This window comes from Cataglyphis hispanica, chromosome 16 (assembly GCF_021464435.1).
Source record: "Cataglyphis hispanica isolate Lineage 1 chromosome 16, ULB_Chis1_1.0, whole genome shotgun sequence".
Taxonomy (NCBI): Eukaryota; Metazoa; Arthropoda; class Insecta; order Hymenoptera; family Formicidae; genus Cataglyphis; species Cataglyphis hispanica.
Window position 1 is genome coordinate 1660739 of NC_065969.1, and position 144179 is coordinate 1804917.

The following is a 144179-nucleotide window of genomic DNA, read 5'->3' on the forward strand; positions in this document are numbered from 1 at the left end:
CAATTAAAAAGTAATAAATTATTTAAGCTGTAAAATATTTAAACAGAACACAAAATAAAAAAAAACGATAATGTGATATTCCTTATCGTGACAAAATATTTTCATTCTCGTTCGGCCGTTGATTTCGATTCTATAACAATCGAGTACAATCTGCGATTTCGTGAGCGCGTGTTGGAATGGAAACGAAAGCGCAATTAGCGTGATATCGTTATGACGCCGGCGAAGTGGCGGTTTTATAAGTACGTAATATCAGAAGGCGATTGCTAATTATCGTGAGGGGAATGAGATAAGAGGCTGCCGGCCAGCGAAAATGGAGTTTAAATGTCGCGCAATCTCGTGACCGCGAAAGCCCGCTGTGCGATTAGCGCGATATCGTTAGACTTAATTTTCCCAAACCCGACATTTTTCTTACTGCACTTTACCGCAGCGTATTTGCCACCGAATAGTGTTATTAGCAATCGCAGGAAAACTTGGGAACCCATTATGAGAACGATATTAAACGATGATTTTGCAATCAAAAATGCTTATCGAAATTAAAACCGCAATTAAAGATCGGTTAATTATCAGTTTTCTTACAAAATTGTCTCCTAATTATAACGTCATATAATTGCCTTAATTATATATGTTACCTTTAAAATTGCAAATCTCTAAAATTTTAAAAATATTGTTTTATAAAACAATAAAATACAATAGTTTAACATAAAATAATTATAATATAATATATAATAAAGTATATATTACTATTATTATTATTATTGTTATATTTAATCTTCACATAAAATGACAAAAAAAAAACTGCGGAGAGATGCATTTTTAATATAAAAAATATAAAAAAATTAATCAGAACAGGTACCTTCAAAGGTATAAATAAAATAAGTAAATAACGTTGTAAATAATTACGTAAAAATTTTTAATCGATATATTTAAAACAAATCATTTAATACATGGGAAACATGCAGGTGCTTATTTACAAGCGATCGTAAACATGAAATCTCATTCTGTTTACATTATTCTAAGTCCCGAGACACGGAATAGAAACACGGGATTACTTTTTTGGCTTCTTCACGGATCCGAGGCCGCTATCGTATTCGGACATGTTAAGCGTCCTCGCCCTCTTCAACAACCCCGTTCTTTGTCCGTCGCCGTTCTGTTTTCTCTGCTCCTTTTGCGGCACCCCGTCGGATCTGAAAGAGAGAGAGAGAGAGAGAGAGAGAGAGAGAGAGAAAGAATGAACCGGGGGCGCGCACTTTAATTCTCTCGCATTAGGACTAACCCGCAATTTTCGGTAATTCGACGTAAACGACATATGGTGAGGACAGAGCGCGATAATCGAAAATTGTGGAAAAAAAGGAAAAAAAAAGGGAGAAGAACGCATCAGCAAAGCGACGATATACACCCGATATATACGGGGACGAAGAGGTGGGCTTCCGCCAACTGCCGTACCGAATTTCGTGTTCGTCGCTCCGCGTTTTTGCGTCCACCGTTCAGCGTCACGCACGAAGCACGCGTTTTATATCTCGCTTTACAATGGTATATCTCTCATTTAATCGGTACTTCATACATTCTATTATTGACTCCGCAATAATGATCGATGATTTTTTTTTTAATTACACACGGAATTTGCCACATACAAGAAAAGAAGTGAAAAATCTTGCACGAAATTGGCATCGCTGTCTGATGAAATAGGAATCTATAAAGCGAATTTAGATTAAAGACTTTTAAAATGGATAAGTAAAAGTGATTTGAGCAATTTAGTTCCACTACAATCTCCAAGTAAAATTATTTCCGATTAACAGAGATGGTATTCAATCAGATTCTAAAGTGAACGGAATAAAAACACAATTTACGGGATGTCTCGAATCTTATAAAAAAAATTGTCTGGAAAGTTCCTGATCTTTCAGCTATTTTTAAGAAAATTTTAAAGATTTTTATATAACTTTGCAAAATATATTTTATTATTGTATGCATTTTCTAATATTTTCCACTCATACTAAGGGAAAATACTTCAGAGCCTCTCAAGTTTCATATACTTGGTTTAAATTGCAAATGTAACAAGAAAAAAAAAAAAAAAAAAATAGCTTTCATAAGATAAACATTTTTCACTTGCGTAACATATTCATTTTTTTATTATTAAAAATTACAATAAAGAATTTATTGCATATTCAATATCTTCTTAAAACATCGAAACAGAGATAGATATCCATTTCTATTTTCAACACATATTTCATTCGGCTTGCCGACTGTTTACAACAGAAAAGAAACTTAAAAAATTATCAAGATAGCTGAAGTTCCAAAAAAAAAAATTTCCGAATCCCAAAATAAAATTCCACGAGAATTCCTTGATTTTTTCAGGTACAAAAAAAAAATCCCTGAGAATTCCTAATTTTCCATGTCTTTTCAAGAAGATATCCCGAATTCGCTATTCTACTTTCCCGTACAGGTACACGCTACTGATTATTATAACTGCAGAGTAGCACGAATTGGCGATACAAAATTTCGATTCGAGCAACGATCGTGCAAATGGATAGCAAGGTGTGAACTCTCTCACATTCGCAGAACGCACTTGGGCCTAAGATACGCACACAATCGCGTATAAGGTAATCGCAGCCACAGAGGCGTACACCGTGGTCGTCTCTCGATCCATTGGACCGTCAGCTCGGTGCCCGCCTTTCACCCATTAAAACTGACTCGTTCTCTCCCTGTGCGGAGAGCACCAGTCGGTTGCCCGTCGTGTTCACCCAAAGCACGCCCATTCAAATCGCATTAAACACGTTAATGCGTAATGCCGGTCTCGACCGGTGGGGTGGGGGAGGGAGGGGGAGATTCGCCGCGCGTAACGCAAGAAAAAAGGGGGCAGCAGCTCGAGAGAAGAGACGGAGAGAAAGAGAGAAAGGGATAGAGGCAGAAGATGGCAGAGAGCGCAGGCAAATGATCGCCGGAGAACACAGGAATTATAAAGCTCGGTAAAAACGCAGAAGGTGGTCTGCACTCGTGTGATGCAGACGACGTGATACATGAAGCAGAAAGGAAAGGGTTGGCGTAGAAATTAATAAGTACGACGCCATGTGGTAGTTGGACTTGACTCTCTCGTTTGCAGTGACAAAAGAAAGAGCACGCGGACCGTAGTAAGAGCAGCGAAATACTTCAACACAAAACCACGATAAGACTCTGATAGGTGTTTAGATATAATTTCGCTGAGTTCATATATTTTAATACCGAAATCTATATTAATAAGTTAAGTAATTTCTATATTCATTAATAGATATGAATAAAAGATCAGGTATAGATAAAAAAATAATACAAATTGAAAAATTAGAGAAATTCTTCTGCTTTTAAAATTAAAATAATGTACGAATGGAAGGCGAGAAAGAAAGGTTTTCGTAAAAAAGTCAGGGCGTACAAGAGGACACACACGAGCGAGAAGAAGCAAGCGCAGGTGGATGACAGTTTCAGGATTTCGTGAACGCGAACGAGAGACAGAACGACGGGGGGCAAAGAGAGAGGAGGGAGACTTGCGCTTGTCCCCGTGGTTTCCGTAAATGGCATAGCCACGACCGGAAGTGGCGGTCGCATCAGTCTGTTTAATAGCCGTATTGTATAATTATGAACAATGGGGAGAGAGAGAGAGAGAAGCCTGGAGAAGGGCAGAAACCAGCAGAGTGCCATGTGAAATGCACACCGCTGAAGATAGAATGAGAAAGAGAGAGAGAGAGAGGGACAGACAGACAGAGAGAGAAGAGGACAGAGCGTATGAGACACATTTGTCGCGAGTGAGCGAGACAATACGACTTTAGCTGGAGTGAAATGTATACACAGTCGCGCGGAGAACACAACGACGAGCACGATGAGAGCCGTATGGCTTATGGTCACCAGCCACCGTAGAACACGTCCGCTCGTTCGTCGTACATGACGGATGACACAGAGCGACAGTTTTGATGCGTCCGCCAACCTCTCTAGGAGCCATCACACGAGCAATCCTACTCGGCATGTGCGTGTCCTACGCACACCGGAGTAAGCAGTGTGAGAAGGGGAGGAACGGGGGAGGGGACAGCAGTTAGCACGCCAAGCCACGCGTGTATCCGTCATCAATACCATCAGTCCGGAGACGATGGGCTTCGCGATCGCGCAGTTGAAATGTCATCAGCTGACCGCGGTCAACAGTTTGACATTTCGTGTCTTCTCTCCCCAAAATGGAAACATATTGTTTACCGCAACTGTGCGTTATCATACACGCATGCGTACAAAAGTTTACGCTTATACGCGACGATTCGAACTTCTTTATATTTTTTTTTTATCGAACTTATTTTAGAAATCAGGTTTCTGTTAATAAAAATAAAATGCGTTTTAATTTCATGGAACGAATCTGTCTGTAACATTTCTATATAAATACAAGATTGATTTTATGACAAATACTATTTCAAATTACAAATCCTCACAAACTGATTTACTTTGTAAGTACTTGGCTAATTAATTATGATTTCATATTTAGTTTATATTTTTTATTTTTTATACTTTAAAATTCTTTATACGTTATTTTTTAGATATGTACTAGGCATTTTTTTTTATCTTTGTGAAGTTTTTTTTGTGGGACATAGGAGATGAGCAAAATTTTTTTAAGAACACGATTATAATACGCAATCTTCTAAGAAGAAAAAAAGTTTGGTACTTACGGCTTGTGTAGGCGATTGTTATGCTTAGGCTTCAAACTTTCTTTCTCGCGTAGCTTTTTACTGATCCCGCCGATTCGTTTCGGCGGATCCCTCAGCGCAAAACTCTTGGCATAGTGACCCAAATGAAGTTCCTTTCGATTGAATATCTCGCGCATATCGCGCGGGTAACTTGAATAAAAACGCATCCACGAAACGTACGCTATAAAAAAAAGAGAGATTATAATGTAAAATAAGACAATTATATATTATATCTTTTCAATCGTGCTTGCAATTAGCTAACATTAATAAATTGAAATTTATGTTCCTAGAAAAGACGAATAAAATTGAGATTGTGTCAAGCTTGTGTCAAGTACACTCGTTTCGTCTATGTTTAAGAGGTCACGTGCAACTCGAATGTAATGATCAGTTACGTATAGTGCGCCCTTATTAATCGCAGTTCCATTAAGTGGTTCCACGGGGGGTTGGACCGCGCCCGATTCCAAGCTTGGGGTGTGCGCGCGCCCCGTAGCGGGCTATTAAGGGGCATTAACGGTAAAGGAGGGGGTGGTCGAGTCAAGTGCTGCAGCTAATAGTCACCCTCGTGTCCCTTCTTAACGTCTCTTGCTTGTGCGCACGGGTGAGAAACCCGGGGGATCTCTGGTCCTGAGAGAACTCGACATGTGCACGCCGTGTTCCGTGCGAAAAATCTCTCGATCCTGATAGGGTAGACTCTAAATTTGATTCCCGATTGTCTATCGCGTAAATAGGAGTTTCCCTAATTTCTAATGTTTTGCCAAGTAAGAAGATGATGACACTGAACCAATGAATAAAATTGTTATCGATAATGATAGTAACGGTGAATCAGAATCAAGATGTATAAAAAAAACCATCCTTTTTATAGTCGCTTTTTCAATCTTAAATTCTCTTATCTTTACATGTATCCAAGCGTGGCATATATTTATCACTTGGTACATATAATAGAGTTATCTAACGAATAAATTTGGTCATAAATGGGCGTTTCGCTTGAATCCCTCGTAAGTGCCTCTAATTTTCAGTCTTATGTCTCAACGTTTTCCGTCCTGATTTCCGTCTGCTTCCAATCTCAACTCCTCCCTTCCGCACATAAGAAACCCCGCTGAAGTCTTCCTTGCGGCTTGGTGTCAGTGTTGAAAAGGGAGAAATGTTTTTCTCCATTTAGCACATAAATCACACGTGGGGGCGGTGTCTAGCTTGAGAAGTCGAGGCGACGGAGGGAAGAGGGAGAGAGGGAGGGCGGGATGTAAGAGTGGGATAGCATTGTTCCTAAGTGATGTAACTGCGTCTTATTGTATTTGTATCCTGTATCGCATTGTTAAGAGTCTCTCGCCACAAAGCGTAAGTGGTTTTGACGGAAGTCACATTCAGTGGTTGGATTGTGTCGGCCACCTCCCCCTGTGAAAGGCGCGCGAGCGACATACACTGAATTCGATCTAACTCGCGACGAGCACGAGGAAGATCAGCGTCAAGACTGTCGTGACGAGACAATTTAGTTAGATACTGTCTTTTTTAGTCAAATGTATCATTTGAAAAAGATCAATTTAAAATTGAATAAAAAAAAAGTACAATGTAGTAAATAAATTTATAATCGTCTTAATGTGATTTAATATTAAGTACATGTCTCAATTTACGCACCATACACATTATTTCGATATAAACACAAATAATCAATTAAATAATTTGATCAAAGCGAATGACGGGCAGTGAGCCAATTATTACGCATCTCATGCCATATTTTAAAAAAATGTTTGCGAAAAATTACGATGAATGGAATATAGTCGAGCACCGACACGAGACTAAAATCGTATATATGGGATGGAGTGGATGAATCTCTCAGGTTAGTAGCGAGGGTCGCAGCTCGGGGGTTTCGTTCTATAGAGCTGTACTTGCTATTGAAGGCTGTTCAGCTCTATTGGGGTGATAATGTTACGAATTAGCGAGATTTCCACTTCTCCGCTCGTGTATCGACCAGCGACACCACATCGGCCACGAATTAAATAAATTTCGGAATTGTTGCCAAGGATAGCATCCACGTTATTTTTCACTGTACCTCTGTTGTACGAACATTTTTATGGACTTAATTCCAACATTGAAGAGTATATCTTTTATCACGACTGGTGTAAAGTACACTATCACCGAAGCTTATAAGTACAAGTGAATTTTTTCCGTTACTATAAGATACTATATAATTCCGTTACTATATGATTACATAAAATTAAGTAAACGCAAGTAAAAGAATATGCAAATGTTTAAAAATTTATTTTATTTATATGGAGAAATTATATATAAAATCTCTCCTTTTAAAGAATTAATTAAAGTATCTTAGAAAATACAATACAATTTTTGTACGTCACTCAATCTTCTTGAAATAAATAAAAACATTTGAAGTATTAAAATATTTTTAAATATTTATTTATTCACGTCTTTTTATTTGTTTAAAAAAATGCTGTTTCTTTTTTCCCCCAAACAATTTTTAATGCGTATAATCCGCATGAAAGGCAAACTGTAAACGCAAATAATCTCAGTAGATGTATTGAGAGATGTTAGCTAATTTGTTATTCACTTCCTACTTTCCTCTCATTCGCTCCTCCCAAATCTCGGTTCTCATGCGAAAAGTGCAGTACCGGGGAGGGGGAGACGGGAAGGGGAGTCACGAGCGGCGGCAGCAATTAATCTATCAATCACTAGCTATACGTGCGAAGGAACGGTCAAGTGGTTAGCTGTGTAACGTCACTCAAATCTGGGGCGGCTAAGCGCTCAAAAACCGTGGCTAACCTTCGTGTAAAGCCCCGGCTGATGCGGGACAATTTCGAAGCTCGAAAACCTCTTAGAAAGATTAATGATCCCGAATTTCCTTTTTGGAATTGCTCGTCGCTCGTTCGCGCGCGGTTATCGCAATCGACGTAACACAGCCGTTAATGCACTCCTGCGAAAATAATCTCCGAGGATTGTTCCCGTTGCCTTTGCGTTTTCATTACCGTGTACTAACGAAAAGATTAGCTCTCTCAAAATTCTTCAAATGTGTGATAAAAAAAATCTTCATACTTAATAAACAAGAATATATATAAATGGGCTTCTTCAGCAACATACAAAGTAGTCAGAGAAGTGTTTGAAGAGCAACAAGCAACAAGTTATTTGACGATATTTATATGAGAGGGAAATATTGGCGGGGGGGAAAAAAAGTCATCGTGAATGTGAAGAGGGCTAATGTCTTCATTTCCACGAGTATTAGGTCGAGTATAATGGATTTATTATTGCAGCAAATAAATTCCTCTCCGTAACGACCCTAATAGAGTAACCGTGGCATAGCAAACAGGATCATCCCTCCCCGTCGATAGACTATGTAAATATCTAAGTGGCGAACGAGGCGAATGTGAAGGGAGACAGAATAAGAGCCCCATAATGTGTACGCGTAGGGGTTGCTTGCTTTATATGCGAGTGGGGTGCCCGGTGGAATTGGCTTAGTCTACCCTGAAGTCAGCTCGCGCTTTCGTTACAATCCAACTGCATCAAAGTAGATGTTCTCTCTCATGTCTCGTAGCTCCTCATCAACACTTTGCCTTGCACGAGAAAGATTTAAGCTTTTACTGCATGCACGCTTCTTAAAACACATGCATATATATATATATATAACATCATATATAGTTAGTATCGCAATATCTGACTCATTACATCCGGTTTCGCATCTCTTGATAATAACTTGGATTTACAAAGTTTAAGGAATGGATAAAAATTATTACCTTGTGCATTACAAGAGCACTTACCTTTGCATGCTTTCGCGCCAAGTTGCTTATCCTCCAGTACTAAATTTTCAAAATCGTTTTGGAGGGCGACAGCTGCCGCTTGCACGGAGTTATGCTTGGAAAGAGGCCCCAGTAGCTTGTCCAAGACATCGTTCATATCCTGCTGCTTGATTCTGATGCGCCTTGACTCGAGCATCCGCACGAACTCGATTTCTGGAGGCGTCAGAAAAATTGTTGACACGCCGGAGCATCCTGCTCGCGCTGTTCTACCGATTCGATGAACATAATCCCTAGCCGAAATTGGTCCCGTATACTGAACGACGCAATCTACCTTCGGCATATCTAATCCTCGCGCTGCAACATCCTGGACAATTTAAAAAATTATGTTTCCTTGTTAAAAAATATGGTTAAAATTTTTGTTAAATATTTGACGCATTCATGCATTAACATATTGCTGTTGTGTTCATTGAACTCAAATGTTAAATTAATAAAACAATTGAAAAAAGTGTAAGAATAACACAATGTGCATATATTTTTAATTTTACACACTAGATATGTTCTGTACTTTAATGATGTACATTAGTGATAGGATTTATCTGTTAAAATTTACAAAAAAAAAAATATTGATTTTATCCTACATATAATTAGAAGTGAGAGTGACTACAGACCGTCAATAATATTGTTCCAAGTTAATTTTATCATTAAAAATATGTTGATTTTACATAAGACTTATTTAAAATTACTATAAAATTTGCATTCATTTTGTGATGACATATTAACATAGAATTAGTGTCACCATTTAAGATACTTATATTATGTTAAATTAACACAAAAATTTGTGTGGAACTGTTTGAGACATATATGTTAAATTAAAGACAAATTTTTCAACTATGTGAAAAGAAATACATCTCACATAGCCTTGGATAATTTGCAAAAATATGCGAAATATGTTCCAAAGAATCTTCGTTCGATTTGTATGAGATAACAAAACGAGATTCTGCGTTTTAAATTTACTCTATTAATAATACAGGAATTATTATTAGAAATAATCATCTATAATAAATCCAATGCGTTTTATCGAACGATAAAAGTTACTTGATTCTGAGAATATTATGATCATTATGTGATAGCATAATTTTGCTTCACACAAAAATACTTTCGAGATTTCAAGGTCATCTTTATTGTTTTAAACAAAATTATGTTTCTTTTTCATAAATCAAGTCTCTTTTTCATTCTACATATAAAATTATTAAGATAGAATTATTAAAAAATCAACAATTAAAAAAATATTTCATAATTTATTCGACATTTTATGATATAAAATATATAATATTTTGTAGAGTATTCACTTTCCGATAATTTTATTTTAATATTTTTACATTGCATAATGAACTGAATCAATTGATATAAAAATATGTAATTTAAGAAAAAATATGCAGATGCAATATTTCACTTATATAATGATGTGTCATTTTCAATTTTATTTATTAATCCCTGGAAAATTTTTAATGGTTTATATGTTGAAAACAAATTTACAAGATATTTCATATAGCTTATGTCAAAATAAAATATTATAATTTTATGAACTATAGAGTGATTCTATAAAAAAAAATTCTATTTCTAACAAAACAAAAATAACTAATCTCCAAAACGCTCCTCCATTTGGTACAAAATCGACATGTTGACCGCGCAGAATGTTTCTTCGGAAAGGAATTTTAACCAAAATATTTTCTATAAAATACACATCTGAGGATTTATTAGTAGTGACAATTTCTTATCGACGACGCAATTTTATCGGAACAATATCCTCGACACTTATCGCGCTCCTAATGTCGAGAACTGCCTAATTCCACGAATGAAGAGGGAGAGAGTCTGCTGGTACAAATGTCTTACAAACCGCGGTGATTTCTCGTTTTGTGGCGGCGACGTAAATGCGGAGAGCGAGCGCCCGCTGCGAGACCCCAAACGGCGAACGTTTGAGCACGGCCCTGATTTCCTGCGTTCGGGTAGCCCATGATTTACCGCGGCCAAAGAGTACACCGAGTCTCTCTTTCTCTCTCTCTCTTTTTCTCTCGCTGGGCCCCGAGGACTAATCCCAGACCACCAGTGGGGGGGCGTCGCGGCACCCCGGAATTCTTTCGCGGCACGATACGGACATATCCGTGTATTCTTATTACATCTTTTCCTGCTATTAATTCAATACACGTCGACGACGGCGCGATCCGGGCGCCAACGTGAAGGAATATAGAAAGAAAGCAAATATCTACGACGGCCCCTCTCTCGAAATAAATATCGACCGGACCGGATATATTTCCCCCTCGACTCGCCCCACGATCCCGTTATATTTTATCGCTTGATTAATGTCGATGAAATGATTTCTAGATATTTATTTTGTGCGATTAAGAATAGTAGTTCTGAAGACAGAATAACTATATGCAAAAAAAAACAATCTATAAAAAATTGAAATTTTTATTTCAAGTTAATATTTAAAAATTTATATATACAAAAAAATCAAATAATTTATACAGGGTGTTCCTAAACATGCGCAAAAAAAATTCCTTTTGGGAGATGATTCTTTAAGTAATTTTTTGAAAAAAAGTTTATATACACCAACATCCTAAACGACAGAGTTTTCGAAATACAAAGTATTTTCTCAAGATTAAAAAAATAAAATCTCTAAAAATATACTTAATCCATATTTAACCTCCCCTCCAATTTTTCACACATGTTTAGAAACATCCCATATAATCTGCGAATAATTTTGAAACAGCTGTGAGAAATGAAAGCAAGATTATATTAATTAGGTGGAATACTTCATCAATGTATATCCCTTCGAGATGCCAATCGCCCTGTAATCGATGCTCGCAGAATCGTAGCGAGCGCACTTAGCGCATTAAAACGATACAAGCCACCGGTCTCGACGCGCCGTATAAAGAGAGACGGAGAAGCGCCGAAGAGCGATCGATGGCGGCGATTAAGACAAACGATCGTTTAAAGGAAGGGACCCTGGGATCGGCGGGACGCGGGATCGAGAACTGATCGGCCGTTCAAAACATCTCACTCGGATCATAGATCACACGGCGGTGGATCCGGCTGAGAGCCTTCCCAGAGTCTTCTCGGGCCGCGGGGATGCCCCTTCGTGGCTTTTCAGCGTGGAAATTAATAACGCCGCCGTAAAACCTACGTGTGGTAGCGATCCCGTAAAACGTGGGCGGCTGCCATCGCGCATTCCGCAGAGTTCAACATTAAGGAGTCAAATAAGCCCGACATTTCTCTCCAAGTACACGGTAAATTATTTTGCCTCTCTTCCTCTTACTTATGCACCAATGTTGAAAGCCTCGTGTCGATACGTTCAACTACAAAATTCATTAATTTAGAGTTTTAATTTAGAAATTTAAGAAATTTAAGAATATATATTTATGAATTTTTAATATTTTAAATTTTTTAAATCTTACACAGTTAAAAAATTTGGTTTAAATTTAATAAATATCGTATAATATATATGTCCCAAATTTGTATCAAATGTTCACAATTTGTGTGTTAATTTAACATAATATATGTTAAATGGTGACACTAATATATTTCAACATGAATTGCAAACTTCATAGTAATTTGAAATTGATTTTGTGTAAAATTAACATATTTTTAACTTAAAAATTAATTTGTAAAAATATTATTGATGATTTGTAATCATTTTTACTACTATTGTAAAATAAGATCAACATTTTCTATAAATTTAAAGATAAATCCTGTCACCAATAATACAAAACATATCTATTATGTAAAATTAAAAATATGTGCACGTTCTGTTATTTTTATACATTCTGTTATTTTTTCAATTGTTTTAATAATTTAACATTTCAATTCAATTAATACAAAAAAGCAATATGTTAAATTAACACATAAATGTGTTAAATATTTAATAAAAATTTTAACCAGCATATTTTTTAACAAGAAAAAATTTTCCAACTATGTAATAGTTTTCTACTGAAAAATTCTTTATATACATATATTCTTATATACAGGATATATCAGATTAAAATTTTAGGGTCATTTAGGAAATTGAATATGGAACAAAAAAATTCCGATAAACATAAGTACAAAAATGCTTCTTTAAAAGTTATAGTTAATAAATTTCAAAAAATCAGATTTTTTTATTCTAAAAATAACTTGAAAACCCTTCATTTATTTTAAAAAAATAAAAATAAATCTAATTAAATGACAAACTAAATTATATCAATTTCATTTAATTCTGATAAAGCGTCCAAAAGAAAATAAATTATAAATAACAAAAACAGCAGAAATTTGAAAAAAAAACTATCTTTCAATAATCTTTGTATAAACACTATAGTCGTAGTACAAACATTGCATAAATCTAAACAAAAATGTTCTTATTAAATTTTGATCATAACTAACATCACTTACGGAAAGTTTATTCGCTATAATTTTTTAACAAAACGTTTCCGGACTTATGGGAATTTAATTTCCTATAAGACTCTGGTGTTTCATTGACCTGACTTGGAACACCTGTTTATATTTAAATAAATTCACATTTAAAATCGCGAAATTTTATATTTTCTTCCTGAGTTTTGCATAAATGTTAATACACAGTTGCTTGGCGAATTTAAATTTAATTAAATTCCACTTTCAAGAAATTCTAAGTCAAAAAGAAGTGAAGATTGTGAACAATGCAATGTGCAAATAAGCATTCCTTATAAGAATGAATAACCGGCATTAAAGATGGTTTAATCTATAACATCAACCAAATACAATTATTAATAAAGAAAATTGAAAATGTAAAGTCGCATATAAAAAAATAATAAAATTAGCAAAAATATATAAAATTAGCATTCCTCATTAAAAGATAATAAGCATCAAAGCGTGTTATATAATATCTATAAAATTCTAGCTAGATTATCATAAAACGACGCGTGGATTTTCAAAAAATTCCCTTCCAAAAAAGCGGACACCAAATATTGTATAAGTATTCTAGCTTTAATCCTTCCATCTTGTAATTACTTTTACTTCGCCCCCTCCACGTAATTTTCTTATTCAAAATTTTTATACTTGTTGAAAAATTATGACATATACGAAATCCAAGAATGAATAAAATTGAGAGAATATATAGCTCGCTATAAAGGTCTGACGCGAACAGCTGTATACTAGATTTTGCAGATTCATGTACTGCTTTTCTCTCTGATTGGGAATTTGAAAGAACGTCGATTAATTGCAACGTGTGTGTATAAAACTTAACGAGGATAACAGAAGAAGATAACGAGGATCTACGCGAATTTCGGTGTCGGGTCAAACCGATTGCGAGAGATCGCCTGACGGGAAGAAATTAATTCTCACGCCGCCTAAAAGGATTGTCACTCGTTCGCGTGATGTCGATCGTGCGTTCACAAATCTCGCTGGCGAGATTTAATCGTTTTTTTTTCTGTTTGTTTTTTTTTTTTACTAACGTACGCATTCTCCTTGCGATACTTTCGGACACGTGAAAGCGCTATACCAGTATTTCACGGTAAAATCTGAATTAGCCGATGAGGAAAGATATAATGAGATCGCAGGAGATTTTATTTTCGACAATCCTTACGAGACGAAATCGATCGCTTTCACTGGTAATTACGACGGTTAAAGCAGTCGCCCATAGAGTTCAATGCGAATCAGAAAGTTGCTCTGTTATTCGACGTCAGATTAATTCGGCCGATGTAATACGGATGTAATTAGCTGCGGAGAAAGAAAGTTATCCATTTACTTGGCGAACATTATAGCGCCGTGATTAATTATGCCGTTCACAGAACGCAATTAGCGAAACAAGCGCTTCTATGAATATATTATAAATATTTTAATCATTACAAATCGAATAAAAATGTATCCTTTCACTAGAAATATATTATATATATATATATATATATATATATATATATATATATATATATATATATATATACACATATATTTTGTTGACAGCACGATTTGTGTTTCATAAGAAAATCAGTAATCGCTTGTAGAGAATTAATGTGCTATAATACAAAGTTTGAATTGTTAAACGATTTCTTTAGAAAGTGAAGAAAGCACATAACGGATGATCATAATTATACTCATTACCGAGGCCTCATGCGCTCGTATAATTTTTAACCTCTGAACGCAGCGTGGGTCCAGAGGTATTAAATTCCCTCTCGAAAGAATAAGTCATGGAGAGTGTGTGTAATTTACAGCTCAGAGTGCGCCGACAGATATCCTTGTGACTTTTCTTTCATATTATAAACTCTTTTAGCTTAATTTTTTAATTCTCTTTTTTTCTTTTAATTATATTTAATTTTACATAATTTCTTTTTTTACAATTTTGTATATATTTTTTTCTTAATATTTTTTTCTTGATATATCAGTATCTTAAATAAAGCATCTTACAATGCGCAATACATATTTTAAGAGCAAAGAAGGGTTTTAAATATTTATAAAGATTTTTAATTGCGAAGAAATAAAGAAAGTTTATGTCGATATATCTCAAACAAAACATTTTTCGACATATATTGTATATCCATTAAGAAATTAGACAAGTTAAAAATATTTAAGTATTTATAGAGTATGCAACTGAGGCAATGAAGAAAATTATATTCGCAAAAATTTCGTGAATATTCAAAGTAATTTTTGATAATTTAAAATGTATGACTCACCGTGCACAGTAGTACTCCACTCTTCGCTTGACTAAAAGTTTTGAAGACCTCCGTCCTTTCCTTCTGCGTCATGTTACCGTGTAGTTTGAAGAATTCTACATCAACCAGCGGATCGGAGTCTTCGTCATCGTCATCCATTGGTTTTGTAAGGACAGAGGACAAAATTTCGATGTGGTAGTCCACCATATCTTGCGTGGCCATAAAGATCACTATTTTATGCTCCCCAGGAATCTAAGATAAAACAGCACACCAGAAAAAATGTAATAATGGATCGCGAGTAAAATTACATTGTTCTTGAAATGGAGAGCAAAAAGATTTCCTTACTTGACATCTACTGGCGATGTAAGCGCTCAGAGTGACCATTCTTAATTTAGGCGGAGTGACTATGTAACTCTGAATTACACTTTGTGGAACTATAAGATCTTCGTTGATCTCGCTGGTGTCTCCTCCGCTCATTTCTAAATTCTCTTTAGCCGCGTCAACAAAGATCGGATTGTGCATCGCGAGGCCCGCTAATTTTTCAACAGCTTGCGTCAAAGTCGCGGACAATAAAATTGTCTGCCTTCTTGATTGATTTACATTTTTGCAATCTTGCTCAATGTTTTGAGCATTTTCCGATTTTGAATCAGATCCTTGATTCGTACTTAAATATTTTGTATCTTTTTTCCTTCCTTTTAATGAAACTTTCTTTTCTTCAATAATATCTTGATTGTTATCTTCACTGTCATCACTTGAATGGTACGCGTGTTTCACTTTATCATTATCGATATGATCTTCTATTTTATTACAAAATTTTGTATCTTCTTTTGAAATTTTTTTATCAGTTGATGTGTCTTTAATATTTTGTTTCAATATTTTCATAGCATCATATCCAGATTCAGCTTTGTTGGAACTTGACACTTTCAAAGCACTTACTATCCTAAATTATATAATTTTACAATTGTATAATATTATAATTATTAATTAATTTTCTTACTTAATAAATTAAACAATTAATTAATAATTAATTAGTTTAATTATTTATTAATTTTTATTAAAAATTTATGACAATCTATTGTTCTTCTATAAAATTAAAAAAGGAAAAAAAGACTCACTCAGAAATATCCTTTTCATATCCCATATCAAGCATTCTATCAGCTTCATCTAATACGAAATATCTAACTTCATTTAATCTCAATGCTTTTGTATGCCTTATGTGATCTAATAATCTGCCAGGAGTAGTTATTAATATATTACATCCCTTTCGTAATCGAGCTTTTTCTGCCTTTCTCTTTTCTCCACCAACTATATACCCTGGTACAATCCATGTAAAAGGCTGAAATTATTTATAATCTCTTTTAATATACTAGCATACAAATATTAAGTATTTCTATCAAAAAAATATATTCGATTAACTCACTTTAACTAATTTTATAAAACACTCATATGTTTGCAGAGCTAATTCTCTTGTTGGTACAACTACAAGAGCCGATAAACCACTATTTCTATTTAATTTTGGTCTAATTTTATGTAAAAACTCTACAATAGGTAAAGCATATGCTAACGTTTTCCCAGATCCTGTCTGAGATCTTATTAAAACATCTCTAGCTGAGAATATCTCAGGAATCGCCTTTTGTTGAACCGTTGTCATTTTGGTTATATCCATATTTTGTTCTAAATTCGAAATCTGGGAGATAAAGAATATAAATTATTAATTTAGTACAAAAATTTTCATTTTTAAACACTGATTGAATGTAAATATTAACCATATATGGGTGAATATCGAGATCTGCAAAAGTGATCTTCGTAAAAACTGGTTCGTCTACAGGTTTTACAATTCTCTGTCCTATAGTTGGTACATCAGGATTATTGCCAAATAAAGACGAGATTTTTCCACCTGCTTTGTGCAGTTTTGGATTCTTGTCTGATTCCCTGTTATTATTTACAATCTTCCCTTTACGTTTCTTTTTATCTTTTTTATTCAAAATATCCATCCTTTCCGTTACTTTCAAGATAGGAGATTTTTCAGTTACTATTTCAGATTTTTCATTTAATTTATTATCTGTATCAATGTCATGTGACACATTTAATTCAATTTTATTTGATTCATTTTTCAATCGACCTGAGAATATATCGGAAAGTGATTTTTTCTGTTCGATTAAAGTATTTCTTTTTTTCGCCAATGTCTCACCAATATGTTGTTTTGTTATCTTTGTAAAGGATACCATCTGTTCGTTTGTAATATCAGAATTTGCTAGAGACAAAACTTTATTAGATTTCAAATCCTTTTTATCTTTCTCATCAGATTGTTTAATCTTTCCTGACTTCGCCATTGTATCTTTAACACGTGGTAGAATCTGAGACTGTGTATTTCGAGAGACTACATTGGCTTCTTTCAATTTTTTGGCAAAGATAGTCGATAATGATTTCTGTCTAATTCTTTTATTAGATTCTATTCCTTGTGCATTCACATTTTTTGACTCCTTATTATTTACTTTTTTGCCTAAGGATTGATTTTTCAATCTCTTAATCGAAGTTTTCAAAAGCTCGCTCCTTCTCTGTTTATTCTGAGTAGACACAAATATTTATGAAAAATTTATTTATCATTCTCTTTTTATGTATTTACTTAGTGTGAACTGATGACATAAAATTTATAATATTTCTACACACATGTTTCATACACACGTGCACGTGTTTACAGATTTCCTAACCTAATCTAACTTATAATCAAATACTTACAGTTCTCGCTGAAGAAATTGGATTCGACGTTACATTTAAAGAAATATCCATATCTTGAATTGCCATTGTACATACGAAATAGCTCGTTTTTAGCACTTTTTATTTGCGATACAACGAGTAAAAACACGATGTAATTTAGAAACACACATCACGTTGAGCACGTGCGGATTGCGGAACATGTGGCAAATTGCGCGCATGCGCATGATTTCAAATCGAATTAATTTCCAGATTCTACGCTACATGTGTGCATCTCGTGTTTCCATAATATATTTTTTAATTTTGTTAATTTTATTGTTGATAATTATAATATTTGATGAAGTATGACGGGGATTTCTTTGCTAATTTATTTAAAGACGCTAATTAAATATACATATATATTATACACTATATAAAAAAAAAAAATATACACTATATAAAAAAAACCTTATATATTATACACTATATATAAAAAAAAAAATATATTATACCCTATAAAAAAAACCATCCCTGGTTTTGATAATTTTGAAATACACTTCTTAAAAATAATAGGAAACACTTTTGTGCATTAGAAATATTTATTTGTAAATGATAAAACTACAGCCAGTATTTTAAATTACTTAAAAATTTTTAAATTTTAATAACATTATTATTCATAATTTTATCATTTATAATTTTAATTTGTATTTGAAAAATTATTAATGTTTTGTATATTAAAATAATATTTAACTATTTTAAAATTAATGTATTTTTAAATCGAGTCCTTCAATAAGCATATATTTAAGCAGATAAAGATTAGCAAAAATTCATATATACAGGGTGTCTGATAATAATTGGGGCGTACATCGATGAGCCGCGCGCCTGATGGTGTGCGTGAGCGTTCAGCTGTCACAGCGCGGCTCACTGACGTGCGCCACTCAAAGATCGGCGATGATTGGCCAGACTTTACTCAATAATAATTCTTTTATTAAGCCTTATACAAAAAAATGGTAAAGGACTTTCCTGCTTGGCTTAATCCCCTCTATCTGCACATTACGGGTGGGACGATTATTGTCAGCCACCCTGTATATATTAAATGAAATTATAACACTAAAAACAACTTTTATATTAAATGTTTGAGATAATTGATGTAAGAATAATACTCGCCATAATAATGATATTATTAATCACCAATTAAACAAAATCTTACAAAATTTTATCTTATACGTTAAATGAACAAGAAATTAAATTATACTATACTATGCTATCGATACTCTGTATAAAATGTCCTTGTAAAAGCGCGCGCACGCAAAGAGGCGTTAATACGCTGACGATGTTGATTATCATTATTTATGACAGTGAATCATTAACGTGTCTTTGAAGCATCCAAGGCGATATCGGTCGTCGCGATAATCGAATGGCGCTCCGTCGAAACATCAGAGACTCTCTGTGTTTTGACAACAGTCACATGCACACCGGAATACAGTGCTCGTCGTGAAAGGAAAGTTTGGCAATTATCGGCGTCGTTCGAGATGAACGGAATCCAATTTCGACGATCGTACATGTTTACTTCCGATCAGGCATGTTTACACTTTTTATGGTGTATCACGTGCAACGTGTTCTCTGACAAGGTAACGCGAAGAGTGCCGTCAAGAACGCCGCGGATGAGATCGGATCATTTCGTGTTCGTAAGGCAACGCGATCGGACGAGAGAAAAATTTTTTAAAAATTCGCCATGGTCGCTCGTAGAATCTGCTGCATCGACGTGTCATTAGCGGCGAGGATAATCGGAGCATACACGATGGTGAGAGTGAAATTTCTCAAGATATTAACGACAAATGTGATTTTTCAATATTCGGATATTTATGCATATAGTACTTCAAGTCTGATTTTTAAAAATAAAAAATTTTTATTATATTATTATTATTATTAATTATTAATATTAATTAAGATTGTCAATATTATTAATATTATTAGTTATTAATTATTATTATTTTATGATAAAAAACAAGTCTTTTAATATTTCTCAAAATTAAGTACGTCGTTTTGAACGTCTTATTAAATCAATCTTCTTTGCAAAATAAACAAAGTCTACGAGATTTAATCGAGTTCTAATTCAAATATTTAAATACATAAACGTTCGTATTATTTTTGAAAATTTATATCTCTCGTTACTACGCTCTCAGTTCTCTATTTATTTGTCTCTCTATCATTAGTCCACTTCGGTTCTAATGATAAACATGTTGGTAAGCAACTTTTTCTCGAAGAGTGACGATGAAGATTTTTTCAAAGTCGCGAAGAATTGGGCGATACTGGGATTCAATTGGATGCAAGCTTTCAGATACATGCATCTGCAGAACAAAGGTAAGAGAGCGCGGATTATTGCTTAAATTATTGGTCCACGAACGAATTACGATAACGTAAAGTATGTTTTTAGTGCAAACAGCCATGGTATCCTTCCTGACATACATCAGTCTGTTTCTACTGGCCGGTGCGTATCTCGCCTTGGCATCATTTACGGTAATGTTTTTTTTTTTTTAATATCATAGATTTCTAATTAACTATTTAATTACTTGGTGAAAGTTTAAATTGATATTTTATATGGGAAAAGAAAGCTATCTAACTCTCGTGACGTCACGCGTCTGCACTCCAATGATTGAGCAAGAAAGAAGAAAGACAGAAAAAGCCTGATCGTATAAGAGAGATATCTTTTTTTTTTAATTTTGGACGTATCGCTATTTTTAAATTAAAAAAAAAATATTTAGCAGACTAAAAGAACTTTTTGCATATATTGTTTACAAGTGAAATATGTAAACAATTACATGTCTCTGTGTCGTATATTCTATTTTCTTTCCACATTTCTTTTCTTTTAATTTTGCTATAAATTATTAATTGTCGATGAATAATATTTTGTAAAAAAATTTTTAATTTCTTTCTAATTTAAAAAAGTTAAAATTAATTTTTTTTTCTAATATTTGACCGTAAAATAAGAAATTTCTTTTGCACACATTGTTTGCAGCAAAAAAAGATTTTTTATTATTTCCCTTTCGCGGTAAAGGTCGCAAGTATCGACGTCGTCGATCGAATACAAATTCATCAAACGCTCTTTATCCGCAAGATATATTTCGGGCACGTAACAGCCTTGTCTGAAGCGCGCTAACGACTACGCTAACTTCCGCATACATTCACAGAGGAGACATAAGTACGCCGTGCCTTGGATGTATTTGCAAATAATTAGCATAACAGATCAGACCATGGCGCTATCTAATCATATAATACAGCAGCAACAGAACGCTACCTTAGCTAGATCCATGACATGCAGCATCTATTTAAGTAAGTACAAATATACATTTTTTTCTCTAGAATCGTGAAAAAATTCAAGCTATAAAATTATGATTCTCAACGCCGTCGAAAAATTTATATTTTCTTAATAAAAATATCGAATGAAAAAAAAAGAAAGTATTTTTATAAAAGAAATTATACGCTTGACAATAATTGACAGTTTCGAGCATCTATTTGTGGATGATCGTGCATGCAGCTCGAAAGCAATGGTACGAGGAGCAGCGAAATCACGTGGAGCGCGAATTGAGAGTGTCGGATCCTCCACCAGCATCACCCACAAACGACCCCAAGTCACCGTCCTTTCTCTCGCAAAACTTTTCCATGTTCAAATCACCGCCGACGATTCTGCCCAAATAACAAAGTGGAAAAGTCCACGAAGAACTGTGGATAATTCTTGAAAGATTCTGACAGAATCGGACGAAGGGAGTCATTGACGGAACTTTTAGGATCGGGAAGGATGATTTGAAGAATCAATATGTGAGATGGAAAGGCCGAGAGATTTTCTTCGTAATATCTCATTTTTTTTTTTTTTTTGATATTATTATTCGAGACTACGCAATTTATATATATTTATTTTTAGACATAAAGATAGACGAGTAATAAATTACTCAGCCAGCAAGCACACGTGATTTTGACATGCATTTGTTACTTGGGTGCATCTGTCACGCTCATGCTTAAAATTCCGACGGAATTTTTTCTGCGAAATTCATAGAACCATCGACAAAATTTATTTAACGTTACTGTGTGACACATAGTAGCTTCATTATGTATGATAAAGTTTCCTATGTCAATATTGACTATTGACAAGATAAAATTTTATCAAAGACATAAATAAATGGAATTGAATTCAAATTTAATCAAATCAATATTCGCAAGTTCTAGAGATAAGACAATTAGTATTAAAAATTTTTTAACACAAGAAATATATGAAACGGATCTTGGGTTAATTTTAACGCATCTGTTCGTAAGCGACACAAGATATTTCTGAGAATTTAGACGTTAAGTCGACGGGCTATTCATTGATCCCCTTTACCTAATGGAATATTCGCGAGCTACTAAAGTTCGCTAGTCGGCGAGTCAGGATTGAGGGAGACGTATAATAATGCGGAGAGTAAAACTTCACATAAATCAGTCGGGAGATGCGACTAATAGAGTGTATCAAGCGCGCCCTCGGCGGAGCGTGCGCTTGCATAGAAAATATGAGAAACGGCCGCGTTTTACGTCGAAATACTTTTAAATTTCCTGAATTTCGATCGCACACAAGCATATTCGCTATGCAGGGTCGATCGTCTCTTCGCGATGGAAGTCGATTTGTCCGAGAATAGCTCCAACTTTTCAGCAATATTCGCGAGAATAGTGATCGAGCGTACCATATACGAAGAGGAAGGCTCTCGATACGATTTATCGTAGATGCTTTGTCGTATCGATATAATATATTCGTATTTATACAGATATATATATACTTAAATAATACATGAGCTATTATATATTAGCAATATTTTATTCAGTTCAGTAGTTTGTTATTTTAAAAATAAGTATAGAATGACAAAAAAAATTTTCCAATCTTGTATATATGTATATTTAAGTATCTCTTCTAATTCTAAGTTTATTTATGTTTTCGTATATATAAAAGTTTATTTTTATAATTCTAGCAAATCTTTTTTTCTATTTTTATGCCCAAGCATAGAAATTTAATTAAATCTTAATTAATTTTAATTTAAAATTTATTTGAAATTAATATATTAATAAATAAAATCTATTAATTTAAAATTTATTAATAATTTAAAAATTATTTAAAATTAATATTTTAATAAATATAATTTATATGCATATATTTTGCATTATATATTTATATATGCATGTATTTTATATATATATATATATATATATATATATATATGCATACTTTTATTAATATATTATATTTAATCACACACACAAAATTGAGAGATGAATAAAATAAAATTTTTCTTCTTACAACACAAAATTTATATAATACAATTGCCTTATCTTTAAAAATTTGTCGCGAACAAATTTTTTATATCAACAAAATTTTATCAAATATATTAAACTAATTTCTTCGCTTATCATTAGTAAAGTAGATTGAAATAAGTCGAGAGAGGGCAGAGAAATAAATATGTTTGCGGGAGCGAAAATCGTCTGACCGCGCGACGAGGTAATACTTCTGGATTTTTCAGAGTCGTCGACACGATCCTGATGCCGGGGTGGGGGTGGGGAAGGGAGGGGGCAGACGGGGGAGGGAGGGCTTGCGCGACGTGGTTGGTTGCCGGTGCTTTTAAAAAGAACTGAGCGAGTCAATTTGTAGGCTGTCGTAAACTTTTAAAACACTAGTTGACAGCCGTTCCACCCCCGTCCAACCGTCCTGAAGGATTCCTCTCTCTCCCCTTCCCGCTCCTTCTCTCTCCCTTTCTGTCTCTCTTCGAAGCGCGCCACCACGTCGAAGGACGAGGCCCACCCCTGCGTGTCGCGGGAGCCGATGGATTGTAAAATAAAACTAACTTGGCTCTTTCGCGTGGCTCGAGAGTACTGGCGAAATCTCATTCCCGCGGATCTCTTTTATTTTCATGTACCCCTTTTTGCTCTCCTTCCCCTCATTCCTCCCACCCGCCCCACCTCCCCTCCCTCACAGCCCTCCCCGTCCTGGTAAAAGAAGGGAGCCCGACAGTTGTTGAGTACAATCGGCGAGTCACGTCTGTTCGGAGAAATGATAAAGTTTGCCTTGAGAAGGACGCTTAATGAGACCTTTGCCTTACAAGATTCATGCTTAGTTGCCAAAAGTATCGCAACCCTTTACCCATTATCTTGACTATAGTCAGTTTCCTCTCTCGTTTGGAAAAGTATATATATATATATAATTGTAATCTTTTTTTTTTGCTGATCAAATATTGTTTAAACAAAATTTATCCACGATTACAGAGGATTTTTAAAGTGTAAATGGACTAAAGATAACTGATTGTCAGCTGATAACACATAAATTACAAAAATGCTTCTTGTTTATAAGCATTTCATTGCAGAAAATTATTATTATTGTTAATATAAATTTTTTTTTATTATTAATATTTATTATTAATTTTTATTATTAATATTTATTAACATTATTAATATTTACATCATTTATTTATTAATATTTGTACTATATTTATGCTATTTATTATTTATGCTGTATTTACATATATATTTATTAATGTATAATTTATTAATAATATTATAAATTATACTATTTTTATTTATTTATTAAAATTATTAAAATTTACCCTACATATTTTAAATTCTGATAAATCTGATCTAACTTGTTTCACTCAAATCTTTCAATCATATTGTGTACATCTTAAAGCGTACTTTCTGGATGATTTTCTTGAAAACCGATTTTACGTGACCTCGCCTACTTCGAGTTCGTATCGAACGGCCGAAGAAGAGAGAGAGAGAGAGAGAGAGAGAGAGAGAGAGAGAAAGAGAGAGAATACCCGCTCGTATGACACACATAAAACGCGTAGCCGTAGATGTAATTAATCTTCTCGCATGACACTTTAGCTGGTTACGCGATACAGCTTGCCAAGAACCAGAACACAACATACCACTTAAGCTCGCCACCCAGAAAACAATTAATACGGAAATTGATTAATAATTACCGCGCCCCAATTTCCACCCATCCCCCTCGGACTCTCGCCAGTCACTACAACGGAAGGTGAGAGAAAAAAAAAGGGTCTCGTACATCAATAATCCCGCAAAAAGTGGACTGCTGCTGGAAAATTCGGACCCAAATTTAATATGAATCGCAAAATTGACACAAATTTTTGTGCCAATTTGACATAGCGTCACCATTTAACATGGATATGTTAAATGATGACACTAATACCATGTTAATATTTCGACACAAAATGAATGCAAACTTCATAGTAATTTGAAATTAATTTTGTGTTACAAATCATATTTTTGTGTTACATAACATATTTTTAATGATAGGATTAATTTAGAAAAATGTTATTGGCTGTCTCTCTCACTTCTAGTACAGAGAATAAAATAAACATCTGTTTCTGTAAATTTTGACAGATAAATTCTGTCAGTAATAATACGGAACATATCTATTTTGTAAAATTAAAAATACACGTTGTGTTATTTTCACTTTTTTTTTCAATTGTTTTTATATTAATTTTAATTTACATAAAATTATTAATTTTACATTTGAGTTCAATTAACACAGCAGCAATATGTTAAATTAACACATGAACGTGTTAAATATTTAACACGAAAATTTTAATCGGCACATTTTTTTTTTACAAAATGATACAAATCTTCCAACAGTGTGTGTCACGCAATATTTACTTTCTCATCTAAATTTGGGACCGTAATTAATTCTCCATTATTAAGGCATATTTTCAATCTTTCATTATTCTTTTTCTCGTACCTTGTATCCAATGCTACTTCTTTGTGTCTGTATGTGGAAGTGTGTGTATATGTGTACATTCGATCGAACGCTACTTTATTCGCTTAAGAAGATCCCTCTCGGAATATAATCTCGATACTTCCCCTTCTCTTCCCTCCGATAATATTTCCTCGAACGAGATAATCATTTCCGCAGTTCCTCCTCCTCCCCCAACCGCGAGCGGCGGAAACTTGAAATCGGCGACTTATCGACAAAGTTTAAATCATCGCTCGTTGTTCCGCTCCTTTTGTGACATTTATTCGTATCTGGGCGAAAGAGGGAGGGAGAAAGAGAGAGAGAGAGAGAGAGAGAGAGAGAGAGAGATAGAGAGAGAAAAAGAGGGAGCGGGGAAAGCCGCCGATTTGGCATTACTTTTCTAGACAGACAGATTTTATTGATCTGCACCGTGGCGGCTATCTCCCTCTTCATTTCTCTCTCTCTCTCTCTCTCTCTCTCTCTCTCTCTCTCTCTCTGTCTATCCATCTCTCTCTCTTTTTATCTCGCTACGCCGAAATAGTGAGGGCCAGGGAGACGGAATGAGAGAGAACGGCGGAACTGAACGCCCCATAAAGCTAACCAATGCTAATACTTCTCGTCGACGGCAGTGGCGTCGCTGGCCCGACGCCCGGTCGTCGATTCCGACGATCCTGACGTCGAACGTGGAAAAGCGCGCCCCGACGCCGCTGCCCCGGACCGGAATCGGCAATAAACGCGTAACCGAGTCTAATTCGTAATGTTGGCCCAGTCATTGTGGACCATTGTCAGCATCCCCCGTTCGACGCGGGGGGGGGAGGACGCGGGGACAAATATAATGCCCGGGGGTTATCGCAGGAAACTGCCAGTAACGGTGGCAAGAGGTACCGCACTCTCTCTCTCTCTCTCTCTCTCTCTCTCTCTCTCCTCGAATGCGTCGTCCTAATGCTGTCTCTTATTTGAGTTTTATCGCGCGTCGCTTGCCGCTAAATTGATATTCACAACACTCTGAACCGAGATTATGAAATTTATGGACAAACGATGGAATAGATTCGCGTCTTGAATCAATAACAAGCGATTCTCGATGTGAAGCGCTTAAGGTTGACCATATATGTATATACAAGGTGACAATTGGCAAGTCGCTGAAGATATTCGGCTGTTTTCTAAGAGCAAGTAGAAGACGAAAAATCACATCTGTTTGAATATAAAAAAAACATCCTTTAAATTTATTCGCGTATGTAGTGGAAAAAGAAATGAGAGAGAGAGATTCAAATATATTTTGTATTTCGAATTTTTTTCATTGTTAGCTTTAAATTACTAATTTCTTATTGTTAATAAAACACAGAATAAAACGAATCGCAGAATCGAATGATTAAGGTAACAGACAATCATGACATCACACATACGTGATGCATCAATTATTAATTAATAATTAATATAACATTGAAAGAGAAAGAGAGAGAGAGGGAGAGAATAGAATATTCCGCATAAATCTGTTTTATAGTGTGTTAAATATTTCGTCGTGGGGTGATGGTAACAAATTGATTTGTTATGCACGCAATATTTGACCTCCGCTGTTGTTGACATACCTTGGCCTTGTCATCTACGTCACGAAACTCAAGCGAGAAGGCAGTAACGCGAGCGCCTCTGTATGTGGTAGAATTACTCTTCGAAATACGAGATTATTTCTTGTAACTTTTTTCAATTAGCGATTCACGCGACTGAACAATTCCTATGATTAATGACGCGTGATCGTATTAATGACTCATAATTAAATCCGGGAACTGCAGATAAAAATATATAATTTTATCGCAATGTTTACGCCAATAATTATTTATTTGTATGCTTAGATGCATAAATATATCTTGCATCATGCTATTTAAATTTTTTATTAATTTAAATCTAATTTGTGCTCATTGTCATCATGTCGCGAGCATGAAATAATAAACGTATCATCCGAATAATTTAAGTAACGGAAAAGTCGGCATTTACATTTGTCATTGTAATCTGTTAAAGTGCGTATTTATAAGAGAGATTTACTTGATCAAAGTATGTTGTATAAAAAATCGACAAATTCAATTACATTTTTTTATACCCTATCAATTTGCGGAGATATTTTTATTTTTAATTTTAACTTATTCTGTGAACCGATTTATATGTAATGCGTTATAATACCAGATAATAGAATTGTTTTAAAATGCAAACATATACCATTTATCAAAAAAAAAAAAACAATGATAACATTTCATTTCAATTTGTATCGTGTGAATTTTCAGTCGCGCAATTTTAAGTAGCAATCCTTTTTCTTACGTCATAATATAATAAAGTGTTCGTTTTATAATTGAGGATGTCATATAAAGTATCGCGCAAATTAACTGTGTTTTTATAAGTGAATATTGTGTGAGTGCCACAAGACAAAGATGAACACAAGAAAGAAGGAAAAGATCCTGGAAAATATTGGGCATCGGCATCGTGGAGTAAGCAATTTATAATTTATTTGTTATTTTTTTAAATTATTTATATAATTACTTTGTAAGTGTAATTTAATTTATATTTTTATAAAACATATAAAGCATACTAGATTTTATTTTGGGATATGTAAGACATTGTTAAATGTAAAAGTCAGCTCAAGAAGTTTTATATATATATATATATATATATATATATATATATATAAATTAATAATATTTTTACTAATTGTTTTTACATTGTATTTTATTTTATTTTTATAAAATATCAATTTAAATATTTTTACATTGATATTTCACGATGTTTTATAAAAATAAAATACAATACAATGTAAAAACAATTAGTAAAATATTATTAATTTTATATTTATTATTATTTATTATTTAATCAAAACAAATAATCATTAAATATAATAATGATATAATTTTATACATCATGTGATTGTGTTTATATCATGTTTTAAATAAGCAACTGATATCTCCGAAAATTTATATCGCTATCGCACTACAACTTCTTTTTCTATAAAAAAAAAACTCAGATAATAAAAATATTCCGTTTTGTCAAAGTTTTATTTTTTTGAGCAACGTGTATAATTTATATAATTTAAAGAAATTTCCCAACTTTTAGTGATTTTCGCAAATTTTACTACATTTATTTACAATATGTGTTATATAAGAACGATGTACATGAAAAAAAAAAACATAAAAACAAGAGGTCAGTATCGATAAAAATCAAAGAATGCTCCATAAATATATGTCTTACAAGGGGAATTGAAAATTTTCAGTCCGCGGAAAGGGAAATTGCGCGAATCCCATTGCCGAAAAGTAGATTCGCCGACTTAGAATCGTCCAAAGGGGTCTTCAGCCAAAAACGTCTTAGCATATGAATGCCACCTCGCGTCCGGCGAGATATATGATTTTTTCTCCCTTGATGATAGAATAGAGATTTGAAAACACGGATGCCGATGACCGGAGATCTGACAAACGGAGGGGGCGGCTGGGATCACGTTTTCGTATATATATATATATATATCTCGTTCGGAACGAGGCTGGCACGTGCCCTCGTCCTTCGGAGGGACGAATCTGCAGGACGAACGAGAAGGGTGGCTGGGATAAGAGAGGGGTGAGAGGTGAAGAGTGAGTGGGCGACGGAAGTAAATTTGTGAGCGCGATGGACGGCCGCCGACACAATGGCTGCGTTTAATAGTACATTAAGCACATCGAGAGAATCGACCTCGATTGTGACCACCGTGACGTACTTTTCCTCGGACACATTGAGATATATCTATCTCCGGGTATACAGGGTGTCCCAGAATTAAACCGACAAACTTCAGGTGGTTATGATGGACAACGTCAATTTTGTCAATAAATTAGCATCCGCAAATGAGTCGTTTTGACACTTAAAAAAAAAAATTATTTTCTCAAAATTTTATTAATGTGGTTAAATAGAGATGCTTTTGCAATGAAACTTTTGTATAAAACATTTTTTGATATCTCAAACAATTTTCGAGATCTAGCGAAAAAAAACAAAAAGCTGCTCTACACTGAGAAGAAAAAGTTGTTAATTCGATTAAAATCGTTCAATTAATTTTTTTACCATTCAACAATTTTTTTAATTGAAATATTTAAATATTTAAGTGAAAAACAACGTATTAAATCTAACATGATATATATTTGACTTAAATACTTAAATATTTTAATTTAAAAAATGCTGATTAGTAACAACATTTTCTTCTTAGTGTACATATAAGGGGTGATTTCATCCCTTAGAAACATTTTTGTGTCGCAATATAAATTTTTAACAATAAATTCATCTATTCTCCCAGCCCTACCCCTACATGTGTGTACAGTTTCATTAAAATCAGAATTTTTTAATTGCCGAGATTCCCTTGTTAATCTTTGATCCTCTAGTGCTAAAACAGTTCATTTGCGGTTTTATTGGAAAAATTGACTTGTTTTAATGTCCTTTATCACCACCTACAAATCTTAGCAATTGTAAAATAATACATTAATTTTGTAAATTATAAAAAAATTAAATGAAGTTTTGTTTATTAATACAATATAATTTTTTGTTAAAAAAAAAATACAATGACAAAAATTAAGTTATGGGAAAAAAAATTTCAATTAATCAGACTTCCGTTTTTTTAAAAAATCAAATGACACACCTTGTATAAAGCTCAAAAATTTTAGGCATATTTTTGTCAAGTTTAAATCAAAAATAGTATTCTCGTTATCTTCCAAGGACTAAGTATTTTACGACAACCGCAATAAAAGAAAATATTTAATGATTTGATAACAACTTTAAGTCTTTATAGCGAAGTCAATGTTATAATCCTATTAATGACATTCAACAAATTTTGTTTAAGTTACTAAAAGTCATCATCATTGCCCAATAAAATTATTAATACAATTATTAATATAATTAATATAATCAAATACATTATATTATATTATGTTGTATTATATTGTATTAATAAAATTATTATATTGTATTATGCTGTATTATGTTGTATTATATTGTATTAATAAAATTATTGACATTAACCGTGGAATTAATACACACTTTAAATTCCATTCTTAATACTAAAATTAATATAACTAAAATTTTGAAATTTACAAGAGTGCACATTTTTTAGGAATTATAAATATTATACATTATAATAAAAATATATATATAATATTTCAAACATATTGCAAATTTTAAATGTAGACATTATAAATATTTGTATAATTTTTAATTTACTATAAATTTTAAAACAATACCTGTACTTTTCTAGAAAAAGAAAGAAAGTTATTTATTTTTCTGTTCAAATATAAAAAGATCCATCTTGATGTACACGTGTGTCGCAATTTTAATAGACATTTATAAGAATTAATAGTCATTTTGAATTTCATTATCACAATTGAAATTCAAAAACAAAAGTATAAATTTAGAAATTATAAATATTACATAATAGTATAATATATAATTTTATAATAATATTACATAATTTTAATATAATATAATTATATAAATATAAATACATAAATATAATTATACAATTTTTTTATAATTTTAAATTAAATTAAAAAATCACAAATATTCATATTTAATTCGCTGTAAATTTTGTAATCCATATTATTTCGCAGAAAAGGAATTTGTTTCCTTGTTCAAATACGAGGAAGTATCTTGATGTACATTATACGTGTATTGGCAATATAATACCCATTCGATACCTATACATCGGATTTAGATTGCGTTGCAACGTTGGACTAAATTGCCGCAATCGTTATCCCTCGTCCAAGAAAGAACTTACTCGAAATGAGTTTCCTTCGATCGGCTGACTTCCTGCCTGACTTGCTCGCCTCGGCAAGGAGAGGCATCGACGTTCTCGCACGTATATACGTCGGTTTGAGCAATTGCACGCGCTTCGCCTCGTTACCGCGGCTACGTAATTGGTAATTGTTGGCAATCGGCCGCACAATATCGCGCGCGAATGGCGCACTTATATGGATGTAAATTATGGGGGCGGCGCGGCGTATCCGCACCGGCAAATTCACCTTTAAAGCGATCGCTCCCTGAATATTCAGCGGCAATTTTAATTACCATTCAATGGCGTATCGCCGTTACGCTCGATGCCGTGCTGCGAAATTAGCGCGAAAAATCGCTATCAGGCTTTATGAAGAGCAACCGAAAATATTTCACGTACATTCATTTATCTAACGGCTATTACATAAAAATAAAAAAATATTTCAATAAAAAAATATTTTTTTTTTTTGACACGACAATAAGACTAGTCTTTCCATAGTTTTTTTATTTGTTTTTACGGAGAATCCGAATTAAATAGATTTTGTTAGAATTTTTAGTCTTTAAAAGAAATTTGTTTTGTCGAGTGTAATTAATAAGATATTTCTGGTTAAATATTGCGGAAAAGTTAGATCGTGTGTTGAGAATCTACATCAATACAACTTTCAATTATGTTTATTTAAACAGATTTATGGTTAAAATAGAAATTCTACATAATATACAAAAATTTTTGCATAAATCCTAATATTTTTTAATTTTTACTATCTACATTAAATCTATCATTTTAAATTCTATCTGTTAATTATCAATTTTTACATCAAATATTCAGCGATTTAAAAAAATCTTTAAGTTTGAATATAATTGAAAATTATCTGATTAAATGATGATGTAAATTGTAAACTATTAATAAATTATTTAGATATTATAATTCGCAATAATTTTTCACAATAAACTGCTTATATTTATTCATGATAATATCTTACTAATTACAATTGGCAAAATAAGTTACTTTAAAAGATAAAAGTCCTAACAACATTCTTAATTTTGATTGCAATAAAACTTCTCCAAAATGTCACATACCACAGCTATTAAATGACAAAATATATTATAATATAATTTTCAATTATTTTTACTCCAACATCACTTATCTAGTGTTAAAATAGATATATTTAAATTTCTGCAAAAAACTAAACATTTTTCAATTTTGACGTCCACAAAATTTTGTGATTTTAAATTTATCAATTTTTACATTCAGCGATTTAAAAAATCTTTAAACTTGAATAAATATATTAAAATAATTTCTTGCATTTTTTTTAAATACATATTTTACTCAAAATAGTGATGTGAAGAAGTTGATAGGTTCTTAGAAATCGGAACCGTTGAAAAACTACAGGAAATGCTGGTCTTATTCTTGTTTTTTTTTTTTTTAATTGCATTATTGAAGCTTTTTTACAATTTTTTTATACAAACTAAATAGATAAAAATCGATATAATTATTTTTGGGACACAGTACAATGCTTTGCTATAATTTCGCATCACTCGTCTTATTATATGATAATTAGATATTAACATTAATTAATTAGCATCTTTACTAATCAGAATCTTAATCAAATTTTTGCCAAACGAGCAGCGTTCGTTCTCTCTTAAGACTCTGCGAATAAAAGATAAATATATATAAAGGAACGTATATGTATACGAGGTCATTAAAGTTTACTTTTCTAACCAATAAAACGCGTTCAGTCAAGACGACTTTTTTAAAAACCCCGTTTACTTCAAAAGATCAAGCAAATCGATTTTTTTACATTTTCTGAAAGTATGACATCTAAATAATGTCTTTCAAAATTTATTGAAAAATTCATCAAATTGATGGAGTTACAAGACTTTGAGTAGGATTAACACGCAGGTTTTGAAATGGCTTTGAAACTGCAAAAATTTAAACATGTTTTTCTCAAAATTGTGATTTTAAACTTGATTGTGACAGATTGCGACATCTTGAAACTAATGAGCCGAGTAATTTTAATTTTTTTCTTTTTTTTTTGAATAAAAGAACATATTTTTGGGAATACTAAACCTAATCAGAATTTAAAAAATTAATATTTAATATTTTTTTTTTTTAATTTCCAAGAAAGAAAAAAATTTCAGCAAAATTAAAATGTCTAATTTTAAAATGACATTTCTTTGTCATCTTTCAATTTTCTCTAATAAAATTAGGTTCAATATCCTATAAATATCCTATAGAAAATAAGTCCGAATTTATTCACTTCTAACAATTACATATCAAAATTAAATTACATTAAATATCAAAGATTCAAAAATACTGATGCACTGTATTTAAACATCAATAAAAATTAAATCAATAACTAAAACCGAAGGATCAAGTTCTATTATAATAATCTTTAAAAAGAAGATTCCTAAAAAAATCATCAATTTCCCATACTGCTAGAGCGAACTTGGACCCTTAAATAAGCGTGACCATCGATCATTTGACGTTCGAGCTTCACGCGATGGGCAATCATCTCGCGTATCGATCACGCCGACGAAAAGAGAGACAACTCGCGTCGCGCGTTATCTCGCCCGGCGATTCAAAGCGACGGAAGCGAGCTCCAGAGGGAAAGGAGGTGCGGGCGGGGAGGGGCGGGGAGGGGAGAGAGGGAGGGGCTCGGCGGCCCCCGGAAGGAGCCGGTTTTTCGGGAACGGCTGTCGCCGTGTAGGTGTCGAAGGGGATACACACGAATAAGCTACGAACGAGCCCGCAATTAAGCGACCCCCGGACCGGGTGGACGACTACGACGACGACGTCGACGGCGAGAGCAGAGCGACGGGGTCGGGCATTATGCAAAGCAGATTTTAAATTTAGATGCGGCCCACCGTGGCCCATACACACACACACGCGCGCGCGCGCGTGTATATACGAACGCTACTCATACATACTACACGTAAGAGCCTGTAAGCGTGGGTCGTGTCGTGCTCGACAAATTAGCGCGTTTTAAATCCAATCCGTGCTGAAAGAGCGAGTCGTTGTGGACGGCCTGGGATGGGGGGCTGAGGAGGGGCGGAGGGGGCGAGGGGGAGGATGAGCGGAAAAGGGCGAAGGGAAGGGTGGTTTGTCAAGCTGTTTTGCATTTCTCGCGCGCGCGCCGAACATTTGAGGTGTAAAATATTAAATCCAGACGCCTCCGCCATATCGCCTACGTCCTACGAGAGGGAGAGGAAGAGAGTAAAGGGAGAGCGAGAGAGAGAGAGAGAGCGGAAAGGGGTTGGAAGCTACCCTCCCCCCTCCCCCTCAGATGATGGGGAGGGAGGATACGGCGAGGCGGCTCTGCGGCGCGCACTCAGCAAGTTTACATTTAAATGTAAAAGTGCCGAGTGCCGCTAGGCGAAAGCTGCTGTTTTGCATTCGAAAGCTCATGATTGCCTCTGAGCTTTGCTTTTGACGCCGAGGAGCGCTTTCGCGCTCTTCCCGTCGACGGTGGCGGGGTGGGGTGGGGTGGGGGTGGCGGCGGCGGCGGCGGCGGAAAGGGGAAGGGGAGAGGCGTCGTCGCTAAAGGTCCTCCGCTCGGGAGAGAGCATCTCTAATATGTAGATGGAGATCGCTCGCGCGATCCTTTCTACGCGAAAATTCTTTTTCACGTACGAACGCTTTAATCGATTCCGATTCGATTTCTTTCTCGACAAAAATCCTCGACACGCGCACCCACCCTGTAAGAATCTTTTTATTAAAAAAAAAAATGAGCTCTGCCGGGGAACAAGAAAATATATGTATACAAAGATTAATAGAAAAGTAGAGATAAAAATAAATAAGTAAACTGAAAGATTGATAAAAAGAATTTTCAGCCCCGCTGACGTAAAGCCTAGGCTCTGAGAAATCAAATGTAAAGAAGTCGAAAATTTTATATACATATATACGGGGCACTCCAAATCAGACCAATGAAACTTCAAAGTTTTATAGAAAAAATTGAATTTTGAACGAAAAAGTTCCCATAAATGTAGGTCTGGAAGCGTTTCATTAAACAATTATAGCTAATTAATTCTTTGTAAGTAATTAGTTATGATAAAAATGTAATAAGAACGTTTTTATGTTTGCATTAACGTGGTGTTTGCAAAGATCATCGAAAGGTAGTTTCTTCAAATTTCTGCTTTTTTTGTTATTTTGATTTTAATTATTTTCTTTTGAACATCCTATCAGAAGTGAATAAAACTGGTTAATTAAATTTAATTTGTCATTTAATTATTCATTAAATTTATTCCGTTATTTTTTCCAAATGAATAAAGGGTTTCTAAAGATATTTTCAAAAATCATCAAATAACGTGATTTTTTTAAGTTTATTAACTATAATGTTTTAATGACACGTTTCCGGGTATACATTTATCGAAACCTTTTTATTCCAAATTCATTTTCTTATTAGATCCTGAAATTTCATTCACCCGCTTTGGTATCTCCTACATACCACTTTCTTCTTCCTCATTTAATTTCTCGAGTAGACTTTACGTCAGCAAGGCTAAATATTTTTTTTTTTTTTTACATATTCCGCATCGTACTGTCGCGCGTGCGCCGACCGAGTATCGTTGCGGATACTTTTTGCGGATATTACATTTTTCCACAGAGCACGCACATGGCGAGCGCGCGCGGCCACCCATCCACCCACCCACACATACACACACACACACACACGCCTGTTTCCGTTTGATTTCCGGGATCTAATCAATTCTCGGAAGGCGAAACGACAGAGCGACGGAGCGGGTTACGAGGCGAGCGTTATTCCTCTAATATGTATGTTTCTTATGAGCGGCGGTAAAAGGGCTCCGTGCAATTTCCTATGATAGATCGAGTCCCGCGGACAAGTTCCATTACGGCCAGGGCTCTGAATTATTGAGCTGGCAATTCCCCGGCGACACGCGCGCGCGGATACGCCCCTGCATCAAAGTGTCAACGGGCTCATTAAGCCTCCAAATCAGGTGAACTAACGCGGTAACCGTTCGACCGTTCCGTTCGTTCCATCGCCGATAAACACCCCCCAATAGTGCTTTAATTTGAATTCGTTGACGCCATTATGCGCGCATATTCGCCACTTCGACACCTTTTCCATTCCGTTCAAGCTTCGATTTTTCATCCATTCTCCTCCATGTATAAATAAACGAAATAAACAAAACAGTGTGTTTGATTTAAATTGCACTCAACTATTTTTTTAAATAACAGAGTTATAAAAGAAAATGATTCAAGGAAAAGTTTTTTTTTTTAATTTATATATAATGATACTTAAATAGACATTTTGAAATATCTTTTCTTAAATGTTGTCCATGATAATTTTTTTTTTTAATGAAATAAATTATTTTTCTTATTACAATTTAGTAAGGTATTTTACAAAAAAAAAAAAAAATAATAATAATTAAATAAATTTGATAATATACAATAGGGTGAGATTATTAATAGATCATTCATAAGATATTATATATATATATATATATATATATATATATATATATATATATATATGTGTTGCTGTTTTAGATATGAACAAAAAAAAAATGAAGTAATTTTATTATTTAAAAATCAAAGAATTTTATTATTATTTAAACAAACTTTATTATTTAAAAGTCAAAGAATTTTATTTAAGCAAACTTCATTATTAAAAACGAAATAAGTGAGAATGTATACACTTAAAAACAAACACGCTACATATACATATAAGAAGAGACAGAGAAAGAGAGAGAGAGAGAGAGAGAGAGAGAGAAGATGGATGACGAAATTTGACACAATTTAGTAATTTATAATTTTATATTATAATATTTTATTTTATTATTGTTTTTATTTGTATTAATCTGTATTATTTTATATTTTTCCTCTCGCTCTTGACTTTCACAATAAAAATGACAAACGTTAATGGGTCAGGTGATTCGTCTCAAATGCGACTCACCGAACGTTTCCGCGAGCGAACACGCTTCGTATTGCTTCTCGACGACACGTTATGAAATATCAAAAGTACGTTTTATCATTCGCGATCTCGACGGATCTCGAAATGTACGAAACGATACACCGTAGGGGATGAAGTGTAATATTACTCGCTCGTCGCGGCTTACTCTTTATTCTATTTTCTCTCTCTCTCTCTCTCTCTCTCTCTCTTTCTCTCTCTTACTCTCTCTCCTTCATCCCTTGCGGTCGGAAAGGAACGCGCGCAATTTGCATCCTCTGTCGACGGATCCCAAAAGCGGAAGATGGTCGATGCAGATTATCTACGACTATCTGTAATCCCTTGAAATAGGACCTGTTACTGTAAACTGCCGCGCGTGTATCCCCACGATCGCTGGGAAGGGCCAAACTAGCGCCGATCGCTATCTGACGTTGCCCTTCTGGTCCATATGCTGGGCTAATAAGAGCCCTAATAACGGGGGTACCCCCCCCCCCCTCCCCGTACATCCCTTCGGTATGTGGGGACTGTCACTAAATATTTTTCTTCCTCAACGGTTGCTCTGGGAGTTCGTCCGTGGTCGATGCCGCTCGACGCATATGTTCCGCATATCGCCGGCTTAATTTCAACCAAGATCGATCTTTCTAATATTTCTAATATTTGACAAAAGAGACCCAACGTTAGATTCTGTCTAATTTGACTAGGAAAGGAAAATAAATAAAAGTATTAAAATCAAATATTTTGCATGGCTACGTATCATAAGTATGATCATCAGTGACAAAAAAAAGTTTCATTAACATGCAGGCAAGAATATTCTAATTATTTACTATCTATTTATATATATTAAGAGGATACTTGATTTTTTTTTTTTTTTTTTAGGAAAATCGAGAGAAAAATTGAAATCTTTTATTCTGTATTTTTATTTCTTTTTTTGTTTTTTTTTTGTTTTTTTTATCAACTCCGCTTTCGGTCCGAATGCAAATGGCTCGATCACGCGTTCGGGAGGCTGCAGCTTACCCGCGTAATTTATTCGCGAGGGGCGTTAAAGTTTCATAAGTCGTGCACATAAAATGCAACTCGAGAATGGAGAGTAAGAGTGCGTCCAACCCTTCCCCCCCATCCCCCCTTTTCAACGTCGCCTCGTTGCCGCCACCCCCTTCTCTTTCCCCCCATCTCTCCTCCTCTGCCGCTCTCTCTCTCTCTCTCTCTCTCTCTGTCTCTCGTAGCGGCAGAAAATTATGCAGATGGCGGAGAAAAGCTTTGATAAACACGACAGTCTCTGATCGTTATGCAGATCCGCGCCACTGTAAAATGGCGGCAATCTCTCCCTCTCACTCGAGCGACCGCCGGACTCATCCCCTCGTTCTCTCGTCACCCTTCCCCCCTTTCGCCCCGGCCACCCGCAGTCCACTGGACTCCCCCCCCCTTCCCCTCGGAGGGGGTTTCGGCTTCTCGCTCCCCTCGTCGCCCTCATCCCGCACCTCTTCAACTCGCGCTCCTGATTTTCACACCCCCGGGCCGAGGCGACGGCACCGCCACACCAAGTCGAGAGGGTGGTAGCCCGCGCACCCTTCCTCAGCCCCCGGGTCTAACGCGTCTGCGCCGGGTCGTACTACCCGGTATATACCTATGTATATACGCGTCGCGATTTCATTGGAAGATCCCCGGTCCGTGTGCTCGAACAGCCACACGAAGCCACCCAAACACCCACCGCCGTCGTCATCGTCGCCTGAGGGGGTGCTTCGGCATCCCCGATAGTCATCCTTGGAAAAGAGAGAGAGAGAGAGAGAGAGAGAGAGAGAGAGAGAGAGAGAGAGAGAGAGAGAGAGACGAAGCATAGTTTATATACTTTATGCCCGCGCACCGAGGCCATCCGCGCCACCAAAATGGTCGTGAAGAGACACTTTATTGTTCCGTTTTTCTCCCGAGAAAACAAGCCCGTAGAATCCTGAGACGGGAATGTACGAGCACCCTTTCGCATATTCGAACGACGCCGACAAAAATTATTATACTTTGGTTAATCGTAAAAATATGCAACGCGTCAATTACTTTTCAGCTACATTATATACATGTCTGTTCCAGAGCAGAAAAAATAACTTTGGATCGCGGCGAAAGAAAGTTTCTCTTCGAAGCACTTGAGGGAAAAATAAATTTAAATGTTATCTCTTCGAGTACCTCGTTGTTTATTACTTTTGCGACAATATAATTTCAACAATTATTGTTTATTTGTAATCTAAAAGTTATTTCGCGAAGATAAAGGTGACAATTGGAATTTTCGGAGAACCCTTGTATTAGCGTTACACGAAATAAGGTAAACTCTCCTCGAGGAGTTCTTTCACGAAATCGTTGATGCACGCCACACACTGCAATATTCCATTATACAATTATGCTGCTGACGTCATCGACTACAATCACAGGTATCCCGCTGGCATAAGGTAATTTCCTGAAGCGCGAGTAAGTGTTTAGGTGTCAAAAGTCACCCTCCGAGTCATACATTTATTTCGTTATGCGTTTAAGAGCCATTGAAAACTATTCAAATTTCAATTGCTCTGCTAAACGATATCATTCATTTATCAATATGATGCACGAGATATTTTATTCACAGAAGTATTAAGCATTACGTCAAAGAAATGACAGTTTGAGAGAAAAATCAATTATATATATATATATATATATATATATATATATATATATATATAATTCAATTATCTATAGATATAATACCAAATATAATGTTAAAAATTGAAGATTTTTACATGAAATAATTTTACACGATTTAAATAAAATAAATACAGGCATTATAATTTAAGAAATTTAGTTTAAAGTTTTAATAATTTTCTTGCATCACAAATTTTACCAAAGAAATATTGATTCCTATACAATATATGTGTATACAAGATTAATTATCTTAATGAACCTTAAAATAGAACTAAGATTTTAAGAATTAAGGAAATAAAATTTTATTAAAAATATGTCCCAAATAAAAATTACTTGATTTTGAGAAGGACATTATACATATAATTATTACGGTTTTGTTCAAAATATATATCTTATATGAAATTAAATAAAATATAATATTATCTTAAAAATACTTCAATAATATATCTTAAATAGAAGCATATTTTTTTTACACATCAAATCTTCATCATTTTACATATAAAATTATTAAGATGAAATCACAAAGGTTTAATAGATTATGAGATATCTTATATTGATAATTTATATTGACACGTTGTGACGTAAGATATATATCTTTGTAAAGTATTCACTCTTTCATTAAAGAATTTACTACATTTTTGAAGAATATTGAATAAAATCGATCCACGATTTTTATGCAAATATAATACATTGCATATTTTTTAAATGTCATTATGCTTCTTATATCAATAAATTTAACTTATTTATTCAATATATAAATATTAAAAATAATGTCATTACAAAATAGAATCACAAACTATTATTTTTTTATTATATTTTATATCTTAATACTTACATATGTAAAATGATGAGACAAATCGATCTGTATAAGAAAGAATATATAATTTTACTCATAAAAAAAAAAAAAATAATCTTGAAAGTTTGAAAGTGTCTTCCGCTGGAACAAAATTGTTCAATTATAATATATCATAATAAAAAAAAAATTAGAACCAAATTTTAATAGATTATCGCACGGATTGTTTTATTTTAAGCGTGCCTATTTCTTGAAACCTTAAGATGATATTTTATTCATGCATACCGTCCATCGAAAGTGTCGATTGAGCGGAATCGTTCGTGTTTAAGTGCATAAATCGCTTTCCCTTGAAACCGTAGAATATTTTATCACCTCGATTAATTGCCTGGTTACGTGCTGCGAATGAAAGTCTTCATGGCTGCTGATCATTTCGCATTTCCGATTATATACCATATGAGGTTCTTTGAGGGGAATATGAAATTCATATACATTAATGGAAAACAGCGAGTCAAAATTGAAATGACAAAAGGCGTTTTAATAATTGTAAAAAAATTTCAGTGATAAAAATATATACCAATGATTTGACAAACGTTTCCCTCTTACAAAGAAAATTTTTCTAGAAAAATTTTCACTAAAAATCTGATTATGCTTATGACGTTATTAAATAGATAGATTTTAGGACAATTAAATTTTAAGTTATATAACACAATCAACTGAAGAATAAAACTTGGTTATAGTATCAATTTGTAATGTTGAGATATTTTGATCAACTCGTAACTTCGTTAATCAATGGCATATGTTTTTAAATAGTTAAATTTTCATTATTTATAATAGAGAGATACGATGACATAATTATGATCATCATTACGGGGAACGCGTAATTGAAAGAGTTCGGTTCAACTTGTTAGCAACCTTGTGGGAATGAAGCTTATTGGATTCAGAGGAAGAACGTTCGTTGGAAGCGCACGCTCTTTATGAAGTTTCGATCACAAGATAAGTCGGCAGGAAATCGTCGTCCTGCCCGATTGGTCGGCATATCACGAACGCTCGGGGCGTGGCTCGATTACTAGCTCTCGACCAACCGTTCTCTCCTTTCAATTATTATTTAATTACGCTAATTGCCCGCTGCCGGCCTCTTGCGATTTACGAGCCGTCCGTGGAACGGCGATCGTTAAGCTGGAATAAACTTTGCGGGATCCAAACGAATCGGGCTCTCTGTCTCTCGGATGTGATCGTCGTCACTGGAGAGAAGTGGCGATGCGTATAATTAATTTACTCAACATTATGCAAATCGTAATTTTTTATATTATTGTTTTTTTTTTTTTATTTATTATGATACTTTTCTTCTAGCTGTTAAAATGTCACTGGAACATTTTGATCTCTCAACATTCTTTAAATTATTTTTCTTATCATTAAATTAAATCATTTAAATTAAAATTCAGAAAATATTTGAAAAATATTTTCGAGACTTCTAGGACAACTTGCTCGATATTTCGGGAATTTTCATTACACGTATATTAATTGAAAAGCTATAAGCTATATTTTCTTGTATGTATAATTATAATACATACATATACACGCAATAAATAATTATTGAAAAAAAGTTTCACACAAAATGAAAATTACCACACGAAAAACGTATGAATATATTGTACGTAAATATTTCTAAAATATAAAAATTAAAATAATTGTTTTCCATCGATTGAGAAATTTTATTGTGATCATATGAGATCTGATCAGATTTAATGAAGTGATAAACGCGAATGTCTCTGAATATTCCGTGTAAAATGTCGATGCAACCGAGACACTTGGCACCCACGCAAATTTGTCAAGCGTCGTTTTTTTCGCCGTTTCTCTTCTCGCGGTTACGTTCTCGTATGCGAGCGTAGAAAATTCCGTGGAATTATGCAACTCAGCATAACGTGCGTCGTCGGTACGCATGCAGGGATACGCGGGGATTCGCGGGTGAATCGGGACACGTGAGCATAAATTGGCTTGACGCAGAATCGGCCTGACAGTTTAACTATGACAATAAAGCACAATAGAATGCGCCGTTTCCTGAATGCAGCATGCGGCTGTAATTTCTCTGTCTGTCCGTCCTGCGACAATCCGATTCTCTCTCTCTCTCTCTCTCTCTCTCTCTCTCTCTCTCTCTCTCTCTCCAGCACCACGATATTTTTATGTCGCTCTGATTTTTTTTCTTCCCCGCGTTTCTCTATTTCGCTGAAAATAGCGGATATTGCGGACAGTTTAATGCCGTGCCAGTATCACAGCCGCTTGTTGGGCGAGTGATGCTTCAGTTTGTGAACTTCATAATCAGCTGATGACATTAGGCAATAATGGGTTTATCAGTTCCGTGTCCTCGAAGATTTCTCGAACGATTCTATCTACTAATTTATTATTTTTGCAATTATATTTTTAAATTAGAGTACTAGTTGCAGAATACAAGAAGAATAAAATCGAATTAATTATTATAAATCTTGTGTGTCACAAATAAGAAAAATTGTAATGTTTATATAATGCATATAAAATGTCATTTTTTAAAACTGTATTAAAAAAAAAATAATAAAAACGCTTTACTAAAAAAAAATAAAATAAAATTTTTTGGATGCTATATTAAAAGAAAAAAAAAAATAAATAAATAAAAATGCTTCATTAAGACAAATACAATTTTTTAAATATTGTATTAAAAAAAATAAAAATAAAAATGCTTCATTAAAGAAAATAAATATTTTAATGCACTAAAAAAATTAAGTCGCTAACATACTGCGTAAAATAATGCATATGAATCAAAGTATATTTCTAATAAAGTTAAATTATAATTATATTAGAAACCGTTAGTTATTCAGACCGCTGCTTTAAACCGCCTTATTTCAATTAGAGAGAGATATCTCTCTATTGGATTATTTTGAAATATTATTTCGCCGTAGCTGCGGCAAATTTTCCGCGAATCTTCCATCCCGGCTCTAACTGGTCGCCGTGTGATGACGGTTATTACCATGATGCGCCGTTTCCTGCGTCCGTGAACAAGCATGTCTGGTACAAAATCAACACGGCATTCCGTGCCACGAATTACAGATATTCTCGCAAAAAGGCAATAAACGTCAAATGAAAAATGTGTCATTAAATTACCACCTTTTTTCCCCCTGATATTTTTGGATCGCGAAACAACATGTGACTGAAAATTTACTGTCCTCGAACCACTACCCTCGAGAAAAATATCCTTCAATCGCATCCAGCAATCATCCAGTTTTTTTTTCTAAATTTTTCAAAAAGATAAAGAGAAATGGAAATAGGTCTAATAATTTTCAAATTTCATTATCTAAATGAATTATTAAATAAGAGATAACTGTGAAATATTTTAGGATGAACAGATGTAATTTAAAAAAATCCAAAGATATGTAGTTTTGAGAAAAGAGGACATACAAAATTGAAATATGCTACATATTTGACTTTACTTGGTGATATGGCGAAATATTTTATTCTTTTTTAATCTATTTGTAACAAAGATATTTTTTTAGATTCTCTGATGATTCATATTTTAATTGCTAAAAATCATTAATATTTTATATACATATATATATATGTCAGAAATCTCGCTAAATTTCTCATCTCTTGATCAAAATGCCGGTAAACTTTTCTTAAGAGCCCCATCACTTTCCCGCGTTGCTCCTCGTCGTTATATCAGTGATTCACGGTGTGTGTCGTGTCTCGGCAAAATCGCATGTAAAACAACGAATTTTCCACGCAGAACCCGGCCTGGTTCTAAGTGCTTGTCGTTTCATGACAGTTATTACCATGATGCGCTGTTTCCTGCGGCCGTGAGTACCATCCACCCACACTGCGACGCGGCAAGGAAAACGCACGCGTGTCGCCAGCCCGTGCGTGTGTACACGCACGAGTTGTGTACACGTACGCGCGGTACGTATATGCGACCGGTACGTAACGACCTGCACACGCGTACATTTCATAAACGCATTCAGGCTCGGACTCGACAGGCTTATTGTTAGTAACTATGAAAAATTTGTCGGAAAAAAAACGCGATATTATGTATGCGTTTACATATTCTTTTTATTTTATGTTATGCAGATTAGATTTTAATTAGATAATATAATAATAATAATAATAATAATAATAATAATAATAATAATAATAATAATAATAACAAATAATAATATTAATAATAACAAATAATAATAATAATAATAATAATAATAATAATAATAATAATAATATTAATATTAAATTAAATAATATTATTTATTTTATATTAAAATTTTTTAATTACATTTTATAATAATCGTAGATTTCAATTTTTCACAAATTATAATCCATAAAGTTAAAAAAAATTAAGATAATAGAAAAAAACATGTATTTCAAAAAATTGAAAAATAAAAATTCGAATTGCGTGGGTTCATAAAAATTAAAATTCTTAACCGTTAGATTATATATATTTCTCGTATCTGTATATAATATTAAACAAATATCTGACAGCAAAAACAAATATAAAGTTTGACATTTGATTTGACGTTTCAAAAGTAAAGGGAGAAAATATTCATTATTCTTATTATAATTGATTGTAATAACTTTTTCTTTATTAGTATTTAAATAATGTTAAAGAAAATATATGTATATATATATATATATATATATATATATATATACATATACATTTTATTTCTTCAAAAAAAATTTTTTTTTGCTCTCTTTCGTGCCGAGCCTGAGTAAACCTCCCGGTTTCCCGCGATGGCGCACACATTTCGCCATTATATAATATGCTCGTTTACACAGAACATTATTGTCGCAAATATGTCATTAACGTCGGAAATCAGCGGCCCGTACTCCGTAACCGCCCTTGCGTGATGCGGTCCTCTCTTTACTACAGGATTCCCGCCGCGATATTGAGCCCCGCGTGCCGGAAGTCGCCGATACGTCATTGTTCCTTCGCTAAACGAATCGCTGCTGCCGGAAGGGAACGAGATGGCCAGGGGAAGGGGAGTGTCACGACTCTTGTATAATGACCATCTTCGGTTTATAAAATGCGATCGGCCTACATTTCTCTCCGAGGATAATGACAGTATTGTCCGCGTTAATATACAGTCAAGGATGATGCCGTCGTTACGTAAAATTGTGTCGCGCGATGTCATCGATCGTTTAGCATTAAGCGGGTCAAGCAAATGACGTCATTTAATTGAACGGAGGCAAATATATACGAATTTTGTTGTAAAATAGCGTGAGTTCTATTAATATCCCTCTGTAATTTCTACTCTTTTTTTTTTTTTTTGTATATTACTGTATGCGATATGTCTTGTTAAAGAAAATTTTATATTATTTTATATAGATATATCTGATTTTTTAAGAAGAGGAAAAAACATGTCTTACGTAAAATTTTTCTCACATTGCGTTTACTTGTAAAAAAGAGACGCGACATGCTTTTCCAAATTTTTCAATTCAAATGTCATGATCAGGTCTCGATTTTTCCCACAATAATTGACAAACACAAACAAACAATCGAGGTAAGAAGAAGTATTCGAGGGATTGACCCCGAACCCGGTGTTTGCGCTCGTCGCACTCCTCGATTCCGAAGATCCTTATCTTAGTTCGCGAGAGGAAACTGTCCTCGGTCTTCCCTTCCCTTCCCTCCACCGGCGATAATAATATAATTCAATCCGGGAGAGAATGAGCGAGCGAGCCAATAAGAGCCCCCTCCCTCCCCCACCCCCACCCCCATTTAATCGGGTTACTTCGTTACTGTGTTACTCCGTTACTCGCCACGGTGATATCAGCGGAATATCAATTATAGTGATTAACCAAGACGCTCGGCGCAAACTTGGACTCTCTTGGGAGAACGCGGGGAGGACGAAAGAGCGAGGAAGAGGTGCATCCGCGGAGTTTAAGATGAGGTTGGGCAAGGGGTGAAGGGACGAACCAGGGAAGAAGGGAGAAGGAGAGAGAGAGAGAGAGAGAGAGAGAGAGAGAGAACAACATCTTTTGTCGGTCGGGAATTAGTCGAAGGAATATTCAAATCCGACGACGTTCGTTCGGGCGACGATCCTCGAAGCATCTCAATTAAGTGAGAAGTGAAGAGAACACTCGTTTTTCCTTTTCCGTTCGCTAGTCATCGAATCTAGGTGAAGAAAATTCTCTCTCTCTCTCTCTCTCTCTCAGAAGAAGAAGAAGAAGAAGAAGAAGAAAAATTACATTTATCCGATCTCTCTCTTTCTCCGGATATTTAATATCTCATTGTCAACCTGAAGTCATGTTAAATACTTTTACAGCAGATTGCAAATAAGATAAATAATGAAAGCTTTTTGTTTTGTAATACGCAAATTAGATTTTGATTATATATATAATAACAATAAAAAACAAAAATTATTAAAAATAATAATAATAATAATAATAATAATAATAATATTTTTGTTATTATTATTTTAATAATATTAATATTATTATAATTATATTTATTAGATAATATTATTATTTATTTTGTTTAGATTATTTTTAATTTTTTATTATATTTTATAATAGTCGTATTATATAGTTATATTATATTTTATAATATCTCAGCTCTTTAAAATTTCTTAAAAATTAAATAAAAGTTACAAATAAAGAAATTGAGATAATTATATAGAATATTTATATAGAATATTTTGGAAAATCAAAAAATTATAGCTAAAATTCTTATTCGTTAGACATTAGGCTTCCTGCATAATATAATATTTAAAAAAAAAATTTGATACCAAAAAAATGATGAAGTTTGACATTTTGATTTTGATGTTTCGAAAATGAGAAAATATATAAAATGTCATTTTTATGTCTTCATTTGGTACAATATCGCATTGCTCGCGAAGAGATATACTTAACGTCGGTTCATTGTCAACAATCAGATCGCTCTTATCATTAATATAAAAAAAATCACGTTAGAATTCTCGTTGAATTTTAACTCCAACTTGAATTTGACAAGTACATCAGCAATTCCATCCCGTTCCGATCGTTTCGCGAATTAGAGCCCTAGAGTGGAATCCCTTGGACTGCCAATTTATCCAGATCCAATGGCCAGATCTCGCGACCCTGAATACGGACAATGAATTAGGCACGGGCTCGTGATCTGGTAAAATTCGTGGCCCGAGGCCACATTATAATAATGCGAGGAAACGGATGAAGCTCCCCCACCCCCCACCCCTCTCCCCCCCTCCCTCCCTCTCTCGAGGGGGGATAGCGTGATCCGGCACGGGCGCGAGTACGTGTCGCGACCGTATATATACCGTACAGCTGTGTCCATTGTCGGACCCGATGCGCGGATTAACCAACCGTAAATGCCGAAAATCTAATTGACGAAATTCAATTTCACGTCGACAATGACGGCCGCCGCGCGGCGGATTATCGCGCGCGCCGCCCCGTCTGTACTTTTCCAAAAATTACGAAGCCGAAATCGGCTTCGATGAAATTCCCTCCGTCTCTCGCAAAGACGCGATTCGACACGGCCAAAGGGTTCGCGCTAATGATTATTCTTTCATCGAGAGAGAGAGAGAGAGAGAGAGAGAGAGGGAGGGATGCCACGTGGCGACGTATTAAGCTGTTTGACAAACTTTACGGAGCCTTTCTCGATAATCGTGTAAAACAGATGTAATATTATATAAAAGAAGGATTTTGGAAACTACAATAAAAAAACGCACCGATTCGATTGTTATTTAGATATATTGGCATTATTAAATTGTTGGAGTTTGTAGCGAAATATATATCTTTTTTTCGCTGTCACATCGGACAGTTTTGTTAACATGTGTCAGTACGATATGATTTTACAAAATTTTGGAAATGATTTATCGTCGATTATATTATTTATTTATTAGATTAAATTTTTATTATATTAGATTTATGTATATAATATAAATTTTTTAAAAAATATATATATTTATTTATATTTATTTATATTATATATATATATATTGCTATATATATCTATGTTGTTCTTTTATTTGGGATGTAATCTTGTTACTCAGCAATCTGTCTACTTAACAAATATATCTGCCCCGAAACATATCCTAGGATTGTAACGCGGCACTCGCGTTCATATATCATTCGCTTCTGATAAATGCCACTAATCTCTCTCTCGTATCGAATTTTTCCTTTTTGAGAAAGAGCGCTTTCGCGCGCTACCGCGTGATGTTTTTGAAATTTCCATCAAAAAGATCAAATCACCATTTTTCCCTTTCTCTCGCTTTACGCAGCGAGGGAACGGCGTATTAAGGGTGAATTATCGCAGAATCAAAATAATTCGATAGATGGGGCGGCGCGGGTATTACAAGAGGGACGAGCCATTTCTGCGCGTTGGGGTGCCAAAATATCTCATGGTATTCGGGAAAGTATTGTCGCGAAAGAGAGTATCGCCGTTCTTTGCGTTATCGTTTGTCAAAAATCTTCATTTTATTGGACTTTTGTTCGTACTTTATCGTATTAATTGAATTATCGTCACGATTTCGATGGAAATACACAATCGGAATTTTTAAAAAAAAATTCATGAAAATATAATATCGTTCATATTTCATATAATTAGAGAAGAACGCGTCCAGGTCACACCGCAGGGTCAATTCTTTTCACATCGAGCTCGTCCGTATTTATTCATTTGAGCTAATTTTTTGGGCGTGGACGCGTCTATTAGATTTTCGCGTTATGCTCTAGGGCAGATTGGCGCCATGGCTTGGAAAAAGCAGTGTTAATAATGCAGCTGCCAAAATTGAAGCAATAATGCTCACAATCAACAATTTACACTGTCTGATTATTTCTAAAATACTATCGCAACGCGATAAATAATTAAATCCCTTTCCAATAAAAATACTTGACTCGAATATGTCAAAACTAAACCGACCCCTGATTTTTAACGAGATACACGCATTATGTTCTCATATTCGATTCAATTTGCGAGAATGATCTCTTTGTATCATTTTACATTATACTTTATATCATTTTACGCGAGCATATATTTTTAATTTTACACAATAGAAATGTTTCGTATTATTAATGACAGGATTTATCCTGTTAAAATTTACAGAGAAAAATGTTCATTTTATTCTACTTATTCTATAAAATATAAATGAGAGTAAACCGTCAATAACATTTTTCCAAATTAATCTAAATCGTTAAAAATATGTTAATTTTGCACAAAATTTATTTTAAATTACTATGAAGTTTGCATTTATTTTGTATGGAAATATTAACATAGTATTAGTGTCACTATTCATTCAATTCGTTCAATTAACACGAAAATTTGTGTGAACCGTTTGGGACATGGTTTTTAAGTCAAATTTTCCAGCAGTGCGCTATTTCGAAAAAGTGGCAGGTTTACGAGATTACGTGTCATCCTTGTCAGTGGAGATTCAACTGACGGAGAAGGATGCGCGCGGGCCGCGTTTAAAATGCAGAAAGGCAAACGGTAGCGTGTCAAGGGCTGTCAGGTGGTCGTTTTAAAAGGGCACAATGGCTCAATTCGGGACGGGAAAATCCGCCGGCTAAATCTCCCATTCAAATGGACGTGCTCCCGATCCCTTGCGTCAAACGGGGTGCCTAAGTAGGTACTTAGTTGCACATTTGGCTTGAAATTTTTGATAGCCCCTATCGCGGTGGAGCATCGTGCACACGCGCACGAGAGCGAATTTCCGATGCTTATCGGCACTTCTCTCTGATCCGTGAGCGAGTGTCTGATCGCCGTCACGTTAATACACTTCGAGCTTCGGGTCATCCTTATTGGTTACACTATAACGTTACATGTTTTTTTTTCCCCGTTTCACGCATGTCTTGATGTAAGCATCAGTCGAGCTGTATATCAAATTGAGAATGAAAGATGAAAGATTTTAATAAATTATGAAATTTATGACGTATTTATGACGTAGGCAGCATGATAACAATGTTTTTGGACGTATATAATAAAAAAAGTTAATAAAACATTTTTACTAGAGTAATCATCTGTGGAAAGAAGAAAGGCTTATCTGCAGAAAATTGGATTTTGAGATTCTAATCAATTCCAATACTTTGGAATCTTTGTTTTTTTTTTTTTAATAAAAAAATGGATTACTTTCTTCTATCGTCAATGTTAATCTCACAGTGGCCATTTTTAAAAATATATAATATATCTAAATATATATAAATAAATAATGTCATAACTTATACTTAAAATTTTAATGCAATACAGTAATCAACATAATTATGAGAGTAGAAAAAAAATATTAATAATGTATGCTGTTAAAATACATATAATGATAATCTGGATAAAAATTAACAAAAAAAAAGAAAACATTATTTTCAATTATTAAATTTATATTATCTTTTATTATTAATATATTTTATTGTATTTTATATTTTTTTATAAGCTTCCTTCCTTCGTATAAAATTCTGTTCAATGTATTTTGTTGAGTCCAAAAATTTTTTCATAAAATTTCCATTTGTACATATTATTTTTCAATTCTTTAATTAATTAACATTTGAGTTCAATTAACACAGCAGCAATATGTTTAATTAACATATGAATGTGTTAAATATTAACACAAAAACTTTATTATCGGCATATTTTTTAACAAGAAAACAATTTCCCCAACAGTGTAAGATACTCTTCTCGTTAGATCTGTTTAAGAGAAAATTCAAACAGTACAAAATAAAATGTCTGAAAGACATATATATCTCTCTCTCTCTCTCTAATTCTTTTAAATTCTTTGAATTTCTTTATTGTTTAGAAGCAAACTCTAAACCCCGTTGAAGAGTCTCTTTTGATCGGACGAGAACTCGCACTTTGATGAAAAACACCCTGTATACGTCGCGCAACAGCCACGTACCGGCAACCACTATGGATAGCTTAGGTTGGTTAGTTAGCGTGCAAGTACACGTATCAAAGGCACTCAGAATCCGAGCTTAACAAAGGCAGCTTCGGGTTTACCAACCGTGTCACGTAGTACGTGTATACCTTACCTGCCTGCCTGTCCGCCCGCGCGCGCTTTCGCAAAACCTAAACCTCCTGGCGGGCCGTATAACTTTGGCCTTAATGCGTCAACGGGGAGCGGGATAAGTTTCGGGAGCGGGTCAATTAAAACTAATTATTCCCGTCGGCGTAATCGGAGCTCCCGCGGGCGATCGCCACTAATTGTATACGCAAGGGCTGTGTTTAAAGGAGGGATTCGCACTGATAGAAAACAATATTGAGAGCTTCCGGGATAACTCGTGAAATGTTATATTCCGTGATTAATTTTATAAAGAATCATTTTATAAAGAATCAATTTATAAAGAATCAATTTTATAAAGAATTCGGTAGTTGGACTTCAAAAATTCAATATTAAACTTTAATCACAGTGTATAAGTAATACAATGTGCGCATATATTTTTAATTTTATGCAATGAAAGAAATTTGCATATTATTAATGACAGGATTTATCTGTTAAAATTTATTTAGAAAAGACATGTTGATTTTATTCTACAAGAAGTAGTAGAAGTAAGAATGACTGTAGACCGTCAATAACATTCCTCCAAGTTTTAATTTTATTATTCAAAACATGTTGAATTTTACACATAATTTATCTCAAATTATTATGAAGTTTGCATTTATTTCGTTGTTGAAATATTAATATAGTATTAGTATTGTCATTTAATATATTCATATTATGTGAAAATAACATAAAAATTTATTTAGATTGCTTGAGACATGCGATATAAATTAAATTTAAGCTCAAATTCAGTACTCCCTGAAGTCAACTGCAAACAAAAAAAAAAGAGTAATTTACAGCAAGATTTTGGATTACTGTAACTATTTTGCTACAATTTTTAATAAATAACTTTTAAACAAATAAATAGATCTAAACTAAGTTTTATATAAATGCTTATTAAGGTTTTATACATGTAAAAATTTTTATTGCGCTGACAATGTTTCTTCCCTGTCAATGTGTCTTCCCTGCGATTTTCCATAAGAAGCAATACAAACTTTAAACTTAAATAATTTCTCCAAACCGTTAAGAAAATTGTTCTCAGATTTTGCAGAGATAAGAAGAAATAGTAGAACAGTCTACGAAATTTTCATGCTTTTATCAATATTTTGACACATGACGCATACATCCTTAAAATGTCATCCATTTTGTCAAGATTCTTCTCTTCGTCGGCATAGCCGACTATATGAGCACGATGAGTATATGAACTACGCAAGCACGACACATATCCAACTGGGAATTGAATTTCCTCGGTAATTTTAATGCCATTGTGAAGGGCCATCGTGGAGGGGAGGCTCTGAGACGGAGGAGAAACTAATACAGCCACCGGCTGTGCATTCCTAACCTCGTAGATGCGAAATTTAATTGCAGACGAAACACGACGCTATTGCCACCCCTGCATATGTACATACGTAGATCTCGGTTTGAGGTAACTATACGTGTGGTTCCATATGATAATCCTTTCCCTGAAGAAAAGAGAAAGAAAGAAAGACAAAGAGAGTGCATTATAAATAGAAAAAAGATCTTGCGATAACACAGAGTTAGAATTTTTTATTATATCTTTTTTATTTGATTTTTGTTCTCCATTTTTTTTATTTTCCTTTCTCATGGAGGAAGCTTTGTTTTTGTGGAAAATTTTTTTTTTCTAATTTTTGATGCCAATGTGTTTAGAATGTTCTAAAACATCAAAAAAACATATTTTTACAAAATATCGAGTATGTGTGTATGTATGTTTGTATATGTGCACTAAACATGGTTCGATTATCTGCCGTAAATTTTAAGATAATGAGCTAAAATTTTTTTATTTTTTTTTTATACAGATATATTACCGAAGAATTGGCTAAAGAGCTTATATTCTTTAAAGGAATATTTGTGTAACGATTATTATACGTAGCATTGTTTTATGAACCGTAAAATTAATAATATATTTCTTAGTTAATTTAATGAATAATATTTTCAATAATGTTGAGACACAAAGAACATCCTCAAAGAGAATCTCTTTGGATTTAAAGAGTTGTTCATCTTGAAATTATCTGCATCAAGTGCGAGACGTAATCGAAACATTATCGAGAAAACCGGATGGACAATCGATGATAGGTCATCAAAATCCGTGCAATTTCTCCTTTCTTTCTCAGACTACGAGAAGGGAAGTCCGATGGCGACTCTCCATTTTCGCGCATAAATCGAGACCGGGTCGATGGAGCTTTATTTCCGATACTTAAGTCGAGCGCGCGAAAAGCCGTTGGATACAAAGCCGAAGCGCCATAACCACTTAAGGGAGCTTTCGTGGGAGGCTCATGGGATAGAATCTGCGTCTTGTGGAGTATACAGTATAGCATAAGCGGATTTAAGACGCTCCGTTATATCTTTATAAATGGAACTACTCGGGCCCGCGAGCGGAAACGCCTCCATATCGCTCAGGGGATTTGCAAAATTACGTCTTTGTTGCCCGCTGTCGCGCTGTCCCGGGAAAAATCTCGAGAAAAATCGTCGTCCTTTGAGCCGCCAGATCGACGCGTAGCGCGGATTGCTTGGCGATTGATGATGCCGGTAATTGTGACGATAATGGACAATGGAATGCTTTATCACGTACGATAATTGAAATTAAAGATTCACTCTGTTCTAGCAATATGAAGAATTGATAATTTTAGGAATTTTTTTTTAATATTATAGAAATTGATCTTTTTTGACGTTTTATATATGTTTTTATTGATGTTTAAACAGTACATCAGTATTTTTGAATTTTTAATATTTAGCTCTTTTTTTGTTCAATATACGCTTCTGTGCGTAGCGCGCTCGAAAATGTATATTCGGCATGTTGCATCTTGTGTAATTTTTTGAGATTAATAAATTTGGGCTAGTTTTATTCTGTAGGATATATATATTGAATTTAATTTTATTAGAAAAAATAAAAAATAATAAAGTAGTGTCATTTTAAAATTAGTTATTCCAATTTCGCTATCTTTTCGTTTCTCGAGAACAGAAAAATATTAAATATCAATTTCTTAAATTTTGATTAGATTTGATATCCTTAAAAATGTGTTTTCTTTCACTTAAAAAAAAAACAAGTAAAAAATTGTGCAAATTAAAAACTTGCACATGGCTTCCTCATAATTTTATTTCCTTTTTTTTATAATATCAGCAATCGTAATTACAAATTCATGTAAAACAATTTAATTTAATATTTAAAAAATTTGCAGAAATTAGGTCGTAAACAAATATTTATTGAAAAATTAAAAATTTCATAAAAAATGAACCGTTTCAACAATTCTAATCAAATTCAATACCAACCATGCTTTAATGATACTCTATTAATGTAAAAATATTTCGTCCAATATCTCAAAATTTGATGGAGTTAGAGCAACTACATCTTTTTTTTTAGAAAAACATTTTTTAGAAAAAATCAAAATTTTATAAAAAATGAATTCTTTCATCAATTCTTATTAAAATCAATACTAACCATTTGTTAATGCTAGTTTATTAATGTAAAACTATTTAGCCTGATATCTCAAAATTTGTAGAAGTTACAGTATGCACATACATTATTGAAAAATTGAAAATTTCATAAAAAAAAAGACTCTTTTATCAATTCTCATCAAATTCAATACCAACCATTCTTTAATGATATTCTATTCATATAAAAAAATTTAGACAAATATCTCAAAGTTTACGGAAGTTAGAACATCTTTTTTTGAAGAATTAAAATTTTATAAAAAATAAATTCCTTTATCGATCCTAGCCAAATACAATACCAACCAACCTTGAATGATACTTTATTCATGTAAAAAATTTTAGCTTATTATCTTAAAATTTACGGCAGATAATCACGTCCTTTGGTGCACATACAAACATACATACACACATACTCGACATTTTGTAAAAATATGTTTTTTCGACGTTTTAAAACATTCTAAACAGATTGGCATCAAAATTAGAAAAAAAAATTTCCAAACATTTTTTAAAAACAAAGCTTGCTCTATGAGGAAGCAAAAATTGAAATTATTTGGCCCATTAGTTTTCAAGGTAGCCATCACAACCGATTTTGAAACTAAAGTTTTGAGAAAAATATGTTTAAATTTTTATTTATAACTACGTCAATTTTGCGAATTTTTTAAGAAAATTTTAAAGATCGATTTTTTTTATTCTTTAAAAGACCCTTAATTGATATGTGTATAAAGATATGAAAATTACATCCAGCACCTAAGTGTAATTGAAGGAAAATTTGAATAATGTATTCTAAATCACTTTTTGTATTATATTTAATTATCTTACAATTTAAAGAAAAATATTGCTTTTTTTAACATTTAGATATTTTTGCTCTTTTTAACATTTAAACATTTTTACGTTAAATTAAAAATGACATAAAAAATAAGACTACTTTTATTTCTGCTATCTCACATGTATATATACTTTTATATTTTCAATATATTATAAAATATTGAGATATTTAAATATTTTCTTAAGTATAATTATAACTATAATTATAACTATATATTATATAATTATAGTATAATTAAAGCGCTATAATGAAAGACAATATTAATGAATAAAAAGCAAAATGATAAATAATGAAATACGCTATTTTTTACGGGAATTAGCATGACTAAATCTGTAAGCATGAAGATTGATAATACATTGATAATAAAAATATAGTGATTTGATAAAGTAAAATGCGTTCACACGTCGGGATTATCCTTAATGGAATGATAAGGATGGGTGGGGAGAGGGGTTGAGGGACAATTAAATACTCGTTAGTTATCTTTGGTGCAGCTAAAATGGTCGGTAATTTTACTATTCTTCAATTATATCCCCAGACGTTTTTGGGGCCCATTTGACAGATGGTAAAGTTGACGCATGACTCTGGTCCTCTTTTAATATATATATAATATTTTATCAATAATGTGATAAATTTAATATCTCTTTTTTTTCTTTAGAAGAAAAGTCAAATATTTTATTAATTTTAAAATTATTAAGAAAAAGTAAATGATAACTGTATTATGGAATGGCGATAATCCAAACCACTACCTGTCCGACTATAGGAATTTTTCAGAGATATGTTTGGTAGTGACGGAGGGGGAAGAGATGAGGGAGTAATAGTTTTTCATACATAATACAAAATACACATAACCAACATAATTCTTGTGTAGCGGTCTCTATCTGTTCTCGAATAATTTTTAACGTTATTGATAAAATGTTGAATTATTTTTATAAAACACTGACAGAAAATTAGAAATTGAAATTAAGAATTGACAACAATAAATATTTATTTGGTACGTATAATTAAATATTTACTGTTAAGTTTGATTAGTCAATTAAAAAATATATTGATAAATCGCCTATCATCTACGAATAGCGTCTAGAATGAGAGAATAAATAATTTAATATTATTTTTTTATAAATATTTATAGGATGAAAACAAGTGTGTGTATATGTGTGGAGTTGTATATGTATGTATATATAAGTGTCATATAAATTATATGACAAGTGTATTTTTTGTAACATTGAGGAAGATTACGTTTTATATCTGACATATACATTATGTTGGAAAAACCATCTGGTCCGGATAATCAATTATCCAAGGAAGATTATTTAATAATGAGAGCTAAAGAAGCATTGCCGATCGATATTTATGCTGCTAAATCGTGGCTAATTACTGCAAAATCTTTATTTCCGCATAGTGCAAAAGTTCAGGTAAGAATATCCCATCATTTCATTACCTTATTTTTTTCTTTTTTTTTATTATCCACAAATTGATAATATAATAATGATAATAATTATTCTGAAAATTAATAATTCACAATAACTAGGGATTTATATTTCTTATATTGCTTTTAGTTTGAAGCGTATCGAATTGAAAAACTGTCAAAAAATGTAAAAGAAGCGGCAAAATGCTTCAGCGAAATGTGAGTATCGATTACTATGCGGAATTTGCGAAATATATATATGAAACTTCCTTTTTAATAATCTTAAATATAGATTTCAAAATTTTCCGGACGATCGTGACATATGGAAAGAGATAGAAATGGTAACAACATGCCTTCGCTTGGAACAATGTGACAGTGAGGCAGAATTTTTGTGTCAAATGTTTCAACACATTCCACAGGATTTGCAGCACAGATTGCTTGTGATGACAGCTGATCACAGCGAAGACACGATGGAGCATTGCAAATTATTACTCTTATTACTTCGCAGATTTCCTCAAACTATAGCAACTCATGGAGTATGTACCTTAAAATATCAAAATTATTTTATTATATTAATTAATAAATATGTTTAGATTTTTTTTTAGAAATTTTATTTGTTTATGTAATATTTTAGCCACGCTTGGTGGAGACTCTCTTAACTGCCGAGAAACATAGCCATCCAGGCCGAGCTGTAAATGGTTTCAGAAGATTATTGGCATGCGATGCATTGCCATTGCTTGGTGCTGCTCCAGTAGAATTAAATCCTCGTCTCAGTTTAAGATTGCTCTGTAAGGCTGTAGAATTTTATTTAGCATATATACAGCAGCCACAGGATGGGCAAATTCAAAATCCATGGGACAGACTTTTCCAAATAGTGGAATTAATAGGCAAGAAATTAGGATGGGAATTGAGCAGTTTATTTTCTACGTCTTGGAATCGCGACACGTACAGCGATAGATTACAACAGTACGCAATTGCACACAGTACAGGCCTGTGCGATGAGCTTATAGTCAGACAATTACTGATGTGTACAGTTGTAATATTATTGAGAATATTGAACGAACATGCCACTCTTATTAACAATGACGAGACACTGTATTGCCTAGTAGAGGCTTTTGGAGAAGGAATACATTCTTCCACAGGTAAAATATTATATTCGATATTCGAATGTGATTACAAGTTTTATATTTACCTTTTGAATTCTGTAAACTAGAGCCGAAATTGAAAAAACGAAAACGAGAGGATAATACGGCTGTAATAGTAACTAGTGACAGTGATTACAATGGTAATGGTCTAGCATTGGCAGTAAAATTATGGGACTTATTGCACAGCAGTGACTATCTTCAAAGGGAAATCGGCAAATTGAGTCAACAGTTACGATTAGATACCTGGTTGAACCCATTCTTAACGGATTTGGCAATGTACAAAGGCTTACATCATGAAGTATTAGCTAGATTGTCAGTAGAAGGCAAAAGTTTATCTGTTAATCTTCGTTTGGCCAGTACATGTTTCTTTTTGAGAGATTATAAGGTGTGCTGTAGTTATAATTAGTACATGATTATATTTTTATTTCCATATATTTCCTCTGTCGTTCAAAGTTATTAAAAATAATCTCTCTTTTAGGAAATGTTGGAACATATTGTTCTGGTAGCAAGTTCATTACCCACAGTAACAGGCAAGGTGTCTCATAATTTGACAGTTCCAAGCGTAAGGCATTTACATTATTTGACACTGGCCCGTTTTCCTATTTTACAATATTGTTGCAAATTGCTTCTTTTAGCTATAAAGGTAATAGCTTCTTCTCATAATATACATATATATATGATTGGTATCAGCTAGTATGATTACGACTGTGATTACGATTCTAGGAAAATTTTTCATTACTTGGAAATGTCGGGGACTTGGCTATTGGGCATGCATTGGTCCTAATACAGATAGATTGGCCACAAGAAGCTAGTACTTTGACTGCGATAATGGAACGAATTCTTAGTCGCGGAAGTTTTTCTTACCCGTTATTTCAAACGTATATAATATGCGTAGATATTTTGGAAGAATTAACATATTTATGGACTGAACATGGTGGTGGAGTATCACTCGACATAACTGTAGGCGCGGGGGTTTTACAAAGTACATTTTTTTCGACATGTTCATACCGCGCATATGTGAAGTAAATTAAAATAATTATAATTATTTTAGATCGCCGTATCGCTACTCGCGGTGCTGATAAAGGAGTACGCGAGGAGGTAAAGCAAGCCATGCGTCGACAAGCGGCACGGGACGGCATTGATCCTCTAGACGAATTGTTACAGAAATTCATAGTCAATGATAAAACCGCCATCCTACATGCTTTAATTATTTCATGAATTAACTTTAGATCTTGCTATTTGTTATGACTTGTGATACACAGTAAAATTTTATATATGAAATATTTAGAAATAATTATGTTGTTTCATTCAGTAACAATGACAAATAATTTGTGAAGATTTTAGAATGATGTAGAGTTTTATACAATTAAAAGAACATATTGCTTTATTTATCACATAAAATCCCAATTTACATATTAAATATATGTATTGAGCATAAAGTGGAAATTAAAATTTTGAGATTTATAAAAAAACAAATTCTTCATTTTTATTTCTCTCATAACAGATTTTAATATTATAATTATATACATATATCATTATTAAAACAAGATTTTTTTCACATTTTGCCTTGAAATCTTTTATACAGATATCATCTGTAAATATATCTCGTTATTTCCTCATATGTATATATGTAAATAATAATAAATGATGATTGATAATTAACGAAATTATAAAGTTACTCTCTAATAAAATATACAATTTTCAAAGTATATAAAATGTGGATAAAAGATATACGTGATCCATGTCTGAATATCATTATGCTACATTATTGATGTATACTGATTATTATATAAAGTTAATGCACAAATAATATCGTTAAGGATATTTAGAATTATAAAAAAATCACGAGTATGTGGGCAATTAAATGTATGATTCTATCTAATGTAAACGCTTAGTTGAAGGGCACTTAGAAGTAATACTTTAATTCCAGGCATAAAGGAAGCTATTTGACTAAAATCTGGTCCTGATACTAATTGCGTATGTAAATCTAATCCTCCTGTATAATTGCCATTTTGTATCATTTGTGATATCTGATGTAATCCTTGCAAAGTATTCTGAGATAACTGAAAAGAGGGATATTTAGAGGATATTTATAAATTTTGATAATGCATATAATGTACAATAATGTACAATAGACTTACCTTATTTTCTCTAAGGCAATCATACAGCACTTCCAGTTTTTTAGATACATCTTCTATCTTCCTTTTGATTTGCTAGGAAAGTAACACAAACTCGATCATCCAACATTAAACGATAAAAATATAAGTAAATTGATACAGTTACTTTATTATCACAAATACTATATTTGTGATCTATATCTATATAATGTAATGTGTGTTAATTATCAACTGTCATTCTTACCGGATTCTTTGCATTTTCATAACACTGATTTTTTAATTCATCTAGTATTGTTTTCAGATGTACATGTTGCTCAGGGATAGGTGCTTTAGATTTTTCTGGTTCGACCATCTTTGCAGGAACAGCAGGCATTGTAGGTTGTAATAATGGTTCAACTGGTTTGTTAACTGGTGCAGTATTCGACATGCCTTGACCATATTGCACATTATAAGATGAGTGATGTTCTTGATAGAAATTGTCTTGTTGTAATGGCTAAAATAGTTGGGTTAAAATATAAACATAAATATATTTTAAAAAATTAATAAGATTCTCAAGTAAAATATATCTTGAATTAAAAAAGTTTGTAAAAATATAATCATATAAGTATATTTAAAAAAATACAATTATAAAAAAAATATGAATATCAGAAATCTTATATATATATATATATATATATATATATATATATATATATATATATATATATACATATATACATATATAACTTACACTTGGTTCTGGTTGACTGCTTCGCAATGGATGCAAAATTGGATTTTGCAGTTGATATTCGGTTTTTGGCTGAAAAAAATATAAATGTTATTCATTCTCAATCATTTATCTTTACTTTAGGCTTTTCTTAAATCTTTTAGCCACTTTGCAATGGTTATTGATGCGTTCGCAGCATCATGAAAATAAATATATAAGCTTTCAATTTGCCAAAATTCACTTTGACATTTGGTGGATGATAATGTCAATAAGAAATGTACGAAAAAGTTATTGATTCTTGTAAAATTTATGATAAAATATGAATATAAATGATAAAAATCTGCAGTTTCAAAATTTGTAAAGCACAGTGTGAACACTTTGTACAACACACTTATTAGTTTTATATCACACGTGTATAAGAATATCTCATATCATAATTCGGTTAGATTAATCCTATTAATGAACTATAAGAGAACACATGGATAACAATAACAGTAATGATTCTACAATTATAATATATTGTAGAATATAACATTTTCAAAGTGAAATCGGCTACCTTAACACCCTTTGAATGCTTTGCCTTCCACTTTCTGGTACCCGCATGTTCCGCGGACATTTCGTTTGCGTTGTATAATGCCAGTACTGGCTACATAATTTTAATACATATATACTTATATCAGTAATGTAGGCAACTTTTGAATATGCGGAAGCTATCAATCGAGACTAAATTGATTGCAACTGAATAAACTCGAAACTGGATTTACCTGCGCTTTAGAACTTTTTGCGTTCGGCGGATCATTCCATCCAGATGCTTGTGGTGGCAATTGATATGGCACATTTCCATTGCCGTGTGTCTGCATTTGTGGAGGAGGCTGAGCTCTGATAGGGTCGTACATTTGAGTCTGAGGCGTGTTTTGCTGCAACGGAGGCTGCATTATGTTCGGCTGAAGCGGCTTGTACGGCTCGGGTTCTTTAGGATTATTCACAAAACTTGGCGGTTGACTGGCATAGATGTTACTCGACATAGAAACTTGAGGTTGATATGCGTTTTGAAGAGGATACCCAGGAACTGGGGCAATTTGTTGAGAATTGTACAACTGATTCGGCGACGGAAAACTGCTCTGACCGTACGTGGGAGTGGATTTTACAGACGGGTCAATTAGATATTTTGATCTCGATTGCGGTCCGACACTGGACGGTCTTGAGCCAGTACTCAAACTGGAACCCGACGGAGGTGGCGGAGGAGGAGGCTGAGTCGCTGGAATTTGATTATACGAATGCGGTGCAGAATATTGATCGTAGACCGTAGATTGCGTTTGCGGTTGAGATGTTGGCATTCCGTAAAACTGAGGATTAAGTGTCTGATTTGTAGGAACACCGTAAGCCTGCTTCAGCGGAGTCGTGTTCCAGCTCTGCACAGGTGTCGTCTGCTGTAACGGCTGTTGGAGCGGATTGTACGTGTTCTGCAAGTTTTGCGCAGGTGTTGCCTGTTGTAATGGCTGTTGCAGCGGATTGTACGTGTTTTGTAAGTTTTGTGCAGGTGTTGCCTGCTGTAATGACTGTTGCAGCGGATTGTACGTTGCGTTTTGCAAGTTCTGCGACGGTCTTCCCGGTATAGTCTGTTCATAGTGATAATTTTGATTCGCAGGTTTCGCGATACTCCTCTGTTCCTGTACATAACTTAGAGCTTTACATAAACGATCCCTCAACATTGAAACTCTCTGCTCTTGACTGTTTCCGAGATAATTCAGAGCAGCCTCTAGATCGCCCTCCGCCGCCAGCATTTCGGCATACTGAGACAGTACAGAAGCGATTCTATCTTTTATGTGAATTTCCTTGATACCCTGGAGTTCCAAGGCTTTCTGCATTATTACGACCAATTCCACTACTTCTTGGATGTCGGCGTTGGCTACTTCAATCAACTTATTCAAGTTGCCGGAGCAAATGTAACAGATTTGCGCTTGCTTTTTGAGAACCGGGTTTTCGCACGATGCCAAACGATCGCCGAGCATATCTATTGTATACAGTTCATATTGTGAAATATGACAAATAATTGTGATAAAATTATTTTTATAACACTTTATTTGCATCCTTACCACATAGAGCAGATCGTTCCTGCGTATTGGAATTTGTAAATATACCAACTAACGCCTCCTTCCAGCACTTTATGTCACTATTCTTGACAACTTCCGCCCAATTCTCGCTAAGTAGTGAATTGATGAGAGAATTTAATGCACTGGAATGCTCTGAAAAGTACCTGTACTGAGTACGCGCTAGCAGCTCAGGACCAGCGGCCATCGAAAGAATTATGGCATCAGCGTATCTTTTGCTAGTAAAGCATAAAGATACTGCGGCCTCAATGTTTCCTAAGAGGATAGCTTGAGTGATAAGACCATCCTCATCTACAAAACAATGCCAGTCAATCATTTAAAATTTCTTTTGTTTTTTTTAGATTATAGTAAACAGTAGTAGTTGTATAGTAACAGAGCTATCAATATGTGCTGATTACCATCAGAAGTATTTATAGTGTAAGTACTATCTGCAGATTTGTTTGATGGTACTAGTTTCTTGCCTTGTTCTTCCATGGCATCAAATGCAGTATTGCCGACCATAGCATTTCCATTTAGTACCTAAATCAAATGAGAGAGATGCATAAATTGATATTGGAATAATGAAAGAGAGAGAGAGAGAGAAAGCATATATATATAATGTAAATGGTAAACATCAGTCAAGTCTTACATTATTAAGATTAGAGACACCTTCTATAATATTCGTCATGTCGTCTTGAGGTATAAACTGATTCAGTTTGTTATTCATTATATCAATATTGTAACCCAATAATTCCAATATACTCTTTGTCACATTGTCATCAAAGTAAGCACGCACGCAACACCAGATTTTCTTGGTGTGATCATCAGGAGACTTCTCCATCTTTTCCTTACAGAAGTCACTATATTGCTCAGTCTCTAGTGTTGCTTTCAATTTGTTGGAACGTTGAATAAGATTTGGCTGTGTGATTACTTGCGATATAATAACTTTCCTGTTTGAGTCACCCTTTTTATTTGCTGAATCGGCAGGTTGATTTTCAAAAATTACCAATTTACCACCAAACTAAAAATCATATTAATTTTTATTAGATAATTCTTGTTTTTCATTATGAATAAAGGTGAATAATTGTTTAACGTAACAGATAACATAAAGTAAATTTTATTTACGAAGCAAAATAAAAAACTCACTCCAAACGATGCTCCAAATGGCCTCTTTAACCATTTGGGAGCTTTTGTTAATACTGCTGTTGTTCCTGTTTGTACTGTAGATTGGGTGAAGGGATCCATTCCTGGGAATGAATCAATTATCTTGTTGGATGTTTCTTGCTGTTGTCCACCTAGTAAAGAGTACACAACAGCATGACCATCAAAACTGCTGCCAACAATTAATCCTGGATACCTTGGACACCAAGACACATCAAAGTTCCATTGGGCTGTTTGGGCTAGCTCACATATCACTTCACCATTCTATCATTAAAAAATATATTAATACTTGAGTTTGATAAATTTTTCTTTAAAAAAAAGTATTACACAATACCGGTGCATTTGAGTTAGGATTCCAGCAGAGGATTCTGTTATCCTTAGCACAACTCAAAAGTAGGTCCGAATCATGCGGATTCCATGCAATTGAAAGAACACCACGCTGATGACCTTGCAACGTTTTTAAAGGCGACGTTGGAACCCTTACATCCCATAATTCAATAATAGGTGTTTGATCGTCCTCGGATGCTAAGCACAATTGTGTTCCAATGTCTGGATGCCATTGAGCAACTTTCCAACGTACCTATAGCCAAAACATAACAGTTGGTTAAAGATTTTCTCTAAAGACATTCTCATATATTGTATCAGTCAAGATAAAAAAAAAATTGTATACCCTCGAGTTTGTGTCTGACAATTTAAATATCGGTTTCTTTTCTTTCACATTCCATATAATGCAACATTGTGAAAATGTGGAAGCAAGAATGTCTTTTAAATGTACTGTAAAATGAAATAAAAATAATATTAATTTTCAAGCTTAGATTTGCATAGAAATAAATTATTCCTAGCATTGGCATGCAATTTCTTTGATTACAATCTGATAGAAAAACCTTGCTTGTTCCATGCAATGTGTTGGACATCCTCTGATTGCTGACTTCTGGAGAGAGTTGTCGGTGTGTTTGTATTAATATCCCAAATATAGATCTCGCTCTCTGTCGCACCAGTAGCCAACTGATTTTCTTCTCGAAAAGGATTAAAATCCATTGCTCTAACAGGACCAGCATGTCGATGAGGGCTACTTATCAAACAATTACTTTCTCTGGCTAGTAACTTAGCAGCAGAATAGATTTTTATAGTGCCATCCTCGCAACCTCCGACAATTATGCCTGCTGGATTATTACCATAGGATCCCCAAATAATTTTGTGAAACCTATAGATCGATAATACATATATACAATAATAGCTAACAAAGCAACAAATTAAACAAATTTAATTTTCCAACTATACTGACCTATGATCACTAGGAACACTGGCTCGCAATTCCATTTCATATCCTGGTTGTTGTAAATTCAGTGAGTACAAATCTAAACTAGCAGATGTACTAAAACTCGCATCCAATTGCTGCGCTGCTGTCCCAGCAGCTAACATAATGGGATGTTGAGCTGGTGGAGACCATGCTACATTCACAGTCTTCAGCAGTTCCTTGACTTTCATCTGTACGTACAATAGAAGAAAAATCTACTTTTAGTGTCTTGCGAAATAATTATTTCATAATATCATATATTATAATTAATCTTATATTATTATTATGTTCTTATAGTACTAGAAGATATTTCTTAATATATATCATATAAGAACACGCAAAGGTTCAAATAATAAAAAGTTAATCGCATAAATTCCGTGGATGTTGTCAAAAAATGTTATTAAGTGAATCGGGATGAAATTTATCGCGCTCTCTTGAATCTTTTCGTACGTCACGTTGACATAAAGATCGGCGATCTCACCTTGACAGTATTCTCAGATTGTAAACAGAGATATTTTATATAAAACGTATGTCCCTCTCTTGGGTCTTCAATTCTCTGGTAACGACCTGTATCCCGTGTCAAAAGTCTTCCAACGTGGCGAGCCGTACGCGAAGCTAGTTGGCGATACTGTTGCCCTCTTTTGGAGCTTCGTTGACGTATCACGTTATCCACGCGCTCACATTTCCCTCACGTCATCTGTCAGTTACTGCTAATGGCGTCAGGAAACTCTCGTTTCTTCCTTATCGTGATTTGACAGAGAGTCGCTTTCAAAACTTATGTGCGAGGTGATTAGCAATTATTTACGTACATATATGGCTTTACGATCTTATCAATTGATAAAGTGTTTATTTTTTATTTTTTTTGTATATTTCATGCAATTTTTGCCTTGTATTGATATTTACTTTGTCTCTAGACTCTCTCTCTCTCTTTCTCTCTCTCTCTCTCTCTCTGTCTCTCTTTAAGTAAAACAATTATATTAATTAATACACATATTATTACATATATGTATATTACCTATAAATGCAAAAACTGCTAATTACATTTTATGTAATTAGCAGTTTCTGCATTTATAGGTAATAAATTGCTTATTTCATCATAAATGTATTTATAATGTATATCTTTTATTTAAAAATGCGTTAGAGTGTAATTGAATTTGAAGGATGCAAGATTATACAATATAACTTGTATTTCTCCAATATTACATTTGTATTATAGTATAATATTGTAGTAATTTATTAAATATATATGATATATAATTATTATATCAATTATTATTATATCAATAGTTTTTTAGCTTAAATTTTTACAACTTAAGAAAGTAATTATTTTATCTTCAAATATTCAATATATATTCTTTGCAGTACAAGTATTGCTTTATTGAAATTTAATTATTTTGTAGTTTTTTTTTTATAATAGTTACATTGAACTAAAAAATTTTTATTTTTTTATATTTATTAAAATATAAGATATATACAATTTATATCTTTTTAATATAAAAAAAATATTAAAAAATATATAAAAATATGAGACACGAGAAATTTCGAAAATTATGAGATATTAGAGTCAAAGCAATAACAATCACTCTTTCTTCTAGAATCTACTTGCGAGAAATTCTTGGAATCTTCCTTTTTTGTTGCAATGACCCGACCTGCTGATCACAAGAAATCCGTGATAACAGAAGCCGGATTCGTTGAGATAATTTGAGGCAGATTAAATGAAGAAAAATGAAGTGAGACTTCCCGAAACTGATCAGTACATGAATGAACTTTCTGCTGACACGCGTCGAGGAAATGAACGCAATTGATATCATGGAATAACGAGCAACACGATGTGGTTCAGATTGAGACGATCTCGCCGTCTGGCGATGATCATTTTCTCGATTGTCATACTCGTAAGCGTATTTTTGATTTGGTCCAGAAGCCAAGGCAAAAGCACTGATTGGCAAAATGACTTCATCTCAATAAGGTAAACAAATTTTTAGTTAGTTTATTGCAATCAATTTAAAAATATGTAATTTTAAATTTGGAATGATTCGAATTATTATGTTATAGGTCACATGGAAATCAAAAAGATTACATCGATCGTCGAGGAATTCATGTAGTAGTCGGTCATTACATAGGAGACTCTGTAGATTCTTTAAAAACTCCAAATATCACGAAAGGTAATAGATATAATTATATTTGAAATATTGTACGATTTTGAAAAGAAAGAAATGTATTATATATTATTTCTTTTTTCAGATATTATAAATAAAAATTTGTTTGATCCACGACCATTTGAAGGTAAAAATGGAGAACCTGTAATAATACATCCAAAAGATTTTTATAAGATGCAGCAATTATACCAGATTAATCGATTTAATTTAATGGTTAGTGATAGGATACCATTAAATCGATCTTTACCCGATGTTAGAAAAAAGAAGTAAGAGTTCTATTTTATCTATAAAAAAAAAAAAATTTTCTTTGTTATATCAATTTTCAATATTATTTAATCGTGAAGTTTTAAGTAGTTCTATTGTAAAAATTTGCAGATGCATTTCAAGATATGCGAATCTAGGCAATTTGCCGAAAACGTCGATTGTTATAGTATTTCATAATGAAGCATGGAGTACTTTATTACGAACAGTGCATAGTGTCATCAATAGATCGCCGAAAGAATTATTGGAAGAAATTATTCTTGTTGATGATAATAGTGAAAGAGGTAAGTAAACATTAAAAATTCATTATATATATATATATATATATATATATATATATATATATATATATATTTATTTATTTATTGTCAATTTTATTTATTTATAATGAACAGTTTTTATATTATTTTTATGTAATTTTATATATTATTTATATATTATATATTATTTTTATATTTTTATTTTATTATATTATTAATATTATTTATATTATTTATTACTAGAATTTTTGAAAAGTCCCTTGGATGATTACATAAAAACTCTAAGTGTTCCTACAAGAGTTTTGCGATCTAAGGAACGGATAGGATTAATAAAAGCGAGGCTTTTGGGAGCAAACAATGCTAAAGGCGAAGTTCTCACTTTTCTCGATGCTCACTGTGAATGTACGGTTGGTAGGTAAGCTTCATTATATTATGTTAATACCAAGAACAAACTTTTGTGATGCTATGTACAGTATTAATGGATCTAATATTTGCAGGATGGTTGGAACCATTACTTGAAGCTGTCGGTAAAAACGCGACAAGAGTCGTCTCTCCAGTAATTGACATAATAAACGATGATACTTTTAGTTATACAAGGTAAATTATTTTATTCTTGTACTTATCAGTAAACTGCAATACCTTGTAATTTTATCATGATCGTTTTTTTTTTATTTTTTGATAAATATAGGTTAAGAATTTTAATAATTTTGCAGATCATTTGAGCTCCATTGGGGTGCATTCAACTGGGATTTACATTTTCGGTGGCTAACATTAAATGGCCGTTTGTTGAAGGAAAGGCGCGATAACATAGTCGAACCATTTCGAACACCCGCCATGGCAGGTGGGTTATTTTCTATGAACAAGGATTATTTCTTTAAATTGGGCAGTTATGACGATGAGATGCGAATCTGGGGTGGCGAGAACTTGGAATTGTCATTTCGAACTTGGCAATGCGGAGGCAGTATCGAAATTGCTCCTTGCTCCCACGTTGGGCATCTCTTTCGAAAGTCTTCCCCTTACACTTTCCCGGGCGGCGTCGGTGATATCTTATACGGTAATCTTGCCAGAGTCGCTTTGGTGTGGATGGATCAATGGGCAGAGTTTTATTTCAAGTTCAATCCTGGTAAATAAAATTATATATTCTTATAATTCCATTACAAGCGCAAATTTATTTTATAAGACAGCTCTCTGATTTCATGGATCTTTATATCCTATACCTTGCATTTTATTAGAGGCAGCTAGATTGAGATACAAGCAGCAGGTTCGTTCGAGATTAGCTTTACGTGAGAAACTGCAGTGTAAAAGCTTTGAATGGTACTTGGAGAATGTATGGCCCGAACACTTCTTTCCTACGGACAATCGTTTCTTCGGCAGGGTAATGCTCATTTTTAAATCTAATATTTTCTCTTTTTATATCAGAAAGTTTGATTAGTCAGTCATCATAATTCTATTCATGCCAGATAGTGCACGCCGCAACAAAGAGATGCATCATGCGACCGACTACGAAAGGTTCATATGCGCAACCTTCGGGGAATGCGGTTCTACACTCGTGCATACCGCGACCGATGCTCAGCCAGATGTTCGTGATGACCAAAAACGGAGTGATAATGACGGACGAAAGTGTATGTTTGGATGCATCAGAACGAGATACGCAGCAAAGAACGCCGAAAGTGAAAATAATGGCATGTAGCGGTCTTGAAAGACAAAAATGGCAATACGATGAACAAGTAGGATATCTCTAGTGAAATATTGGTTATAATAACTGTGTACTCTTCATGTGAATTTTTCATTGTCAATGTGATGATTTTAGATGAAAGTATTTTTGCATATGCCTTCCGAGATGTGTCTTCAGGCAACGGACGACGATACGCTTGTAATAGCGGCTTGTACTAAAAATCTTGATCAGCAATGGATTTTGGAACCAGTTCTTTGGAAATAATAATTGTAATGTCACTACGTCAGTAATGAAAAAGATATGAGAAGATAGTGTATTAATGAATTGTCAGTCTGTCAGCAATTAATGGACACTTTTCTTGTGACAACCAGATTTACATTCCACACGACAGTTTATGTATGGCTGTCATTTTGATGAAAAATTAATATTTTTGTACTTTTATATTCTTTGACAAATTCACAGATATTTCTATGACAATATTTCAATGTGCAATAAAAAATAAGATATTATCACTTATATATTCTTCTTTCTTTTCTTCTTTTATTCTTCAAGTTTGAATCATTGTATCATTACAATTTCTATTTTCTTTTTTTTTTGCTTGCTATTATATATTTCATTCTATTTTATATTATTTCTATTAAATTGCATTAATTGTAAATAAAAAAAATTCAAAAATTTTTTTTATAAGTAAAAATTGTTATAACTAGATGGAATGACTCTACGATCATAGCGTGAAAATCCTGCTCTTAGATTAAATAAATACATATATAAAAGTATAAATCAAATTAATATACATTAGAGTATAAATCAAATTAATAAGTAATCGAAATTTTCATTATGAAAGAAATTCACATAGTATATTTAAAAAATTTACATTGATAATATTGATCTCTTCAATTATTCTTGAAGCCATTTGATATTCGCGAAAATTCATGCAGGATAATTTTCAAAGCACTTAGCTTAGTTTATTTACACTTTTACCGTAATTGCCGAATTATTATAATTATGGATGTCTGGAATTTTAGTATACCTATATATTTTGTATATTTTTAGATCTATTAAATTAGATTTACGCTCAACAAGAACCGATTATTTAATTGACATATTCGCTGAATAAAATTAACATTATAAATAATGAGAAATTTTTTAAAAATATTGATAATTCTTTATGAATCTTCACGTATATTATTATATTTGTGGAAATATATTAATAGAAAGAGAGAGAAAGGAAAAGGAAAAGAGAGAGAGAGAGAGAGAGAGAGAGAGAGCGCATTATTTTATACTATATATTTTACAGAAACAAATGTTATTTTAGAAACAACATTATATACAATAAATAAATGTAATTTTTCTTTTCATATTTTGAGTAATCGGTATGTACATCATATCTAATTTCGGCGTATTTGCTGGCGCACATCGATATTGGAGTCACAAGTGTTACAAAGCTAAATTACCATTAAGGATATTATTTCTGATATGCTTCAGCACGAGTGGACAGGTAGGTCTTCAGTTTCAGTGCTTCACTTTATACATTATTTCGGCAACTCTATATACAATATATATAATATTTATATATATTATTTATATATATTAATATATAAAAAAAAATTAATTGTTTTGTTTGCTGTAAACAGAAGCATTTTTATCTTTTTTAATAGTAATTGTAAATTTAGTAAATGTAAATTCGAGAGTAAAACTTTACTGTCACACTTTTGTAATATACAAAAAAAAATAATTGTTTGTTAACAGAAGCATTTTTATCTTTTTTAATAGTAATTGTAAATTTAGTAAATGTAAATTTACAATTACTATTAAAAAAGATAAAAATGCTTCTGTTTACAGCAAACAAAACAATTATTTTTTTTGTATATTACAAAAGTGTGACAGTAAAGTAGTCCGAAAAAATCTTATAATGCATATTATAAATGAATTATACATAAACAAAATTTTATTGAAAAATTTAATCATCATGACATCTGAGATAAGATTAATGCTTTTGCATAAAGAACGTTTGATTTTAAAGCATTAAAAAAAAAAAAATCGATATTAAATTGATTAGAGAAGTCGTAAATAATATTTCATGTATTATATGTTTTTGATAGCATAATATTTTGCTTTATAGAAATATTTTGTTGTTCACAGAGTACAATATATAATTGGGTGAGAAATCATTGTATGCATCACAAATATTGTGATACTGCTGCTGATCCTCACAACACTCAGCGCGGATTCTTTTTCACGCATATCGGTTGGGTGGCGATAAAGGAAGATCCGGAATTTATTGAAAAAAGCAAACATCTGAATTTGTCAGATGTTACGTCGGATCCCGTCGTAATCTTTGGCGAAAAGTAAAGAATATTCCGTTTATTTTGTCGTAAATTTTAAAATAAATTTTTTTTTTTTTGCATATAATAACGTAAATAAATAATGAAACAAATTTATTATTATTATTTATTATATTTTATGCAACAATTTTATTTTTTATAAGTGAATCTTAATTTTATTTCTTCCTAAATTTCAAGTTTTCTATGTGAAAAATTATCATATCAGAAAAATAATTTCAAAAAATTTCTCAATAGATTTTGAGTAATATACAGGGTGGTCATAAAATAGTTGGTCAAAATCAGGGATTGAATTGGGCTCATATATGTATATATATATATATATATATATATATATATATATATATATATGTATATATATATATATATATATATATATGTGTATGTGTGTGTGTGTGTGTGTGTGTGTGTGTGTGTGTGTGTGTGTGTGTGTGTGTGTGCGTGCGTGCGTGCGTGCGTGCGTGCGTGCGTGCGTGCGTGCGTGCGTGTGTGCGTGCGTGCGTGCGTGCGTGCGTGTGTGTGTGAGTGTGTGGTATGAATGATTTTGAAATGTACAAAACAGCATATTTATAGATATTTTGCGCTACTTCAACTCTTTTTCGGCATCATTATACCTACAATGTTACCTGTGTACCTCTGGAACGAGACCTGGAGCAGAGTCATAATATTGCAAGTATTTATACGGTACACGATCACTTTGAACTCTGTGTGGACCATCAATAGCATCGCCCACGCTTGGGGTACTAGACCATACAATAAGTACGTAATCCAATGTCAATTATATGCACGAAAAATAATAAATTATTATAAAATAATAAATTATAAAACTTTAACATAATTATTCGTTAATAACAGTTATGTTGATATCATTTAATAATATGCTTTCCGTTTTTTAGGAACATAAAACCAGCGGACAATAACTTTGTCAATTACGTAACAATAGGAGAAGGATATCACAACTATCATCATGCGTTCCCGTGGGATTATAGATCAGCCGAAATAGGAAACAATAACATGAATTACACCACAATCTTTATCAATATTTGTGCAAAATTAGGATTAGCCTACGATCTTAGATACCCGTCTATAGATTTGATAAAGAACATCGTATTAAAGAAAGGTGACGGGACGCATCCCATTTTGCACAAAATGCAGGGATCGAAATCCGATTAATTATGTAGCCAAAAAAATAAAGCAAGAAACGTAATAAAAATAAGAGAAACGTAACTGGAAAAAGGAATAACAAATACATATATTTTCTTTTTCTTTTTTTTTTTTTTGGTTGAGGATGTATCTTACTATAATCTTTAGTTTTGTTTTTGTTGAAAATATATTTAGATTGAAATATATACAAATTAATAAAATATATCAATGATTAATATATGTGATGTTACTATAATGTTACGAGACACCTCTTACATCAATAAGATACTGTTGAAGTTTTATCCGCAGTGAAAAGTACACTTGTATGATTTTGTGAAATATACGTTTACTATAATTTTAATACAGATTCTAAGTATATATATTCTACGTGACAAAAGGAATAAAATATTTGATACTCGGAGGAAGCTCTCTTATTACAGAACTGTTTATGCGCACACGTCTGTTTTATTCCGCACAGTCATGACCCTTGTATAGATTTTGTTTTGATGCCTTCTATTGGATGAGATGTTACTGTTCGCATTCGCGCCTAAATTAAATTGAGATTACCTCCTTCGACAGATACTTTACATGAATAGTCAACGTACTTTATTTTACGTACATGATACATATGAACTACTCACAAAAATTAGAGGAAACACCTAATTTTTTTTTAATTCAAAAAGCAAAATTCAATCAGCTGCAATATCATTAAAAATGAACAAAATTTAAATCCAAAAAAATGAACAAAATTTAAATCCGAATTGAGTTTCCGAAATGAGTTCGAGAAATTTTACATATAAAAAAATACGAGCTGGACAAAATGGGAAATTTTCTTCTCACTTTGTGGGTCTATCAGATGCCTCAAAAAGATCTGAGAAAATTGTCGATTTTCTAATGTAAAAATATTTGATTTTCTTAAATTTTATAAAAGTAAAATTTTAATAAGAAAATTTTTGATTTTCTAATGTAAAAGCTTGAACATTTCTCTACTTTTATTTCTCTATTTTTAAAAATATAAATTTATATATTTAAAATTTGAAAAAATATTGCCGGCATTACTATTATCCAAAGCGTATCACAAAAAGGATATCTTTACAGTATCTGTCACTTGTTAGTAAGATACTTGTAATGTGTCGCCACATTATCGTCCATCATTTCATTATCTGCAACATTTTATCATCCACGATATTTCGTTGTTCAACATTTCATTGTGCGTGACATTTTATCATTCAGCACATATGCTTGTCACAATGATTTTTGTTGATATTTCTCAGGCTAATTACAGGATATTACAGGCTATTATATTTGTCATACGACAAATTTTTTAAGCATACTGATAAGCTGCAAAAAAATTCTTGAGTCTCTAGAAATTAGCAAATCAATGCGCTTAAAAAGTTTGTCGAACGACAAATGTAATATGAAATATTACCCTTAGTTTACAATATTTTTCATCCGTCTATTTTGATTGGAATGTATTTATAATATTCTCTTTCTCTTCTCTCTACTCGAATTGGAATTATTCTCAGTTTACGAGGATTTAAAATTAGCGATTGCTATGATAAAATTATATTTATTCAAAGAAACAATTAATAATAAAATTAACGAATCCGAATCAAGAATTTTAAGATCGTGAGTTTCAGGCGACAGAAAGGCCTGGAAAAACCGGATAAAACTGATATTTTATTCACCGCGACGAACATTATAAAATTTAAGAAAGGCATAAAACAAATGAAAAACTATAAAAAAAAAGAAAAACGCAAAAAGCATGAGATGGGATGTCGCCTGATAAATGTGACATTTGCATCAGCTTAATCTCAAGATGATAATAAAAATCAATCTCTCGTTTTCAGCAAATATATCGAATTTTTAGTTAAAACGTATAATTATACAGAACAACACTATTGATACAGGAAATACTGAGATCTGCCATTACAATAATAGAAACGCGTGTTGGAACGTTGAAATATTCATGCATCATCGTATCTATTTTGAATGTTTTTAAATGTTTAAAATGTATATCCGATAAACTTTCATATCACGTATATGTTAATTTAAAAATTAAAAGAATAATTTATTTTATATTGCGTTCTTTATTCTGAATCGTATCTATTTTAATCTATTAAAATATTCAAAATATGTATATTCCATAAACTTTGATACCATGTGTAACGTACTAATTTAAATTAAATAAATAATTTATTTTATAATGCATTTTTTATTTAAAAAAATTAAAAGTCATGTTTCTTCAAATTAGTGGTTACGCTACACGATTGTTAAAATAAGAATCAGCTATTAAGAATGAGCTATTGGAAAGATAGGTCTGACAATTTTTAAATAAAAACGTAAAAGGCGACCAAGAATTAGACACAGTCAATTAAAAGTTGTTTAATAAATGATTATGTAATTGGAAGTGAGATGGAAAAAGAAAGAGTGAAAAAGAACTTTTTATTAATAAATAAATAATTATATTTATAATTAATTAATTAATAATTAATAAAAATTATAATATATAAAATTATAATATAAATATAGGAGGTCCTATAAATTGGGCATCACGTAAACAGCCTATTGTTGCATTATCGAGCACAGAGGCAGAATTTATTTCAGCCGCTGATTGTTGTAAAGAATTGTTATATCTAAAAAGCATGTTAGAAAAATTAATTGGTAAAACTGTAAATGGCGAAATGTGTATAGATAATCAGAAAGCTATTAAACTTATTAAAACAGGAATATTAAATTATAGGTCGAAACATATAGATGTGCAATTTCATTTTATAAGTATTTGTATGTCGCTTTAATCTTCATTCTTTTCGTTCAATATATTATAAAAAATATTTATTTGGGGCAGGGAGAATATAATAATGTAATTTCTTGATAGAAATAAAATGCATTTTAATTTTCTCCAGAGAATCTATAATATTTCTGAAATTGCAAGATTGATTTTATGACAAATATTATTTCAAGGTAAGGATACTAGTAAGGATTTTTTTGTATACTTTTTTATATACTTGGCGCATGCTAGCAAAAAATTACAAAACTTTTAATTTTTTCTCTAAAAACTAACTTTTAAAGGGCTTAAAATAACTTTTAAAAGGCTTGGCGTATCTTTTTTATCTTTGTACATACATATGAGCTTTTTCTTCTCGGGTAGAAGCATTCTAAATTTTAAATAAATTAAAAAATATAGTTAGACGATGTTCTCAGTGTTTACAATAGAAGATTGTACGTTACATGATTATGTTATAAAAATTACAATAAGTTCTAAATAACCATGGATTCACTACCTTGAGGTAGAGTTATTGGTGAATTAATTTATTTTCTAATTTATTTAAAATCTAGAATGCTCCTAGCTTTTAATAGGGAGTGTACTTATGACACTGTCAAATAGACAATACCAAACTCCGGATATGTAAAACAATGACGGTATACTAACACAGTAACAAAATCAGAAATGAGATAGGGCGAAATAAAGTGGCTAAAACCGTTTGTTGCAAAAAGTACTCGATTTCTCTCGGCTCTAGCAAAACTATTTGTCGTATAGGAAAAAAATCTATATCACCTTTTCTGTAGAGAATTTAATTCCCACAATATTGTATACAATTATTTTTAGCCTAAGTCTAATAGAAACTGATATTTGCGAAAAATCGATTTTTCACTCCTTTGAAAACTTAGTGTCATTACTGATGCTTAAATAAAGCGATTAAAATTATTCTAGCTTTGCCCTAACTATTCAATAATTCGGGCATTTTAAAAGCTGTTCCGACTAACTAAATTATGCGCAGTAATAGCATGACTTTGCGCTTGATTTGATATGCAAAAATGTTATTTTGCAGTTTTTGCATACCAAATCAAGTGCAAAGTCTTAATAACACAGAGTATAAATACAATGAAAAAAAAATTTCATGCTAGATGGCTAGTATACTAGTATGATTATATATCAACGCTTTTGAACATTCGATACGGTCACTAAACAATATAAATTAATGAACAATACTAATTGAACGGTGAGATTTTATCATAAAATAAAATCGGACAGACAAGATTATTAAGCAAAGTTTGATGAGCAAAAAGTTGCCGATCTTGAATCGATGGATTTATTGCAAGAAGCTCAATATATGTGGACAGAAAGAATTGGTAAGAATATTGTTTAAAACTATTACAGTATAATGACTTGAAATTTAGCATTAATTGATAAATTAAAAAAGTAAAAATTAATAAATATTTATAATTTTCAAAAAAAATTTATTTACAAAGAAACTTCAAAGAAAGTTTAGTGTCATTGTTTAACATATATAAATTTTTTTACTTAATAAAATATAAATTTTATAGTTGAATTTTTTATTTTGTAAAATTTCCAAAGCAAATGACTAAGCAAATGATAATAATATGATAATGTGATAATGAAAGAAACATAATATGTCTTAAGCGTAAAGCTATATAATATGTTAATGTTATATACTATAATCGATAATAATATATAAATATGAAATTAATTGTATATTAATTTTGAGGATATAATCTTACTCGCAAGCTCACATGCTTATCGTAGTATATTGATTATGTTCTATGTAAACCAAAATATATAGAAATATAGAATTTAAATATTGACCAAATTGCATGATCTTTTCATGACTGTGTTTGCTCATAATTTATATTAATTTAATTTTTAGATCCACGAGTAGTCGATTTGCCTTTAGTCCAATCTTTTTATTATGTGCCACTTATAATATTTGCATATCTGTATTTCGTACTCGAATGTGGGCCTCGATTTATGAAAAACAGGCAACCATATTCACTGATAACGTTTATAAAGTTATACAATATTATTTAAATTCTGGCAAACGTTTGGTTGATTTACGATTTTATTGATGCCGGTTTGTTGACAAACTCAACTTTAATGTGTAAACTTTTTGATTATTCCTACGATTATACTTCAATGAAGGTAATAAGTTACATATAGTTACATAGTTATAATAGTTATAATAAAAGTTATAATAAGTTATATAGGAAAGGATATATATATATATATATATATATATATATATATAAATATATATATATATATATAGGATATATATATATATATATATATAGGATATATATATAGGTTATATAGGAAATATATATATATATATCCTATATATATATATATATATATATATATATATAGGATATATATATAGGTTATATAGGAAATATATATATATATATCCTATATATATATCTCCTATATATATAACTCCTATATATATATATATATATATCTATATATATATATATATATATATATATATATATATATATATATATATATCATTGATAAATGTCTATTTAGAAGCCTATTTCTAAAAAAAATTCAGTGTACGCACTTCTCTTTATTAAATATAACTTTGTGTTACGTTTTCATTAAGATAAAACAACTTTCGATAATTAAATCTTTGGCTAAGTTTTATCTGAAAAACAATAGTATGAAAATTATAAGTAAAAGAAGACAATTTCTTATTAATGATATACATATTTATATCAAGGTATTCTTATTTTAACAATCGAATGAATATGTATGTCAATGTAATGATTACGATATTTGTCGCTTGCTCATATTCATACATATTTGTTTCATAAAATAATATAACAATGCAAATTAATTAATACATCTAAATGTTATATTACAGTTAACTAGGAGTTTATGGTATTATTTTCTGTTAAAAATCTTGGATTGCGTAGAAACAGTCATATTTGTATTAAGGAAAAAGAAAACTCAAATAAGTGGTTTGCATTTATATCATCATGTAACTACTATGTTTCTGACATGGTGTGGTATAAGATATTACGCTATTCCTCCAGTATTATTGCCCTGCATAATAAACTGTTTCATACACACGTTAATGTACACCTACTACTTCTTAGCAACTTACGGACCAAATGTTCAAAAAGCTATAGCACCTTTGAAACAATGGATAACTAGAGCACAAATGGTAACAATTATTTCTATATTTATTATATTATGATATATATGTATATATAATATATAATATTTTTTTTAATTTCTCTAAAAACATCATCCATCAAAGATCCAAATTAATGATATATTTGTAATATTTTCTTTATTTTGTAGGCACAATTTGTCATATTGATACTGTATGCTTTGCAAAACTTTTTGCCAGATTGCAAGCAAATAACGGATTGGATTATTCTACTATACATCGGAAATTTAATGATAAATTTCTATCTGTTTTATAATTTTTATCAAAAGGCATACAATAAACCTAAAAGAATGATCCAATAGATAATACCTAATAGATAGATGCATGCAAAGTTGGAAAGCGTTGTTTTTATTACAGTTGAATGTGCGTATCATCAAAGTTATCGGGATCAAAAAATTATTTATTTCATTCACTTTATTTATTTTAACGTCATCATACGCAATAAATGTAAATAATGATAAAAGTAATAAAAAGAGCAGCGCAGAGCACAAAGTTTATTTTGTCATTAATCAGCATATTTACAATAAATGACAAACATAAGTGGACAAATTTATAATATAAATATTTGATTGTATGAATGAGTAGAGAATTCTACATTAATATTTGTTTATAATTTACATAAATATATAAAATGTAAATTTACGAATAAGAATTTATTAATAATAATGTTTATAATTATGATTTTCCGTTTTGTATACACCGTAATCCCTAAAAACTTATCTTTCTAAAAAAAAAAAAAAGGGAAAGGAGGCCTCAAGTAAACGCGCCAATTTTGAAAAACGAGAACGATGTTGTAGACCCTTCAGGGAATAATTCCTTAAATCTCTTGTATTGAGGTAACGAAAAATGTTGAGTATGAGATTGACAAACGAATTGTAGGTAGTGTAAGCGATAAATTAAAATCGCGGATTGAGGGGGCGGGGTGGAGGGGGAGGTCGTGAAAAAATACAGTCTGTGCGCGATGAAGCGAGGATAGGAATTAAATTAGATCTGATTAGTGTTGATTAGTGTTGATGTTTCTTACTCTATTAATTGATGAGGATCAATTATACCAGTTGTAGGTTGATTAAATTTGTGTTTTAGATTTGAAGAATACTTTTTTTTCACAATCTATCTTCACATTTTGGGTGTGTGAAAAATTACCAACATTCTGTATAATCTAATGCTACATGTAAGCTTATACAAGTATCTTTTTATTTAAAAGTTATGTTTGCATAAAGGTTTTAGCAATGGAAGCTGGTATAATAGCATCTAGTATTTATTTTTAATGTCCACGAAAATACTTGATTGTTATCATTGAAGAAAGATTAAAAAGTAGTGTCTGAACTGACAGAATGTAAGGGTGCTTATATCGGTATTAATTCCTTTGGATTTGGCAATGCTAATTATTATGTATTACTAAAATCAAATTTAACAATTAAAATCAATAATGAACCAGCTAATAATTTATCTAGGTTTTAGCTACATCTGGATGTACGAAAAAATCAATTAAAGTTTTCAAGAAAATTAAATTATGCGATAAGAATAAGATACATTAAACGCAATAATCTTTTTCGAGTATAAATTTTTTCTGACATACATACATATATATAGTTTAATGAAACAAATAAAAGAAGAAAGAAAAAGAATTTAAATGTAATATTATTGCATTTATTTATATATATACTTCATTTTTATTTTAAGTATTTCAGATTACAGTGTTCATTATTATATAGATATAGAATATAGTTACAATATAAATATAAATTATATAAATTTTTCAGAAAGAGAGAGAGAGAAGATAACTGATTTATAAAAATTGTTATAAATTAGTAGCTTTTTCTATCTCTACAATAAATTTATATTTATATTTATATTGTATTAAAAGCATATCCACTTGTATATCATCCATAGAATAGCAACAGAAATGATGGTTTTAAATGTTGCGACGAATAACCTTAACCTAAAATATTTAATAAATTAATATATTTCAAATAAACAATTAATATATCTAACTTAAAAAACAACGATGTTCCGTTTTTTTACACTTACCTTTTATAATGTGCTTTAGCTACATCTAATCGATTCATGTCTTCATGTAAAAGATATTTTTTGATACCTATTATTTCAATCCTTTAAACAATTTGAGATATATTAATTTATTAAATGTAATATATGTGTTTATTTTAGAGTAGATTTCTTCGCAACATTAATAAAACAAATATTTAATAACTTGAATATTATAAACATTAATGCATAACTATCATCAATTAATGAAAGTTGTATTTTCGTTATCGTTGCTGATATAAATCCTGGTATAATTAGTTAATTTACTTCTACTTGCACTTGTTGTTCATTTATACAATATATTAAATTAATTTATATATATTATTTTAAATTAAAAAATGTTTTTCTTTTTATATTTCTTTCAATTTACTTTCTTTTAATTAGCAATAAGTATTTTTCTTCATAATAATCTCTCTGCTTGTAAATTATAAAATTTAATATATTCTTGTTTTTATTTGTATGTATATTGTTTTTCTCGCAGTGCAATTAGGAGAATTGAAGAGATTAAAATGTTTTATAAATTAACATATTTTGTATTTTATATATTGACATAATCTAATATTTTATTTAAATATAAATAAATATGATAAATATAATAAATATAAATAATTTAATATCGATTAAAAAATATAAATAAATTGACCGACTTGTCTGAATCTTATTTTATATGTCTCGCACAAAAAGTTTCTTATTATAAATTTAAAATTTGAAAAATAAAGAAAGAAAAAAAAGAATGTATGTTAATTACATTTTAAATACAATGAATAAAAAAAAACTGTAATTTTATATTAAATTGATAAATTTGTATACAAATTATACATATACATTCATATAATTCAATGGTACATGAGAATATTTTTTTATTATCATGTATTATTATTTTTTTATCATCTATTATTATTGGTAGATACATTCGGTTTTCAAAATCATTTTCTCAAACTTTAATTTTCTCGTGCGTTTTATCAAAGAGGAATTTGTTTAAGAGTTCAGGATAATATTATTAAAATCGTGATACACAATTTAATAGAGAGCAATATTTAGTAAATATCTATGAATATGTAATCTTCAATAAGGAATAAAAGAATTAATTGGATCAATTTTAATTTTTGTTTTCTATTTAAAATCAAGTTATATATTCATATTTACCTTATATACTTTGTAACATCTATATCAGACAGATTAATCGAGAACATTTCTCGATTATTGAATGGTATAAGTGACATTAAATCTTGACTATTTGCATTATCAAATTTCCATTTGTTAAACATAAAATATTGCACAGCACGATTGGCCACATATATTTTTCTCTGTATTTCAAATATCCTATGTTGTGCATATTATATATGTATATTTACATAAGACAATTTGAATAATACGATTAAAGTTAAATCATCAAATCTGAAGAAGGTTAAATAAACAGCTATTGCAAATTAAAAAAAAAAAATTTGAAAAAATATATAATATTTTATGATGTTAAGGAAAGCTATTTTAACAAAATTTTTGCATTGAAAAAATACGTGCAAATTAATATTCTGAATTGATAAAAAAAAAGATACATATTATGCTACAAGAGAAATCGTTTATTTTTAAGTTATCTTGTAGTAAATGTGTTTATGCAAAAATTGTGTACATGATAAAAAATATATACATAAATGCTTAAGTAAAATACACAATTGTATTATGCGTTATCAGATATACTAATTTTAATATTAATATGATGAAAAATAAAAGAATTATATATTTCACAGAGTGTATTTTTGAATTTTTATTCTCAGTTGGCACTTTTTTCCATATCATTACTTTTGTTAAAAAAAAGATTTAAACAATAGCTCGTACACATAATGAAGCAATGCTTTCTAATACAACTATCTTTTAGGGAGACAAAATGTACTTAAAAAATTTTATATAAATAATTTATATATTTTAAAATAATCAATTTGTTTAGTACTTACATAGGTTGACGTCCTGAAAATTTGAGAACTGAATCTATTATCATAGCTGGTAAGATATGCCACAATATTGTCAATACATAATACATTATTGCATTCTTAGTAAAGAACGTATGAGGCGTCCAAAAATAGAGTCCTTCGAGGGGTATCTCTTCTAGGATTTTATCTCCTCTGGTTGTAATTTCTTCTAATTTTATACTGTGTTCATTAGGTAAAGTATAATTTACGACAAAACATGTGGATCCTGGTGTGAAACTAATAATAAATATTATTGTAAATTAATGTTATGCACTAATAAGATTTTATTAAAATTGTATTAAGTTTTAAAAATATCTTAGGCAAGATATATAAAATATATTATTATATTAAATAAGATTGCGATAATGTCACAAGATATATTATTATAAAATATAAAAATTTTATTTTAACAAATTAAGGATGTAGATGTATACAAAATTTTTGTTTAATTATTTTAAACTTCTTTAATCTTATGCAAAAAAAAAACTTAATTTAATTTTATCCAAAATAAATTATATATAAATTCAATTTAGAATAAACATGTGATATTTTAACTTTTCAAACTCTAATGTAAAAAAAAAAAACAAAAAAAAACGGAGAAATTGAATAAAATGTGTAATGATATAGCAAAACATAAATTTAACTGCAAATTGAAAACATTTTTGTTTATAGCTTGATGTAACTAAAGATGCGTTAATATGATATATAAATTGATGATCTTACGTTGTCAATCCAAGTTTCCAAATTACAAGAATTATAGTGTTGATGACACTGTCTACTGGTACATTATTTTGTGAAATATGGCCATTACCATACAGTACCCGTAAGAATCCTTTGGCGCTGAAAGTTAATAGTCCTATTGGACCATTAAAATTATCTATCCATCCTGGAATTGGATCCTTCAACGTACATATCACTAATAAATGAAAAATATTGTTTAATTCATTATTATTAGATTATTATATAACTATTATAATGTATAAAAAGCGCGATATATATTTTCTATTTTTGTGCATTATCAAGAAAAATAAAAAAAGGGCAGTGAAATTGTAACTAAAAAAAAAATTTTTAATTTTTTTTAATTTAATTTTTAATTAGGAGCAAGTAAGCAGCTAATAAAGAAAAGCAAGTTTAACTAAACATTCAAATATTTTATTACCTAAAATAATTAAATAAATTGTTTTAAGTAACAATACCTTTAAAAAATATAATATCTATATAATAAACTATTTTATACAAATGCAGCAAGAAGCTAATGTAAATCTAAAAATATTTGCAAGATATCAAGTTTTAATGTACATATTCTTTTTGCGTTATTTTTATTAGCTTATTACATTTATATGTATGTGTGTGTGCGCACTTATATTTTGTGTATTTTATTATATAATGTAAAAATATTATATATTAAATAATAAAAATATAATGTAAAAATATTATATATTAATAATAAAAATATTGTATTTAAAAAAAACTTTTTCTATAAAATAAAAGAGTGCACATTTTTAGTTTGCTAAAATAATATTAAGGGAAGAAAATTTATATTTTGTTTCTCTAATATTCAGCAAAAAATCTACGTACCTACGGATGGTCTCACAATCGCACAAGGCAAAGATAAGGAGTATTCCCCTATTATACTCTCCGCTAACTTTTTCGAGAATATATACGTATTGGGAGCATTATCCAAGCATCTGTACATGATTTCAATAAATAAATATGGCCAAATAAAAAACTCAAAAACAATTGTAACATTATAATATGTGAAATAAATAAAAAGTAATAATATGAAAAAAAAAATCATCATTTTCTTTTAATCACCACATATTTTAAATTTACATACGTATGATATATTTAATTTATGTTCGTCATGCTTACTTAGCTGTAAAAACATTCAAGGTATGCTCATCCAATGACTCGGCCACTTTGATAAATTTCCGCCAATCGACTATAGGCGGATACACCTTTTCTTCTATAACTGGTTTCTCCAAATGTGAATATGCAGTGCTAATATGTACTAAGGCCTTTAACAGATAAAAACAATTCAGATTAGAGTTGACTCGTATTCAAAATTCTATAATTAGAAAGTTAATAGCATCAGGCAAATAGATTAAGCATGTTTACAATTAATAAAGAAATTAATTCGGCTTTTAAACAAAAAACATCTTTCAAAAATACCGAACATATATGTAAGCTTGAGAGATAAGCCTAATAAAAAAAAAAATTCTTAAATAAATATACAATAATTAGTAAGTGCATAAAACCACGTGTAAAGTAATTTGCATAATCAAATATAATAAGGAAATTTTTATAAATATGCGAATGTAGAATTAATCTGTGTTAACTTACTATTAGATTCTTCATACTTTCAGCCAAGATACATATATCTCTCGTTGATCTGGTATTAATAAGTATGGCGTCCTTTAGGCTGTCGGAGAATTTCAAGATGCAGCGTTATGAATTACTATAGTCACTCTTTCAATCAGCATTTGTCTATCGACTGTCGACAAGCTTAAATTTTCTTGACTGGTATCGCCAGAAATCGCAATTAATTTCTTGATATTTGAAGGCTGTTCCTCTCGTAATTTGTCGAATAACTGAAATGAAGAAAATATTATACATACAGTATTTATAAGAAAATTTGCCATAATGTTTAGATACTTTTACACAAAAATTGTAAAACATTTCTTAACTTTTCCTACAGGTTATTATTTTTAATGCTTTTCGATATCTCATACACTTCTACTTTGTTTTAGAATTTTAAAGTAATTAAAATAAACTTTTTATTATAATAACATTTTAGAATAAAAATTATTTTTATTGATATAACAATTTTTAACAAAGCCTTATGTGTGTGTGTGTGTGCGTGTGCGCTGCAAGAAACGTCCATTTCTATATCTCACTTACCGGTAAGTTTAACATTTTTTCGATTCTCTCATTAATACTCAGTCCTTTTTTTGGGCGCATTAATATAAATATTTCTCGAATATTCGGGCAACATCTCAATATCTTCTCGATGAGTACTTTGCCTAGAAATCCTGTTGCGCCTGTCAAAAATAAACTTTGCCCAGCGTAAAACGCAGGAATTGATTTGGCTGCATCAATCGTCTCCTTATCCATTGTTATTAAAATTAAACAAACAGAATAGTATCAACAACAAATCAACAACAGCAAATAATATGTACTTAAAAACGTTGTTATCTCTTTTAAGTCGACATCGTTACTAAACTAAAGTAAGACTATTTGATTGTATATGATAAAGCTATGCACATAAATTTAATTACATCACTAAACCGGATATGTTGCAAGTCAAACCTGGAAAAAATAAATTAGAATAGTAAAAAGATGATGTGCATCTTCTTTCATATTTAATATTTAAATTTGCTTTACGAAGCATTTGTTTGAACTTGGAACACACCTGTTGTGGCAATATTTAATTCAAATATTCCAAAAGTTTTTATCTCGCGGGCACGATAAAATGGACTACGAAGAAGTATACTTCTAACGAAAATCTCTTTTGCAGAAATGTTGTGAGTCTAAATAGAAATAAACTTTATGATTTATTTATTTAAAATTAAACGTAATTATAAACATATAAATATATTATTTAAGTATTTTCACAAATATGTTAGCTTGTCGATGAATGCTCTTACACAGTTTCTTAGTCCATTCACAATAGAATTATATAAATTGTTATAAAATTATATCAATATCCGAGAGACAAATATTTTTCATAGATTTGGAATCGGAGATTAATTTCAATTATTAAGCCATCTGTTATTTTTTATTATATTATATATTATATGCCAATATAATCGTTTCTTTGGCCTTCATTCATTGTTAGATTATATTCACAAATCAACTTGCTAAGAGTGATTTATTATAATATTAGGAATGATATCAATGCTTTTCAAAAAATCAAATATTTTAATCTATAATACATATAATATAATTATTTATGTATTTCAACTTTCTATTTTTCTTTTAAATAAATTAATTAAAATATTACAAATTCCTTTTCTGCATACATTATATATATATATATATATATATATATATATATATATATACATATATAAGATATATATTTTATTATACTTTCGCTGAGCATCAAAGTATATATATATATGTAATAAATGAAGTCCGTGATGTTTTACAATTTCCAATAGTTTTACATATTATAATTTAATCAAGATATATGATTTAAATATGTTTTCTTAAAACGCTAGAAATAATAGAATGACGTGCTCTGACATTGAAATACATTTGCATCATCCTGTATACTTTGATCTATTTAATTATTCAAAATGTATAATTTTGAATAATTAAATTGATCGATAACCTTTGATACCACATATAATGAGCTAAATTACAATAAATATAGAATCTATTTTATATTGCATTTTTAATTTCGATTTGTATCTATTTTATGCGTGTATGCGTGTGCATGTGATTTATATAAATATTCAAAATGTATACCCGACAAACACTGATACCATGCTCATTTAAATGAAATGAATATTTTATTTTATTGCATTTTTTACTTCGAAAAATTAAGAGTCATGATTCTTAAAATCAGTAGCTACAGACATGAACAATTGCTCAAATAAGAGACAAAATTTGATCAATAAATGGATATGCATTATAGTAATGAAAAAAAAATGTTATGAAATATAAATTAATCAATGATTAAATTATAATCCAAAGTCTAAACCCAGTAATATTGGTTATTATTAAAAGCCAAAAGTATTAAGTCTCGCGCAAAGTTAAATGTTTACTACTTATTTAAATATTTATGCTTAAAATTTTCTTGCCACGCGCATATACTTGGGCAATTAAATGTTTTAAAATTAATTTCACTTTTATTATTGCAAAAATCGCAAAATAGTACAGAATTTTCTAATTTAAATAGATATTATCTTTTAGAAGTTTTATAATGAAAGTTAAAAATAAACCCGCGTTATTTATTTCTACACTATATATACTTTATCAATTTACAGATAAATAAATCTTTGTATGTTTGTGCGTGCGTGTGTGTGTGTGTGTGTACTGTGTAATTATACATACAATAATCACGAGTAATATTGCCTAATACGCACGCATATTTTCGATAAATTATTATTAAACTCAAAATTTATTAAATTTGGTTGAGTGATTGGAGCAACACTCTTATTAGACTTGATTGACACATACAGTGACAAGTCAAAAAATCAATCTTTGTCATTCTTTGATTATGATTTTGATCCAGATAATACAAGCGCACACACACAAAATCTGCAAGCTACTTGGCACAGTTTACTCATATCTGGGCCAAAGTCACGTCCTCGGTGTGATTAAGAAGGCACTTAGCCCGAAGGCGCATTTATTCTGTCTGTGCTTTCGGATCTGATGACCTCCACGGCCACGTTTGGTCCGGAGATGAGTGAGGTTTTATTTATATATACGCGTATCTTCGAATCGAATGATTCTTTTGTCAACAAAGATAATCACAACAAAGTTAACACTGAATATCATAAATTAAAAATCCACATTTTTTATACAATATGTACAAAAACTTCAAATTATAATGTTATATGATTATACAGGGAAAAAAAATTAGGGTGATTCCATTAAAGAAAATAAAGACTTCAAATCTCCTAAGCATCTCCTAAAAAACATGTTCACCTCTATAAGATTTCTCCCTCGATACTATGCAACTTTTATTTCAAACATTTTTTCCTATCTCCAAAACTATGGGAGTTATTCAGGTGATCTGTTTTAAATGCCTTGTATATGATTATATATGATTATAAAATTAATATATAACGCCATAATTTATTTAATATTATGTCGTATGCATATAAATAACTAATGATCTGATATTATTTGTATTATATTATTTATTTATTTGCATATTATTTTTATTAAAATCAGTAGTCTATAAATGCAAGTAAATCGTGATTATTTTACACATTTTTCCAAATATCATGAAAAATATGCGTCTTTAAACAAAAAGTACCGAAGCAAAAGTTGTAGAAAATTAAATTATCTTTTAAATGAGATTAGAATGATTGTAGTACGTCCCATAAGTTTTGAGATAACCAGTTTCAAATGTAGAAAAAAATATTTTTTTTTGCTGTCGACATAGCTTTTTAAAGATACTCTCCATTTAAAAAATATTCTACAGTGCTATATTAATTTAAAAAGAAGAATTACTTTATTTTTGAAAGAAAAAGATTTTTGTTTTTTAATTTTATTGATTTTTCTCCAAGAAATTTATTAAGTTTCATCTTCTTTTTATTTTATTTCTCAAAACCTATAGAACGTACTACAATCATTTTGATCTCATTTAAAAGATAATTTAATTCTCTACAGCTTTTGTTTTGGCACTTTTTATTAAAAAACGCACACTTTCCCTGATATTTATAAAAATATAAAATAATCGTAATTTCAGAAGTTTTTGAGCTATAACTTCTTAAGAAAGCATTTTTCGATCCATGTTTATAGGAAATTTTTGGTTCAAAATTAAATTTCCTATAAGATCTCAAAGTTTGGCTGGATCGTTCGGGGCCATCCTGTATAACGCTAAAGATATGTTACACTTAATAAAAATTAAAAGAGCATATACATTATTAGAAAATTTAAATTTAATTTAATTTGATACATATCGCATGGTCCAAACAGTTCACACAAATTTTTGTGTTAATTTACCATAATATGGATATGTTAAATGATGATACTAATACCTATGTTAATATTTTAACACAAAATGAATGCAAACTTCACGGTAATTTGAAATAAATGTTGTGTGAAATCAATATATTTTTAATGATAAAATTAATTTTAAAAAATGTTATTGACGTACTACAGCTATTCTCACTCCTATTGTAGGATAAAATCAGCATTCTTTTCTGTAAATTAATTAAATTAATTTAAATTCTGTCACTAATAATACGGAATACTGTGTATTGTGTAAAATTAAAAATATGTACAAGTTGTGTAATTCTTAACATTTTTTTTTCAATTATTTTAATAATTAATTTAATTTGAGTTCAATTAATCTTACAGCAATATGTTAAATTAGCACACGAATGTGTTAAATACTTAACAAAGCAAATTGGCATATTTTTTAATAAGAAAATAGAATTTTTAGATTATTCAGTATTTATTTTTTTAGAAGAAACAAACACGTATCTAGAAAAATGTATTCAAAAATAAATTTATTACACAATCCTTAATAGCTGTGATTCATTCCATTCTTGTCATATTCAAATTTATTTTCATATTCTCTTCATCTTCAAATTGTTCTTTACATTAATGACGGCATTATTTAAGATTCTAGCATCAAAAGGATAGGATTTGATGGAATAAATCTAAACGAGAGATGTCATCTTATCAAATTATTACATATATACGTATATTTTTTGCATCAAATATTACACATTGACATTTATACAGTCATCATCGTGCTACAAAGGTTTGACTACGTAGCTATAAATATCGTATAGGAGTGACAAACAATTATAGGATTGTTCATCATTTTTACTCGATCAACCCGTTCGATGAGCCAATCATGTTATCGCATGATAAGGACCAAACAGTTTAATGGATTATTTACGAAAATCAATCAGCAATGCAATTATAATTCGGAAAATGCACACAATTTAAATTTCTCTGTCAAAAAAAGAAGATTTAATTAATTATTATTTACATAATGTTATATTTTTTCCTCCTATAAGGATATTACATTGGGTTTTCAAGACGTTAATTAAAATACGAATAATTGAGATGTTTATATTTAAGTTTCTTTGTGAAGATTTTTGAAACGAAATAAAGCCTTTTCACAAAATAAGAAATTCTTTTAGGCACATTGAAAGATGTATTTATTAAAAAAGATAACGCGTTTTTTTCTTCTTTCATTTTAACAATACTACAATTGTTCGTTCGGATTTTTGAAGCGCTTGACGCTTTTTCTCTACTCGCTTTTTAATACTTAATTATAAATATAAGAAGAATGTCTGGAATTGAAAACTGAGCTTGTGAAAATCAATGTGTAACGTTATGCATGCATGTATGTATATGTGTATGTATATGTGTCGGGCCGATATAAAAGCGGTCGGGTGCCGAAGTAGGCCTCCAGGTAATTATAACGAAATGCCCTGCCTTTCTTTTTTTGCTTTTTTTTTTCCCTCGGCGACGACTTTACGAATTTCTTTTCTTCATTCTTTTTTTTTTCTTCTTGTCATGCAATTCGGCTTTACGGCAGCTTTACGCGGCTCGAGGGACGAGCGAGCTCATCGCCTTGAAGGGATTCTCTCCTTTTCGCTTTCTCATCTTACATTGCGGGCGCGGCAATGTGCGGTCGGCCTTCCATTCACGATGGAAAAGCCGACCCGGCCGAGGAAAAAAGACGAGAGTCACGTGTCCTTGAGACGCGATCGCGCTTATTAACTTGTCAACCCTTCCAAAATCTTGGGACGACTCGGGAAACAACCTTGCGGTTATTAAGACGCGGAGAAAGCTTCGAAACATTACCCTTCTTTTTGTCACGTCGTCGCGAGGACGTATATAATTTTTTTTTTTTTAAATAAATGCAAATAGGATACATGCATATTTATGGAAATATTAAAAAATATTATGGACAAAAACATTTTACAAAAAATATTACGTGAAAAACTTGTATATAAGTTTTATATTTACTGATAGAAATAATATATATAATTAATATATTAATATAAATTATATATTTGTATATATTTATTTATTTAAAAAAGAGATATATGTATATTGTATATTTTTATTAAAAAAAAATCTATGTATATATTATTTTTAATCTTTAATATTTACATACAATAATAATATTATAATTTGGATGGTGAATTTATTAATTAATTTAATAGCGACTTGATTTTAAAGAATTTTTATTCTATTTTCAAGAATTACCTTCTACTTGCATCAGGCCTCCTATCTTCCTCAGCATCGCGAAAGAAAAAAAAAAAGGAAAACCACGAGATAGGGAAGGTCGTAGCGGGATTCAATGTGCGCTTTCAACACGAACACGTGTAACTGTACAACGGATACGATCGGATTTAGCCGATTATCCGCAGGTAGCACGACTGCCGGTCCTACGCTGGCTTAAAGCGCGCATTCCAATACACGATGCAAACACGGCTCGGCTTTGCTCGCTGACAAACAAAGGTAATAAACAATACACCGGATGTGTGTGTGTGTGTGTTTTAACCATTACGAATGCGCCAACTCTATCACATAATGGTTCGCGTAACGATCGACCAACGCTCGAATCGGCTGTACGTATATTGGTGGCACGAAAAGAAAGGGTTTTTTCGTTTACCTGACTAAACTTTTTTTTTTTTTTAATAACGCCCTGTCCTTTAAGCCCGTGTACGAAACAAGTATGGACAAGGAACATCTGTCGACAATTTTGGAAAAAGGATATGAATGTTGGATGATTTAGTAAAGAGTATCTTCATAAATGAAGCAGAGATCTCTGAGGATGGAAGATAATAAAATGTAAGATGATGGAAAATTTTCAGGATAAATTTATGAAATGGACATTAGGTTTAAATATGTAGGTTATATTATCAGGGAAGAAACAAAAAGACAACTTTTGAGGATAGAAGCAAGCATAAAGGCAATTAAATCTTTAAAAAGTTAGAGAAAAAGAGAGATTGAGAGAGAGAGAGAGAACTTTTTCTTCTTCTTCTTCTTGTGAATGGCATCGGGCCTGACAATGAGATATATGGACAATATGTCTCATTGTCAGGCCAAGAGAGAGAAAGAGAGAGAGAGAGAGAGATTAGATAATAATAAGCTAAGGGAATATTTTGGAGGAATAGAAAAGAATAGGAAAACTAAAAACAAATAGAAAGCAGATGGAGAGATATTTTGTTGTAGGAACTGAATGTCCAGATTACACAGAGGAAATATAAAATATATATATATATATATATATATTTTTTTAATTTGTTTAATTTATATTTGTTTTGTTAAAAACATAATTTTATACGAAACATTATTTTGTTAAATAAAAATTAAAAAATTTTGTTACATTCAACCATATTGTTTGATGGAAAAGTAATTATTATTTATAAATTATTGGCTGACTTTTTAAAGCGTTATCACTGATTGGTGCCGCCATTTTGTCTTGAAATCAATCAAAAATTAGATGACATACGTGAAATTTGGTACTTCTAGGAACTCTAGAATTTAGTGAATAACGCGCGAGTAAATTAATGCAACGAAACTATTAAATTTTTATTCAACAAAATAATGTTTCGTATAAAATTATGTTTTCCTAACGAAACAAATATAAGTCAATCAAATATATATATATATATATATATATATATATATATATATATAAATATATATTAAATCTAAAGAAATCTTTTTCTCTTTGTGTAGGACATTTGAGGAAAGTCGAAACGTTAAAGCATCTAGCAACAAATTACATTGTAAAAATAAGTCATAGTAGAAACTAGAATAAAACAAGTTTTGGGAAAGAAAAGAAAGAGACTCAGCTGGATGAAAAATGTTCTAAGGACGAGAAAAGACAATAAGAGACCGGCGAAAATCTCTAAAAATACATATTGTAAAGTTTTTGTAAAATCCTCTTTCAAAGGCAAAAGGCAAAAAAAAGTCTATCTGAATAATACACGACGCTGTCGAGCGCGATTAATAATCTTTAATATTTATCTGCGATCTATTTTGAAGTGACAAGCAATTCAATAATTTAAATTTAAATAAACATAACGTTGGAATAAAGGCCAATAAATCCAAAGAATTCATCAATCAAAAGATTTTCTTCCTAAGCTTTCTTTTTTTGTTTCCATTGATCAGTCAGGTAAAAAATTTTTATCTTCCGGCTCTGATTGGTAAGTTTAAAACTTTTGTATAACTTTGACAAAGTCTATATAAGAAGCACCTAAAACCTAGCGTCCAGTCGCATCGGTAACCTCGTGAGCTAACATTCGTATATATGTATATATAAAAAAAAGAAAGTGATATAAAATAAATACTAATAATAATTTGTTGAAACATTCTTGAATTTCGAGTTTCTCTGGCTTTTATCAAATTCTTTCCATAATGACTACGATAACGTGTTTGCCTGACGAAGTGATTGCTGTCATTTTGAGTTATAATGACATTAGCATTGAAGACGTCGTGAGCTTTATTTCCACGTGTAAAAGATTTCATCGGGCTCTACTGGACAGGAAGTTTTGGGAAAGAAAATTTTATCTGAGGTATTTCTTTGTTTATAAATTTTGTAATATTAATTTTAAAACTCAAAAAAACAGATAAACGATCGTTCGAGTCGCTCTCTTTGTTCGATGATCCTTTTTTAGATAAGAAAGTCTAATGTCTCTTATGCACAAGAGGACTCAAAGTGCGATTTTTTTGAGTGAGAAGTGAGAGTAATTAATAAATAGATTTAATTTAATTAATAAACTCGAGTTTATTTATAAATTAGTGTAACAAAATATTCTTTTAATTTATATGCATTTCATTTTAATTATATATTAAGTGATTTTAATTTTATTATATATTAGATTTTAAATATATATTAGATAATAAATTGATTAAATGCCTAATGTGAATCGATTATTAAATGCCTAATGTGTATTTGTTATTTGTTTTATTAAATATTAGTTATATTACTGAAATCGTAAATCAGAACAACGCGAGAATGATTATAATATTAATTTTTGACTGGTAATTACAATTATATATATCTTATTAAGATAAAAATAAATAAATAAAAGTATATCATGTGTAAAGAGGATGAATAGAATTAAAAGTTTATCTTTTGTTGATAAAAAAAAACAGGGGAGGGAGAAGATAAAAAGGTGATACAAACATTGATTACTGAATTAATTTGTGGCTAAGAAAATTTAATTAATTTTAATGAAAAAACGATAGAACGCAGATTAAATTGATTTACTATTCGCGTTAATTCTCTTGAATTAAAATTAAAAAATAAAAGAGGGTGACTATTTTGAGAACACTCTATATTTTTGTATATACATATAATAATATCTATAAAATCGTTTATTAAATACAAAAAAAATCAATGTTTAATACAATTTCGTCAATTTGTTCGAAATTTTAATATGTATGTAATTAAAATATTTGTTCGAAAGTATATTGTTCAAAACTTATTTGTAATATTATGATGTTATTTAAATAACCGATTTTTCAGAACTCAAGAATTTTCTGTATGTTAATTTTAGGTGTTGTGCTGCGGATGAGAAATATGAGTATAAACACGAGCGAGAAAAACTTTTTCGTCAATTTGATTTTAAAGATCTAATAAAGAAGAGTCTAATGTGTATCAAAAAACTTTATTATTATATATCCGTGATATCCAACGATAATTTCATAGAAGCTAGAAAAAAAAAATTGTTTTCATTACTCCATTTTATATCCAAGAATGATCTAATTTGTTGTCTTGTTGTGGAGGAAATATTACAGAAGAAATATTTTACTTCTAATTCAATTTGGTATTTAAGAAATTATTATTAACATTATAAATTAATGTAATCATTGTAATGAAAAGATATTTTTTTAGGACGAATGGAAAAGATTTGACACATGATTATAATAGTACTATATTTATTCGATATTTAAAACTATATAGCTTAAAATACAATCTAGAAAAATATGCCAAGAAGCCAAAGAAAAAACAGCTTTTAGAAGAAGTACTAACAATTGTGGTACAATACTTTCATCCATACATATCTTACACGTTTATAGATATGTGGATAAATGATATTGTACACGAGGTATTAGAACATTTAATAATGTCCCATCATAAGCATTCTATTTTCAAGAAGACTTCTGAGGATTTTTCAATTTGGAGTGAGGACGATACCATACCTAATTACTGGAATGAAATGGAAAGCAAACAAATTATGGATACGCTTGAAAAATTTGTATTTTCTCAATTAGATGATCATTTTTATATGAGTATGTTATTAAATAAAATCAATTACTTTGACAATCCCAAACCTGATGATACTGTAAGTTATTGTACATTAAATTATATCCATCCTAGACAGCACGCAATTTATAATATATTTATAATAAATATTATTAAAATATTTATAATAATAAAATATAATATTAATATAATATATAAAATATTTATAATAAATATTCATAAATATTTCATACATATACATTAAAAAAGAATCATAAAAACTTTATTTGATATATTTAAAAAAATAGATTAAATATTTTATATATTTATAGTGAGTAAAAACAAATACTTATAGAAATATTTTGTAAATATTTCTCAATATTTTTATAAATATTTTTATTATATTTATGATAAATGTGATCTATTAAATCTAAGATTACAAAAATATTTATAAAAATATTTAATAAATATTTTAAAATATTCAAACAATTATTATAAATATTTCTTACATGTATTATTATAAATAATGTATGCTATCTAGGATAAGTATTCATACTTTGTTATGCAATGTGCACGAATATGTCTATGCTATTTTACAGAAATGTTTAGTATAATATTTTCCCAATATAATTTATATTTTTTAATTTATATTATTTATAATATTTACACATATATATTACTTATATAATTTATAATATTTATAATTTATATTTATATTTATAATATTTATAATTTATATAATTTATATTTTTTTAATATGTTTACGTAGATTTTTCACTGTTTACGGATATATTTACTATCATTCACTTATCACGCTGTTGCAAGAAGGCTCGGTATACACTGCAAAATAAAAATTCTATCTTTTTCTCTGATACACATGGTTATTTCCTGGAAATCAGATAAGTAAGCATATAGTTTTGACTTTAAAGTTATTCTCTCTAAATATGAGGGCGATTTGATACGTCCGATAATTGATAATAGTGAAAAAAAATTTAAGTCTCCATAATATTATGTATGTTTATATCTCTAACTTTCGTGTTTTAAAACTTTACGTATCATTAATATCCTCATTGTTAACAAGATGGTCCAATATTCGTATCAAACCGTCTAATTAATAAATAATTATTTAATTTGATTATGATATATATATCATTCTAGAGATTTAAAGATAAAGAGATTTAATATTAATATTTTTATAAAAGAATAAAATGCATTAATCTTGATAAAAAAAACTACGCAATTGTGTGATTGTGTATGCATTATAAGAAATATCTAATCTTCTTAACATCACTGATAAAATATCATGATAAAAAAAAAAATCATTATATCAATTTATTCTATTCATTATTCTTCAAAAACATTTAACAATTAGTTTAGTGAAAAATTGAGTTTTATTAATGACTTTTGCTAATAAGGTATATAATTTCTTTTTTATAATGCTATCCTAATATCTTTATATACGGTATGACAAAACGATTATCTACAAAATTGTCTAAAATTAAATGGGAAATTTAACCGACAAATTCCAACGATACAAGCCGAAATCAAAATATGAGCGAGGATAAACAGCGTCGCGTTCGTCCGATCGGTGCGTGCTCGCGATTGTTCTCATGATGATAAACACGTGGATTTTCGAACGTTGTGCGCCGAAGAATTCCTATTATGGAAATCATTCGATCGCGGGTCGTTTAACGGTCGTTCGATTTAGTCTGTCTTCGACGACGGTTCAAGCTGGCGGACGAAACTCGCCAGTTTGTTCGCGCAAGATTTCGTTCTCGCGGGGTCCTAGCATAAAGTTCTTCAAGATTTCCGAGACGCGGAGAAAGGACAGTCTGAAGATTTTTTCGATCGGAATACTAATGTCGTCGCTCGCTCCCATTGTGTTTTAATAAACGATTATTATTCGAACTAAAGATCACGTGAGTATTTTCAAACTTCTTTTTGCCCCGCAGCGCATCTTCGGATTTGGATCTTCTCGCTCAAATCTGAAAGTCTCTTAAAGATGATCTTGTCGGGATCGATTTCCAAATAAAAAAATGAAAAATAAAATAAATTTTACAATAAAATAAATTTAATAAGAAAATAAAAAATAAAATAAATTTTAAAATTAATTTATAGAATCAAAATTATGTAGTTTTATTGAAAAATGTAAACATTTCTTTTACAAACAAAATCTTTTACCGTCAAATTTTTTGTACTTTTTTTTAAAATGCATTTTAATTGCTCAGTTGAAACGTATGGTATGTATATACAGAATTTTTAATTATAGTTTGTTGCAAATATTTAAATGTATAATGTTTTGATATTATAATATTTTATATATTTACGTCTATATATGTTTATGTATGTTTATATGTATATGTATACAGGGTGTCCGACAATTCGCGATACACCCTTTAAGGAAAGATAGAGAGTGTTATTTTGAACAGAAAAGTCCTGTACCATTTTTTTCTATAACGCTTAATAAAAGCGTTATTACTGAGTTAAGTCTGGCCTATCATCGTCGATTTTTAGCCGCGCGCCTGGTAGTGTGCGTGAGCGCTCAGATGTTTATGACAGCTCACCGACGTGCGCCCGGCTGAAGGTCGGCGCTGATAGGCCAGACTTCACTCAGTAATAACTCTTTTATTAAGCGTTATAGAAAAAAATAGTACAGGACTTTTCTGTCCAAAATAACACTCTCTATCTTTCCTTAAAGGGTGTATCGCGAATTGTCGGACACCCTGTATATATGCAGAATATCTGACAGAAGGTGTTAACACTCGCGATGAAAATCGCGCTACGTATGTTTAATCGTTTTTAATTAATATTTCAATAATTATTGAGAAACTTGTAAGATAGTACATGACTTTTCTTTTTAATTTCATCTAATCTACTTTCACACTTCCGATGTGACGCACACACACATAGATACACACACACCACACACACACACACACACACACACACACACACACACACATCTAAAACAGGCTACCCGAATAACTCCCACAATTTTGGAGATAGGAGAAAATGTTTGAAATAAAAGTTGTATGGTATCGAGGAGGAAATCTTGTAGAGGTGAACATTTTTTTTTTAGGAGGAGATCCTTAAAAGATTTAAAGCTCATCTTCATTTTTTTTTAATGGAACTACTCTAATTTTTTTATACAAATCGATTCCTCGCAATATTTGGCACAAAAGGTTATAAAATGGAATTAAAAAGTGAATAGTTTGCGAAATATTTCGTACTTTGTTTTCATTTTTTATCTTTATTTTTTTTTTAAATGAAATGATGTATTTTACTTATTTTTCTTATACATACATTATTAGAGGATAAAGATTGAAGTGTACAAGCTGATTGAATCATTATTTACATTCCACGATCCGTATAAGCGATAACACCAGAGTATATATATATATATATATATATATATATATATATATATATATACAGGGTGAGGCATTTTAAACAGGCCATCCGAATATACCATCCTGTATATATATACATATATATATTTTTTTTATATGTATTTATATATTTATTTATACATATATATATATATTTATTTATTTATTTATTTATTTATACATATATATATTTATTATATATATATATATATATATATATATATTTATTTATTTATTTATTTATATATATATATATATATATTTATTTATTTATTTATTTATTTATTTATTCATTTATTCATTTATTCATTTATTCATTTATTCATTTATTCATTTATTCATTTATTCATTCATTTATTCATTTATTCATTTATTCATTTATTCATTTATTCATTTATTCATTTATTCATTTATTCATTTATTCATTTATTCATATTCATTTATTCATTTATTCATTTATTCATTTATTCATTTATTCATTTCATTTATTCATTTATTCATTTATTCATTTATTCATTTTCATTTATTCATTTATTTCATTTATTCATTTATTCATTTCATTCATTTATTCCATTCATTCATTCATTCATTCATTCATTCATTCATTCATTCATTCATTCATTCCATTCATTCATTCATTCATTCCATTCATTCATTCATCATTCATTCATTCATTCCATTCATTCATTCATTCATTCATTCATTCCATTCATTCCATTCATTCATTCATTCATTCATTCATTCATTCATTCATTCATTCCATTCATTCATTCATTCATTCATTCATTCATTCATTCATTCATTCATTCATTCATTCATTCATTCATTCATTCATTCATTCATTCATTCCATTCATTCATTCATTTCATTCATTCATTCATTCATTCATTCATTCATTCATTCATTCATTCATTCATTCATTCATTCATTCATTTCATTCATTCATTCATTCATTCATTCATTCATTCATTCATTCATTCATTCATTCATTCATTCATTCATTCATTCATTTATTTATTTATTTATTTATTTATTTATTTATTCATTGTTTTTAGTAATGCAGAAAATTTAGAGACAACATCGCTTTATGTGACCAATATATCTTCTGAACTCTATCCATTAAATATTAATAAATGGAATGATATAGATTGGGATGTTATCGAAAAATTTGAAACAGATCCTATAAAGGTTGGCAAATTTAATTTAATATTTATTAATTCTAACAATGGTTAAAATAAAATAACATTAACCTTTATAAAATATATGTTAAGTCAATTAGCCAATATACATTATTAAACAATAAATAAAAATAATTTTTGAGTTTTTTTTTTTCAGTTTTTTAACAAAACTTTTTTACAAATTTATTTGTTTTTCAGATAACGCTACACTTAATGTATGAGTTTATTGAATATATAAACATAAATAAACCTTCACTATTGTGTTGTAATGATATATGGAGTTTTAGAGAGTTATATGACATTACTAAGATATTAGCATATAAAAACATTAAAGATGAAATAAGGGTAATTTACACATTGTATAATTTATACTAATATTTATATAACAATATACTAAGATAGATCAAATATAAACAAGACTTTTTTAAAAATTATTTATTAAATTAATACACGAAAACTAACATGAAATTATTTTTCTATAGCATCCACTAATTTTCATCAAACATTTTTGCCATCATGTTTTCAGTTTTTTAATCTCTGCTTCATAAAAAATAGCTGGACAAATACGAAGTCAATTGCGTTATACGAAGTTTTCGCCTCATTTGGAAATTTCTTCCGTTAATAAGTTAACTAGTAATGACGCATATTAAATAATTCCGATTTACACTCTAATTTATATTTTTTTATAGTTTTTTTTAATTCTTAAAATTTTTATTAATTTATGTTGTTTTATTTTATTTTATTTAGAACAATCGTTATCAACTCAATAGGTAGTGCGATAAATCTTCGCGAAAAAGCATTAAAAATTTTCAATTCGTCAATGATGCGAAATAATTTTCAAATTCAAAAAATTCTTGTTCCTATTTGATCGACTTACGTATAGAGTTTATGTATATTAATTATATTATTTATTGTTACAATTAAAATTATTACAATAAAATTTATCAATTTAGAAGCTATTTGACTTGAAATGTGTATATATTGACAAAATATGATAAATTCTATATTATTATATTCTATATTTTTCACAGCTTACGTACAAAAATGAATTCACGCCACCGCCGAAAAAGAGGAGAAGAAACATTAAATTCTGTGTGGGCATGATAATAAAATACTTCGTAGATATTCGCGTGCCTATCGGGAAAGGAGTAATTATCGGTTGGCATTATAGATGCCGATCCACGATCTTACACAAAAATTTATTGTTGGCTTTCCCAAGTTTATGTGGAAGCAATTTATACAATATTGACCTTTGCATGCATGATTGTAAAATATCAATGTTTGAGCATACTGACAAGACACAATACTTTCAAAAACTACCCCATTATCTTTTATTAATGGATAACAACACATTGTGTTATGCAGGGCAATGTATGTGGAATCTTATAAATCATAAAGACATTGTTATCGTATTTCTTAATTGTAAATTATAAAATATATCTTTTTTATTTCAGATGCCATTTCCAAATGTGAGCCAACATTTATCGATAACGCGGAGATAGGCAGATACTTCACTAAATTCGAAGGTACACATTATGTACCAAACGCAAAATTATCAAAAGAGTATCCATATGATGCTGCTGTACTTCGCGAAATACTTGCCAACCAATAGTTTGTATTACGTCAAAAAAGGTATATTAAAAAAATAAAATAAAATAAAATAATTAAAATTTTTATAAAATTAAGATATTGAAAAATTAAAATATCAAAATTCTACATAAATATTATCTTGATATTTTTTATTAAAATTTTCTAGAAATATTCTAGTAATTACAAAAATATTATTAATACTAATATTTTAATATATGCATATTAAGTCCGTATATAAAATTTTTGTAACTAAAATATTTTTTTAATTATTAGACTTTCTCACTTTTAACTTTCTATATGTACTTAAAAATTTATTCTAGAAAATGCCATAATATATTTATTGCTGATATTTGTTGTTTAATATAATTTTTGATAATGTTCTACTTTAATTTTAGGTGTCCTCCTCCAAGAAAAAATTATAGCGTAAAAGATTATTATATTTAGCGAAAATATATATTATAGCGAAAAAGAATTTTTGGCTCAATAGATTTTCAAGAGCAAATGAAAACAGGTTTCAAGTTTCTTAAAAAATTACATTATTTTGTAGTTGCACAATAGTCTCTTTTGCTCATATAAAGATGAAAAATTTGAATGTTTATATGCATTCCATAATTGCAAACTCCACAGTTTACTATTTTGTTCTGACTGAGATTCATGGAATTCTTTCTGCAGAATCACTAGGGTAATTATTAATGAACTAAATTAATGTTTAATTGCTATTAGCATTATAAATTAACCTAATTATTACAATATATAATTATTATATAGTTAATATAGTATTTTTTTTCAGGCAAACATATCAATATATAAAAACACATATATCAAAATTGTTAAAATACAATCGAATTGTCTACAAGCTATGCCAAGAATCTTTGAATATAACGAAGAGCAACATCCAGAACAATTCAATATTATTGTCTTACAATATCTTCAGCCGCATGCGTCATATTCGATTATAAAATGGCTGCATGAAATTCTAGATGAACAATGCCGCTTTATGGGTGTATCAATTTGTAAGATAGTCTTTGTGAGTTTCTGAGAAATTTTTCTTTTGGGACAATAAGGAAAAAAAGAAAGAGGACATCTGTTTTCTTAAAGAATTAATACTTTCTAAATTATTACTTTCTAAATTAAAAGATACGCCAATTATGGGACCAACGATATTATTAGATATCCTTTTAACGTAAGAGAAAAAGAGATATTTGAGAGAAAAATTCTATAAATTATTATAATTATAATGCGCTGCGCGCGATAGATGCATAACTATGCATCTTTATATAATTTTTATAAGTACAAAAAGTGTGAGCTTTTATATAATTTTAATATATTAATTTTAATATAATTTATATAATATAATTCTTTAAACATAATTTAAGCCACAGATATCAGCATGTTTTCAAATCATTTTTTACTACTGCATATTATAGTCCAGCAAGAAGACTTGGATTATACTTGAAATTAATACCATTATATCTATATTCAGATTTAAGTTGTATAAAAACTTAAATAGTGTATAAATAATTTTAGCTTTAGAATGATTTGCGAACTCAATCTATTTGATTTTTATTTTTACATATATTGTGCATACTTTCAGTACAGACATATATACGTATATACATTTAAAGAATGTCTATCGTGTTAATGATATTTAACATTGTATATCAACTTTATATAAAATAGTATTTTTTATGTGTTTTTATTTTTTTTTTGTCTATTTAGTAGCAAATAAGTATTTTTCAAAATTATAGGTGTATATATATATATATAAGGCACCAATAAAACAAATTAATATAAAATTAATATAAGAAACTTAGAAACAAATAAGAATATCTCTGATTAAAATTTTTTAAATAAAAATATTTAAATAAAAATATTATCTGATAAAATATTTTCTCCCAATTTATATATATATATATATATATATATATATATATATATATATACATATATATATATATATATATATAAATTAACAATAATTTTAAATTCGTTCTCAGTATCCCAAACATAGTGGTTGACACAATGTCAGTTTGACATTTCGATTTTTCTCTTTCTACTTTTTAACTATAACTTCACTTGATAAGGACCAAAATCATATGGTCGAAACTTTGTGATAGAACAATCAAACAATAACTTGCCAGATTGGTCGTATAAACACTTGTCTAATAATTTTAAAATTTATAAAATTTGATATCAGAATATGCTAGCGCGATTCAACTTTATCAAGAGAATTTTGCATTTACCTTGCAATTATGGCAATGTTAAAAAAATTTTTAAGCAATATCTTAAAAAAAAAATTTCTAAATTGAATCCTACCTGCCCCTTTTCCTCCACTCCCTTTGATTCTTATTCAGATCGAAAGCGAAACTGTAGAGCCGCCCCTGTCTATTGCATTGTATTTCGATTAAAATAAGTAAATAATATTAATAAAATTGCATGGTGTATTTAAATGGGTACTCGATTTTATTCTATCAATATAGGAATCGGATCTTTTGATTTCTTCAAAAAATCTTGTTATATATCCTTAGTAACTAAATATTTTTTTTTAGCAATTAGCATCATTTTTTCATAGTTCAAAGAGAGGCCATTAAAAATTATTAATAGAGAGTTTTTTTGCCCTCTAATTTTTGGTAAGAAAACAAATTTAACAAAGGTAATCCGGTTTTATCCTACTTTCATCTAAAGAGTAAAGAAATTGTGATCAAAGATTTTAATTTTGTATAAATAAAAAATTATTCAAAAATTTTAGCTTATTTTTAAAAAGTTTAATTAAACTGCAATTTTTAAAGAAATTTTACAAATGTAAATTTTTAAAATATCTTATGCAGAATAAAGAATATAGAAAAGTCATTAGTACGAAGGTAAGAAAAATATTGTAAAAGCAAAAAGTTTAGAGAGATGAAAAAAAGATGAAAATAAAAAAAAAAACAAGAAATATAATTTAAAAATGATTATTTATTACTATTTCAAAAAACCCAATTAAAAAAAGTTTACAAAACTGTTCGAAAGCTGTTGAGGAGATGTTTTATTCAAACTTTCAAGCCGAGAAGATAAGTAGCTGATAATCGAAATGGTGAACAATTGAAATAAAATAATTTTGAAACAAATCTATAAAACCAAAATCTCAACTACTATTAGTAAGCAATTGTCTAAAAAATGTTTTTCGAAATTTTGTTCGATGTACCCTTTATCCTCACGACCTTGATACTCAGGACCAATCAGAAAAATTGTTTTCCCTTTCTACATAACCTATGGTCGGTCTAAACCGTTTGTAGCATTTGTAACTCGTAGTATGGAAGTGCGGAGCATTAGGTATAGAATCATTCGTTGCGGGTACGCCATCTAGTGATCGTAAGGGCTCTAAATAAATTTTGTGCGCTCATATATTTACACGTAAAAATATATTAACGAAATTAGCAATACAAAAGCAAATAACATCCGTTGCGAGCTCTTTCAGTAAATATTTTCCACGATGTCTACAATGATATCTTTGCCCAACGAAATAATTGCTAAGATTCTTGAAGACGATGGCATCAGCATAAAAGACGTCGTGAATTTTAGCAGCACGTGCAAAAGATTCCGGCAGACTGTACAGAATAAGCGTTTGTGGGAAACAAAATTTTATCAAAGGTACTTTCATTTATTTATTTATAAAAGATTCTTTATAGTAATTTTATTTGATCGATTTTTATCGCTCGAAACAAAACCAAAATACAAAAACAAACAGCAATAACGAAATTTAGAGCTGTTACGTAAGTAAGTTAGTTTCTTAATTTAAGCTTTTTTTTCTTGTTTTATGTTTGCATTGTAAGGAGACTGGGATAAATAAAAAAAGATATAGCAAGTGCGCTTTTCTTTCTTTATTTAACTATTAGCATTGCTTATCTATATAATTTATTTCTTATTTGGCATAAATATTAAAAAGACAGACCGCTTTATTTTTCCCTCTTTCACTTGCTTCGCTTGTTATCTATAAGAATGTGTTGTGTTCAAAAATCAATATTTTAGTAAAATATAAAATTTACTTTCTTTTCTCGTGAAACATGACAAGCTATGTGAATTAAAAGTCCATGATAAGGACAGTTTTCTTTTGCTTTCAATTCAGCATATTATAAATTTTCTGCTTTTTCTCTATTTTATTATCGTTTTATAAAGCATAAGAATTATTTTCTTTTTACTTATTGCCTTTAGTTACTGCATGTTTAAGAATACATAATTTTTATTTAAAATTTTATACATACATGTACATTTATATACATACAGAGTGTCTGATAATAATCGCCCAACCTGTAAAGTACAAATAGAGCTCATTAAGCCAGCAGAAAAGTCTTTTACCATTTTTTTCAAAAGCTTAATAAAGGAATTATTATTAAGTAAAGTCTCGACTTTTATCCGGCGGGTTGTTGAATGTGCCGTGCTGTCATTGAACGCTCATCAGGCGCGCGGCTAAAGATCAGCGATGATTGGCCAAATGCTCGGTAATAATTATTTTATTAAGCGTTATATAAAAAAATGATAAAGGACTTTCCTGCTTGGTTTAATCCGCTCTACTTGCGCATTACGGGTGGGGCGATTATTATCAGACAACTTGTATATTGCAAGTTTAAAAATAGAAAAAATTCTGACAGTATTTTCTGGTTTAGCGCTTTTCAATATGCGCATGTGTGTGTATTTTACATGACTAAATAAATTTCTTAATCACGAAATGAAGATAATTTATGCTTAACAAAGACTACTAATACACTGGTAAAAAAGTTTTCTCTACCCTTGTATTTTTAAAAATTTAAATAATTTATGCAATAGAAATGACGTGTTCTTAAATTGCAATAAGTGGAAAGAAAATAATTCTTTGATATTAAATATTTGACATTAAAATATTTGTTCAAATATTGCTTTCAAATTTATCTTGTTTTTTTTTTTACATGTTAAAATTAAATTCCTTATATTTATTTATACTTGAAAGTGACATTTAAACGACTACTTTAGTATCAAATTTGTTATCATTGGAGTTCTATGTGTTTTTTGAAGATAGAAGAAAATTACCAATTTCGACATATTATGCTTTTTCGTCAATAGCTTCTTTGTAAATGGAACATATATCTCTCTTTAAGTCTGCGCGGCATTTTCGCGAAACATTTTATGATTATCCTATATATTGTAGAGGAATATTGCTAGCCATATCTTCTCGGAAAAATAAAAAAAAATCCTTTTACTTACTTGATTTAAGGATTTGTATTTTTAAAATATTAGGAATTTCACCAAAATTGTACAGAATGTTCTTAAATATATTCAAAAACTTACAAAAAGATCCTAAGTCAACTGAGTGAGCGTTCAATCCCGAGTCACTGAAGCATTTGTAACACCATAGAGTGCATATGAAAATGAATCAAAGATACTCCAGTGTTAATTGTTGAGGTGCTTGTAGTGCTTGTAGTGCTAATAAATTTCGTGCGCTAATATTTTTATGTCTTAGCTCGCAGTCAGCTAACTTTAGTTCTTAGATACGACAGTAGGTATATTAATTAAATTGGTGTCAACAAAGTTAAATAATATTTATTGCAAGCTCTTGAATTTTTTTGGCAATGGCCGCGATAACGTGCTTCTCCGACAAAGAGATCGCTACGAATTTGGGAGCCGACAACGTCAGCTTCGAAGAGCGTCCTATATTTTACGTGCAAAAGATTCAGCAGGCAACATTGAATAACAGTTTTTGGGAGAAAAAAATTTTATTAGAGGTACTCTTATTAGTTCATAAGTTTTTCTTTATATAAATTTTATTTCATCAATTTTTGCCCCTCACTTCCCCAACAAAAGCACAAAAAGTAACAATAAAAAAATTAATTTAGAGCTATTTTATTCTGAACTTTTTAGTTTAAGATTTTGTTGCTTTACCGCAAATATATTGACAACTTGCCTTTGACATTATAATTTAATGCAATGACAAATTATACCGGAATGTTTAGTGCATTGTGAAAAGGCGGACATGAAAAAAGAAGCAGGTAGCGAGTGCGCTGTTCTTTCTCTATCTGCCTGAAGTGAGGGAATTTAGGGAAGGAGAAGAGGCATCAGGTAAACATCCTTTCTACGGCAGCGGCAGTATAGCGTGTAGGGCACTTATATCCTTTTTTCCCAACAAATTATTCTTTAGAATTACATATCTTTTCGGTCCGACATATAATTCTTAGAAAAAAAAAAAAAGACAATATCTGTGACTGACCCTTGAAATAATATGCGAGGCAGAAGTGGCTGAATTTAATCCGAGTATTTCGCATTCCGACAACTGCTCTTACTGAGCTATTCAGACTTTACACTTTAACATACAACTCCATACAACTCCAGAGCGATGTTGAAATTTCGCTCAATCGATGTAATGTCATGGAGAGACGACATATTCAGTACGTCTCTCAGATTGTTCATCGAGGATTCATTTTTTTCTCTCTTTAGCAAAGCATTAAAAAATAGGTTGACAACCAAACTGTTTTACACTCTCCCCTTCTCTCTCTTTTTCTCGCCACCTTTACTTTTATCTACCAACATTTTATTAAAATAGAAAGTTCCCTGCTAAATCATGATAACAATTATGTCAATCAAATGAAAAAGGTACCTTGCTGTTGCCTTCGACTCGTGGCTCACTGTTATCATACGTTGCAAATTTTTTTATCCTATTTTTCTTACCAAATTGTGAACATAAGAGTTCTTTTTAATTATTGCTTATTGCATAATTAGAATGGATCAGTTTTTTATATAAATTATTTATACATATGATAAAATTTATTTATGTATATATATATATATATATATATATATATATATATATATATATATATATATAATATTTTGCTTTCTCAAAAAGGAAGCTTTGTTTTTGTGTCTAAATTTTTTTTTATGCCAATGTGTTTAGAATGTCTCAAAACGACGAAAAATTATATTAAAAAGAAATGTCCTTATGTATGTACGGAATGTACAACATCTAACTTTCGCAATTTTTGAGATTGTTGAAGATACCAAATTTTTTAAAATATTCACTTGAATAGCTTATCATTAGAAGATGGTTAGGGTCGAATTAAATGAGGATCGATAAAAAGGGTTCATCTTTTATAAAAATTTTTTATAAAATTTTAAATTTTTTGAGAAATCTTTGTACACGTTCTAATTTTTAAATGTAAATTTTTGGATGTTTGTTTAAATTTTTTTTTACATAAATAGGGTATTAAAGAATGATTGGTATTGAATTTGATGAGAATCGATCAAAAGGTTCATTTTTATAAAATTTTAAATTTTTTAAAAATGTCTACACGCTCTAACTTTGACAAGTTTTGAAATTTTATCTTTAAATTTTTTGAGAAATGTTTGTACATGCTATAACTTTTGCAAACTTTCCTCTACGTCTATGAGGAAGCCAAAATTGAAAAACCCGATTGTTTTTGGAGCTTAGGCTTTGTGAGCAAAATAAAATTATAATTTTAATTTTTATCTTATTTTTAATTTTTATAAATAATTATATTTTCTAAAGCTTTTCATAAAATGGCATTATTTAAAAAAAAACATGTATAAACTTTTTCTATAATTTTAAGTATGTACAGATTGCTATTTATTATTAGTGTAATAATTAGGTTATTATCAAATTACAATTTGGTTAAAAGATTTAATAATTTCTCTACTGTAAATAAATAAATCTGTATTATTTTATTTTATTTTTTTTATTTTTTTATTTATTTTTATTATTATTATTATTATATATTATTTTTCATTTATAAATTATTTATTTTGTTCCAAACATTAATTTGTTTTAATTAATATTTATTCCAAACATTAATTTGTTTTAATTAATATTTATTCCAAATATTAATTTGTATTTAATTAAAAAAATTACCTACTCTAAAAAGAATATACCATAATATATTTATTGTTAATATTTATTGTTTAATATAATCTTTAATAATGTTCTGTCTTAATTTTAGATGTCCTTCTGCAAGAAAAAGATATAGTTTACAAGAACGGAAGAAAATTTCTTACCATTTAGATTTCCGAGAAGAAATAGAAGCGGGTATAAAATTTGTCAAAAACTTACAGTTTTATGTGATTTTGCTATCTAAAAATAACTCAATTAGTTATAATGACAAAGAAAACTTGCACTATCTTCTACAGACGATAGCAAAAAATTCTATAGTGTATTTTTTCGTTTCGGACGAGCTAAATAGAATTATATCTGCAGAATTACCATGGTAGAATTTAATGCTTAAGCTACTATATTAATATTATAAGTTAATATATTATTCTACAATTAATATGTAATTTCTTTTGTTTAGGCAACCCGGCTCCAATTTGACAAATATGTATTACATTGATCGAATTTTTTATTCATTAAAACAACATCGATTTGAATACAAGCAAAACAAATTTTTATCTGCGCCTAAAAATGAGTTACTTTTAGAACAAAGAGTTACTACTGCGGCACAATATTTTTATCCCCATATATCTTATTCGGTTATAAAAATGTGGTTAGATGAAATTGAGCGAGAAGCACTATCCCGTCTTAAACAAAAAACGTCTTCGCAGTTAACGGTTTCTGAGCCATTCATTTTTTGTACTCAACATACATGTCAAGCCTCCGATAAAATAAGAGTACAAATTGTGAATATTCTTGAAGAAATTATAATTTCTGAATTAGGAATTAAAAAATTACATAAATTATTCATAACATTAAATTTAGAAGACATTTATATAATTAATGTAAGTTATTTTAAATTTCCTTAAAACTTATAATATATGTATACTATATATATAAAATATACTTTGCATTATACATGCATAATTATTATAAATTTGTCTCTTATACATGTTTAATTTTTTAAATATAATTTATGTGCCTCTGATATAGATTTCACAACGTTTCCGAAATTTTCTATTGACTATTGTATTTTACATCGTGGCCACAAGAATGGGCATACACTGCAAGCTAATAGAATGTGATGGCTATGTTGGAATCGAATTGCCGGAGTCAGTAACTTTAATTGTACATCTTTTTCAATCTTTCTAGATTTTATTTATATAGATATATACATTTTTTTATGTGTACATATATATATATATATATATATATATATATATATATGTATATATGTAATAAATTTTAAATAAATTTTAAATAAATTTTAAAATAAATTTTAACATATGTATAAATATATGTTAACATATATACATATATGTATATATATATAAATTTGTAAATATTTTTTCTTTTTTAGTTTTACTTGCGAAAACATTTGGGGAATTCATAATTGGAATTCAGCGTGTTTTTATATAAACGAAGATATACATTCCCCGATAAACATTGTCAGAGAAATATATAAATATAAATGCATTCTATTTCCACAAAATCATGCATTGGTGAGCTACAATTTTTTATTAATTTTACCTATAGTTAATAGTCTTATAAATAATATATAATAAATAATAATATAAATCAATGATTTTTCTTTTTTTCTCTGTCAGTATATCTTACAAATATAGTTAAACTAATAAATGTTTTTTCATCTTCGTATTAGTAATTAAAATTTTATTCACATATTTTTTTAGGCAATATTGATGAAACATATGTATGAAGAAATAATAGATTACACGTGGAAATCCAATTTTTTATACATTTTTCTAGCCAAAGAATTTATATACAGTAGAAATATTACACAAGAAATATATTCTAATATTCAAAACATGGTAATTTATAACAAATATTCAAACAATTAATTGAACAAGCTCCAAAATATTAACAATTAACCCCTTAACCTACGACTTCGACTCGAACATTTCGGGCCGAAAACGTATACAAGCTCGCGCAACCTTCGTGCCATTCGCACGACTTGTTCCGTACGATGATCGGGCCAATCGTCAATATTATGGGTCATCTACTACGGGCTATGCCCGTAATATTCGCGTTTGGCCCGATCATCTACTACGGGCTATGCCCGTAATATTTACGATTGGCCCGATCACCTACTACGGGCTATGCCCGTAGTTGTAGGTTAAGGGGTTAAGAACGTATTAGAATATTAGAAGCTAATTAGAAGCTAACGCAATGTTATATGATGCAAATGACTTTATTAAAGAAATAATATAGTAGGAGCGAACAATAAGCAAACGAATGTCCTTATTAATTTTGTCTACGCAGAGTATAATCTCAAAAAGAAAAAAACGTTCTAATGAGTTTTTAATGATGTGATTGTAATGTAATTTATTACACATTTTTTAATATTGTAATATTATATATGTATAAAGAAGAGAGAGATTTATATACATATTAATTATTCATAATTTTATTTAGTTATTACAATTATTATGTGGATTAGCCAAATGTAAACCGAATTTTTTTTTAAACCTTTTATTGGATCAAAATATTTTCAAGGCGCACCCAAATCTTGTTTCCATGACACAGAAAAAAATTGCCAAAAGTCCGGTGCTAAAAGTGCTTAAATGTTAGTGGAAACTATGTAGATAAATGGCTTGGAAATATTTTGATCCAACAAAATGTTTCGGAGAAAGTTCCATTGACTTGCCCACATAATTTAGAATCATTTAAAAAGATATCAGCTAATTTTTGTTATTACATTTTTACATTTTTAATTTCTGTTATTACATTTTTACATTTTTTTTCCATACATATAGTTTCAAACTAAGAACATCTTAAAAAAAATAGAACAAAAAAGAAGAAATGAAAACATCAAATTTGCTGTTGGTATGATTGTAACACATTCAGTTCGATTATCTACTTCAACTGAAATAAGAGCTGGCGTGATAGTTGGTTGGTATCTTGGATGTAACTCTTTGGCCATCGAATCACTATGCATACCCCATATCTACTACAATTTAGATTGCTGTAGTTGTGAAAAAGCTATAGAGTATGCTTGTCATCCGCATTACGTAATTCTCAACGAAGCTAATACACTACATTATGTGCCGCAAGGTATGAATATTGGTAGCATTTTTGTGCATGTGAATATTTTTCTTCTATTATTATTTATCTGTACAACATAAATACACCTTTTTTATTTCAGATAATATATCGACATGTCCACCACAATGGATTAATAATGTAGAGATAGGACGATACTTTATTAAATTCGAAGGTACACATTACGCACCGAATGAAATCCTGGCAGAACGTTATCCAGATGATACCGCTGTAATTCTCAAAATATTTTCCAATACTGTTTCGAGATTTGAATGGTTGTCGACAAAATCCAAGCAGTAATAAAAACAAAAACAAATCTGAACGTCGCCATTTGTTCCTCTTAGATTAAATGTATTATTAACATTTAATATCAAGAGTTTTCTTATCCAAATCTGTTCTTCCAATGAAAATCTTCGAAACGCGCTACGTTCGCTTTTTACTCAAATCTAAGTGAATTTTAGTTTTTGAGCGATCTTGTGGAGGTCGTCTCTTCAACCTATTAGTTTTTTCGAGCCTAATAAAAACATGTGTGGTAAAACAAGTAAGAGTCGCAAAATAATCAATGATGTACACCATGTCTGAGTGCAACAACAACAACTTCTGTATTCTATCGAACGAAGTTCTCTATCTGGAGAACTTGAAGAAAATCGGAAGGTGTAATCTCACACCTGCTAAAGTGCCTTCAAGGATTTCATTGTTCTTTCAAGAAGATCTGGATTCAATTCTTCAATGGACACACAGACGTCGCAGAAAAATTTCAAAATCAACTCGGTCATCTTTCATCTACTTCAAGAAGGATCATTTCGACACGATTTACACAGCCCACCAAAACGTTCTAGACTACATGGCTGAGCACCTGGAGAAGTTGGAGCTGGTCGTGAGTGCAAATTAATCCTTTTCCGCTTTGAGGTTATGTAGAAGGATTTGCGTTTCTTGTACGACATCTTGCATCTATTAAATTACCTTTATTTGATGGCAATTACGATGATTGGGAACAACTTCCCGATCGATTTACTATGACATTCCATATATATAGGGTGTCCCAAAACTTCCTCTTAATGGCAGATTCCTTAAAACATTTCAAGAAAATCCTAATACAAAAATGTCGAGGCTATAATAGTTTTTAAACAAGAAACTATTATATTTTATGAATGAGAGGGCTGAGATTTCGCGCGCTTAAGCACGGCAAAAAAAACAAGTGAAAAAAGTGTTCTATAAATGGGATTTATTTTTGATATTATGATTATCGTATAAATTTATAAGAGCATTGTCATTATATGTTATTCCATTTCTCTACGCATTGCATTAATACATTCTTTTTACGAATAATGGATGCGAGAACTAAAGGCATCTCAAAAATGATTAAAAAATTTATGACATGTTTCAACTTCAGCTGTTAAAGTCTTTTTCTATTTAAAATAATTTTTGATATTTTATGAACAATTTTTCTATTTTTTTCTGGTATTCAAAATTTTCACTTCCCAAACAAATCTGTAATATTTCAGTTATTTTTTACAAGAGATCAAACTGGGAATAGAAATCAAAACAAAGATTTTAATATTTTTAAGTGTTTAATTTTTCATGTTATCTTTAACTTTTACACATAATATGTATTCAAATTTCTACCCTTTTTTACTTGACTTGGATGTTTCACCTTTCCTTAGAAAGACTCGTCTAACAGATTTCTATCTTCGATTTTATCGCCGAATAAATAAAATAAATCGTCTGGAAAGCGGGCTTTTAAAGTCATTGTTTCACGAAATCAAAATCAAATTTATCTCTGCTTAATTTTTTCAACTAATCGTACAAAATGCACAAGTGCCTGCTCGGCGTGTTTGCTCAAGATTTGCGCTCCGACACGGATCGCGGAACAAGCCTGGCGCGGCCAGGCTCGTGTTCGCCACCACGCAACGATCGACGAGCGAGCGATCGTGGCGAGAGGTCTCCGGAGGAGAGCAATTGTGTACTACTCCTCCCGTAGGCTCGATGGTTGAGGAACGATCCGGATGGCAGGAGTGAAAGGCCCACGCCCGTGCCTCGGGCTCCTTGGCAAGGGCGACTGGCCCCGCGCACAGCACGCGCTCGCGCACTCACACATATACATGCGCGAGATGCGAGGAGGCCATCCGCGAACTCGGACTTCTTCTCCCGAGCCGTTCTCTCGGGAGTCGCTCTCTCTCTCGCTCTCGCAGAATCGCTCTCTCTCTCTCTCTCTCTCTCTCTTCGCCGCGCCCGCCACGTGTGCATACGCGCACACGTGTCTATCGGGCATTCTTGCGCGCCGAGTGATTTTTTTTTTCCCTAATGATTTAATGGATTCCTTTCATTCATATAAGGCGCCGGAGTCGATGGAAAGTGAGAGAGAACGCATTGAATCCTGAAGAAATTCCCGCGGTTCAGGAAACGCTCTTCCCAGACGCAAAAGCTCCATCGCTTGACCGGAGAAATTTCATGCCGTCGGCTAGGAATTTGCAGATGACAAGCAGGACGTTTGTCAGTCGATGAAGTTTCGCAGGAACTTTTCTCCGAGTGTTTCTTTCTTTTTATCTCCTCATCGTTATTTATCACGTTATTAACGTCTAACAAAGACCGCTTCGCGTTCTCTCTCGCAACACGGGAGAGTGTATATAATAATTTCTCGATTGACTTATAACGGTAATACGCGTATACTGAATCAACAATCGAGCCTTGTTAATTTCGTATGATTATAAGAAGGTGCAAAAATTGCTGACTTGTAATAAGAATGCGAGATATGTATTTCCAATTGACTCGCGTCAATTGAACGTAAATAGATCAGACATGAGGGAGGTGGGGGTGGGGGTGGGGGTAGGGAGATGAAAGGGGGTGTTGTCGGTTCCCATAATTTCGTTGCGAAATAAATAATTGCGCTCGCACATTGATGAATCAGCCTCTGCGCTGAGGTTTCCCAACTGCAGAAGCAGAAGTCACCTGATGCTCTCTCTCTCTCTCTCTCTCTCTCTCTCTCTCTCTCTCTCTCTCTCTCCACTCAGCGTGTACTCCCGCTGAGGATCTGCACTGAAAGGCGAAGAGGACACGTTCCCAGGGCGTATACTCCCTGGGTATCGATAGCATAATGCAGTAGTCATACGTCCCGTTAGCGCTGAGGGAGAGCGAATCATATCGCTTCTAGTAGTTCGAGTTGCGTTTATCGGTCGCGAGATGACCACTTGATCGGGTTATCAAATTCATGCATCGATATTAATAACTCCGCCGCAGGAGAGTTCCCCGCTAGTTTCGCGTATATTCTCTTTATCTCGTGCTCGATCGATTTCGTAAAATATAGCACGATACACGCGCGCGCGCACGTGGCAAAGTTGTTTATAAAACACTACTAAATTGCGTAATTTAGTGAGAACGAATTTTATGAATGATGAGAAAAATCAAATTTAAAAATTGATACTAATTTACGTTATTATTGATTATTAATTATTATATTGTCATTAATTATTAATTATAATTAATTTAATTATCAATATAGTTTATACGATTTTTATATTGATAACAGTTTATGTTACAGATTAAGATAAAATAAAATTCAAACAAATTTTTCGGATGATAAAAAAAATAAGATTAATAATTGATAATAATTTATATTATTATAATTTAATCATTGATATAATTTATGTAATTTTTATATTGATAACAATTTATGTTACAAATAATAATAAAATAAAATTCAAATTTAAACGAGAGAAAAAGTTGTGATAATATTATAATTTATATGTTTGTGGAATGTAAAATGATATAGCAAGAAACAAACTTTCTGACGAATTAACGATTAATTAAAAAAATTTAATTACTTTATATATATATTAATTTATAATACGCAAAAGTGTTACGTTTACGTTTAATGCCTCGATTATTACATTTATTACCTTGAAATTAACCGTTTGCCATTAATTCCTTCAATCCGTTGCGCCTTTTATCGATTCAATTCTTTCTCTAAATAATATTCCGCTCTCGTAACATATATATTACGCATGCATACGTGGATATAAAACATCGCGATATTCTCAGACGCAAAGAGTGATTCATCATTAACGTTCGTCAGAGTCAACTTATATTCGACGCGATAATTTGACACTGCAAACGTCAAATCTTGTTATTACGTCCATCCCGTATCGTACGTGCTACATCCTACGTTGATACACGAGGCATCATCGTGTAGCAATCATTTCGGCACTTTTTCAGTCGCAATTTCAGCGAATTTCGCAATCCACCACCCAGGAGTGTCCACGATCAATCAATGACAAATCCTTTTGGAATTTACAAAGACATTTCAAAATCTAGAGCAATCGTAAGCAAAGAAATCTTCTCGACTATGTTGTCACTAATCAAGAATTGTAGATGGAAGTAACGTAACACACATCCACTTTCGTTTCTGCAATCCTTGATTCGGCAACAGATTCGGAAAGATATATTTTTTTTTTCTTCAACGAGCCGTCAATCACATCGCTACAGAAAAATTGAATATTCTTCTCTCGATACGATATTCGGCGATTCCAAACTAATCCTCACTGAAGTAAGGATTGGCTCCCAGACCTAAGAGGCAGATGTACTCGCCCATTCAGGACCGAAAACAGCGCCATCATTAAAACAGATATTGATCGACATTTATTATTCATTCATCAGGTAAATTACGCGTATTCATGATCTCCCACACACACACACACACTCATATGTGTACGCCAATACCAATTCGCGCTATCTGCTCGTTCGAGACATATTGAGGAGTCGCCTGTTCGAGAGTCTCAAAAACGCATATTAGCGAACATTTATTACTCATTCATCACGCGATGTTGCATTCATCATGCTAAACAAGCGACTACACTCGTGCTACTCGTCACGATTCATCGAGGACCGATAAATCGAGTCAATCAAACGGATTCTATTAATCCAGCGTACAGAAGAAAATGATTAATTCGAAGTAGGATTTTCCTCGACGCGCGATTTCATCGGATTTTGTTATTTCTGTGTTTGAAAAAGATTTGTAAATTGATAAGAAAAAGGAAAAAAAAATCTTAGCCAAGTACACGTGTGTGCCCACCAATTTATGACATTACTTGTTTGCGCAACATCATCTGCGAGCCGAAAGAGTCAAGCTCAGCCATATTCGGCGCTAAACAGGAGAGAGACGTATGAATGTAGCGGCCTTTATTTTTATGCCATCCGATATAAAAGTCGATCGCGGTGTTCGTTGCCTGGTGTCCTCACAGGCCGCGATCGATTGACGGCGGATCAAAAACGGAATGATCGGCGCGGATCGAGCGGCGATCTCCTTGATCGCTGCGGGCGACGGCGATACCGGAGATACCGCGACGAGAGATCACGGATGAGAGTGGGTGGAGGCTCAACGAGAGTCGATGTCCTCGAGAGTTATCGCGATAAGAAAGGCCATCCTGAGGACACGCCCGGCTCCGGGAGAAGGCACGCGATAACGATCGACATAGACTCTCTCGGTATGCGCTCTCCCTCCCTCTCTCTCTCTCTCTCTCTCTCTCTCTCTCTCTCTCTCTCTCTCTCTCTCTCGCGTTATACGTATCGATGACAAAGCTCGATTTTAAAATACTGCCACTGAACACTCATTATCACAGTTGTATTACAAGTAAAATAATATTCATTTTATGTTGATGTAGCAAAAGTTTTCGGTAAAATCTTCCAAATTAAAAAATATCAGCTAAACAAAAACCTATCTCTTTCTCTCTCTCATATTCTGTTTAATAATTAAATTTATTAAAGAGAAATCTGCTCTATATTTATGTCTTCTTTCAGTGGCTTAAAAAATTATTCTCTATCAGTTATTTGCGACGAGTATCTAATTTGTCAATTATTCGTAGATTGTTTATCAATAAATAAATTTAAGAGAAAAGATATTCTCTAATATTTTATATTAGGCTCTTGCTAGTGCTTTTGTATTCATCAATATTTTATAAGGATAATATATTTGTAATATAGAAAAATGTGTCCTAAAATTGTTATCAATGGAATTACTATGCACGAAAATGTATTCTGTTAATTTCATTGGCAGAAAGATAAAAGTAGATTCTTTTACGTTACGCAATTTTCAATTTAAAATATACGTATTTTTGTGTAAAAGTTGATTCATCAGCTCTACTAATATACGCCGTTCACGGGAGAAAGCAAGATATCGAGCACTTCCGCTTGTATATCGTATTAAAACTAATTACATCTTGCCAGAACTCGTTTCTGCAAAAGAAATACGCGGCCGATCGACGCGATTTGGAAATCATGCGCAGGTATTTCAACACCGGTGTGTCTCAAACGTAGAATCGCTCTCGTAGAATTTAGAGCGAACCAGACAGATTTTTGACTCGTGAACCGATGAGGATGTCGTCTAATCGACACTTCTTGTCCTCAAACGGAAATATATAACAGGAACCTTTTGCGTGAATTAGCCTAAGTGATTTTTGATAAATCCCTGCACGCTCCGCTAAAAAGATAGGATCTAAAGAATTTAATTTAGGATCTAATGTAGAATCTAAAAGCTTGCCAATTTATTTCGATAGAGAAATGCATTTGTTTCATAATTGTTAATAATATAACTGCAGTTAAAAATAATTGCTTGATAACAAAAATTTTATTACAAACATTGAAAAATTTATTATTAGAATTATAAATTTTTTTCCCTTTTTTTCCTGAGATATATATATATTCCTCAACAATTTATTATGAAAAATATGAAAAATAATTTTTTATATTTCAAAAATGCACAATAAAATTATTTTATAATTATATATATACAGGGTGTCCCATTTTAACTTTTACACTATATAATATCTCAAAACCTGTGAGTTTTAGAAGGAAACTTTTTGAACAAAAGTTGTTTGTTTAATTTTTTTTGAGAAAGAAAGAAGATAGGAATATTAGTTCGAATTTGGATGGCGTTAAGGTCACATTGAATTTTTTAAATTAAAACCTCCATTTTCCTTTGCATATTCTAGCTTACCTCGAGAGCTTTTCAAGGTATTTTTTTCACTAAGTATTTTTCGAGTTATTTTTTATCTTTATCTGACACATTTCGATATAAAATATTTTCGACGATCCTATCGTAATACGTTTACCGTACAGAATAATGGGATGAATCAATTGATATAAGAAAAATAATTATTTAAAAAAAAAAGTAGGTAATTATTTAATTATATATTTTTTTACAACAATTGTTTGTTTTTTTCCTGGGCTCGTCTAATAAATCAATCATCAGACTCGGAGAGAAGCAGCATTGCAGCGTTGCTCGTATCATACATTTACATATCTTGTTCGCGAACTCTCGACTACCACGCATATTCACGCCTCGCAAAATAGTCTTGTAAAAAAAGTGCGACGTTGAATCGATGGAGGTTGTCTACGGAGCACGACGTTGACTGCATCGCCAACGTTGAAACGTAAGGCTGTCGAATCTACGATCCTCCCATCCATTGCCATCTACGGGCGCTCCGAAAGTTTTTAAGTCAACCGGATTAACCCTCCGGTCGGCGAGCCTTTTAAAGAAACTATAATCGGACACACCCAGTGCTATTTTAAATAAAAAAATTTCTTTAGATAATAATTTTCTGTACCTTTTATTTTTTTATTATTATTTTTTTTATTACTAATAACTACTCTCGATATCAGATAAAAAAATTGAAAATATTCAATGCTTTTAGATTCGTTTGTGCAAATTGTGTCTAGAAAATATAAAAATTCTTTTACCACAATTTCTTTCAAATTCGAATTAATCGTGCAAACTTATAAACGATATTATAATCGATCCATGCATTTAAATTGCCTCCGCCATTACGATCGAGACGTAACCAAGTGAGACCGCGACAATTGTTTTTCCTCAAGAAATTCTCGAACGAATTGACGTGCAAGATCTAGAGAAGAGAGGAAGGAAGAGAGGAAGAGGGAGGGAGGAAGAAAACAAAGAAATAAAAAAAAAAACAACCGGTTTTTAATCGACAGGCAGATGCAGTGGTCTTCTGTCACGCTCGTGTTTGCGCTCCGTAAATAATCGCGTAATGACACGCTATCGGAGATATCATCGACGAGACGATTCTAAAGGAGGAAAGAAGAAGGAAGGCGCCGGCAACGGGAGTGGGTGATGGCGGGGGAGGAAGAAGGAAACAGGGAAGACGGGACGAAAATTAAAATATAACTGGCGTGGATGACGGGAGGCTCACTTACAGAAGGCCGTCCGTCCGTGGCGAAGCTTCACGGAAACCGGAGCAGGTTTCAGCGACCTTGATCAGCGCTTGACGTTGAAGTTTCTCCCACATCGCGATGATCACGACAAAAGTCGGGATCGGTGTAATTACGGCGTAAATATGTCGGTCTCTTGTAATATTATATTGTAATATTAATTTATATATAAATAAAAACATTTTAAATATCTCAAAATCACAGAGTGTCCGTTTAATGAAAGATTCTCTGGCCGATTTTTTTCCGGCAAAAATGATGTTGAGATATCAATCGTTTCCAAATTATATGTGAATGAAAAAAGGATTTTTTCACAAATTAAATTTCGTCGACTTAAAAGATTAATAAAATTACATTATTTCGTTAATTTTAGACAGAGTTTATTTTAACAGAATTTTGATTTAAGTCTTAATTGCAAAAATAATAAAAAATAAAAACTTGTAAAAAATAATTATCTCTTTTGACATTTCCATTAAAAACAAAATGACCTTTAAATTGGCTAAAGAACTTGCTTTTGAAAAAAAAAAAGAATTTAATGGTCTTGCAATACTATATACATATATTGTATTTCTGAAAAATATACTTATATATTTAAATATTTAGATAATTATATAATTAATATTTAAATTAATAATTAATATTTTAATATTTAAATAATTATATAATTAATATTTAAATTCTTCTTAATATTTAAATAATTAATATTAAATTTCTCGAGGATTATAAATTAAATAGGAGAAAATGGGAAGAAAAAAAAAAACTAAAATCAAATAAAAGAAAAAAAAAAAAAAAACTCCAATAAACATAAATACGTCATAACAGCAAATGGATCGAGGAAAACGTGACAGCAATGACAGCGACGACGGGATGGAGGGGTGGGGCAGGGAAAGGGAGCAAAATTGCAACGGCCGGTTTATTTTTAGTATGCGGGATATCGCGGCGGAATCGCGATCGAGAGACCCAAGGCGTCCTCGGATCAAAACAATCGGTGGAGAGCCATCGGCTACGCGAAACTGCGCCGCTAATCGACAAGCGATCTCCGCCGAGTCTTGCGCAACAAAGAGAGAGAGAGAGAGAGAGAGAGAGAGAGAGAGAGAGAGAGAGAGAGAGAGAGAGAGAGAGAGAGAGAGAGAGAGAGAGAGAGAGAGAGAGAGAGAGAGAGAGAGAGAGAGAGAGAGAGAGAGAGAGAGAGAGAGAGAGAGAGAGAGAGAGAGAGAGAAGTGGACCGCAATATTTCAAGAACTTTCAGCGGCAGACAAACACCACGAAATTATAACTTAACGAGGAAGGTACACCGCGAGAGATACAACCGCGCCGATATAAATATTTTGAAATATCGTGCCGTAACGTAAAAGGAGCGCCCGCGGCCGGGGACAAACGAGAGGATCGCGAGAATCGTACGGTACACGCAGAGAATAGCGCGAGTGGGCATGATGCCGTATGGAAAATATGTATCGCAGTCAATTGATGAGATTATCGTGTATCGCTATTTGCTATAAGACGCGTTTATTGCTTCCTCAAAAAGACATTTAACTATCATGCATTTTCATTATCACACTGAGGCATTAATGAGGCAACTGCTTCAAATATTAAAATTTCTGCCACTTTTTCTTCAAATATAACTAAAAATATTTGTTTCCTCAAATATAATAAATACATGATAATAAGAATATTTACTTCTCCAAAAATATTCAAAAAATTAAAAAAAAAAAATTGTTTTACTTTGAATAAAAAGAGATTTGCAGTGTTTTGCAGTTGCGATGTCACTCTTTCTCTCAGGGACAACGATTCTGCCGATTAATTAATAATTAATCGAAGTACAAAGCGAGCACGAGGAGGATCCGGGCGAGTCGTGCGATGATCATGGCGGCGACGGGGGAGGGGGGAGGGTCGCCGAGGTCACTCCCGGATCGTATCCGTGCAGTTTCCACGTAGAAAATCGCCCCGCGTGCCGCAACTGCCACCGCAGCTCCGCGCGTTCCCCCTTCCTGCTCCCCCTCCCGCCCAATCTCGCGGTGAGTGGAATGCGCCTATTTATTCCGGAGCGAGTGGAAGATCGGCACGATCGGCTAAAAAGTCCGGGAAAGTCATCGGCTACCACATCCGGATCGGTTCGCGATCTCTGTGATTTAGGCCCCTCCTAAATGATAGCGCGGCTCACGATTAATGAGCAAATCGCCCTGGCAAAGTACGCGCGATTTCCCTCCAACGGCATTGCATCCATTCGTTCGTGTCCGTCGCGTGCAAGCGAGCACGTGGCTCGATATATTGCTATTCTTAGCTAGGCGAGAGTGGATTGCAGTAAAATGAAAAGCAGCTGTTTTGAATAATTATTCTGATAATGTCTGATATATAAATATTGTGACAAGGTACTCCGGTTGAAGAAATTATTAACGTGATATTTTTATTTATTTATTTATTTTTTTTTTCGTAAAGGATTGCCAAAAATAAATCATAATTTGTTTTATGATATATTATCGCGTTTTATTGGAAGATTAAAAGACAATTCTTTTTTTATATACGTAAATTTATCTTGTCATTTCATTATCGATTAGGTTTATTTCGCTACTCTTTTCAAATGAATGAAGTTTTAAAGTTATTTTTAAAAATCATCAAAAAAACATGACTTTTCGAAGTTTATTGACTGTAACTTTTCAACGAAGCGTTTCCGGACTTGTGTTTATTCGCACTTTTTTTTGCTCCAAATTCAATTTTCTATAAGATCCTGAAATTTTATTGACCTGACCTGAGACACCCTGTGTCATAAACTTGTCAGATTAAAAATTGCATGAATAATACGAGGGAAGATATTTTCTATGAAATCCTTATACGCGTTTAATGCATAAATATTTATTTTAGATTCGAATCTGCCACTCTATCGGATTCTATAAATAAGGGCGTGTTTCGCCATTCGCGCGCTATCTGACAAGAATATTCGCCTCGGTAAGGCGATATATCCGTACCTACGGTCTCTGCCTAGCCTCCGAGCGATCCAGAATCTAATCCTGGCGCGGATGCCCCTGGGCTTAGAAAGGCGTGGTGCACGTAGGAGAGGTGTCGTCACACACAGAGCGTGCCCGGAACGACGGCGGTTCTCGTGTAGGTGGTGGATCTATACTAGGTTGGCTCGTACACCGAGGCAACGCCGTTCGTCTCGTTCCCGTAATTAGGTCGAGCTTTAATGGACTCCGAATAATCGCCCTGTCATCGGCGCGAGATGGACCGTGGCTCTCGCGCGTGCACCGCCATTATTTCTCATGACGTAACGACGGGGCGAGCATTAAGGTCACGACGACGAGGACGTGATAAGCGAAAAGAGGAAATCGCGACGATCCAATGAACGAAAAAAGCATAAATGTTTTTATTTATTAAATAAAATGTTTTAAGTTTGTTTAATATAATGATCCCTCTCTCTCTCTCTCTCTCTCTCTCTCATCGAATTTACACACGCATATTTTAGCTTGTTTAAAAAAACTAATAATCTTGACAGTCTTGCTCTCGGTATTGTCTTGAATGTAAATTTTTTGAGACACTTTTCTTTCCAATCGATAAATAGAGCTTGTACTCATTGTGACATAAATTTCGTTGCTCTCTTCGCCGCTCGGAAACTTTCGAAATCTCCTTCTTCATTCGAATTTCGTCTCTTTCGACGAGCGCGATTTCCCATGATGAAGAAACGTGTCACAATATGTGACACGAACACGTACGTACGGCCGATCTCTCGTCGCCGATCTCCGGTGATCTGACGCAGATGTATAGCAGCATCCTTTACGTACGGAGAGAGAGAGAGAGAGAGGGGGAGAGAGAATAACGTCGGGTTAGAGGAAGAGTGATGAGGACGGAGAAAGAGAGAGCGAGAGGTAACGAGCATTGTAACGGCGATGATGCAACTGCAACTCCGCCCCAGTTACTCGCGGAGGTCTCGCACGGGATGAAGGGAAGCTGGCGAGAACAGAGATGGAAGAAAGGAGAAAGAGAGGCCGGGCTCTTATTCACGAGGCAGCGGACCGCGATAAATCCGCGAGATCATTGCTACCTATTCATTATTTTGCTAAACGTCGATCGCGTCGAGGCGCCAAGGCCACACCGCGCTCTCTATAATGCTCGGGGATATTATTCCGAAATAATATAACGTCGCTTAATGAGGGATGCGTGGGCAGCGAGAGAGATAAACGAGAGTGTTCCTATGCAGCGAATACGCAAATCTGTGTACGCTCTCTGTGCATACGCAATTGGGAAGTTTGTTTTTTTTTTTTTTTTTGTTAAAAAGAATATGACAATTAGAATTTTTATAGCCAAGTATTTAATACATTTTCGTGTTAATATGATGTTAATTAAACTCAAATGTTAAATTATTAAAAGAATCGAAGAAAAGTGTCAAAATAATACAATAGGTATATATTTTTAATTTTACGCAATAGACGTTATTGCGTAAAATTATTGGTGACAGGATTTATCTGTTAAAATTTATAGAAAAAATTGTTGATCTTATTCTTATACAATTGGAGTGAGAGTGACTACAGATCGTCAATAATATATTATTTTTTTCAAAATAATTTTATCGTTAAAAATATGTTAATTTTGCACAAAATTTATTTCAAATTCTCCACGTTTTTTTTATATGACGAGTATATACGATACTCTCTTATCTAGGATTACACAAGATTCAAGACAAAATATTATAATTTTAATAAAAATATTATATTAAATTAATATTATATATTAATAAAGTTTTGAAAACTTTAATCTCATCTTGAGCGAATCTTTCTAGCAAAAATCTTGTTTTTTATATTGTTTTGTTACGATTTTATTAACACAATTTTTATTTAATACGCAAAAATTTATTAAAATAATATTCAACATAATGTAATAATTTATATAATAATTATATAATATACAATATATAATTTATATATATATATATATATATATATATATATATATAACATATATAAATAACACATATATAAATAACACGCTCTCCAAAATACTAATACAGTTAAAAATAATCGATAGAGAATGACAGAGAGAGAGAGAAAAGGAGAGAGATAAAGAGAGGAGTATGCATACAAAGAGGAAATGCTTATGCGCGTGCTTTGATCAAGAAATTCTCGATTCTATCCGAGCGCAACGAGTGGAACTGAAAGTATATATAACATAGTCGCAATGTATATTTATGATTACGGCGATCTGCCGTTGCGATCGTCTATTTAATTACAGATTGGTATAAATAAGCTACATGTGATAAGCGCGTAAACAGAGCGGCCTGCCTATAATGCCGGATCTAACAGCGACACCCGATATAGGAAGGTATAATACCGGCCTGCACGCGGTATACAATTATCTAAGCGCGGCTTTAATCTCATCCATCGATCGCTCGGTGATTGAATTAATTTTGACATTTTATTCGCGCGCGCCCCTCGAACGTATCTATCCGTAACATTGTCGATCGCTGATAACCGATAAGGTGAGGAGCGAATGGCGAGATTTTATTTTCAGTCGTGTTTTTGACATAATTGAAGCAATTAAGGAACCCGGAAATTAGGTCTCTTTAATATAAAGCTTATTTTTTTTTTTTGACAAGCTTCAATTCTTTTTACAAATTAAATTTTTTTATAAATTAAATTTTTTTTCACAAATTTTAATTTCCTCTTCAAGATAACGAAGATATTCGTTTAAAACAAAAAACGAAGAAAGATCAGAAATAATAATAAGAATATGCATAGAAATAAGATAGTAGATGCCACGTTAAATGGCAACTCGCTCCACTGTTTAAAGAATTAAATGGATTTTATCTGACGGGAAAAATCAATGCGTATGATATCAATCAAATGCGATCAATAGCGCCTTCCTTTATGAAAAGAAACGAGAGAGGCGTGTCCCCCTTCCCTTCCGATTTATCGCTGAGGTAAGTATATCCTCTCGCTCGTTAACACTCGTCGCGAGAAGGAGAGACGAGAAAGTAAGCGAGAGCGATTCTCACACACTGTTGGAAAATATGGCTTAAATTTAACACATATTGCATCGCACACAAATTTTCGTGTTAATTTAACATAATATGGATCTGTTAAATGGTAATATTCCAACATTAATATTTCAACGCAAAATGAATACAAATTTTATAGTAATTAATGAAATAAATTTTGTGTAAAATCAACATATTTTTAATGAAAAAAAATTAAAACTATTGGAAAAATGTAATTGACAGTCTGTAGTCACTCTCGCTCTTATCGAATAACATTAATCGACATCTTTTTCTGTAAATTTCGACAGATAAATCATTAATATGTAACATATCTATTGTGTAAAATTAAGAACATGTGCACATCGTGTTATTTTACACTGTTTTTTTTCAATTGTTTTAATAATTTAACATTTGAATTCAATTAACGGAGCAATTAAAACAGCAATATGTCAAATTAACACAGTGTATAAAATATTTAATACAAAATTTTAAGCAGCATATTTTCTCAGGAAGAATAAACAAATTTTCCAAAAGTGCATGAGAATGAGAGAGTATGAACGTGCATATATATATATATATATATGTATCTATCTGTGGCAGGCTAGGAGAGAGGGAAGAAGGGTGGAAAGGAGAGGCAAAGGACGGTAAAATAGCGATAAATTTAGTTTAACATTAGAACCGAATCGCTCACGTTAGGGGGCTGAATGTAGGCGGTTATATTGCCTGTATTGCGGGGCGACTCGCCGCACACAAGAGTATTGCAGTAAAGGAATTTAGCCTTATAAATCAGCGACATGACTGCGCGGCCGTGCCACACCTTTCCCTTCTTGGGGCAATCACGAGTAGTCGTCACCGTGTCGGCAACATCCCCCCGTTTGCCGTTGCTCGCCGCGATTTCTGCTCGTCTTCCCTCGCTAAGTCACTTCGTACTCTCTTACGTAGCCATAGGGAATCTTTCGTAAATAATGCAGACGCGAGGGGGGGAGGGGGAAAAAAAATATAATCCACGAGCGTTATAGATGACCGAATTGCGAATTCTCTTTATAAAGTCAATTTTTACGCATCGACTTTACGTAAGAACGTGAGCTTCCTTAATAAGGTTCTTGTTAGCCACTGGCAATTAAAAGTGAAAAAATGTCTTTAAAATTTCTTAGCCAAATAGATATTTTAAACAGAATGAAAAGTAAAATAAAAAAATTATAAAAAGAAGATATTGTATATAAGTATGTACTCGACTAACAATAAATGTGTACGTTCTTATCTTTTAAATATGAATGCAAGATAAGAATTGCGTAATAATTAATGAATATAATGTTGAAAGAATAGAATATTCCGCTTAAATCTATTTTGTAGTGTGCCAAATATTTCATCATGCTAACAAATTGATTGTCACGCGGTATTTGACCTTCGCTGTTGTTGACATGCCTTGGCCTTGTCATCTGCGTCGCGAGATTCGAGTAAGAAGGCAATAACGCGAGCCTCTCCGTGTGTCGTAGAATTATTTTTCGAAATGAGAGATCAATTCTTATAATTTTTGCAACTATACGATTGTACAATTCAGTGACTCATAATTGTATTGGTAGGGGATGACAGATATAAATATATTGTTTTATCTCGATATTTATGATAATTATTTTTTTATATGCTTAAATTCGAATACTTGCATCGTGCTTTCATCTTGTCGTCAATTTAAATAGAATTTGTGCCTATAATCATCATATCGAAAGAATGAAATAATAAGCGTATTATCGAATAGTTTAAATAACGGAAAATTGGCATTTACATGTCATTATAATCTGTCAATATGCATATTTCGCGAGATATTATTTGAAGTCTGTTGTGTGAAAATGAACTTTCGATATGCGAGAGATAAAAATTAAAACAAAAAATGTATCGATATTTTTTTCATAACTTCTTAGCTGTTTAAGTGTCGCACATGACATAGAAAGTGTAAAATAACGTGTTTATTTACACGTCCATCTGTCATTCATTTTCTTATCGCGTACAAATAATTTATGTCTCTCTTTAGTTACTCATACAAATTTATTTCATACATTTTATTTATTCACACACTCGCGATTATAACGTTGGTGTAGTTTCGAGCGTTTTCTTGAAAGTCAGTTTTTTGAAAGTATGTTTATTAATATATTATTGAGGTCTTGCGATTAAAGCAATCAACGTCATTTGCATAAGAAATAAAAAATAAAAAATTTGCATATTATTTATATTCTTTTAATTCTCAGCTATAAATTGACGTTATAATTTATATATATTAATAATAATCGACTGATGATATCTAGTCATTTTTAGTATTTATTATCGTAATTAAATTAGATTTAAATTTTTAATTAGATTTGAATCTCTCGTTAAATTAGATTTAAATTTTCTTTTAATTAAAGAAAATAACCGTCGTATATTATAATAAAAATTACTATTAAATACTAATTGCAATTATATATTTTATTTTGAAAATGATAAGATAAATAAATATTTTAGACAGTTAGTTTCTTCTATAATTAAAATGATTTCAATACATTTCATTGTAAGATTCAGCAAAATATATTTAAAAATATTAGACAACAAAATTAAAATATAAACATATTTTTAAACATTTTTATTCTTCCCTATAAAAGATAAAATTCTTTTTATTAATAACAAAATTCTTCTCATAAGTATAGCTGAGAAGCTACTAATTATCATATATTGTCATCAGTGAAAAAAAGTAATGATAAATTTAGTTCAGAATATTGTTGAAAATAAAATTTATATAAAACTAATTATCATATTTTATCTAATTAAACAGGCATTATGCAAAGATATACGCGAAACATCGTATTTTTATAAAGCTATTTATGAAAAATCTTGATGAAAAATATCGAAGATATACGGTTTCTTATAAAATTAATTTTGCCCTTAGAATATGATTTGCACGGTAACATCTTATAATAGAGCCTTAATTGAGATGTCCAGCGGCGGAACATCGATTCGTCCACGGTGGTCGCCTCGATAACTATGACGTGCACCAAAGCCGTCAATAAAAAAAAAGAGAGATTCACGTACGCTTCTTCCATGAATAAAGTATATGAGGGCGACGGCACGTCATTAATAATCGCCGTTCCCTTAATCCGTTAATCCGTCAGATCGTAAGGTGTCTAAGAGCAGACCGGTTCGGATTGACTACAGATCGCTGGTCCGAGTAATTAGTATGACAAAAGCTCATCAATTGTTTAATAAATAATTAATCTATAATTTAAATCTTTGTATAATTTTATATTTTGCGCGTATATATGTATATATATATATATATATTGGCATAATTTCTTTACATTTTATTTTGTTATATATATATATATATATATATATATATATATATATTTATTATATATATTTATTATTTATATATATATATATATATATATATATATATATATATACATATATATAATAAATATATTTTAAATATATTTTAAAATTATTATATATATAATAAATATATATAATAAAGATATATATATATATATATATATATATATATATATTTAAAAAAAAATATATATTTATATAACAAAATAAAATTTAAAGAAATTCTGCCAATCGATGGTAATCATAGAAATAGGATATCCATGGCAGGATCACTCGAACAAGCCGTTCGCACATTTCAAGATGCAAAGTGCTACGAGGTAGAGATCCGCGCGGGTCAACGACGATCTTAAATATGGATACCGTTTCTCCAGTTAGAGAAAACAGTATGTATCTCTTCCTCGGCGTCGCGTTTTGTCGCCTAGAGAGGAACCGGCTGGTTGTGCCACATGTGCGTGACCCGTCCTTAAGCGCCGCGATATCCCGGCTATCCGGGCCAAAGGTAAATGTTAAGAGAGACACGTCGTCGGCGCGCGCACACGCATCTGCATAATTATATTCAACGCCGGTTACGTAACGCCGGTTATCCGGTTATCTCCGCCACGGTCGTATATGTACGTTGTACCGTTTCGCTGTGAAATTTCTTTTGCTCTCGCTCTCATATATATGTCGCGCGGGTGTGTGTATGTGCGTGCCTGTAAACGCCTATCTCTCACGTGTGCGAAGCGTTCTCACGGGACAAGGGACGACAGCTTGTCGTGAATCACGTGAGGGGCCCGCGCTTGCAATTTTACGAGGCGTTTTCGGACCTGCCGTTCGCGGCCTGAATAGCGACTCCGTGACCTTTGCCTTTGAGAAAAATTCTTATCGCAGACTTTAAGGCGTCGCCCCTCTACCTCCCCCTACCCCCCTCCGACCTTACGTCGCGCGAGATTGCCCTGGCGGAGAGGAGAGGAGAGGAGAGAAGGGGGAATGGGGGGGAAAGGGGAAATATTTACGAAATGTTCGCGCGGAAGGAAAAATCTAGCTGTCAGCCCGCCTCCTGTCATCGCGGGATTGCGTCACTTTACACCGTAAGGTTACCGACACGCGAAAAATGTTTCTCCCACAAAAAGGACAGATGTGGCAACGACAATGAGATGCGCGCGAGAAATTGTATGTAAATTGAGACTTGATTCAGTGTATGATTCAGTGTACACGCGAGTACGCACATCTTGAAGTTCGTTGTAAAAAATTGCCCAGGAAGAAAATCAGACACATTTTTGTCTGAATTTTCAGACAAAAATTTTTAATTAGATTTGAATCTCTCATTAAATTAGATTTAAATTTTCTTTTAATTAAAGAAAATAACCGTCGTATATTATAATAAAAATTACTATTAAATACTAAACTTTGCAATTATATAATTTATTTTGAAAATGATAAGATAAATAAATATTTTAGACAGTTAGTTTCTTCTATAATTAAAATGATTTCAATACATTTCATTGTAAGATTCAGCAAAATATATTTAAAAATATTAGACAACAAAATAAAAATATAAACATATTTAAAAAAAATTTTTTTTTTCCTATAAAAGATAAAATTCTTTTTATTAATAACAAAATTCTTCTCATAAGTATAGCTGAGAAGCTACTAATTATCATATATTATCATCAGTGAAAAAAAGCAATGATAAATTTAGTTCAGAATATTGTTGAAAATAAAATTTATTGCAGTCTGCAGTTTTTTTTTCCACGGTGTGACGCGTAAAGAATGCAATCTCGTGTGAAAAGCGTATTTCGATTTTATGGACACCCGATGGATGTATGTGTGTGTGCTGGAGAAACGGTAATCGAATCGTCGAGTAATCAAACGATGAAAGAAAGATTTCAGATCCTGCAGCCTCTTTCTCTATACAATTGCATGACAATGTATTCTAATGCACTGCAATGACTTGCGAGATAAAGTGAATAAGATTTATATGTACTAAGTATATGAAAAAGGCAAGATAGCCTCGTTTGATAAATCGACGCATTTTTATCAATTTGACATGACAGGAAAATTCTTATATTTAGCATTAGATTATTTAAATCAACAAATATAATATAAAAATATATAAGCGTCTTTTATTTCTCTCCTTTCCTTCCTATAAATCTTAATGAATAATTTTTTAAATCAAAAACGAAGAAAAAATGTTATAGCTTCATTTATTTATAAAAAATTGAATCTATTAATTATTGAGATAAACAAAATATATTATCAATCCTCTCTAAAAAAAGGCATGTTAACTGAGTGAATTCAGTTTGTATCGAAATATTAAGGCCTCTTTTCCGCGATGCTGATTGGTTCTATCATTGCGCTTACCTCGTGAGCAGCTGTCATTGTACATTTTGACAGTTATGTGTATCAAGAGGTTAATAATGTATTGAAAATTGTATGCCATTAAGCCGATCGCACACACTTTCCGTAACTGTAATTGTAACCGTAACGGAGGATTCGACCAATCGCATTGCTTAATTTGGCTGTCCATAACAACCAGCGTATTAACTCCCGTTGTAAAGTTAACTCCCTTTTACCTTACTACAGGATTCATAATTCGAGTATCATTTTTTGTCGTTTTAGAGAAAAAAAAGAGAGAAAGACTTATATAGTATATAAGTCTTTCTCTCTTTAATATAAGTAATATTAATTTATATTAAGTTCAATATTACCTGATTGTTTAATTTCTTAAAAATATAATAGGCAACAATCTCAACAGAATAACGTAAAAATATGTTTATTTATGAAAGACTGCATTCTGAGCGACGACTTATTATGATGATATTTCATAAAATTTCATAATATTTTATTCCATAGAGAGGGAATGTATATGTCAGCAACGCATGAGCGAAATTATATATCATGTCGTTCTATTCCACGTGACACGTACAAATCGAACTTGCACTTTATGTCGCGGAAAAGTTCGAATGAATGTTTCTCCCGCGGGCTAAGCACCGTTGTTAGTTCGCTCCATTTCCTCCGCACGTTCGGATTAAAAGTCAATGTATTATAGTCTGGTCCGTCTCTCGAGAAATATGAAAATTTCGCTCGTAAAATCCAATGTGCATCCCGTATATATCAGATATCAGATCGAAATTTTGCAATCAAGTCGAATGTAACAAATAAGATCAGTTAAATTCATTCACGAATACGTTTAGGAATTTTCAAATATTCTAATGGCATCTGTCTTCGCGATTTAAAACTTCTCCATTATGCCTGTGAACAATATTTGCTATGACGATTATTTTTCCAGCAATTATGCAGCAAAATTAAGTGACTAAAAAAAAAACAAGTCGTAAAATATTATTTTAATAATGACTGTCATGGTTGCGTATTTGACAATTCAAATATTAAGTATATGTGTATAATTTTGATTTAATTGATTTTGAAAAAACAGGTAATACATATTAGTTATATATATTATATTACATATAACTAATTATAATAGTTATATATATTTTATAATAGGTGTGTGCCCTAACCGCGTGCTCTATTCGTGTGCTCTAATAGAATGTCTTAATAAAATGCACCGTAGGCTTCTGTTGGGCCAGTTGGACTTACCATTCGTTGATCCTGGCCATATTCGTTCTGGCTACATCTAATCAAAGATGTCATTAAAGGAGAAAAATTTCTTTCATTGCCGGCTAATTACTGTCGCCGGTAAATGAGCATAATTTTATGCTCTTTAATGGCATGTTTGTCATACAACGTATACGTAACATAGGCTACGTGTAGCATATCTTATATTAAATGTGTTTTATTAATTTTATGTAATTTTAAAATTTTCTTTATTAAAATTAAATATTATTACTTCAATCAATTATTAAATTTGATTGATAACTTGGCATTAGATTGATTAGAGATGGATGGGCTATGAAAAATTATGACAAAATTAGCGCAACATAAAAATAATTAACAATATTTCATATAAGAAATAAAAGTTATTAGCGTCTTCTTCATTAAATAAATTAAATAAAATTGAGAATAATATTTTATATTTCTTTTAAATTTTTATTTTAATTTATATTTTAAATTATATGTTTAATATGTTTTAATGCATATTTAAAAAGTCTATTAAAAGTTATTTGATTCAATCTATATATTCTAGCCCATCCATTTTGAGGCAACGAATCTATTTACAATCTACAATCTATATTTGCATCTACAATATCTACGGATCCGTTACTTCAAAATAAAATAAAAGTTATCACTCACCGGCACTGATGCGCAACAGCGGAGATTTGGTCTTGAGGCTACGTTGTCTGCAACACACAAATATAAAATCCAAATTATAGCAACGCTTAAAAAAATTAATATTTCAAGAGATTATTATTGTACGCATCGAATTTTATATGCGTATAATAATAAAAAGTTATATAAATATGGAATAATTTTATAAATTCTAAAAAAGAAACTTTTTTATAATTTTATATTTTAGAAATTTTAAGAAACTATTTTATATTATTATATTTTTTTAATAAAAACTTTTATAGTATAAAACTCTTTTGTTTAAAATATTCAAACAATGATCGAATCGAATTAATGCATGTACAGGATTTATAATAATTAATATATAAATAATAATACTCACCCTTAGGTTGCTCCGCCGGTGCAGGATGCCTTTCTTAGGCCTCCTCCTCCTCTATTGGATGTTGGGATCGTTGATCTGTAACACAAATAGAACCAAATTGTAGCAACGAATTTTTGAATTTTTGAAATATTAAAATAATTAATATTTCAAAGAATTTATTGTTCGCATTGAATTTTATATGCGATGCATATAATAATAAACAGATTAATAAAATAATTTTATAAATTTTGAAAAAAGATACTAATAACTAATAATTTCATATAAAAGCTAAAATAATAATTTATAAATGAAAACTTTTATTATAAAATTTTACTATACAAGATTATAGCTTTTATATAAAAATCTTTTTCTCTCTAATTCTCTCTTGTTTCAATCATATAAATTAAAAAATCAAATTACGTAATTAATTGCTCAATTTAAATTGCGTATATAATTAATATACAAATAACAATTTACTTACCATAGGGTTGCTCCACCGGTACCCAATGCCTCTCCTAGGCCTCCTTCTTTCAAATTGATTCACACGCGCGATACTTTTAAACGGCATTCCCGCACTTTTATAAAAAGATACTTCCGCACTTGTACGCGCGATACTTTGAGCGACACTCCTGCACTTTCGAAAACCGTCCGCGACACGATGACGGGACCGACGCCGCGATAACCCGTCCGCGGCACGATGACGGGACCGGCGCCGCGATAAGCCGTCCACGGCACGATGACAGCACCAACGATACGACGAGCCGTCCGCGGCGCGATGACAGCAACGACGGCGTTGGGTGCTTGGTTTTCCCCTTCTCAGTAAACCTTTAGAGACCTTAAGGCCCTTAAGGCACCGTCCAGGTACTAAGCCCTCCCACCGCGACAAGGTTACACCCTAGGAGGGTATTATACGTATATAATTTTGTAATATGATATATATATATATATATATATATATATATATATATATATATATATGTATATCATATTAGAAAATTATATACATATAACGTGAGATTATGTTTGAGAATAAATTATCTGTATCGCATCCCTCTTTTCTCTCGATTAAAAGAGATGCGATGTAGATATGTTTTAAAAAAATAATGATATACGTTATGTTATACGATAATTTAGATTGGATTTCTCTACATTATTGAAGAAAAAAAAAAGCTAGAGCAATGTATATATTTTGAAATTAATATAGATGGCAAATAGAAATAAATTATTTACCACACATACCTCTGCTCCATCCATCGTCGGATACTTTTTAGGACTTACTTTTCTTCTCTTGTTCATCTCTTGTCGTTTTCTCACGTCATTCACATTCACTCGCGAAAACACAGTTTAATTACGATTAGTCGAATATGCGACGATATCGCGGCATACTTTGCACCAACACTCCCGATCGCGGAACAATCACACGAAACACATATTTCATTATATTGTAAGAGAAAACTGGAAAGATACTATTCGTTCGACATTTACATGCCAAAATCATATCCCATTCGTTACGGCAATGCTATCTCTATTGTTGAATTATTTTGTTTTATTTTTTATTTTCAAAAGTTAATTAATTGTTAATTATAATAATCATAACGAATTATTTTAATATTTGTCGCTATCGCATTTAGAAAAGGAATTTGACGGAACGTGTAGCACCACTACTTTATTGCTCGAGCGTTGCTGTATGAATGATAATAAGACTATAAGTAAGACATCAACAATAGCGCGCTAATGTTTACATAGCCAAGCCCGAATACAAATTATTGATAATTCGCAGCCGAAAATATTTTACTATGACGTATATATAAGTGGAATATTAAATAGTACAAGTATTTTAAATTATAGATTAATTATTTAATCAACGATTTAATATATCACGGATCTTATTATTATGTTAATAATTATTCGAACCTGCGATTTAATTATTTTATTACGCGTCCTCAATCCGAATCATATTTAAATTGTCGAAAAATTGAGCGATAAAATATTGGATGAAATATAATTAAACATCAAGTATTTTTAAAGAAATAATTATTGTTTATAAAGAGATAAAGAGAGAGAAAGATCGCGATAAAACACTAATTTATAATTTTGATTCTAATCATTTCAATTCTTGATTAAAACGTCGCGCAAAATACGCGCTTCGAAATTTATCCATTATGATATAATTACGTATTATTAAAAATTTAAAGTGTGTGAAAGGTAATTAATTATTTATCATATCAAATTATTTCCCGATACTTGTCGCGGATCGCGTTGAGTAGAAAAATTTGATGGAGTGTCTCGCGTTCTACTTCCTTACTGTTCGAGTGTCGCCGTGAGACTAATAAAACCATAAGCCATAACATGTTAACAAGAGCACGCTAATGTTTACATCGTCAAGGCTATATACCGTGTTATGTTTTGATAATTCGTTGCCGAAATATTTTCCGTACTATGACGTATATACAAACGGAATATTAAATTATACATGTATTTTAAATTATAGATTAATTATTTAATCAACGATTTAATATATCACGGATATTATTATTATGTTAATCATTATTCAAACCTGCGACTTGATTATTTTATTACGCGTCCTCAATCCGAATCATATTTAAATTGTCGAAAAATCGAGCGATAAAATATCGGATGAAATATAATTAAACATCAAGTATATTTAAACTAATATATATAAACTAATATAAATATTTAAACTAATATAAATAAATTAATATATCACGGAGTTTATCGTTAATTACTCAAACCTGCGATTCAACTATTTTATTGCGCGATCCGAATCACATTTAAACCTTCGAAAAGTCGAATGATAAAGCATTAAAATATATAATTAATTTTTAATATTTTTAAAAAAATAACTGTTATTTAGAGAGAAAGAGACAGAGACAGAGAGAGAATTAATTATTAATTATATCAAATTATTTTCCGATCCTTGTTGCGTTTAACGATCTGGATAACACACCACGATATAAAAGAAACTTTTAATATTTTTATGCTCAAACCAATATTGCAAAAGATATCGCGATTTTTTTTTGTCTATCATTATTTATAAAAACTAAATTTTACAATATTTTATATAACACACACATACATACGCGCGTATAATATTCTAATAATGTGGTGTGCAGTTCTCATTAAGAAATCTACTTTTAAAAAGGCTTACTTTTAAAAATATTGAATCGATACTGGCAATATTGTTACCTCCTTTTCGCGATGCTAATTGGTTATCTTGATGCACTGAACATTACTTTATATCAATAAAAGCTTGTCATAACTGACAATGAGTGACACATTTGATAGTTTAAATATTAAGTGGGTGTGTAATTTTTATTTAATTTATTTTGAAAAAGTGGAGAACTAGAATAAATATGTAAGTAATTATACATACGAAATAAATGGCGCGCGCGTATTCTAGTCTATTATATAAAGAGAGAGCTCCGCGTCCGACTTGCAAATTAATAGAGTAGGAGAGATTTAGATAGAAAGTAAAAAAACAATGTGAGAAACAATATGAAAGAGAAACATGAGAGATCGAAGATACAAGAGAAGGAGAACGTAGCGGATCCTGATCAGCAGCCGGACATCACGTTGCCGATTGCCCGGCTGGCTCTAACTGCTTTCCTGGCGACACGCCCTGCCCTGATAACACCCACACTAGCAAAGATAACCCGGTATTAATAGATGTGCGTCCTGGCGCTTTCGCAATCCCGGCCAGATGCGGACACGGACACGCGTGCATGCATGCACGTACGTCACGAGTGCAATAATCTCGCGTTCGTCGTGATCTAGCGCAATATCGCGTCGACCTACAGAAGCACGAAGACGGAGAATAAGAAATGAAAGATAAGAATTGAAGATAGAGAAGTGTGCAGATTAACAATTGAAAATTGTGGATATATATAACGTCAAAATATACACAGTTGGAAAATTTGTTTTCTTGTCAAAAAAATATATTGTATCTTAGTTAAAATTTTTCTGTTAAATATTTGATGTATATTCATGTTTTAATTTTATTCCTGTTAATTGAACTCGAATGTTAAATTATTAAAACAACTGAAAAAAGTGTAACAATAATACATATGCACATATATTTAATTTTAAACAATAAATATGTTTCGTATTATTAGTGATAAGATTTATCTGTTAAAATGTACAGAAGAAAAATGTTGATTTTATTCTACAATAGGAGTGAAAGTGATTAACAGACTGTCAATAACATTTTTCCAAGTTGACTTTATCATTAAAAATATGTACATTTTACACCAAATTTATTTCAAATTTCTATGAAGTTTCTATTCATTTTGTGTTAAACTAATAATATTATTAGTATTATTAGTATTAATGTTATTAATATTAGTGTCATTACATTAAGTTAACACATAAATTTGTGAGTGGATTGCTTGGGACAAGCAATATATATCAAATTTAAGCCAAATTTTCCAACACTGTGTATATAATAAATTTATTATATATTTTTTAAAAAGGAAGTACGTAATTTTTTAAATACTTTAAATTATACAAAATAATTTTTTTTGATCTGTTTAAATGTACGACAAGATATTGAACATATAAAAAGATGACGTCAAATATTCGAAAGCTTTATGTCTTTTTTTAAGACCATTAGTTGTTACTACTTGTTATTATTTTTTTAATCCGTCCGAAAATAAATAAATTATGACTTGAAAAAATTATAATTTTATCAAAAATTACGAATGATCAGAATCACCAAAAAAATTGATTTTATTCAAGCGATAATTAAAATTTAGAAAAAATTTACTCAACAAATGCTTTAATTAAAAAAATATATTAACGTAATGTTGAAAAAAAAAATGTAAATATATGTAAGTTTTGCCATGTGACTTCGCAACTGCACTTCCCTTCCCCTTTCATCCCATTTAGAAAATGATAAAGGAATTTTAAAATGGCGTGAAGGTATCGGATAAGACACTTAAATGTGTTCCCTCAATATTTTCCTTTATATTATTTCTTTGTCCCTTTATATTAATCCCTTTATCTTCATCATCAAATCCCTTTATATTAAAAATTATTAAAATTTATAATATTTAAAAATTATTAAAATTAATTATTAATATATTTCATATTAAAAATTAATTATTTAATTATTTATGTTTGATATTAAATAAATTTTTAATATAAAATAATTTAATAATTTAATTAATATATTTTTAATTAAATTTCAATCTCTTTCGCGGCAATGTTTCTATTATAATATTTTTGCATTTTTTATTTAAACCCGCCAATGTCGATCACAAATTTCGTAATAACTAGATGAAAAACTTGTTATTAAATAACGTAACACGCAAGAACTGGACACACCGCTTTTGACATTCTGCCCTTCTCAAATTATCGATCATTAGATTGCGGAAACTTTGCATAAAAGAAGAAAAAACGCAATGTCATATCGAAGCGAGAAAAGATAATCGATGTCGCGGGAGTCAACCGGTCCGGCAATAAATAATTTGGCATTTAAAGCCGGCGATCTTTTTGCCTCGATATTAGTTTGCACGCATATGCGTCTCGCTGCTACGCCCTTTTTTCTCTTCTCTTACATCGGAGACGCGAGTTCCGATTTCGCAAACAAAACTCGTTATTTCGTTATTAGATTTCCCTGCAACCTGCTGTGTGTTAGGGACCGTATCACGCCGAGCGCTAAAGAATTTGCCCGAGATAGTAGAAACGTCAGATGGCAAAGAAAAAAAAATGCACATAGTGCATTTTCAGTTTCTATCAAGATGTGACGAAATTGATTTATTAATATCAGTATTAATCGCTGAAATTATTGCGCGATATCGTATTTTATTTTTTAAACCAAATTTAATATATAAAAATTATATAAATATATGTACATATATATATACAGGGTGTTCCAGATTAATTGACATTCAGGATTTTACAAGAAATTGAATTTAGAACACAACGTATATAAACATATATTCTTCTTCCAAATTCAATTTTCTGTAAGATCCTGAATTTTCATCGACTTGACTTGGGGCGTCCTGTGTATACGCAGATATTTATAAACAACTTTGAAGAAGAAAAAGAAAAGCTTCTTAACTTCGCGACTCATCAAGCAACTCAACTTTGAGGAAAGAAATAATGTTTTGCACCTCTCTTCCGAATTACATAAAACGCCGGATATTAAGGTGGACGCTCACGTACTGTCCAGGGGGAAATTATCCGCGTAACGCAATTAACAAAAATTACTGCGAGGAAAGCCCGCTTTTCGCGGAAGGCAAATCTTTAGCCTTAATCGGATTACTCGTTTCTCGAATGTAATGGAGGTGAGGGAGAGGCCGCGATCTCTCTCTCTCTCTCTCTCTCTCTCTCTCTCTCTCTCTCTCTCACTCTCTCCTTCTAGAGGCGAAGGGAGTCATCATGTTGCAAATGACCTCTGCCTACCGGCAGAATTAGCGGATGGTCTTCAATCCGGGCGTAATTGTAATGCCACGTAAGAGATACTTACTCGCCCGGCAGCGCGCGATTGCGCTCACAGATCCCGCCGGGGAGAGTGCAAATCCCTAAAGCCTACGTGCGGAAGGATGCCTGTGGCAGAGATATCGTGATATTTCGCGAGTTATCTATAAGTTTTTCCATCTACGTTTTCATTTATTAATTTCCGAATAACACCCGTGTCACGCTGTCACTATCTTGAGGGCTCAGTTTACTCTAGTAGCGTGAAAAGAATTGATAACTTTTAGGAATTTTTTTTTTTTTTTAAAGAACAGAAATTGATCTTCACGTTTTACGTATGTCTTCATTGATGTTTAAATAGTTTGTCAGTATTTTTAAATCTTAGACATTTAGTTTTTTCTTTCTCCAATACGAGCCACTATTTATATATATATGTCATTTCAGTAAAAAGTACCGATTTCATTTAAGAGAGAGAGAGAGAGAGAGAGAGAGAGAGAGAATATCTATATCGCATATAATATATGGCATAAGCGAGACAAAAAAGAAGAGATATATAAAAAGGACAATAAAAAAAGAATATTATTCTTCAATATAAAAAATAATATTTTAATATTTATCATAAAATATATGCATAACATTTATTGAATTAATTTCTGAAGCATTGGAATTAATTGTAAATCGAATTTTGATTCGCTGTTTAATCGTATTTCGCGATCCCTCACATTTTATTTCTAAACAAAGGAAGATAAGATTTTTCTTTAATCTCCAATATATATATAAAAACGTCGATTTATCCTATTTCTCGCGAAGAAAAAGTTGCGCCGCACGCGTTTTAGACATTGCGTAGTGAACAAGCTGCGAGCATGATATTCCAATTAATCGAACGTCAGCGCCGGTGCAATTAATCACCCGAGCCGGCGCTGCTTTTTGCGATCTTTAATCGGCTCGAAACCTTTGAGTTGACAAGACACTCGGCGCGACTCGCGGACTTCGCGTTGAGTCTGCGGGATGCGGGAGAGGTCTCTCTCTCTCTCTCTCTCTCTCTCTTTGTGCGCGTCGAAAGGGCGAAACAACACCCAGGGCGTGGAGAAGGACGATTTTTAAAGGAGACCCGCTCTCTCGCTCTATCTGCGTCATAGATCGTTATCTGCTCAAATGAATCAGGTGCCGGGTGCACCGTCTCGTTCCCTTTTTTCTTTCTCGCCGCTCTCTCTCTCTCTCTCTCTCTCTCTCTCTCTCTCTCTCTCTCCTCCCGCCGCTTCTCTCGCTCGCGGTCTCGCGCTTTTTTCTTTTTTTCTTTTTCTTTCTTACACGGCCGGTTGGTCGGTCGGTCAGCAGATCTGCTTTCGCAATTAGAACTCGTTATTTCGTTGCGCCACTCGCGTTTCCGTATGCACTTCTGCGTTCGCCGATAAGACGGACTAGTGTGTGTGTGTGTGTGTGTGTGTGTGTGTGTGTGTGTATATCGGACAGGATTGTCCGATTTGCGCCACCGCGTTTCACTCTACGAGAGTCCAGGCCGCGCCGTTCGTAAAAGGATCTGGAATAATGGTACGAGGTTCCCGGATAGAATCGCGCGCGACCTTTGCTGCCTAAACACGTCATCGGAAAAATAGCGTGTTATCCGAGTAACACGTGCTGCCTGTGATTTTGACGCTGCGGAACGCGAAAATAAATTCGCGTCTGACGTCAATGAACTCGGTTCAGTACATAAACGTTTCCTAATAGGTCTAACTTACCGCGCTGCATTAACTCGTCAAGACGCAGGTGGTAAAATGATACACAAATTAATTCGAATCTATTAAGCTGTTGGTGCAATTTGTTGATGATTACCTGGATCGAGCAAACATTACATTGATTGCGAATCTGGAACATTAGTGTACCTTCGTGGTATTTGCATTGGAAATATACATAAATATGCTGTTTTATTAGCGCGGATCCGACTTA

The 144179-nt window shown here is 31.5% G+C and overlaps 10 protein-coding genes and 1 pseudogene across 13 annotated transcripts; 8 read left to right on the top strand and 3 right to left on the bottom strand.

The window, feature by feature from the left end:
* Positions 1 to 896: 896 nt before the first annotated feature.
* LOC126855565 (probable ATP-dependent RNA helicase CG8611) lies at positions 897 to 17991 on the bottom strand. Its single transcript, XM_050603352.1, has 9 exons — positions 17824 to 17991; positions 16851 to 17651; positions 16505 to 16771; positions 16200 to 16420; positions 15430 to 16024; positions 15106 to 15336; positions 8450 to 8792; positions 4671 to 4869; positions 897 to 1184 (listed from the first exon to the last, which is right to left on the bottom strand). The coding sequence occupies exons 1-9, from the start codon at positions 17887 to 17889 to the stop codon at positions 1046 to 1048; spliced, it is 2862 nt and encodes a 953-aa protein (XP_050459309.1). The 5' UTR covers positions 17890 to 17991; the 3' UTR covers positions 897 to 1045.
* Positions 17992 to 19242: 1251 nt separating this feature from the next.
* LOC126855611 (uncharacterized) lies at positions 19243 to 22758 on the top strand. 2 transcript variants are annotated; one of them, XR_007688261.1, is made up of 6 exons: positions 19243 to 19582; positions 19995 to 20142; positions 20216 to 20298; positions 20970 to 21111; positions 21281 to 21627; positions 21701 to 22758. XR_007688261.1 is itself a non-coding variant. In XM_050603426.1 (5 exons), the coding sequence occupies exons 1-5, from the start codon at positions 19514 to 19516 to the stop codon at positions 21475 to 21477; spliced, it is 639 nt and encodes a 212-aa protein (XP_050459383.1). In that variant the 5' UTR covers positions 19243 to 19513; the 3' UTR covers positions 21478 to 22758. The 2 variants fall into 2 exon arrangements, 1 of the variants encoding a protein (XP_050459383.1); XM_050603426.1 differs by having other exon boundaries at positions 21281 to 22758.
* A 33945-nt stretch (positions 22759 to 56703) lies between these two features.
* LOC126855582 (integrator complex subunit 10) lies at positions 56704 to 59910 on the top strand. Its single transcript, XM_050603387.1, has 9 exons — positions 56704 to 56879; positions 57018 to 57300; positions 57445 to 57512; positions 57586 to 57829; positions 57928 to 58435; positions 58507 to 58823; positions 58917 to 59081; positions 59162 to 59420; positions 59490 to 59910. The coding sequence occupies exons 2-9, from the start codon at positions 57148 to 57150 to the stop codon at positions 59654 to 59656; spliced, it is 1881 nt and encodes a 626-aa protein (XP_050459344.1). The 5' UTR covers positions 56704 to 56879; positions 57018 to 57147; the 3' UTR covers positions 59657 to 59910.
* Positions 59911 to 60001: 91 nt separating this feature from the next.
* On the bottom strand, positions 60002 to 66448 carry LOC126855562 (protein transport protein Sec31A). 2 transcript variants are annotated; one of them, XM_050603342.1, is made up of 14 exons: positions 66291 to 66448; positions 65798 to 66000; positions 65397 to 65716; positions 65183 to 65286; positions 64847 to 65092; positions 64498 to 64776; positions 64001 to 64372; positions 63771 to 63891; positions 63358 to 63663; positions 62026 to 63275; positions 61286 to 61354; positions 60800 to 61048; positions 60580 to 60651; positions 60002 to 60501 (listed from the first exon to the last, which is right to left on the bottom strand). In XM_050603342.1, the coding sequence occupies exons 2-14, from the start codon at positions 65998 to 66000 to the stop codon at positions 60313 to 60315; spliced, it is 3780 nt and encodes a 1259-aa protein (XP_050459299.1). In that variant the 5' UTR covers positions 66291 to 66448; the 3' UTR covers positions 60002 to 60312. The 2 variants fall into 2 exon arrangements, with proteins under 2 accessions (XP_050459299.1, XP_050459300.1); XM_050603343.1 differs by lacking the exons at positions 60002 to 60501; positions 60580 to 60651; positions 60800 to 61048; positions 61286 to 61354 and adding an exon at positions 61383 to 61907.
* A 48-nt stretch (positions 66449 to 66496) lies between these two features.
* LOC126855583 (polypeptide N-acetylgalactosaminyltransferase 1-like) lies at positions 66497 to 70677 on the top strand. Its single transcript, XM_050603388.1, has 11 exons — positions 66497 to 66595; positions 67405 to 67775; positions 67862 to 67971; positions 68051 to 68231; positions 68341 to 68510; positions 68730 to 68897; positions 68984 to 69083; positions 69200 to 69609; positions 69719 to 69861; positions 69947 to 70213; positions 70297 to 70677. The coding sequence occupies exons 2-11, from the start codon at positions 67639 to 67641 to the stop codon at positions 70423 to 70425; spliced, it is 1815 nt and encodes a 604-aa protein (XP_050459345.1). The 5' UTR covers positions 66497 to 66595; positions 67405 to 67638; the 3' UTR covers positions 70426 to 70677.
* An 812-nt stretch (positions 70678 to 71489) lies between these two features.
* Positions 71490 to 105732, top strand: LOC126855601 (acyl-CoA Delta-9 desaturase-like). Of its 2 annotated transcripts, XR_007688259.1 has the most exons (5): positions 71490 to 71659; positions 72304 to 72509; positions 73077 to 73262; positions 73400 to 73784; positions 105723 to 105732. XR_007688259.1 is itself a non-coding variant. In XM_050603410.1 (4 exons), the coding sequence occupies exons 1-4, from the start codon at positions 71537 to 71539 to the stop codon at positions 73674 to 73676; spliced, it is 792 nt and encodes a 263-aa protein (XP_050459367.1). In that variant the 5' UTR covers positions 71490 to 71536; the 3' UTR covers positions 73677 to 73884. The 2 variants fall into 2 exon arrangements, 1 of the variants encoding a protein (XP_050459367.1); XM_050603410.1 differs by lacking the exon at positions 105723 to 105732 and having other exon boundaries at positions 73400 to 73884.
* LOC126855600 (elongation of very long chain fatty acids protein 4-like) lies at positions 77557 to 80198 on the top strand (annotated as a pseudogene).
* Positions 81259 to 86854, bottom strand: LOC126855590 (fatty acyl-CoA reductase 1-like). Its single transcript, XM_050603396.1, is given in 10 exon segments — positions 81259 to 81572; positions 81662 to 81742; positions 82823 to 82999; positions 83629 to 83880; positions 84367 to 84559; positions 85222 to 85331; positions 85516 to 85661; positions 85987 to 86081; positions 86084 to 86234; positions 86545 to 86854. Coding segments are annotated over 10 exon segments (1500 nt in total). The 5' UTR covers positions 86758 to 86854; the 3' UTR covers positions 81259 to 81490.
* LOC126855708 (uncharacterized) lies at positions 94592 to 97459 on the top strand. The gene is made up of 4 exons (XM_050603573.1): positions 94592 to 94880; positions 95868 to 96137; positions 96206 to 96603; positions 97326 to 97459. The coding sequence occupies exons 1-4, from the start codon at positions 94723 to 94725 to the stop codon at positions 97457 to 97459; spliced, it is 960 nt and encodes a 319-aa protein (XP_050459530.1). The 5' UTR covers positions 94592 to 94722.
* Positions 98170 to 104430, top strand: LOC126855709 (uncharacterized). Its single transcript, XM_050603574.1, has 8 exons — positions 98170 to 98307; positions 98471 to 98475; positions 101001 to 101133; positions 101322 to 101468; positions 102155 to 102494; positions 102578 to 102755; positions 103109 to 103395; positions 103504 to 104430. Exons 1-6 carry the CDS (start codon positions 98170 to 98172, stop codon positions 102733 to 102735), a joined length of 921 nt encoding a protein of 306 aa, XP_050459531.1. The 3' UTR covers positions 102736 to 102755; positions 103109 to 103395; positions 103504 to 104430.
* A 281-nt stretch (positions 105733 to 106013) lies between the features above and the next one.
* Positions 106014 to 114961, top strand: LOC126855585 (F-box only protein 21-like). The gene is made up of 8 exons (XM_050603390.1): positions 106014 to 106343; positions 110675 to 110938; positions 111023 to 111446; positions 111595 to 111713; positions 111962 to 112103; positions 112293 to 112430; positions 113376 to 113673; positions 113765 to 114961. The coding sequence occupies exons 1-8, from the start codon at positions 106186 to 106188 to the stop codon at positions 113959 to 113961; spliced, it is 1740 nt and encodes a 579-aa protein (XP_050459347.1). The 5' UTR covers positions 106014 to 106185; the 3' UTR covers positions 113962 to 114961.
* The last annotated feature ends 29218 nt before the right edge of the window (positions 114962 to 144179 follow it).

What these genes read in the sequence shown, in the direction of transcription:
- LOC126855565 (XM_050603352.1), bottom strand. Translation starts at nt 17,889, where the DNA reads ATGGCAATTCAAGATATGGATATTTCTTTAAATGTAACGTCGAATCCA. An exon ending in ACATCGCCAGTAGATGTCAA is followed by an intron (nt 15,337 to 15,429) that starts GTAAGGAAATCT and finishes GTTTTATCTTAG; the next exon opens with ATTCCTGGGGAGCATAAAAT. An exon ending in AACAATCGCCTACACAAGCC is followed by an intron (nt 1,185 to 4,670) that starts GTAAGTACCAAA and finishes TCTCTCTTTCAG; the next exon opens with ATCCGACGGGGTGCCGCAAA.
- LOC126855611 (XM_050603426.1), top strand. Translation starts at nt 19,514, where the DNA reads ATGGTCGCTCGTAGAATCTGCTGCATCGACGTGTCATTAGCGGCGAGG. An exon ending in CATGCATCTGCAGAACAAAG is followed by an intron (nt 20,143 to 20,215) that starts GTAAGAGAGCGC and finishes GTATGTTTTTAG; the next exon opens with TGCAAACAGCCATGGTATCC. An exon ending in GACATGCAGCATCTATTTAA is followed by an intron (nt 21,112 to 21,280) that starts GTAAGTACAAAT and finishes AATAATTGACAG; the next exon opens with TTTCGAGCATCTATTTGTGG.
- LOC126855582 (XM_050603387.1), top strand. Translation starts at nt 57,148, where the DNA reads ATGTTGGAAAAACCATCTGGTCCGGATAATCAATTATCCAAGGAAGAT. An exon ending in CGCATAGTGCAAAAGTTCAG is followed by an intron (nt 57,301 to 57,444) that starts GTAAGAATATCC and finishes TATTGCTTTTAG; the next exon opens with TTTGAAGCGTATCGAATTGA. An exon ending in AAACTATAGCAACTCATGGA is followed by an intron (nt 57,830 to 57,927) that starts GTATGTACCTTA and finishes GTAATATTTTAG; the next exon opens with CCACGCTTGGTGGAGACTCT.
- LOC126855562 (XM_050603342.1), bottom strand. Translation starts at nt 66,000, where the DNA reads ATGAAAGTCAAGGAACTGCTGAAGACTGTGAATGTAGCATGGTCTCCA. An exon ending in GGAACGATCTGCTCTATGTG is followed by an intron (nt 63,276 to 63,357) that starts GTAAGGATGCAA and finishes TGTATACAATAG; the next exon opens with ATATGCTCGGCGATCGTTTG. An exon ending in CAAAAAGTTCTAAAGCGCAG is followed by an intron (nt 61,355 to 62,025) that starts GTAAATCCAGTT and finishes TATTTTTTTCAG; the next exon opens with CCAAAAACCGAATATCAACT.
- LOC126855583 (XM_050603388.1), top strand. Translation starts at nt 67,639, where the DNA reads ATGTGGTTCAGATTGAGACGATCTCGCCGTCTGGCGATGATCATTTTC. An exon ending in AATGACTTCATCTCAATAAG is followed by an intron (nt 67,776 to 67,861) that starts GTAAACAAATTT and finishes ATTATGTTATAG; the next exon opens with GTCACATGGAAATCAAAAAG. An exon ending in ACAATCGTTTCTTCGGCAGG is followed by an intron (nt 69,862 to 69,946) that starts GTAATGCTCATT and finishes TATTCATGCCAG; the next exon opens with ATAGTGCACGCCGCAACAAA.
- LOC126855601 (XM_050603410.1), top strand. Translation starts at nt 71,537, where the DNA reads ATGTACATCATATCTAATTTCGGCGTATTTGCTGGCGCACATCGATAT. An exon ending in GTCGTAATCTTTGGCGAAAA is followed by an intron (nt 72,510 to 73,076) that starts GTAAAGAATATT and finishes GCATATTTATAG; the next exon opens with ATATTTTGCGCTACTTCAAC. An exon ending in GGTACTAGACCATACAATAA is followed by an intron (nt 73,263 to 73,399) that starts GTACGTAATCCA and finishes TCCGTTTTTTAG; the next exon opens with GAACATAAAACCAGCGGACA.
- LOC126855708 (XM_050603573.1), top strand. Translation starts at nt 94,723, where the DNA reads ATGACTACGATAACGTGTTTGCCTGACGAAGTGATTGCTGTCATTTTG. An exon ending in GAAAGAAAATTTTATCTGAG is followed by an intron (nt 94,881 to 95,867) that starts GTATTTCTTTGT and finishes TGTTAATTTTAG; the next exon opens with GTGTTGTGCTGCGGATGAGA. An exon ending in TTTACTTCTAATTCAATTTG is followed by an intron (nt 96,138 to 96,205) that starts GTATTTAAGAAA and finishes ATATTTTTTTAG; the next exon opens with GACGAATGGAAAAGATTTGA.
- LOC126855709 (XM_050603574.1), top strand. Translation starts at nt 98,170, where the DNA reads ATGATAAACACGTGGATTTTCGAACGTTGTGCGCCGAAGAATTCCTAT. An exon ending in TTGAAACAGATCCTATAAAG is followed by an intron (nt 101,134 to 101,321) that starts GTTGGCAAATTT and finishes TTTGTTTTTCAG; the next exon opens with ATAACGCTACACTTAATGTA. An exon ending in ACATTAAAGATGAAATAAGG is followed by an intron (nt 101,469 to 102,154) that starts GTAATTTACACA and finishes TATTTTTCACAG; the next exon opens with CTTACGTACAAAAATGAATT.
- LOC126855585 (XM_050603390.1), top strand. Translation starts at nt 106,186, where the DNA reads ATGTCTACAATGATATCTTTGCCCAACGAAATAATTGCTAAGATTCTT. An exon ending in AAGACATTTATATAATTAAT is followed by an intron (nt 111,447 to 111,594) that starts GTAAGTTATTTT and finishes CCTCTGATATAG; the next exon opens with ATTTCACAACGTTTCCGAAA. An exon ending in ATTCTAATATTCAAAACATG is followed by an intron (nt 112,431 to 113,375) that starts GTAATTTATAAC and finishes CCATACATATAG; the next exon opens with TTTCAAACTAAGAACATCTT.